General features: G+C 46.1%; 1 protein-coding gene across 1 annotated transcript; it reads left to right on the top strand.

The window, feature by feature from the left end:
• Positions 1-25,223: 25,223 nt before the first annotated feature.
• LOC120997773 (vomeronasal type-2 receptor 26-like) lies at positions 25,224-135,538 on the top strand. The gene is made up of 4 exons (XM_040428040.1): positions 25,224-25,478; positions 56,674-56,865; positions 83,400-83,523; positions 134,619-135,538. The coding sequence occupies exons 1-4, from the start codon at positions 25,224-25,226 to the stop codon at positions 135,536-135,538; spliced, it is 1,491 nt and encodes a 496-aa protein (XP_040283974.1).
• Positions 135,539-144,179: the final 8,641 nt, after the last annotated feature.

Below are 144,179 nucleotides of genomic sequence, written 5' to 3'. Positions count from 1 at the left end.
GATTGAGAAACAGACATTAGTTTCCCACATTTTCATCATCTTTACATCTTCTGAACACCCTTTCCTGCCACCGCCAATACTATACTGCAGAAACAGTCCCCCTGGAAATACTGCTACCACACAGATAGTGCCCCCAATACTGTGCCCGCTGTGCCCCCAATACTATACTGCAGAAGCAGTCCCCCTGGAAATACTACTACCACACAGATAGTGCCCCCAATACTATACTGCAGAAACAGTCCCCCTGGAAATACTGCTACCACACAGATAGTGCCCCCAATACTGTGCCCGCTGTGCCCCCAATACTATACTGCAGAAGCAGTCCCCCTGGAAATACTACTACCACACAGATAGTGCCCCCAATACTATACAGCAGAAACAGTCCCCCTGGAAATACTGCTACCACACAGATAGTGCCCCCAATACTGTGCCCGCTGTGCCCCCAATACTATACTGCAGAAGCAGTCCCCCTGGAAATACTACTACCACACAGATAGTGCCCCCTTCAACAATTATTGGCACACAGTGCTCTAAAAAATAACTGCGCCCAGACACTAATAGTATAAAGATAATGTCCCTCAAAAATAATTGAGCTAAGCTGATACTATGCCAGGTCGCCCCCCAAAGTAACAGTGCTCCCCAAAATCCCACCAATATGAATAATTCTCTGCCAGAGCACACTTAGTAGTAATAATGCCCCTATAGTGCCCATACTAGTAATCATGTTCCTCATAGCCCCCCAGTAGTAGTAAAGCTCTGTATAATACCCCCTAGTAGTAATAATTGTCCTGATAATATGACAGTACATGAAATACCCCCGCTTAGTGCCCGCAGTTGAGTTAATGTCCCCATAATGTATGCCAGTATAAAATACCCCTATATAGTGCCCCAGTAAATGCCCTCATACTGCTCCTCTCCCCCTTCCCCATAGTGTCCCCCATAATATGCCAGTAAAAAAATGCCCCTTCTTAGTGCCCCAAGCAGATGCTCCTATAGTGCTCCTCTCCCCCATAATGTGGCAGAAAAAAAATGCCCCTTCTTAGTGCCACCAGATGCCCCAATAGTGCTCCACTCCCCCATAGTGCCCCCAAATAATGCCCCATAGTGCAGCTCTCACCTATAGTGCCTCCCATAATGTGCCAGTAAAAAATGCCCCCTTAGTGCCACCAGATGCCATAGTGCCCCCCATAATGTGCCAATAAAAAAGGCCCCTTTAGAGCCCCCACTTCCCCATAGTGCCCCCAAATAATGCCCCTATAGTGCCAACAGATGCCCATAGTGCCGCTCTCCCCTATAGTGCCCCCCATAATGTGCCAATAAAAAAAGCCCCTTTAGGGCCCCCAAATGCCCCCATAGTGCTCCTCTCCCCCATGGTGCCCCCCCATAATGTGCCAGTAAGAAATGTCCCCATAGTGCCCCCCAAAAAATGGGCAAGGAATAATTCCCCCCAGAGTGCCAACCAAAAACAATGGGGCTGTAAGAAATGCCAGATGCCCCCATAGTCCCAGCTCCCCCCGCAAAGAAAAAACAAAAACAAAAAAAAATATAGTAATACTTACCTCCATCAGCAGTGATGCGATGCAGGTCTCTTCCGACCTGTGTCCCCCGCCGTGTGCTGCCCGATGATAATGATGTCATCGCACCACCTGAGCCGGCCTCTGATGCCTGCAGCCTATCTGAAGAACAGCGAAGGGAGACGCCTGCCCTGCCGCAGCACAGTCATTTGTATCGCTGCACTGAGGACGGCGATACAGGTGAATATGGAGATGAGCGCTTCCACAATGGAAGCCCCACCACCACCGCCGGCAACTACAACCAGGGTCGCGCCGCCTGTGGTGAACATTATTTGTTAAAGATGGCCCAGCGGCCATTTTTAACATGCTTTAGGGCGACCTAGGGGGCAATTGCCTCCCTGCCCCCTGTCCCAGCCCGCCCCTGGCTGACACCCACCTAACTAACAGACGGATAAAACTTTGTTGCATTGCACCCACAAAAAAAGAAAATCTATGTAGATCGCAGAGTTAACAACAAGTTCTGATATCAGATTCTTTCCTAATCTCTCCCTCACAGCAGCAGCATCCTCTCCCTACACTAAGCACAGCAGAGTGACGTGCAGCGCTATGTGACTCCAGCTTATATAGAGGCTGGGTCACATGCTGCAGTTGGCCAATCACAGCCATGCTATTAGTAGGCATGGCTGTGATGGCTTCTAAGGGCACAGAGCTAAACGCTTGTTGATTGGCTTCTCTGCAGCCTTTCAAAACACCGAACTCAAACCAAAAACTTTTACTGAAATGTTCAGGTTCGGGTCCAGGGTCAAAAAATCCTAAAGTTCGGTACGAACATGAACTTTACAGTTCGGGTTCGATCAAGGATGGGATTATGAGCACAATTTAGATTTTTGCAGATTACACCAAGCTATGTAGTACTGTGCAGTCTAAGGAAGATATACAAAAACCACAAGCTGACTTTGACATCAACTTGGCAAAGGAAGTTCAGTGTAAATAAATATAAAGCTCTGCATCTGGGTAGTGTGGGGATGTGCTCGTGGTAGGCTACAGTAGCGGCGGCAGTATTGAGGCAATCACAGACAGTCTTTGTGATACACCGTGACTTTATTCACACCAAAGGCATAACAGGCAATGTGCAGACCACACAGGTGCATATCCACATGGTGCATAAAACAAAAGTCCTTCCATAGAAAATAAACAGCAGGTTTGAGTCACCTTGTTTCTGGACAGACCACAGCGGTCCTGCAGGCTTGTAAGCTACCTGCCTTTGTCTCCCTCAGGCCAGAGCCCTTTCGGCTAGTAGCACCACAGGTCCCAAGGCTATCCTTCAATGTGTGCTGCGCCCAGACTCTCCTTCACCAGCACTGACTCTGTCTGTGGAAATCTCCAGCACAGCAAGACACACCCCACCCCCATCTTCAGCAGGCTGGGTTCTTTAAAGGCCCAGCTCCACCAAAAACCTGGGCTGGCCGTGGGGAACAGGCACCCACCCAGCTCTTTACCTGTTCCCAATAAGAACCGGCTCGGACACGCTGTGCCAGCAGCATTCGCCGCTGTAACTGCAATGATCCGGTTCTTACTCCACCGAGGCCAGGACCTCTGGTGGCACGTATCGTCCGTCCATTATTATCCTGGGGACTCTCCTACATATCCCCCCCCTTTGTTTACCCCTGAGGGCTTGAACATACTGTTCAAGCCTGAGGGGGTGAACACATGCACAGCAGTGTACCCGGGACAGGGCATCTGCGTTCCCCTGTAAGCGACCGGCCCTGTGCTCAACAGTAAACTTAAAGTTCTGGAGGGACAAGAACCACCTGGTAACCCGAGCGCTCCCCTCCTTAGCCCGACTCATCCACTGGGGAGGGGAGTGGTCGGTCACCAGACGGAACCTTCTCCCTAAAAGGTAATATCTGAGAGACTCGAGTGCCCACTTGATGGCGAGGCACTCTCTCTCCACAATGCTATACCGGGTTTTTGCTGGGGTAAGCATGCGCCTTAGAAAAACCACCGGGTGCTCTTTCCCTGTGAGCTCCTGGGAAAGCACAGCCCCTAGTCCTACTCCCGAGGCATCTGTTTGAACTACAAACTCCCGCTTGAAGTCGGGTATCACCAGAACCGGGGACTCACATAGTGCCGACTTCAAACGGGAGAACGCCTCCTCCTCCTGCTCCCCCCAGCGAACCATCACCGACTTTCTACCCTTCAAATGTCCGGTTAACGGGGCTGCCAAGGTGGCAAAATGGGGAATGAACCTCATGTAGTACCCAATCAGGCCCAAAAATGACTGTACTTGCTTGGACGTACGAGGCCTGGGCCAATTCCGGATTGCTTCAACTTTATTCACTTGGGGCCTAATGACTCCGCGTCCAATCACATACCCCAAATAGTGAGCTTCCTCTAGTCCCACCGAGCATTTTTTTGGGTTGGCGGTCAACCCCGCCTTCTTGAGAGAATCTATCACTGCCTGAAGTTTTGACAAATGACCCTCCCAGTCCGGGCTGAACACGACTATATCATCCAGATACGCGAAGGTATACTGGTGATGGGGCTTGAGGACAACATCCATCAGACGCTGGAACGTAGCCGGAGCGCCATGCAACCCAAAAGGCAACACCCTATACTGAAAAAGCCCCTCTGGGGTGACAAAGGCCGTCTTCTCCTTTGCCGCCTCCGTCAGAGGTACCTGCCAGTAGCCTTTCATGAGATCTAGGATCGAAAAATACCTGTCTTTTCCCAGCCGCTCTAGCAACTCGTCCACCCGAGGCATGGGATAGGCGTCAAATTTTGATACCTCATTTAATTTGCTAAAATCATTACAGAACCGTAATGAACCATCCGGTTTAGGAATAAGGACAATCGGGCTAGCCCACTCGCTCTTTGACTCTTCTATGACCCCTAGACGTAGCATTGATCTTACCTCCTGCGAAATGGTCTGTCGCCGAGCCTCCGGTACTCGGTATGGTCTTAGGCGGACTTTCACCCAGGGCTCGGTGACAATGTCATGCTCGATCAAGGTGGTACGTCCAGGAAGGTCAGAGAATACATCCCTATTCCGACTAACAAATTCTCTCACCTCTTGTGCCTGTTTGGTCGACAGTCCGTCCCCTATCGTCACCCCAGCAGGGTTCTCCGGAACCCCTGGTGACCCCGGGTCACTCCCTGCCATCCAGACAGAGGGCGGGCTGTCTCCAAACAAATTCTCTCTGTCTCTCCAAGGTTTTAGTAGATTCACATGATATACCTGTTCGGGCTTCCGCCGCCCTGGCTGGTATATCCTGTAATCAACTGGGCCTACTTTCTCCTTAACTTCATAGGGTCCTTGCCACCGGGCCAAGAATTTACTCTCGACCGTGGGCACGAGTACAAGAACTCGGTCACCCGGGTGAAATGTCCTTACCCGGGCGGATCGGTTATATACCCGACTCTGGGCCAGTTGTGCCGCTTCCATGTGCTCACGGACGATCGGCAACATGACCCCTATTCGGTCCTGCATTTTTCCTATGTGCTCTATCACACTTTTATGAGGCGTAGGCTGTTGCTCCCATGCCTCCTTAGCGATATCCACTAGCCCACGGGGATGTCGCCCATATATCAACTCAAAGGAGGAGAACCCTGTGGACGCCTGGGGCACTTCCCGTACATACAAAACATAGGGCAACAGTAAGTCCCAATCTCTCCCGTCCTTAGCCACGACTCTTTTTATCATGGACTTCAGGGTTTTATTAAACAGTTCTACTAACCCATCGGTTTGGGGATGGTAGACGGACGTGTGTAGGTGTTTAATATTTAATAGCTTACACAATTCCTTTGTTATTTTGGACATAAAGGGTGTCCCCTGGTCCGTCAGAATCTCCTTTGGTATCCCCACCCGGGCGAACATACTCATGAGCTCTTTAGCTATTACCTTGGCCGACGTATGGCGCAATGGGACCGCCTCCGGATACCGAGTGGCATAGTCTAACACTACCAGGATGTGTTGGTGACCTCGGGCTGATTTAATAATGGGGCCTACCAGATCCATGGTGATCCTTTCGAGGGGAACTTCTATAATGGGCATAGGTACCAGTGGACTGCGATACTGAGGTTGGGGGCTAGTCACCTGACACACTGGACAGGACTGACAGAACCTCCGGACTTGCTCATATATCCCAGGCCAATAGAACCGTTGTAGAATTCGCTCCAGCGTTTTCTTAACTCCCAGATGACCACCCAATACATGCGCATGTGCTAAATCCAAGACCATTCGCCGGTAAGGCTGGGGCACCACCAGTTGTTCCACCACCTCCTGCCTCACCTTGTCTACCCTGTATAACAGGTCCTGGTTATAGGCCAGATGAGGAAATATGGTATCAGAGCCGGGACGCTGCGCCACGCCATTAATCACTGACACACCTTCTCTAGCCCGCAATAATGTCGAATCCTGGAGCTGTGCGGTCCCGAAGGTTTCTCGGGGTACTTCCAGATCCAGGATGGACGAACTTTCTACTGTCTCACCCGCCAATACTTCTAGGGGAAACCGGTCAGGGTTACACTCTACCTCCCCTACGGTGCCCCCTACAGCTGGGGCCCCTGCCTCGGGGTCCTTGGGCCCCGGACATTTTTCTTCCCCACAGGTAGGCAACCCGTTCCTCCACAAAGTCCAGAACAGGGGAAAGTCCCTACCCAATATTGCAGCATAAGGGAGCTGTCTCCCCACTCCAACGACATGTGGTACCTCCTTCCCACACACCGCCAGGGTAACCTTAGTGGTGGGATACTCCCGGCGATCCCCATGTATACAGACAATGGTAAGGGTACGCCTTTTTCTGTTACCAGCGACTCATGGACCAGAGTTACCAGGCTCCCAGAGTCCAGCAGGGCCTGCACGGAGTGTCCATTAACAACGACATCACACACCGGAGGGGTGTCTGCAGCCAGCAGGGGGTCAGCTATATACACCAGTTGGGCATAAAAAGAGGACCGGCGAGCGAACCCGCAGTCCATGGGTTCGGATGCCATAGGGCAATTGGCTGCCACATGTCCCCAGTCCTGACAATGCCAACATCTGATCCCCGCAGCCTCCCTCCTCCCCAGGGAATTCCTCCCACAGACTGGGGATCCACTCCCCCCCCTATGAGATGGGATCCCTTTTTCAGGATCCCGGGTTGGCAACGGGGGCTGACGTGACTTCGGTAGTACCGCTGAGTCATGCACCAAATCCTGAGTGGCCATATACCTCTCCACCAGGCTAACCAGTTGTTCCAGGTTGCCTGGATCGCCTTGTCCCACCCAGCACTGTATGGCTCTCGGGAAGGTACGCACGAACCTGTTGACCACGACCCTTTCAACCATCTGAGAAGGGCTCAACATTTCAGGCTGAAGCCATTTTTTTACTAGGTGAAGTAAGTCATAGGCTTGTGACCGGGCGGGTCGGGACTCGGCAAACACCCACTGATACACCCTGTGCGCTCGCACATAGGTGTTTACCCCCAACCTGGCCAACACCTCACCTTTTAGCCTCTCATAGTCCTTGGCCTCATGGCGGCTGAGGTCAAAATAGGCCTTTTGTGCGTCCCCCACCAGAAAAGGCGCCACCACCTCAGCCCACTGCTCCAATGGCAGCCTCTCTTGCTCCGCGGTTCTTTCGAACACCGTCAGGAATGCCTCTATATCATCTTCCAGACCCATTTTCCTCAGGGCGGATCGGACTTTGTCCCTGGCGGTAGACACAGTCGGGGTTGTTGCGGTTGAAACTCCTTGCAGGGATGTTCTCACCGACTCTTGCATGGCTACCAGCTGCTGCATTAGGAGATTGTTTGTTTGCTGCTGTGCACACATAGCCTCCTCATGTCTTTTTTGCTGTAGCTCATTACTTTCCCTCTGAGCCAGCAAAGCCTGTTGCTGCTGTAAATTACTCTGAATCAGGTGCTTAATGGCCTCCTCCATCTTGTCGGGAACCATAAAACTTGCAGGCCTGATATATGACATGCAGTCCAACACAACTTTTGCCTCAGGGCCTGCCTCACTGCAGGAATGCCCGCTCCAAGCCACCAATTGTGGGGATGTGCTCGTGGTAGGCTACGGTAGCGGCGGCAGTATTGAGGCAATCACAGACAGTCTTTGTGATACACCGTGACTTTATTCACACCAAAGGCATAACAGGCAATGTGCAGACCACACAGGTGCATATCCACATGGTGCATAAAACAAAAGTCCTTCCATAGAAAATAAACAGCAGGTTTGAGTCACCTTGTTTCTGGACAGACCACAGCGGTCCTGCAGGCTTGTAAGCTACCTGCCTTTGTCTCCCTCAGGCCAGAGCCCCTTCTGCTAGTAGCACCACAGGTCCCAAGGCTATCCTTCAATGTGTGCTGCGTCCAGACTCTCCTTCACCAGCACTGACTCTGACTGTGGAAATCTCCAGCACAGCAAGACACACCCACCCCCATCTTCAGCAGGCTGGGTTCTTTAAAGGCCCAGCTCCACTAAAAATCTGGGCTGGCCGTGGGGAACAGGCACCCACCCAGCTCTTTACCTGCTCCCAATAAGAACCGGCCCGTAAACGCTGTGCCATTCGCTGCTGTAACTGCAATGATCCGGTTCTTACTCCACCGAGGCCAGGACCTCTGGTGGCACGTATCGTCCGTCCATTATTATCCCGGGGACTCTCCTACAGTAGTAATAATCTTTTTTGTTTTTGTTTTTTTATTAGTAAATTACAAAAAAAGAAAAAATAGCAATACATTTTAAAATAATACCAAGGACACCGCGCTTAACTCACCTCACACAAAGCCCCTTTTTACTACTAACCTCCACTACGAAACACCGCGATTTTTCCTGTATCATACAAGCCTACCTTAATCTAGGCATTGAGATCGCTGCACTGGAAGTTTCGGTGGTCCGGCGTGCTATACACGCAACTGTAGGCGCTGATGCATGGGGTGCCTTCTGCGCAGGGGATCTGTGTCTCAGGTGAGCTGTTAGTCCTGGAGTCTGCCCCGGCCGGTGGCAGAACTTCCCAAAAAGTTTTCATATCTTTTGCCACTAAATTAGCGAAGGTATTTAGCGCCGTAGAATATTCATTAAGTGGGTCAAATCTAGATTTGGGTTTGAGATTAGTGTGTATGACCTGATCATGCACCTCGACTATTTGTCCACATTTTGGGACATTTTAAAAGAAGACAAAATAATAGGGGGTATGATACCAACAACCCCGGCCTTTGTATATAAAAAAGCAGCCAATATAGGTAACATAGTAGCACCAACAAAAAAATGTGCGGCACTAAGTGAATGTGTAACAATGAATAAAAACTCATTAAAGGGCTTTTTTCCTTGTAAAAAATGTATGGGCTGTAGAAAAACAATGGGGGGTACTACTAAACAAACCTCCATAAAGAATATATGATTAGAGATCACATAACCTGTAATACGCAGGGAGTAATTTATGCCATAAAATGCACTGAATCCTGGCCCATTCATTTCTATGGGGCTGTGCACATGAGCGGTGATTTTTACGCATCACTTGTGCGTTGCGTGAAAATCGCAGCATGTTCTATATTCTGCGTTTTTCACGCAACGCAGGCCCCATAGAAGTGAATGGGGTTGCGTGAAAATCGCAAGCATCCGCAAGCAAGTGCGAATGCGGTGCGATTTTCACGCACGGTTGCTAGGAGACGATCGGGATGGAGACCCGATCATTATTATTTTCCCTTATAACATGGTTATAAGGGAAAATAATAGCATTCTGAATACAGAATGCATAGTAAAATAGAGCTGGAGGGGTTAAAAAAAAATATATACAAGAGGACCTTTGATGACGTCACTACGCTCATCACATGATCCATCACCATGGTGATGGATCATGTGATGGACCATGTGATGAACGCAGTGACATCATCAAAGGTCCTATTGCTCACAGTTAAAGACAGAAGAGATGCCGGCTGCGCGAACAAGTGGATTAAGGTGAGTTAAAAAAATATATATATTTTTTAACCCCTCCAGCCAGGGGCGGACTGAGAACCCTCAGGGCCCCCGGGCAAAATAAATAAAGGGCCCCCTTACAGGCCCCACCCATGTTCTGCTGCAAGCCCCACCCTTGTCCCGCCTCCATGCCCCGCCTCCAGCCACACCCTACACAATCTTTAATAAGATTTTAAAGTTAAAGCGACACAAAAGGCACCCAGACCCCTTCAGCTCATTGCAGTGGTCTGGGTACAGTGTCCCTTTTGCAAATCGAGCTGCAATGTTCTAGAGAAACTGCATTGTTTACGTTCCAGCAATAAGTCGGCCTCTAGTCGCTGGCAGCCACCTGAGGGCTTCCTGGATTAAAACAGACCTTTGGTCCGGTATCTGACGCTGGATGTCCTCACACTCTGCATGATGACCTCCAGGGTCAGATTTTTCCCCATAGGAAAGCATTGATTCAATGCTCTCATATGGGGTGATCTAATCTCAGCGTCCATTAGTGAGCCTCTGTTAGAAACAGTCCCCTCCACCTTGTACTTGTTACACTGATCTGCTACTTGCGGGCTACGTGGGCATGAGTTCAGTCACTTCGGCGCGTGATCCCGCGAGACCCGTGACCTACAGCGGCGGGTCTCGTGGGATCACGCGCTGCAGGACGAGATTGCGCACCGAAGTGACTGAACTCATGCCCGCGCAGCCCACAAGTAGCGGAACAATTACAAGAGGGGTGGGGAATAGCCAAATTAAAAAATATTTTGAACCAAAAGGTGTGCTTTTGGTGGGTTTTGAACTAATGGTGGTCTGTGGATGGCACTGTTGTAGGGGCTCTGTGGATGGCACTGTTATGGGGGCTCTGTGGATGGCACTGTTGTTGGGGCTCTGTGGGTGGCACTGTTATGGGGGCTCTGTGGATGGCACTGTTGTGGGGGCTCTGTGGATGGCACTGTTGTTGGGGCTCTGTGGGTGGCACTGTTATGGGGGCTCTGTGGATGGCACTGTTGTGGGGGCTCTGTGGATGGCACTGTTGTGGGGGCTCTGTGGATGGCACTGTTGTGGGGGCTCTGTGGATGGCACTTTTGTTGGGGCTCTGTGGGTGGCACTGTTATGGGGGCTCTGTGGATGGCACTGTTGTGGGGGGTCTGTGGATGGCACTGTTGTGGGGGCTCTGTGAATGGCACTGTTGTGGGGGCTCTGTGGATGGCACTGTTGTGGGGGCTCTGTGGATGGCACTGTTGTGGGGGCTCTGTGGATGGCACTGTTGTGGGGGCTCTGTGGATGGCACTGTTGTAGGGGCTCTGTGGATGGCACTGTTATGGGGGCTCTGTGGATGGCACTGTTGTGGGGGCTCTGTGGATGGCACTGTTGTGGGGGCTCTGTGGATGTCACTGTTGTGGGGGCTCTGTGGATGGCACTGTTGTGGGGGCTCTGTGGATGGCACTGTTGTGGGGGCTCTGTGGATGGCACTGTTGTGGGGGCTCTGTGGATGACACTGTTGCGGGGGCTCTGTGGATGGCACTGTTGTGGGGGCTCTGTGGATGGCACTGTCACCGGGCCCCGCTCACTGTAATACTAATTTTCATATGTGAACAAGAAGAGAAATCCTCTGCGATCCTCTCCCACTCTGTACTCACAAACTCAATAGCAGGCAGGCCGGGCGGCAGCGCAACTCACTGACGTCACGCGCCTGCTCCTCCCACTTTATGAATGAAGCAGGCGGAGCAGGCGCTTGACGTCAGTGAGTTGCGCTGCCGCCCGGCCTGCCTGCTACTGAGTTTGTGAGTACAGAGAGGGAGAGGATCGCAGAGGATTTCTCTTCTTGTTCACATATGAATATTAGTATTACAGTGAGCGGGGCCCAGTGTAATAAAATACAGTGAGTGCACCGGGCCCCGCTGCCATTAGCACCATAACACATTGTTATTCTGCGGCGGGCCCCCATCCCGGCTGGGCCCTCGGACCATGTCCGAAGTGCCCGACCGGTCAGTCCGCCCCTGCCTCCAGCGCTATTGTACTATGCATTCTGTATTCAGAATGCTATTATTTTCCCTTATAACCATGTTATAAGGGGAAATAATACAATCTACAGAACACCGATCCCAAGCCCGAACTTCTGTGAAGAAGGGTTTGGGTACCAAAAATGCACGATTTTTCTCACGCGAGTGCAAAACGCATTACAATGTTTTGCACTCGCGCAGAAAAATCGTGCATGTTCCCACAACGCACCCACACCTTTTCCCGCAACGCCCGTGTGAAACCAGCCTAATATGGACACCTTAATGCCCAGAGGCTTAAATGCGGAAGTTGAGCTGTTTGGCTTTGAATGAGAAACAATTAGCAGCGCTGGATGGGTTAATACAGGGGTGTGATGTGTATTTAAGAGGAGCTGCAGCAGTATCCCACTGATTTCCTGACGGAGAGCGACGTAATTCACTCGAAACGCGTTGGGTGGCATTGTGGGACTAACGGCAATCCGTAGCTCTGAAGTGGTGACGTCACCCGCTCAGCTGTGAGTACGAGCCGAAGGAACTTTTTGGGGAAGTTCTGCCACTGGCCGGGGCGGACTCCAGGACTAACAGCTCACCTGAGACACAGTTCCCCTGCGCAGAAGGCACCCCATGCATCAGCGCCTACAGTTGCGTGTATTGCTTCGCCGGACCACCGGAACTTCCAGTGCAGCGATCTCAATGCCTAGATTAAGGAAGGCTTGTATTATACAGGAAAAATCGCGGTGTTTCGTAGTGGAGGTTAGTAGTAAAAAGGGGCTTTGTGTGAGGTGAGTTAAGCGCGGTGTCCTTGGTATTATTTTAGTATGTGCATACAGATTTAGAGCACCTTACGGGAGTGCGGTGACACTGCAGCTGTGACCAGTATATAGCGCCAGTGGCTCCTTTCACAAGCAATACATTTAACACTTACATGATACAAACATCAAGCATCAACTAGAAAGGGGTGAGAGTAATTAAAACAAGTACATAAGTAGGGGTGGTAGGGCATCCATTCCCCTCCCACTTAAATACCCTCTACATGGGAATACTTGACCTATTCAGTACATTACAATAAGTATCACATTGCTTATCTTACCTTTAACCCTTTATTCCTTCTTTCCCATTCCTTCTTAGCCATTTTATGCAACGATAGTGCACCAGCACAGGCTATCTGCATGTCTGCAAGTCCAGAAATACAGCTTTTTGCTTACTGGGGTGAAAAAAAACTTCTAATATACTGCACATCTGGGATTACACGTGCAAAAGTGAGTGTCACATTTAGGCCAGAAATATGGATTTTTGGTTAGGGTGAAAAAACCCTCTAATATACTGCACATCTGAAATTAGACGTGCATAAGTGACTGTCACATTTAGGCCAGTAATACGGCTTTTTGGTTACTGGGGTTATAAAGACCCTCTAATATACTGCACATCTGGGATTAGACAAGCATAAGTGACTGTCACATTTAGGCCAGAAATACAGCTTTTTGGTAAAAAAAAACATCTGTTTCATATACTGCACATCTAGGATTAGACATGCATAAGTGTGTGTCACATTCAGGCCACAAATACGGATTTTTGGTTACTGGGGTTAAAAACCCCTCTGATATATACTGCACATCTAGGATTAGAGGTGCATAAATTACTGTGAAATTTAGGCCACAAATACCGCTGTCATATAGAGTTAAAAAAAAAAAATTGAGTGCAATACGTTATGCAGCCAGCCAGTCACAGGGGAAACACGTGAGGTGCACGGTGGACCGATGAGGGGTCAAATGGTATAACCCACAGTTCATCAGTTTACTCACGGTTAGCAGAAAGCCTCCCTGGGCCGGCAGCACAGTGTTGAGGTGGACAGCACGAAATCCCCCGGGGCACGCTTTGTGGTAGGAAGCATCAGCCAAGATGGTGGTTGAGGTGCCCTTGATGTTAGGGGTGCTTAGGGTGCTTGTTGCGGCTGAGTCCCTTGATGGTTTTTGTCGTGACGCCAGTACCGTTAATGGTGATACAACCATAGATAGTAATAATGAGGTAGACAGTGGTAAGATGCAACTCACAACTTTTACTTTAGATGTCTTTCAGTTGCAGCAGTACAAATATGCAGTTTCTAGATGATACAGAGTTAATTCTGCAAATCCACTGTTGTAGGCTTGTCAGGTTTTGTAGCAGTGGGTTAGGTGTACCTGGTTCCTTTAGATGCTTTGGATCCTATTCTTTGTCTTTCCCTACAAGCTAAGTATTTTAGACAGGAAAACTCAACTGTCCCTTAGAAGGTTGGTGTGGCTGCCTGAAGCTATAAAACCTCCACCATGCAAAGGTGTCTGTGGCCCTCAATAATGGCTCTTATCACCGATGAATTCGTAGGAATGCTTGTTTCTTTTCCAGGGAGGCAAACTCTTCTCCTACTGGTCAAGGATGCAAGTCTATAGTCCAGCTACAGAAGAAAAACGCTCTTCTGCGCCTCACATCTGAGTATCACCTACTAGTGAAGTTGGCTCCACTCACTAATCTGTGTTGTGAAGTCTTCACTCTATCTTTCCTCCCACTAACTTGATCTGACTACCTCAGATCTGCTCTCTTCTGAACTACATCCTGGTTTCAACTCTTCTGCCTCCACTCCTCAACTGAATAACTAGGCCTGACCTGAGTATATATAGGACCTGAACTTTATCCCCATCTAGTGGCGGGATGTATAAATTACACCTAATAGGCCTGTTAACAGGGATTTTGCAGATACTCAAATGCAAAGTTATACATGACAACCTAGTGCTTGTAATAGAGTAAAAAGTGCTTTTAAGCAATGCCCACACACACGTAGTGGGACGCTGCACCTACATCAGGGTTTTTATTGGCGGTTAATTATTTTTAACAGACTTAACCACTTTTTACTTTGCTTGGTGAACGCTAACTATGAGGCAAACATCTAATAAGGGACGCGGTCATGGTCGTGCTGGTAATGTTGGTGGAGCCTCTGGTGCAGGGAGAGGATGTGGCCGTTCTGTCACAGCTACACATCCTACTGAACCTACTGCCTCAGGTCCCAGTAGCCGTCAGAATCTACAGCGATATTTGGTCGGGCCTAATGCCGTTCTAAGGATGGTAAGGCCTGAGCAAGTACAGGCGCTAGTCAATTGGGTGGCCGACAGTGGATACAGCACGTTCACATTATCTCCCACCCAGTCTTCTTCAGAAAGTGCACAGGTGGCACCTGAAACCCATGCCCATCAGTCTGTCACATCACCTCCGTGCATATCGGGGAACCTGTCTAAACCTCAAGTCATGCAGCAGTCTCTTATGCTGTTTGAAGTCTCTGCTGGCAGGGTTTCCCAAGGGCATCCACCTAGCCCTTCCCCAGGGGTGGAAGACATAGAATGCACTGACGCACAACCAATTATGTTTCCTGATGAGGACATGGGAATACCACCTCAGCACGTCTCTGATGATGACGAAACACAGGTGCCAACTGCTGCGTCTTTCTGCAGTGTGCAGACGAAAAGGAGGTCAGGGAGGAAGACTGGGTGGAAGAAGATGCATGGAACGATGAGGTCCTAGACCCCATATGGAATGAAGGTCGTGCCACTGACTTTCAGAGTTCGGAGGAAGAGGCAGTGGTGAGACTGAGCCAACAGCGTAGCAAAAGAGGGAGCAGGGTGCAAAAGCAGAGCAGCCATCGCCAAAACAGTTCACCTGCTACTGGCCACCGTCACCAGGGACCGAGCACACCAAAGGCAGCTTCAAGGAGTTCCCTGGCATGGCACTTCTTCACACAATGTGCTGACGACAAGACGCAAGTGGTTTGCACGCTGTGCCATCAGAGCCTGAAGCGAGGCATTAACGTTCTGAACCTTAGCACAACCTGCATGACCAGGCATCTACATGCGAGACACGGGCTGCAGTGGAGTAAGCACCTTCAAAACCAAGAAAGGGCTCAGGCCCCTCCTGCTCCCTCTTCTACTGCTGCCTCGGCCTCTTCCTCCGCCTCTGGAGGAACGTTGTCACCTGCAGCCAAGCAAACAGAGGATGTTCCACCAACAACAGCACGTCACCAAGCATCTCCACCATGTCACACTGAAGCGTGCAGCTCTCCATCTCACAAACCTTTGAGAGAAAGCGCAAATTCCCACCTAGCCACCCTCGATCCCTTGCCCTGAATGCCAGCATTTCTAAACTACTGGCCTTTGAAATGCTGTCATTCATGCTGGTGGAGACGGACAGATTCAAACAGCTCATGTCGCTTGCTGTCCCAGAGTACGTAGTTCCCAACCGCCATTACTTCTCCAGGAGAGCCATGCCCTCCCTGTACAACCAAGTATCGGATAAAATCAAGTGTGCACTGCGCAACGCCATCTGTGGCAAGGTCCACCTAACCACAGATACGTGGACCAGTAAGCACGGCCAGGGACGCTATAGCTCCCTAACTGCACACTGGGTAAATGTAGTGGCGGCTGGGCCCCAGGCGGAGAGCTGTTTGGCGCACATCCTTCCGCCGCCAAGGATCGCAGGGCATCATTCTTTGCCTCCTGTTGCCTCCTCTTCCTACTCGGCTTCCTCCTCCTCTTCTACCACCTGCTCATCATCCGGTCAGCGATAGACCTTCTGTCACCGCTAGTTCTGTGAGAAGGTCTGTTAGACGTTCTTCTCTACCTCTTGCATGAGGTTCTTTGTTTTAATTTCACTTTGTCATCTCCTTTCCTTCTCTCAGCTGTCACCAATTTACACTAATTGTCTCCCTTTATATTCCCTCCCATACTGCCTCACTTTGCGGTTTATACTTCTTCCTGGACGAGTTGTTCCCTGCTGGAGGCTGTGTCACAACCAGACAGCTGAGAAGCTCTGACAGGGGCCGTTCAGAACCTCCTCCTTGAGTTTTCCTTGTTTTGGTTTTCAGTTCCTCATCTCATTGGCCTCTCTCAGCTGTCATGTGTTTGGACTGATTGCATCCCTTTAAATTCCTCCCCATAATGCAATAGTGTGCGGCTTATACAACTTCCTGGAGTGTGTGTGCTTGCTGTTCCTAGTTCCCAGTCTTCTGCAAGATAAGTGCTTTATATGTATTTGTGATTTTCTGTTTGCTGGATCTCAGGAGACCCTGACTCCCTCCGTGTCTTGTGTAGGGAGCCGGTGGTCGTATCCCCTCACTATTGTAGGGTCTTCAGGTATTAGATAGTCGAGGCACGTGGATATGCGACCATCCACCTTTGGGGTGTTCGCATAGGCTGAGCAGTCAGGGAGAGTGCCAGGTCTCATGCAGGGGTCTCCCTTTTGTTCCTTAGTTTTGGATCCAGTGAGTCATAGATTATATTGCATTATCTTGTTTCCTGTACACCATCCGTGACATTATAAGCCGCCATAACCGTCTCAAGCATGGATCCGGTTTCACTTTTGGCTGAACGCTTCCAGGGTCTTGCATTGGAGGTAGCTGATCTCCGTAAGACTTTCTCTCAGTTTCAAGTGACTGGTTCAGCTTGCGTTCATGGAGTTTGTTCGGAGCCTAAGATCTCCGGGGGTAGTGAGAATTTTGTGCGTTTTAGAGAGGCTTGCAAACTCCATTTTCGCCTTCTTCCCCATTCCTCTGGTGATGAGGAACGGAGGGTGGGGATCATTATATCGCTGCTCAGGGGAAACGCTCAGTCCTGGGCCTTTTCGCTGCCGGAGGGGGCACGGCCCCTCCGTTCAGTGGATGAATTCTTTTTAGCCCTGGGTCAGATATATGAGTTTATGATATATGATGATCCGGAGTCTAGACTGCGTCTGTTATGCTAGGGTAAACAATCCTCAGAGATATACTGCTCAGAATTTCGGAGATGGGCAGCTGATACTGGCTGGAATGATGCTGCACTCCGAAGTCAATTTTGCCATGGTCTTTCAGAGGGATTGAAAGATGCATTTTCCTTTCATGAGAGGCCTATTTCCTTGGACTCTGCTATGTCTCAGGCCGTTCGTATTGACAGGCGTCTTAGAGAGAGAGGAGAGATCTCTCCTTCCTGTCATACTCAGTCCCGGGACAGTGCAGCGGTCTCATTCTGTGCGCAGGGGTCTCAGTCGTTGTCAGCCCCTTCTGAGCAGGAGCCCATGCAGCTGGGGTTGATTGCCTCTGACAATAGAAGATTCAATCCGCATGGGAGGGTTTGTTTTTGTTGTGGAGGTATAAATCATTTGGCAAATGTTTGTCCCTCTAGGAGATACAGGCAGTTTTCTGGGAGTAATAAAGAAACAAAAAGGGAAAAATCTTGTAAAAATGTTCCGTCTGTTACTATTGGCAGGGTTGAGGCGGAAATTGAAGGTTTTCCGTTTGCTTGTAGTTCCCGTTTTGTCCTGCCTGCTAGGGTGGCGCTAGAGAGCAAGAGCATTTTTTGTGAGATTTTTGTGGATAGTGGAGCAGCTGTCAATCTCATTGATAATCAATTTGCAATAACTCATGGTTTCCAGGTATGCACTTTGGGAAAGGATATTCCTGTTTTTGCTATTGATTCCGCTCCACTTTCTCAGAAATCATTAAAGGGCATAGTTCACAATATCCGTTTAATTGTGAGTGATGCTCATGTTGAGGATGTGTCATGTTTCGTCCTTAGCGGTTTGCCTACTCCTCTAGTGTTGGGGCTACCCTGGCTCACTAAACATAACCCCACCATTGATTGGCAAGCGAGGCAAATAAATGGTTGGAGTGACTTTTGCAGAGAGAATTGCCTCACGACATCTGTTTTTGAGGTTTCTACTAAGACTGTACCACCTTTCCTCTCTGAATTTTCGGATGTCTTCTCTGAGAGTGGAGTTCAGGATTTGCCCCCGCACAGGGAGTACGATTGCCCTATTAATCTCATCCCAGGCGCCAAGCTGCCTAAATCTCGTTTATACAATCTTTCCCAACCTGAGAGGGTCGCTATGCGTGCTTATATCTCTGAGAGTCTGAGAAAAGGACACATACGACCCTCGAAGTCACCTGTTGCCGCTGGTTTTTTCTTTGTTAAGAAGAAAGATGGTTCTTTAAGACCTTGTCTGGATTTCAGGGAGCTGAACAGTATCACTATTCGTGACCCTTATCCGCTTCCTCTGATCCCGGACCTGTTTAACCAGGTTGTTGGGGCTAAAGTCTTTTCCAAATTAGACCTAAGGGGGGCATACAACTTGGTCAGGGTCAGAGAAGTAGACGAATGGAAGACGGCCTTCAATACCCCTGAGGGCCATTTTGAGAATTTGGTTATGCCTTTTGGTTTGATGAATGCCCCAGCCGTTTTTCAGCATTTCGTGAACAGCATTTTTTATCATTTAATGGGAAAATTTGTATTAGTGTATTTGGATGACATTTTGATTTTTTCTCCTGATTTCAAAACTCATAAAGAACACTTACGTCAGGTCTTGCTCATCCTGCGGGAGAATAAATTATACGCGAAACTGGAAAAATGTGTGTTTGCGGTTCCAGAGGTTCAATTTCTGGGGTTTCTTCTCTCCGCTTCTGGTTTTCGCATGGACCCCGAGAAGGTCCGCGCTGTGCTTGAGTGGGAGCTTCCTGAGAATCAGAAGGCGCTGATGCGTTTTTTGGGCTTTGCCAATTATTACAGGAAGTTTATTTTGAATTATTCCTCTGTTGTTAAACCACTCACTGATATGACCAGAAAGGGGGTATATTTTTCTTCCTGGTCGGTAGAGGCGCGTAAGGCCTTTTCTAATATCAAGGAGAGTTTTGCTTCCGCTCCCATCCTGGTACAACCTGATATTTCTTTACCTTTCATAGTTGATGTTGATTCTTCTGAGGTAGGTGTGGGTGCGGTCTTGTCTCAGGGTTCCTCTCCATCCAAATGGCGACCGTGTGCCTTTTTCTCGAAGAAACTCTCCTCCGCAGAGAGAAATTACGATGTGGGAGATAGGGAATTGTTGGCCATCAAGTTGGCTTTTGAGGAATGGCGCCATTGGCTAGAGGGAGCCAGACACCCTATTACCGTGTTTACTGACCATAAAAATCTGGCCTACTTGGAGTCAGCCAAGCGTCTGAACCCGAGACAGGCCAGATGGTCTTTGTTCTTTTCAAGGTTTAATTTTGTTGTCACGTTCCGCCCTGGGGTTAAGAATGTGAAGGCAGATGCCCTGTCACGTTGTTTTCCGGGAGGTGGGAATTTTGAAGACCCGGGTCCCATTTTGGCTGAAGGTGTGGTGGTCTCTGCTCTTTTTCCTGAATTGGAGGCAGAGGTGCAGGCAGCCCAGTCAGAGGCTCCTGATCTTTGTCCTCCTGGGAGGTTGTTTGTGCCTCTCGCTTTGAGACACAAGATTTTTAAGGAACACCATGATACGGTCCTTGCCAGGCACCCGGGGGCAAGAGCCACACTGGATCTCATCGCTCGGAGATTCTGGTGGCCTGCGCTTCGTAAGTCGGTTGAGGGTTTTGTGGCAGCCTGCGAGACTTGCGCTCGTGCCAAAGTCCCTCATTTACGGCCATCAGGTCCTCTCCTTCCCTTACTTATTCCTTCCCGTCCTTGGACACATCTGTCCATGGACTTCATAACGGACCTGCCTCGTTCCTCGGGGAAGACTGTGATTCTGGTGGTGGTGGACCGTTTTAGCAAAATGGTGCATTTCATCCCTTTTCCTGGTTTGCCCAATGCTAAGACGCTGGCGCAGGCATTTATTGATCACATTGTCAAATTGCATGGTATTCCTTCAGACATAGTCTCTGACAGGGGCACACAGTTTGTTTCCAGATTCTGGAAGGCTTTCTGTTCTCGCTTGGGGGTTCGGTTGTCATTCTCTTCTGCTTTCCACCCGCAGTCGAATGGCCAGACAGAGCGCGTCAATCAGAATCTGGAGACATATCTGCGCTGTTTTGTGGCGGAGAATCAGGAGGATTGGTGTTCTTTTTTGTCCTTTGCTGAGTTTGCTTTAAATAACCGTCGTCAGGAGTCCTCTGATAAGTCACAATTTTTTGGTGCATATGGGTTTCATCCGCAGTTTGGGACTTTCTCGGGAGAGGGGTCTTCTGGTTTACCTGATGAGGACAGATTTTCCTCGTCTTTGTCATCTATTTGGCAAAAGATTCAGGATAATCTAAGAGCATGCGTGAGAGATATAAGCGTGTGGCGGATAAGAGACGTGTGCCTGGTCCGGACCTGATTGTTGGTGATCTGGTGTGGTTGTCTACCAAGAATATCAAATTGAAGGTTCCCTCCTGGAAGTTGGGTCCTAGGTTTATTGGGCCTTACAAGATCCTGTCTGTCATCAATCCTGTTGCCTACCGTCTTGATCTTCCTCAGACTTGGAAGATCCTTAATGTTTTTCATAAGTCCTTATTGAAACCTTATGTTCAACCCATTGTACCCTCGCCTTTGCCTCCTCCTCCGATTATGGTTGATGGGAATCTTGAATTTCAGGTCTCTAGGATTGTGGATTCTCGTCTTGTCCGCGGTTCTCTCCAGTACCTCGTTCATTGGAAGGGTTATGGTCCTGAGGAGAGGATGTGGGTCCCAGTGACGGACATTAATGCCACTCGTCTCATCAGGGCTTTCCATAGGTCCCATCCGGAGAAGGTGGGCTCTGAGTGTCCGGAGTCCACTCGTAGAGGGAGGGGTACTGTCACAACCAGACAGCTGATACGCTCTGACAGAGGCCGTTCAGAACCTCCTCCTTGAGTTTTCCTTGTTTTGGTTTTCAGTTCCTCATCTCGTTGGCCTCTCTCAGCTGTCATGTGTTTGGACTGATTGCATCCCTTTAAATTCCTCCCCATAATGCAATAGTGTGCGGCTTATACAACTTCCTGGAGTGTGTGTGCTTGCTGTTCCTAGTTCCCAGTCTTCTGCAAGATAAGTGCTTTATATGTATTTGTGATTTTCTGTTTGCTGGATCTCAGGAGACCCTGACTCCCTCCGTGTCTTGTGTAGGGAGCCGGTGGTCGTATCCCCTCACTATTGTAGGGTCTTCAGGTATTAGATAGTCGAGGCACGTGGATATGCGACCATCCACCTTTGGGGTGTTCGCATAGGCTGAGCAGTCAGGGAGTGTGCCAGGTCTCATGCAGGGGTCTCCCTTTTGTTCCTTAGTTTTGGATCCAGTGAGTCATAGATTATATTGCATTATCTTGTTTCCTGTACACCATCCGTGACAGGCTGCTACTGCTGATTCCTCAGATAAGTCCTTTTCCTTAATTTGTGTTTCCTTGCTGGCTTGATTCTAGGTGACCCTGACTCCGTCCGTATTAAGTGCAGGGAGCCGGTGGTCGTGTCCCCTCACTATTATAGGGTTTTCAGGTGTCACACAGTATAAGGTACATGGGCATGCAAACGTCTACCATAAAGACCTTTGCATGGGCATAGCAGTCAGGGAGAGCTCTAGGGGTTTTATAGGGCTCACCCATATGCTCCTTAGTTTGTGAACAAGCCAGTCGGATGTTTATTTATAAGTTCCAGCTTTCTGCAACACCATCTGTGACACCTTTACCACCAACTTCAGCACAGCCAGGGGTAAACGCCAGCAGGCCGTTCTGAAGCTGATGTGTTTGGGGGACAGGCCCCACACCGTGCAGGAGTTGTGGCGGGGTATAGAACAACAAACTGACGAGTGGTTGCTGCCAGTGAGCCTCAAGCACGGCCTGGTGGTGTGCGATAATGGGCGAAATCTCGTTGCAGCTCTGGGACTAGCTGGTTTGACGCACATCCCTTGCCTGGCGCATGTGCTGAATTTGGTGGTGCAGAAATTCATTCAGAACTACCCCGACATGTCAGAGCTGCTGCATAAAGTGCGGGCCATCTGTGCGGGCTTCCGGCGTTCACATCCTGACGCTGCTCGCCTGTCTGCTCTACAGCGTAACTTCGGCCTTCCCGCTCACCGCTCACCACCAGGTGGAACTCCACCTTGCACATGCTGGAGAGACAGTGCGAGCAGCAGCAGGCCATAGTGGAGTTTCAGCTGCAGCACGCACGGGTCAGTCGCACTGCGGAACAGCACCACTTCACCACCAATGACTGGGCCTCCATGCGAGACCTGTGTGCCCTGTTGCGCTGTTTCGAGTACTCCACTAACATGGCCAGTGGCGATGACGCCGTTATCAGCGTTACAATACCACTTCTATGTCTACTTGAGAAAACACTTAGGGCGATAATGGAAGAGGATGTGGCCCAGGACAAGGAGGAGGAAGAGGGGTCATCTCTAGCACTTTCAGGCCAGTCTTTTAGAAGTGGCTCAGAAAGAGGATTTTGGCAATAGCAGAGGCTAGGTACAAATTTGGCCAGCCAGGGCCCACTACTGGAGGACGAGGAGGATGGGGATGAAGCATGTTCACAGTTGGGTGGCATCCAACGCAGCTCGGGCCCATCACTGGTGCGTGGCTGGGGGGATACGGAGGACGCAGACGATACGCCTCCCACAGAGGACAGCTTGTCCTTACCTCTGGGCAGCCTGGCACACATTAGCGACTACATGCTGCAGTGCCTGCGCAACGACAGCAGAGTTGCCCACATTTTAACGTGTGCTAACTACTGGGTGGCCACCCTGCTGGATCCCCGTTACAAAGACAATGTGCCGTCCTTAATTCCCTCACTGGAGCGTGATTGGAAGATGCGCGACTACAGGCGCACGCTGGTAGATGCGCTCCTGAGAGCATTACCGACTGATGCCGGGGGACAAGTGGAAGCACAAGGCAAAGGCAGGGGAGGAGGAAGAGGTCGCCAACGCAGCTGTGTCAGCGCCAGCACCTCAGAAGGCAGGGTTAGCATGGCCGACATGTTGAGAAGCTTTGTCATCTCGCCGCAACATCCGGCTTCAACTGCTGATATGGAGCGAGTTAGCAGGAGGCAGCATTTGAACAACATGGTGGAACAGTACCTGTGCACACGCCTACATGTACTGACTGATGTTTCTGCCCCATTCAATTTCTGGGTCTCCAAATTGTCCACATGGCCAGAGCTTGCCCTGTATGCCTTGGAGGTGCTGGCCTGCCCTGCAACCAGTGTACTCTCTGAACGTATAATTAGCACGGCAGGAGGCGTCATTACAGACAGACGCAGCCGCCTGTCCACAGCCAACGTGGACAAGCTCACGTTCATTAAAATGAACCAGGCTTGGATCCCACAAGACTTGTCTGTACCTTGTGCAGAATAGACAGTTCTAACAGCCTCAATCCTTGTACTCAAGTGCACTTATTCCTTTTTTTTTTTATGTCCCAATATTTTGAGCGATACCCCTATGTAAAAATGCTAAATAACACACAACTGTGTTGGCTACCTATTCCTCCTTCGCCGCCGCTTCCACCTAGACCGCCACGCGAGCCTACACGGCCACATCCACCCATTCACCGCCTCCTGAACCTCTTCCTCCTACATCATTCCTAATTTTTATTTTTTTATGGTCTTTTATGTTTTTTTTATTCATTTCACTATCCACATTTGTTTGAAGAGCCATTTGCCATGCTCTTAAGTACATTTTGCTGCCTCTTACAGCCCTTTAGCTGTTTCCAGGGCTATTTTAGAGCCATTTTAGTGGCCAAAAGTGGTGCCCATTGACTTCAATGGGGTTGGGGTTCGGGTAAAGTTCGGGTCCCGAAACCAAACTTTTTTTTCAAGTTCGGCCGAACCTGCCGAACCCGAACATCCAGGTGTCCGCTCAACTCTATCTGTAACCTCTATTACTCTTAATATATCCTGTTCTTTCTATTATACAGTTGGAGTTCATAAAATTTTCCCATTCTTTTATTGTTGGTAACTCGGGGCGCATCCATCTTCTTGCTATCAGTAGACGAGCTATAAAACATGATTTATATGGGTAGTAATAATCTAAGTGCATCATATGTCCTGGGTAAGTAACACTGGGAGAATCACTTTTCGAGAAGGATTTGGGTGTACTTGTAGATCGTAGATTAAATAACAGCATACAATGTCAGTCAGCTGCTTGTAAGGCTAGCAGGATATTTTCATGTATTAAGTGAGGCATGGACTCGCGGGACAGGGATGTAATATTACCACTTGTACCACTTTACAAAGCGTTGGTGCGGCCTCATCTGGAATATGCAGTTCAGTTCTGGGCACCAGTCCATAGAAAAGATGCCCTGGAGCTGCAAAAAGTACAGAGGAGAGCGACTAAATTGTTGAGGGGCCTGGAGGGTCTTAGGAAAGATTAAAAGAATTAAATATATTTAGTCTTGAGAAGAGACATCTAAAGGGGTAACATTATTAACCTATTCAAATATATAAATGGGCCATACAAAAAATATGGTGAAAAGCTGTTCCATGTAAAATGCCCTAAAAAGACAAGTGGGCACTGCCTGCGACTGGAGAAGAAAAAGTTCAGTCTTTAGAGAGGTCAAGGCTCCTTTACTGTAAGAGCTGTGAATCTATGGAATAGTCTACCTCAAGACGTGGTCACAACATAACAGTTTTATGAAGGACTTAGATAAATGTTTAAAAGTAAATAACATTAATTGTTATAAGAATATGCAGAAATCTGGGTCTCACTCGCCTTAAACTAAAATTTGCTTCCCCACTTATCCCTTAGTTGAACTTGATAGATTTATGTCTTTTTCCAACCATGTTAACTATGTAACTATGTAATAGTTGCATTTCTTCTGCAACAAGGTACCTCTAAATTTAATAATGTCTATCTGCTCCTGAAAGAGATGTTTCTAAATGTATCCTCGCTGTTTGCATAGATCTATGTCTACAACTTTGTATGTGGAAATATGGAGCATGGAAAAGAAAAAAAATAATATCCATGTCTTTGGTATTCAGACACATGGTCAATATACTGTAATCATGTTTATACATCTTGTAGACCATCTCTTCATTTGGTGAGACATCTCCTGGTCTTCATGTTCGCCATAGAAGAAATAAACAGAAGATCTGACCTCTTACCTAATATCACTCTGGGATACAAGATCTATGACTCCGGTGTGTTAGAACATAAAGCTGTACAGAGTGCACTGAGTATACTGTCAGGACGAGAAGAAGCCGTCCCCAACTACAGCTGTGATGAGAAGAACAACGTGGTGGCTTTTATCGGACATTTGATGTCTTCCCCCAGTCTGTCCATAGCGGAGATAACTGGGATCTATGGCTATCCTCAGGTAAAAAAAGGACTAACACTTTCAATATTCTATTCTTATACAGTGGACTGAAGGTGCAGGGAAGGTTGTGAAACAAGGGAGTCAGTGGCATCCTTTCAATACACAGGGAGAACATACAAACTCCATGCAGATGTTGCCCCTGGTTGGATTTGCTGTCTATTAACATTGTTACTGTATACTGCTGAAAAACATCGTAAAATCCTTAAAAGGCCTCTTGCACACGACCATATGGCTTTTTCAGTGTTTTGTGGGCCGTTTTTAACGGATCCTTTTTTCCGTATTATTTTTCCGTAGTATTTCCGGTTCCGTTCCGTATTTCCATTCCGTTTGGTTTCCGTTTTATGCGGAACGCAACGGCAACAGAAGCAGGGCATATACAGTATACAGTAATTACATAGAAAAATTGGGCTGGGCATAACATTTTCAATAGATGGTTCCGCAAAAACGGAATGAATACGGAGGACATACGGATGCATTCCGTATGCATTCAGTTTTTTTTTGCTGACCCATTGAATTGAATGGTGCCACGGAACGTGATTTGTGGGCAATAATAGGACATGTTCTATCTCTCAAAGGAATGGAAAAACGGAAATACGGAAACGGAATGCATGCGGAGTACATTCTTGTTTTTTTTTTGCGGAACCATTGAAATGAATGGTTCCATATACGGACCATATACGGAATGCAAAAAAACGGCCCTTAAACAGAAAAAACAAGAGGCCTAATAGAGATAAAGCATGAAAATTGAGCAGCTAAACTTGCCAGCAAACATATGGCGTAAGTTAATCAAATACAACCACTGTGGGTTAGCTTTGTTCACATGGCTTTTTTTTTAGGTCAGTTTTAAAGATTTTTCACCTGGAAGAAAGCATAGCAGCCCAATGTTTCCTTAAAATGTACAAATACACACACTTCATTTTTGGGGTCACTGGGGTTTTTTTTTTTTTAATCAAATGATGTGTGAAGGACACCTTCAAAGGTTTCACAGAGTATCCAAACTATGGAGAACTCATGTAGAAACCCCAATTTACTGTAATGTAGAAACCCAATATACTCCATATGTCCCTCCATATGTCCAGTAATAAAAAACCTGAACAATGAACCTCACAATAAGTAAGTAGTTTGTCCTGCTGTTACGGGCCCAAACAAAAGCCACACCAAACGAAGGTAGAGAATGCTGGCTGGTCACGTGATGTGTCGGCAGGAAGTGCTGGCTGGTCACGTGATGTATCACGTGGTCATGGTGATCCTGATATCCTCAATATCAAACAAACCGCTTCTGGTCAACCATCAATCGAGGGGCGCCCAAACTAAAGAAAACCAAAAAGTTCCCACTCCACATTGAGTCCTCAATACCGGACGGACTTGAGTCCGTCCGGTATTGAGTAATCAATGTGGAGTGGGAACTTTTTGGTTTTCTTTAGTTTGGGCGCCCCTCGATTGATGGTCGACCAGAAGCGGTTTGTTTCTACCCACTCTGGTCCTCCCTAGTCAGAGGGCCTCCATCCAGCTCCATTTCCTCTTGAGCTCGTCCAGTTTGTTCATAGGTTTACATGTCTTATATGATTGTCATACGATTTTACTTTCTTTTCTGGGTTGCATTCTGATGTTTATTAAATGTTTTTATTAATGATTTTCGATCCATATGCCTGTATGTGAGTGCTCGGACTATACTATACATTATTATTATTGGGTACATTATGGAGAGCCTTGCTACTAATGGGGGCAATCTTGGGAAACATTATAGCTATTAGGGGTACTGTAGGGAGCAATATTACTATTGAGTGCCTGAGGGTCCGAGAGAACTATTACTATGGGTGAGAATATCTGTACGGCACTATTATTTTAGAATTATGGTGTTTGTGGGTATGGAGGAGCACAGTGGGTACAGTATTGGGGGTAGCGGATGTGGCACAGGAGGAGGAGGAGGAAGAGGAATCATTTCGTAGGGTTTCCGGCCAGTCATTCCCAAGTGGCTCCGAGGGTGGGTTCCTGCACCCACAAACCCAAGGTACACAATTGTCCAGCCAGGGCACAGTTCTGTAGGATGACGAGGTGGAGGATGAGGAGGAGGAGATTCAGGAGGAGGAGGAACCATGTTCACAGCAGGGTGGCACCCAGACCAGCTCATGGCCATCACTGGTGCGTGGATGGGGGGAAACAGAGGACATAGACGATACACCTCCCACAAAGGACACCTTTTCGTTGCCTCTGGGCAGCATGGCACACATGAGCGATTACATGCTGCAGTGTCTCCGCAACGACCGCCGAGTTGCCCACATTCTAACTTGTGCTAATTACTGGGTGGCCACGCTGCTGGATCCCCGTTACAAGGACAACATACCGTCCTTAATTCCCTTACTGGAGCGTGATCGTAAGATGCGCGAGTACAAGCGCACGCTGTGGACGCGCTGCTAGTGGCATTCCCACCTGACAGCGGGGGCACAGTGGAAGCACAAAGCGAAGGCAGAGGATGAGGAAGAGGTCGCCAACGCAGCTGGAGCAACGCCAGCACCTCAGAAGGCAGGGTTAGCATGGCCGAAATGTGGAAAAGCTTTGTCAGCACGCCACAACAACCAGCACCACCAGCTGATATGGAACGTCTTAGCAGGAGGCAGCATTTCTCCAACATGGTGGAGCAGTATGTGTGCACACGCCTACATGTACTGAATGACAGGTCTGCCCCCTTCAACTTCTGGGTCTCCAAATTGGGCACATGGTCTGAGCTTGCCCTTTACACCTTGGAGGTGCTGGCCTGCCCTGCAGCCAGTGTATTATCTGAACGTGTGTTTAGCATGGCAGGGGCGTCATCACAGACAAGCGCAGCCGCCTGTCCACAGCCAATGTGGACAAGCTAACGTTCATTAAAATGAACCAGGCATGGATCCCTCAAGACTTGTCCGTACCTTGTGCAGAATAGGCATGTATACCGGCACTAAGCAGCCATTATACTGCAGCGCAATTGCTCATGTTTGTATTTTAAAAATGTTATTAAAACCAAAAACCTGTGTTTGCTACCTCGTCCTCCTCCACCGCCGCTTCCACCTACACCGCTACGTTCACCGCCTCCTCAAACTCCTACTCCATATGGAACGCCACCTCATAATTCTAATTTTTTATTTTTATTTGTACGTATTTTATTTTATATCATTTCACTACTTTGTCATTTACATTTTCGGGTGAAATTCACCCATTTTTGTGTAACGGTCACGTCCACACACACACAGGGGGAAGAGTAGTGACCACTGCGCTCCACCCTCACCCCTGGCCCTGCCTACTTGCCTCACAAGTCCTGATGACAGGGGACAACTAGACGGCAGTCCCTAACTTAGGATATGTGCAGGGAAGACAGACAAGACAAAATACGGAACATGAACGGACCGGGTCAGAACCAAGAGAGCTACGCAGTACAACGGATAAAGCAAAGAATGGTCAGGAGAAGCCGGGGTCAAATACCAGGAGAGTAGCGAAGTACAAGAGGAGTCCTAAGAGAGTAGTCAGGTGGGAGCCGAGGTCACAATACCAGGATGTATGCGCAGTACAGGAGGAGCAGGCAGAGGATCGTCAGGGAACAGGATCAGGTAAATATTCAGTAGTCCAACAAATAGCCAGGAACCTAGAAATTAACAGGCAACCTGTAGCCAGCAGGCTGCCTGTATTTATAGTGGGGAGTGAGGGTCATGTGACGTGGCCAGCGTCACATGACCGACAGACCAACCAGTCGAGCACCGAGTGATCAGCTCGGCGCTCAAGGCAGACTAGGAGCAGGGAGCCACCCAGCCGCCCTGGGAATGAGGTCAAACACAGAACCTCATTCCAAAAGCTAAGCAACAGTTCTGCGGGCAATGGGGGACCGAGTGCACCTTCGGAACCCCCGTGACAGTACCCCCCCTTTTACGAGGGGCCACCGGACCCAAGACTTCAGGCGATGGCTTTTCAGGGTGTTCTAAATGAAATTTACGAACCAGTCTAGGAGCATGAACCTCCCTGGCAGGTACCCAAGATCTCTCTTCAGGTCCATACCCCTTCCAGTGAATCAGATACTGCAAGGAGTTACGCACCTTCCTGACATCCACTATTTTAGACACCACATACTCGACAGCATCATTAACAAAAACCGGCGGAGGCGAGGCTTTCGATGGTACTACCGGTTCAAAATATTTTTTAAGTAGAGATTTATGGAACACATTATGAATGTGGAATGACTCGGGCAGCTCCAACCTAAATGATACCGGGTTAATCACCTCCGTGATCTTATATGGACCAATAAAACGAGGAGCAAATTTTCTAGAAGCTACCTTGAGAGATAGATTCTTGGAGGACAACCATACTTTATCCCCAACCTGAAAGTTCACCCCCCTTGAACGTCTCCTATCGGCATTGAGTTTTTGAGAACTTTGAGCCTTTTCTAGGTTCGATTGAACCCGGGCCCAAACTGTGCACAGTTCGGAGGAGAGTTTATCAGCTTCAGGGTTAGAGGAGGAGACGGACGACCCAGAATGAAAACGGGGATGAAAACCATGGTTACAAAAGAAAGGGGAGACCCCAGCAGAAGAATTGACACGGTTATTCAGAGCAAATTCAGCCAACGGAAGGATTGCTGGTCATCAGCAACATACAACCTCAGGAATTGTTCCACAGACTGATTAAGGCGTTCAGTCTGCCCATTACTCTCAGGATGGTAGGCGGAAGAAAAAGACAACGAAATTTTACATCTTTGACAGAAGGCCCTCCAGAATTTGGACACAAACTGCACACCCCTGTCCGAAACAATATTTTCCGAGATGCCATGTAAACGAACAATCTCTCTCACAAAAATAGACTCCAGGGTCTTAGCATTCGGAAGTTTAGACAGGGGAATGAAATGAACCATCTTGCTAAACCTATCGACCACTACCCAAACCACAGTCTTACCCTCCGCCAGCGGTAGGTCAGTTATAAAGTCCATCGAGATATGGGACCAGGGTCTACTGGGAATGGGTAGGGGTCGTAGGTTACCAGCAGGGCGAGTCCTAGATGTCTTAGACCTGGAACAAACCTCACAGGCTGACACGTAGGACTTGACATCCCTGGTCAGAGTGGGCCACCAATAAGATCTAGAAACCAGATCCTTAGTGCCCTCAATACCCGGATGTCCACAAAAGGCAGAATCGTGACACTCACCCAACAGCTGGAGACGAAATTGTACGGGAACAAACAACTTATCTGTTGGGGTGGATGCCGGTGCCAGATGTTGTTCAGCCTTAATGCGAGCTGAGATATCCTGGGTTAGAGCCGCTAAGAAGATGTTTGCTGGTAGGATGGATTCAGGCGGCGTCTCAGTGGGTTGAAAAGCATGGAAGCTCCGAGATAATGCGTCTGCCTTCACATTTTTACTTCCCGGCCTGAACGTAATGGAGAAATCAAAACGGGTAAAAAACAGAGCCCATCAAGCTTGTCGGGGATTCAACCTCTTAGCCGACTCGAGAAACATTAGGTTTTTATGGTCAGTGACAACAGTTACTCGATGCCTTGCCCCCTCCAAAAAATGTCTCCACTCCTCAAATGCCCATTTAATGGCCAACAGCTCCCTATTCCCTATGTCGTAGTTTCTCTCCGTGGGAGAGAATTTCCTAGAGAAGAAGGCACACGGTCTCAGGTTAGTGAGGCTAGCAGGACCTTGTGAAAGGACTGCTCCTGCGCCGTCCTCGGACGCATCCACCTCCACAATAAAGGGTCTCTCCTGATCAGGCTGGATCAGAATGGGAGCGCTACTAAATGCCTTTTTTAATGTTTCAAATGAAGAAATGGCCTTGGTAGACCAATTCTCCAAATCCGCCCCTTTCTTAGTAAGGTCGGTCAATGGCTTAGCAATTACAGAAAAATTCATGATAAATTTACGGTAGTAATTAGCGAAACCCAAAAACCGTTGTAAAGCCTTTAAGGATGAAGGCCTTACCCATTCCTTAATTGCTAAAACCTTACCAGGATCCATCTTAAAGGCGTAAGGAGTCAAAACATGCCCTAGAAACAGTATCTCCTGTAGACCAAAGACACATTTCTCTTGCTTAGCGGATAGCTGGTTCTCCCTCAACACCTCTAATACTTGTTTGACATGGGACACATGAGATTCGAAATCAGGAGAGAATATCAAAATGTCGTCAAGATAGACAATAATAAATTTACCTAAGAACTCCCTAAGAATATCGTTCATTAAGTTTTGGAACACAGCTGGGGCATTGCTGAGTCCAAAAGGCATCACCTGATATTCAAAGTGTCCTATCGGAGTATTGAACGCTGTCTTCCATTCGTCTCCCTCCTTGATTCGGATTAGATTGTATGCCCCTTTCAGGTCAATCTTGGAAAACCAGGTTGCCCCCAAAACCTGGTTAAATAAATCCGGAATCAATGGGAGAGAGTATCTATTTTGGACAGTGATTTTATTCAATCTCCGGTAATCAATACAAGGCCTAAGACCACCATCCTTCTTTTTAACAAAGAAAAACCCTGCTCCCATAGGAGAGACTGAAGGTCTAATATGCCCTTTAGCAAGGCTCTCCTTAATATAATCTTCCATAGCCTTGCGTTCGGGCCCTGAAAGATTATAAATTCGACCTTTAGGAAATTCGGCACCCTCAATTAGCTCTATGGCGCAATCATAAGGTCTATGGGGGGGTAGAACCTCTGGAGTAAGGGACGAGAACACATCAGAATATTCCTTAATAACAGAGGGTAATGTATTAGACCATACTGAAACCCCAGCCTGGACCACGGACAAGCATGAGTCACACTTAGGTCCCCATTTCACCAACTCTCCTTTGGACCAATCAATTGTGGGGTTATGTAAACGGAGACAACCCTAGTACCACCTCAACCGGTAGGTTCTCCAGGACTAGAAGAGAACATCTCTCAGAGTGGCACACACCCACGGACAGAGAAATTTCAGAGGTACATGACCTCACCGTACCACCAATCAGGGGAGTAGCATCAATAGCCAGGAACCTAGAAATTAGCCAGCAGGCTGCCTGTATTTATAGTGGGGAGTGAGGGTCATGTGACGTGGCCAGCGTCACATGACCGACAGACCAACCAGTCGAGCACCGAGTGATCAGCTTGGCGCTCAAGGCAGACTAGGAGCAGGGAGCCACCCAGCCGCCCTGGGAATGAGGTCAAACACAGAACCTCATTCCAAAAGCTAAGCAACAGTTCTGCGGGCAATGGGGGACCGAGTGCACCTTCGGAACCCCGTGACATTTTGGGTGTATAGTACCACTGCTATACCTAGTAGGCCGGTTAAAAAAAAAAAAAATTCATTTACATTTTAGGGTAAAATTCACCAATTTGGGTGTATATAGTACCATTGTTATACCTAGTAGACCAGTAAAAAAATAAAAAAAATTAAAAAAAATTAAAAAAAATTGTCAGTTACATTTTCTGGTTAAATTAACAAATTTTTGGGTGTATAGTACCACTGCTATACCTAGTAGACAGGTTAAACAAAAAAAATAATTGTCAGTTATATATTTTGGTGAAGTTCAACAATTTTTGGGTGTGATGTACACTTCTATACCTAGTAGACCGAAAAAATTTAAAATAAATTGTCAGTTACATTTTCTGGTGAAATTTTTGGGTGTGATCTTCCACTGCTATACCTAGTAGACAGGTTAAAAAAATAAATAAATAGTCAGTTACATTTTCCGGTGAAATTCACCAATTTTTGGGTGTGATGTACCACTGCTATACCTAGTAGACAGGTTTAAAAAATAAAAAATTTGTCAGTTACATTTTTGGGTGAAAGTCACCAATTTTTGGCTGTAATATACCCCTCCTCTACCTAGTTGACAGCTTAATACATTTCAATAATTTTTCTGTTACATTCTTGGGTTGACATTATACAATTTTAGACGTGAATAAACCCCTGCTCTGCATAGGTGACAGGGAATAAAATGTAAGAAATTATTCAGTAACTAATGCGCGCCACCTCCTGTCATTCAATGCTTAAACTTTGAAAAGTTGTCACACTTTTACACTTTAATAATTTCTCCCATATTTCAACTCTATAATTTTAAATTTGAAAAAATGAATCCTCCCTTGGATGTGGTCTCCCTTTCTCACGCTCCCTCTCTGGCGTGGAATCCTGATTCGCTGCTAACCGTGATCAACATGGTAGGCGCAGAAAAGAACATCGAAAGTTGATAGAGCAGAGATCCAATTGGATCGAGAACATCACAGGGATGTGCGACATGGTGGGGCAGTAAGTGTGCATACGCCTACACGAACTGACTGACAGGGGTCAGCCCCTGCAACTTCTGGGTCTCCAAATTGGGCACATGGCCTGAGCTTGCCCTTTACCCCTTGGAGGTGCTGGCCTGCCCTGAAGCCGGTGTATTGTCTGAACGTGTGTTTAGCATGACTGGAGGGGGTAATAACAGGTTATATTTCCCAATGTTTTGGGGTGTACCCTAATTTAAAAAATTACAAATACATTTAAAACCAAAAAGCAGTGTAGGCTACTTCCTCCTCCACCACCGCCACTTCCACCTACACCACCACATCCACCGCCTCCTCAACCTCCTACTCCATATGGACCTGGTCCTTCTAGAGCAAGATTATTATTTTTGATTTTTACGTATTTTATGTTATTTTAAGTCATTTCCCTATCCACATTTGTTTGCAGAGCACTTGCCATGCTCTTAACCACATTTTGACGACATTTGCAGCCCTCTAACCCTGTCCATTACATTTTTACAGCCATTTTAGTGCTCGAAAGTTCGGGTCCCCATTGACTTGAATGGGGTTCGGGTTCAGGGTCAAGTTCGGGTCCCAAACTCGAACTTTTTTCCGAAGTTCGGCCAAACCCGTCGAACCCGAACATCCAGGTGTCCGCTCAACTCTAGTCTCTACATAACAGTATGTGGCACCAGTAAGTGAGTGAAGACCAAACAAATAACCGTGTAGCATAAATATAATATAAAATTCATCACCGTGGAAGAACCACAAGCTAGGAGCAATATAAATTAACCTAAGCCCCGGATTGGGCCAGCATCGAGCATTCTGGCTCTGGTGGCTGACATCCATGAATTTCTCTCTAGTACTCCTTTTTCTAATTCTTTCGTGGCCATCAGGGTACCAGGTACCAGGTAGGTATCCTGCCTGATCCATTCTTCGTAGAAACATTGGTTCTGAAAGAAGGGTTTATAGTCTATGGTAGTAAGCATGTGCTGTAGAGCTGAACAAACTTCTTAAAAAATCTTTGTGTCCAATTTGTCAATAAATTGATTTATTGATTCAGACCTGTTTTGAATTGTCAGAGTGACACTGATACACATAGCTATGGACAAACGTATGGCTGATGGTGTTAACAAACAGGATGCTTAAAAACACACTGCACTGTCACATTTGTTATGCTCTTTACAAAAGGTTACAAAAATTGTCCCTTATTGGGGCAGATGGCATTTAAACACACACAGTAGTATTGATCAAGTATGCTCGGCCGAACATCAGTTCGGCTCGAGCGTCTCGATGCTCAGCACATGGCGGTACTCGGCCGAGTACCACATGTGCTCGAGCGCAATGCTCGAGTCTCCTCCCCGCACATTTCTTGGCTGATACGCACCAATAAACGTGCAGGTAAGTACTGCCCTCACTGTAATGCCGTAGCCATGTTGGGTTTTGGCATTACAGTGATTGGCTGGACAGAACGCATCATTGTGTGCTATATAGCACCCGATGACGTGTGTTCGGCTCAGTCTTAGTCAGGGAGAACTGAGCATCGGAAGAGACAGAGAGTGCAGGGAGTGTTATTGAAATAGTTTTATTCAAAAAAACGTTTCAGAGATCCTTTTAAGGAAAATTGTGTGTGGCAGCAATATATATTTTTAGTGCAACCTGTGTTAAATAGCGTGCAAAAGTTAGGCCGCTGCGGACAGTGACATTAGCTTCGCCACTTCTCCTGTGTAAAGTGTGCGGATCTAAAAAATATCAATGACATCCAGTGTACCTTTCCATAGACGGTGTCCGCTGCGGACAGTTAAATTATCCGCGCCCCATCTCCTTTGTAAACTATGCGTATCTAAAAAATGTCAGTGACATCCACTGTACTTTTCCCGTAGACGGTGTCCGCTGCGGACAGTGACATTACTAGGGCCACATCTAAAGTGTAACGTGTGCGTTTAAAAAATGTATCTGTGACATACAGTGTATTTTTTTAATAGACGGTGTCCGCTTCTGACCGTGACATTACCAGTGCCAGATCTCTAGTATAACATGTGTAACAGCCCAGAGTTATGTTACGAAACTTTTTTACCCCGCTACAACCTGTTAAGTGTATTTGTACGGTCATCTAATGTGATTTTATCTAATATCCTCACAAATGTGCATTGGAATCCTTGTTAAATATACCTTGCTGTAATTTTTATGTTCACCAGCAGGTGGCAGCAATGTGCTATCAGGGACTTAGTTCAGTTTAGTATTTCTAGACTGGAATAGTTTATACCAGTTTAGCTCCCCCCCTCTTTGAGCAGAGTGGGCTCGCCCATGTCCTGCCTCATGTGTGGGGAAGGAAGTTAGGGTTAGTGTGCCAGCTCCCAGTTCTAGGGATCCAAGCCAAGATATTGTCTTAGCTGAGACAAAAGATCACCATTCCCAGTCTGAGCCCTTCAGCCTCAGCTGGTGGAAAGCAAGCAGCCACCTCCAGAACTCCAGGAAGAAGCATACCCTGTGAGCACAACTGTGAGTACCGTCCAGAGACCAGGAGAAGCCAAATTCCTCCTCAGCTAGTCAGTCCCCAATACAGCAGAAGACAGATAGTGCAGAAGATATAAATTCCTGTCACATTACAGAGCCACAAGCAGACGACTTATCCTGCAAAGAGCTCCAGGCACATGATAGAAGCAGAAGATAGATTCCTGCCACACATTGCCAATACCTGCTGGGACTTCAGACTAATGCTGTATCTCACATGGATTAAAGCTGCATCAAGTAGAGACGAGTTTGAAATTTATTCCAAGTCTGGATCTCAATTATTGCTGCAAATCCCTCAATTACTCCTACTAGCAACACAGTCATTTTATTGCAAGTGAGCCAGGATCCAGGAGTCCAGCCGTACCCAGGTAGGAGACACCATTGACACTGTTACTATTACCACACAGAGATACCACTCTAGCTATCCTAACCTGGTACGTGAGTTGCAACACCTTAAAGGGCCCTGAGACTGTACCCTGCGTACACTGCAATTGGCGTCACAAACAAAACTGTTAACTATCATTTACACCTGACCCAGTCAATGCATATTATAGCGTCAGAGTGCATTATTCCAATCCGGCTTACTGCATATTTTGGCGTCACGAACAGGATCGAGCTATGTGCCAACAGGATTGAGCTATGTGCCATAACAGAACCGGATCAAATTGCATGTTTCACAGTACTGCAAGATTTACAGATTGTGCAGAAACCCTGAAAATGTACTTTATTGCCTTATTGCTGTGCCAGAAAGCGCTAAAACGTGTGCTCCCGCACTCAAAGGGTTAATTCGCCATATTCGCAAAATGGTGCTGCTTCTTCATGCCCAGAAGCGGGAAAACTCAGGAACGCCCTCTCAAGAGCGTGAAGATGCTGAATACACCCCCTAGAAGCAGGAAATCTAAAGCCTGCCCACCAAGAACTTTGCAATGTGAGCCAAGGGAGTGCAGACTCCTCCCTCTGGGCTCCACCCTCAATTCCTGCATTTCCTGCACTGATTGTGACAGAAGAGCCAAGGAAGATGGCGTCAAGAGTGCAGCAACCCAAGTGGGACCAGCTCGTCTTCGGGGATGATGACCCTTTCATAGAGGAAACCCCTGGCGAGATACATGTGTCTTCAATGATACGCAGCACTGCCACTACAGCGGCAGCCACCCGGTCTGTAAGTCTGGAGGCAGGAGATACTTCCCAACAACAAGCCAAGATGGTCATCGCACTCCAGCCGCGGAAGCAGATGTCGTCCCTCTCAAGACACAGGAGAAGATGACTGCGCCAACCCTCTTATCGGCTGCCCCAGCGACTGATGTTTCGGACCAGAAGCAAGCTGCAATACCTGCCGAGCGGACTACAGCTTCGAAGACGGCCCTGATGACGTCACCTATCGCGGAGGCCCCTGCGCACCACCAGGAGTCAACGGAACCGGCCGCAACATCAGGTAGGAGCAGTCACACTCCCTGAGGCCCAGGCCCGGTCTGAAGCTGCCCTGCATCATGCCCAGTGGACTCCGATACCCCTGATAGGCCCAAGCCTGCTCCGCTAAGCACATCTACTGGTGCGGCGGAGGCGGCCGGAGCTCCCACTCCGCCGCCCAGAAGAGAAATCCCCAGGCCAAGCCACCTTAACCCGGAGGTCCCGCCAGAGATCACCAGCCTCACTACCAAGGCAGTACCAGGAACTGCCACAAGAGGTCAGTGGAGCTCCATCACAGCAGCTGCAGCCACCTACATCATGCCTCTAACTGCTGCCATGATAGGGTCAGAGAAGGACTGCCCTGTGGACAATGTCATTTCCCCTAGAGACTTTCAACCACTGAAACAGCAGCAAAGAAGACTCCCAGTCCCTCCTGTAGGCAGCAGAAGACCATCTGCCAGGCGGATTTTACCACTGTTGCCCCTGACTACTGGAGTAGCAGAGCCAGAAAAGAGCCAGTTTGTGACTATTATCACTGCCAATACAGAAATATCTGGGCCTACTGCTACTGTACAGCCTGAACCCATCAAACAAGAGCACTGCCCTGAGGTGTGTTAAGATAAGGAGGAGTCCACTGATACTGCTCCGTGCACTCCGGAACCAGCACAGAATCCAGAGCCTCTTGCTATGAAAGACCAAGGGTCTATCCTTTATTGCCGTCCTGGGAACCTGTCACCTACCAGGAAAAGGCCAAGGCTTGCAGAGGATTCTCCAGAGAAAGGTGATCCTACAATTCCAAGTTCTGCCACAGAAAGCCACCAGGATATCACAGATGCAGGTGAAGTTTCTGCTGGAGTTATAGCTGCTGAGAGCACCCAGTTTAAAGAAGAACTTTTGCCTCCTCAAACATGGGATCCAGGAGGAAGATTTCCAGACTTCTCTGTGAGGAAGACTACTCACCAGTGGCGTAAATACCGGGGAAGCAGGGGAAGCAGCTGCTTCGGGGCCCGGGCTGCCAAGGGGGCCCGGCGCCCCGGCAGCGTGTGTGACAGTTTATTTTCAAGTTAGTTAAATATCGATTCTTGTCTTAATGTTCAGGGCCCCTTCACAGCAGCAGCGGCTGACCAGGCCCCCTCGCTAATGTGATCTAATCTTACTGTCTCCTAATGTGTCTGGGATTCAAACCCACAACCTACAATGTATCAGTGTATCAGAGGCAAAGCATTTACCCTCACAGCCATAAAGGCTGCATTGCAACTGATTGAAAAAATATGAGACTTCTACTGTTATAGCTGGCTAAGTGTACATCTATACACATGACAGCTGCCCCAACACACCCAGCACTGCTATATCTCTATATGACAGCTGTCCCAGCACACTCTGCTATATCTCTATATATGAGCAGCTGTCATGTGTATAGATGTACACTTAGCTAGCTATAACAGTAGAAGTCTCATATTTTTTCAGTCAGCAGCAAGGCAGCTCTTATGCTTTGCCTCTGATACAGAAGGTCGTGGGTTCGAATCCCAGCAGAAACTTTTCTGAAATACAAGCACTGACTCCATATATGGACATACAGGGCGGGACACAGGAAGAGGCTGCATCGCATCGCTGACATGGAGGTAAGTAGTAGTGTTTATTATTTTTTTTTAATACCCGACTGTTACCGCCATGGGGGGAGCGGGGGGCACTTGATACTGGCACCTGGGGGGGGTTGGCACCTGATACTGGCACATGGGGGGGAAAGGGGTTCGCACCTGATACTGGCACCTGGGGGGGAGGGGGGTTGGCACCTGATACTGGCACATGGGGGGGAGAGAGGCACCTGATACTGGCACATGGGGGGATTTGGCACTATGATACTGGCACATGGGGGGGTGGGAAGGAGAGAGGCACTTGATACTGGCACATTGGGGGGGGAGATGGCACTATGATACTGGGACATGTGGGGGGGAGGAGAGAGGCACTTGATACTGGCACATGATGGGGGAGCATCTATGGGGACACTTACTGGAACATTATTTGGGGGCATTATGGGGGACACTAGGCCGGCAGCCTATCAGAGGCCTGACACTGAGGGGCATCTACTGGGGCACTATATATGGGGCATTTTATACTGGTACATTATGGGGGACACTAGCAGGAAGGGGGGAGAGGATCACTATGGGGGAATTTACTGGGGGCACTATATAGGGGTATTTTATACTGGGACATTATGGGGGCACTATGGGGGCACTATGGGGACATTAGCTCAACTGGGGGCATTACAAGGGGGTATTTTTGCACTGTCACATTATAAGGAGAATTATTACTACTGGGGGGGGGGGGGCATTATAGTGGGCTTTATTACTCCCCTATGGTATGACCCCCTAGTAGCAGCACCAGCCTCCCCCTGCTCTGCTATCCCTCTGCCCCTTCTCCAAATCCTTATTATGATATTTTTTTCATTAGGATAAAGCACATCATCAGCTCCGCCGAGCCCCCGGCCAAGTGTTGAAGTGGTGTCCGAGATCCCCAAGGGTCAAGTAACTGTAAGTTTTCATATGAAATATGTTTATGTTATACACATATAGCATCCACTGTGCCACACAATATACAGTATACCGCTACACTGTGCCAAAGGAGTGGGGTTTACACAGGAGGAGGGAGGTGCGAAGCGCGCTGGAGGGGCCCTTACAAATATTTGCTGTGGGACTTCTAGTCACTTCTAGTTACGGCCCTGCTACTCACTGTGCAAATTACCCACTACCTTGTTTGGATTACAATTAACTTTCATCATTCCTGTGGATTACAATTGACTTTTAAAGTTTCCAGAGGATTCTACATTAAGCACTTCAAGAAGCAAATTAATAAAATTTGCACTAGTTTCTACAAAAATGTTTACTGCAACGTAAAAAGCTTGCACCCGAAGAAAAGACTCAAACGCATACCTGAGCTCTTTGTGATTTCCATTGCTATATTCTTGCACTAATTTTACCAGTTTACATGTTATGTAACGTTTAAGTATTATATTCCCATTGTGTGTATTCTCTCCTAGGTGCCGCAATGTGACCTTTATACACTATTTGTGACAATTGCACTTAACATTGCACTTAACAACAAATGTAGCAACTTACTCAGTATGCCTTATTTTTCAGCTCTTTTTCTCTCCTCTCATTATACGGACTGCCTTTATGCAGACGCTTAATACTAATGGCCTACATCTGGTGTCATATATGCCGGGTACCCAGGTAGGACCAAGTGGTAAGTCCTGGCAGGTCCAGTAACTATACGGGTAACCCCGTTGCTTCGGGGATGGTTAGTAGTCATAGACCCCTCCTTCCCATCTGTTATATGTTCAGGATTGCTCCCATCCTGAGGTGTTTTACTTCCAGGAGTTTCATGGGATTATCATACCCTCCTCCTGTGACATTGCCAGAAGTGCATGGAGACGCTAAATACCTCCCCTTCTGAGCCTTTGCCTAAGGTATAACACCTCAAACCTTAGAGCCACAATTTAGCTACCCCATAGTCACCATAGTGATCGTGCTATAAGCCATATTTTTAAGACTTTGGTGCAGGGAAGGGAATACAGGATAAAGCCACCCTTTCATTTGTGGGCATTCCATTACACCATGGTGGGATTACAGAGTAAGGACACCCCCATGCTTTCTTTGGTGTTTACAGAACTCAGAACACTTCAAAGTCAGTCAGTAATGTTTGCTTAGTGCAGTATTTGGTTCACTGGTTATACCGAGAGAGGGAAACTGTGAATTGGACACCCTACTCATGCGGGCAGGAACCTTGGGATCGCCGTTATATGTTTGTCTATGTATATCTTTATATGTAATACATGCAGCACTTTGTATTTTATTTGGGTACCCCAGAGCTGGTTCCTCTCCCTCCTAAGCATAAGCCGAGGGCGGCATAACTCGAAGTAAGGGGGAATTTAACATCCCAGAGTTATGTGTCAGGTCAAAGTGCGTGCTGTATGCAGCCAGTCAGGCAAGCGACTGAGCAGAGACCAGAGCAGCGGAGCGGCCGAGCTAGGAGGCGGAGCGGGGAGGGAGCACGTAAGTCAGTGCTAAGTGCTCACTACTCCCTCTGTCCTCCAGCGCGGCCGGCAGCCCGGCAGGAGCGGCAGCAGCAGCGATGTGGTCAGTGGCCTGCCTGCTGCCCAGAGGCTGGGGAGCTGACCTGCGCCCTGAGGCTGGAGCCTCCCCAGCCTCTGTGTCGGCCCGGCCCTGCACGTAACTAGTTAGCATGGAGGAGTCTCGTTCGTTTTCAGAATTAACCAGACAAATTGCTCCACTAACTAAGAATGGCTATGCACCACCACCCACAGATTCGAGAAAGAGCTATCAATCTGTCAATCCTTTCCGTGTCCGGCCCGGGTGAGGTTTCATGTGTTGAGTCAAATTAAGCCGCAGGCTCCACTCCTGGTGGTGCCCGTCCGTCAATTCCTTTAAGTTTCAGCTTTGCAACCATCCTCCCCCCGGAACCCAAAGACTTTGGTTTCCCAGAAGCTGCTCGATGGGTCATGGGAATAACGCTGCCGGATGGCTGGTCGGCATCATTTATGGTCGGAAATACGATGGTATCTGATCATCTTTGAACCTCCGACTTTCGTTCTTGATTAATGAAAACATTCTTGGCAAATGCTTTGGCTTTGATTCGTCTTGTGCCGGTCCAAGAATTTCACCTCTAGCGGCGCAATACGGATGCCCCGGCTGTCCCTCTTAATCATATCCCCAGTTCTGAAAACCAACAAAATTTTTGGCAGCACTTGCACTTTATATACAAGTAAATATACAGGAAAAAACTGTTTTCTAACAATTTTTCCTCTAAAATCTATTTTATCTTTAATTTTGTGCGTATTATTTTCAGTCTGTAAGTGGCGTACTACTCAGACAACATCATTCCCAGCAGCGACCTGGGAGTCCAAGATTCATGCAGACATCCTCCCCATGCTGTTCCCGAACTATTTCGGTGGTGTTTCCATCAATTTCTGACCGTTTCCTATGAACCAGGCATGCTCCCCTCTTCAGAGCAGGGGGTGCCTGGTTTAATGCTCTGGTTCTCCCATTGACTTACATTGTGCTCGGGTGCTCGGTAGAGCACCCAAGCATCCCGATGTGTTTGGCCCGAGCACCCAAGCACTTTGGTGTTCGATCAACACTAACACATAGTGTTATCATTAAAAAACTGTGGCTTGTTTTGAACAAGTGTCTCTGATGCCGTAACATGGTAAATGCCTGATTGTATTTATACTAAACACTGGAATGTTATGAACAATCCTTAAAAAAAATCTACTTTTTTTTTGAGAGCAGCAAAGTACAGCAAGGCTGTGGAAAGAGCAGTATCAGCACAGCATGAAAATGAGAAGACAGTGGGTGTGTGAGTGGCTGTTTAGAGGTAGTGTTTCTAGTAGTGGTAGCTGTGTTAAGGTAATTGTAGTAGCAATAGAAAGAAAAGCAGTCAGTGACAGCAGTAGTCACACAGTACAAAAAATGATGGACGGCAGGTAGACAACAGCAGTGGAATGATGGAGCCGACAATAGCCACCTCAGCAATCTATTTAGCAGCCTCACATTCAGTATGTGAAAATCTTCATGGATCCATGCCTTGTTCATTTTGACAAATGTGATATTTTGTACACTGTCAGAGGACAACTTTGTCCATTTGAGTGTGACAACATCACCTACCATACTGACAGCCTTTACTGTGATGACACTGAAATCTGGACAATGTAGTATAGTGAGGGCAACCTTGGCCAGTTCCGTCCACAGTTCCAATCTGCCTCCTAGAAGTCCATGGAGTTTGGGAACAGAGAATGTGCTGGGGAAATGCCACAGTCATTTAGAAAACATTTAGAAGACAATTTTTTTTTAAAAGGACACCTAGTTCGGATGAGCAAATTAAGTCAACAACAGGGAGATTATCTTGAAAATCTTCCATAGAACATGGGGTTTTGTTGCGTCTTCTTAGGAAAATAGAAGACATCCACTAGGTTGGGCAGTGAAGACAGAAATTAAGCAACTGAAAGTCTTCTCTGAGCTGCAAGGAGGAGGGGCAGGAGGAATGCACTGTCCCCTGGCTCCAAGGCATGATGTCAGACTCAGAGATGACATCCACATCATCCCGCTGTGAATGAGAGGAGGAGTGAGCTATCTAGTCCACAAAGTCATCCTCTTTGTCGTCAATAATAATGTGCCACTTATCAGAAGCAATGAGGGAGAACTATCGCCTGCTGCTACTACTACCACTGGCCAGACAGCTGGTGCTGCAACTGTTGTTTGTACTACAGGGTTAGTCAGAAGTCGCAGGACACCCTTTTATTTCAGAAATGAAAGGAAAAAGGCTATCTACAGAACATGGCCGCCATCTTGAAACCCGCAATATTGGTTCTAGGGAAACATTTTCTAATGGTAAGGGGGTCATGTAGTGTATCAAAGAAGACAATATTTTTCTCAGAAATCTATTGCCGTAATCAGATTTGCAATATATCTTGTGGCTCAAAAGTTATCAATTGAGATGAGCGAATCAAAGCTGACGAAGTGGAATTTGATCCGAATTTCAGGAAAACTTTGATTTGAGACGAATGCGAATTTCCTCACGCTTCGTGGTAACGAATCACATTTTTACTAAAATGGCGGCTGCGCGTGTGAGGACATGGAGAAAGGAAGTCTGGGAAGGCAGGATCACCCAGACCGACACGCATGTAGCCAATCAGCAGCCAGCCATCTTAGATTCAGACATTTTCCAGAGTTCTGAGTTCAGGGATAGACGTGACAGGGCGTTAGGGATAGCAATTGGAAAAACCTCATTGTCAAAAGAAATACTCAAAAAATTATTTATAAGTGCAGAGGAAAGGGGAGAATCACTTCACAGCATCTTAGTACAGGGAGAGATGTCAGAAAGCGCTAGAGACAGTGTTAGAAAAGTGATTTACAAGTGCAGGGAAAGATTATTTGGGGATCCAAATAGCCATTATACAGCTCTGTCATTCCAGCAATTTGTTCTTGTTATTGGGGTGCAAGTGCTATGTTGAAAAGCCTTTAATGGCCTACTTTAGTACAAAAAGAAAAATATACACGCATTTCTCTGTTGCAGTTATTTGTGGCGAAAGCATTTAGTGGCCTATTTCAGTACAAAAAGAAAAATATGTAGGCATTTAACTTCTACAGTTATATGTGGTGATAGTTTTTATTGACCTATTTCAGTGCAAAAAGAGAAATATACACACAGTTCACTTTTGCTGTTATTTGTTTTGAAAGCGTTTAGTGTCGTACTTCGGTGCTACAAGAGAAATATATATGCAGTTCACCTTTGCTCTTATTTGACCTGAAAGTGTTTAGTGGCGTATTTCGGTAAAAAAACAAAATATATTCAGCGTTCACTGTTGCAGTGATATGTGTTAAAATCTTTAGTGAAGTTTTTTGTTAGAAAAACTAAATTTATTCAGCGTTTAGTGCTGCAGTTATATTTGGTGTGAAATCTTTACTGACGTATTTCGGTACAAAATCAATTTATTTAGCGTTCAGCACTGCAGTAATATTTGTGGTAAAGTCTTTACTGACGTATTTCTACAGAAAACGAAAAATTTATTTGGCGTGAATGATATCATTCTGTAACAGCCCAGAGTTGTGTTACTACACGCCTCTACCCCACTGCTATCTTCTAAGAGCCTTTGTATTGTCATCTGATGTCATTTATATTATGTCTTCACAAATGTGCATCTAAAACCATGTTAAACATAATTGTTCCTGTAATTTTCCAGGTTCACCAGCAGGTGGCAGGCACTCCATTGGCAAGGTACTAGTTACAGTTTAGTATATCTAGTCTGCAATGGATTATTCCAACTTAGCTCCCCCTCTGTGAGAAGTGAGCTGTTCCCACATCCTGCCGCATGGGTGGAGAAGGAAGTTAGAGTTAATTTAGCCCACCCCGTGCTACGGGTAGGGTGTGTGTGTGTGAGGAGAACCCCTGCATAGGGAAGACAGCAAGGATCTTGTCTTGACTGAGACTTGATCATATTCCCAGTGTGAGCACCTTCAGCCTCAGCTGGATGAAGAAGCAGAAACTGCAGACAACCTTCAGAGTTCCAGGAAGAAAGCATCCCCTGAGAATCTATCTGTAAGTTAAGTCCAGAGACCTAGGATAAACCATTCCTCCTCAGCTAGTCTGTCCCCAAAAAACAGAAGTTACAGAAAAGTGCAGAAGATTAATTCCTGTCACAATTACAGAGCTATCAAGCAGACGACTTAGCCAAGCTCCAGATTTAAAGCAGAAGCATTAATTTCCTGCAAATCATTGCTAAAACCTGCTAGGACCAGAGACCAAAGCTGTATACTGCTTGGATGCAAGTTAATTCAAGTAAAGAAACGTTTGAACTTCATCTAAAGATCTGGACATAATTTCTGCTGCAAAATTCCTCTATTACTCCTACTATAACTACACTCAAATTTATTGCAAGTTAGCTGGGAGCCAGGAGTCCAGCCGTACCCAGGTAGTAGACACCGTTGACACAATTATCACTACCCTACAGAGACATTATAGGCCACTACATCACTCTGGCATTCCTAATCTGGGCCGTGCGTTATAACAACTTAGAAGGGCCCTGGGGTAGTATCCTGCGCAAGCTGCAATTGGCATCGCAACAAATACGGAACATTAACAACACGTATCCTGGCCATTGCAATTCCAATGCTTCTTGTCCTGAAACAGATGCTGGTAAATCTGGCTGGGCAGGGGACTGGAGACGTGGTGCCTACATCTCACAGCCACATGAGCCCTGTGGGGGCTGAACTGGAAGAGGAGGAGGAGGACATTGTAGCACAGGCAATGTGTAGCGAAATGGGGTGTTTTTCTACTCAGTGGACTGGAGAGGAGGAGCAGCCAGAGGAGCTACATGGCGATGAGGAAGATGAGACAGAGGACCCAGACACACCGTGGCAGTATGCAGTGGAGATGGAGGCAGGGAGTCCCTCCGAGTCACTTGCACAAATGGCCCGCTGCATGCTCACTTGCTTGCGTAGTGACAGCAGAATTTTTTCCATTTGTCAGAGGGATGACTTCTGGCTCTCCACCTTGTTGGACCCTTGCAACCAATCCAAAATGGGGGCTTTTATTTAAACCCACTGAGAGGGAGGACAAACTAACCTACTACAGAGACATCCTATGTAGTCAGTTGGCCGCTGCCTATCTGCGCCATCGTCCATCTTCTTGCAGGTCTGACCGGGGGGGCCTCTGTGCTCACGTTCCTTTGCCATGGCTGCAGGGTGGGGGGGGGGGGAGACGCAGTTCTAGTTCCATCAGCAATAACTTGAGTCTAGAGTCCCTGATGAGCAGCTTTCTTCAGCGGCATAGTGTAGAAACTAAATGAACTTTGCACAATATTCTAATTTTTTGGAGTTTCACATGTATGACAACTGCCCCATCAAACTCAGCTCTGCTATATCTCTATATGTGACAGCTGCCTCAGCACACTCACCTCTGCTATATCTCTATATATGACAGCTGCCCCAGCACACTCACTCTGCCTCTAATGCAGAAGTTCATGGGTTTGAATCCCAGCAGAAACTTTTCTGAAATGCAGGCTAAATTATAGAGGTGGGACGATCTTGTTGGATTTGTGCAATTCGTGGACTCGAATCCCGACGTAATTTAGTAAAATTTGAATCTGACGAATCCCGTGACGCGATATGGCGATTTGGCCGACCCAAAAATGCTGCGATTTGTTTACCTAATGATACACGGCAGCGGCCATGCCGCACAGCACGGTGGGCGGGTGTATCAACAGAGGGAGGAGGGGGCCGGCATCTGGATTAGGAACGACAGCATGGACCGGTGCAGTCCCTGTATTCTAATTCACCGACCCCGCTCACTGTTGTATAATCTTATCTAACCTGTAGGCATTGTTAAGATATAATTATCATTTGTAATCCAGCTGTATTACTTACAACTAAGTTCCGGAGGAGGGAGGGAGGCAGGCAGGCCGGGAGGATGGACGGGCGATGCATCACTCACTATGTCATGCACCTGCGCCGCCCACTTTATGAATGAAGTAGTGACGTAGTGAGTGACGCTTCGCCCACCTGTCCTCCCGGCCTGCCTGTCTCCTCCCTCCTCTCTGCTATGGAACATAGTTGTATGTAATACAGCTGGATTACAAATGATTATTATATTTTAACAATGCCTACAGGTTAGATAAGATTATGCAACAGTGAGCGGGGCCGGTGCATTAGAATACAGGCACTGCACCGGACTCCGCTGTCATTCCTAATCCAGATGCCAGCCCCCAGCCCCTGTATTGGGGTTCATTCACACTGCAGGGACACTGTTATGGGGGGGAACTGTGGATCGCACATAGCATAAGATGCTATATATGTGTCATCCACCGATCCCCCCCCCCCCATCACAGTACCATCCAGAGATCCCCATTACAGTGCCATTCAGAGATCCCCCATTACAGTGCCATTCAGAGATCCCCCATAAAAGTGCCATCCACAGATCCCCCATAACAGTGCCATCCACAGTTCCCATTAACAGTGCCATCCACAGATCCCCCATAACAGTGCCATCCACAGATCCCCCCCATAACAGTGACATCCACAGATCCCCCCATAACAGTGCCATCCACAGATACCCCATAACAGTGGAAACCACAAATCCCCCCCCCCCAATAACAGTGCCATCCACAGATCCCCCAATAACAGTGCCATCCACAGATCCCCCCCATAAGTGTTTGGATCACTTTGTTTCTTACACTGTTCACACAATTCTTATGTACAGGATTCGTAGAATTCGAGATTCGAAAGATTCAATATATTCGAGAACCTTTTCGGATTCGGATTCAGAAAAAAACTAAATAATTGGATTTGTCCCACCTCTACTAAATTAGATTTAAATACACTGGGTGTCCCCACGCACTGACTCCATATATGGACATAGCTATATATGGAGTCAGAGCAGGGACTCCTAAGCCGTGGACTCACACTGAGGGATTCCCTGAGTGTGAGTCTGCTGCAGTGTGAGTCTTCTGCATAGAAATAGAGGATAATTTAGATTTAAATACACTGACTCGAGCATCGTGCTTGAGCACATGGGGTGTTAGGCCGAACTCTGCGATGTGCCGAGCATAGCGATGCTCGAGCAGAACTGGTGTTCGGCCGAGCATGCTCGCTCAACACTACTGTCCACCCAAAAGGTAGAGAGACTGACCTTTGTCCAGATGAATCAGGCCTGCATCACCCAGGATTTCCACCCACCAATGCCTGATGCATCAGATTAGATCATCCATGCCGCCTCACCCAAACCTTGACAAAAGAGACCGGTTTCCTCTGGCTACCTTCCTCAGCTACTACTATGATGTTGCCACCCGCCTGATGCCACAAATCTGATGCTAAGTGCTCCTTCTTTCAGTCTTCTTCGTCAGAGGGTACTGGTATTGCCACCCATCACCCCACTCTGTCACCTGTTCACTTTCAGGTCTCCTGATGCTGATGCTGCCATATCCACACTAAGTCACCTTGCCAATCTGTGGTATCCTGATGCTGATGCTACTGCCATATCCACATTATGTCACCTTGCCACTCTGTGGTATCCTGATGCTGCTGCTGCCATCTCCACACTATGTCAACTTGCCACTGTGTAGTATCCTCCTGATGCTGCTGCTGTTGTCACCTCCAGACTCTGTCATTGTGCCACTCTGTGGCCTCCAAATACTGCTGCCAACTCCAGACTCGGTCATTGTGCCACTTGGTGTCCTTCTCCTGATGCTTCTGCTGTCATCAACTCCAGACTCAGTCATTGTGCACCCCGGGGGCCTTCTTCTAATGCTGCCAACTCCAGACTCTGTCATTGTGCCACTCGGTGGCCTTCTCCTGACGCTGCTGCCGCCAACTCCAGACTCTGTTATTGTGCCACTCGGTGGCCTCCTCATACTGTTGCCAACTCCAGACTCTGACATTGTGCCACTCTGTGGCCTCCTAATACTGCTGCCCACTCCAGACTCGGTCATTGTGCCACTCGGTGGCCTTCTCCTGATGCTGCTGCTGTTGCCAACTCCCGACTCAGTCATTGTGCACCCCGGTGGCCTTCTTCTAATGCTGCCAACTCCAGACTCTGTCATTGTGACACTCGGTGGCCTTCTCATGCTGTTGCCAACTCCAGACTCGGTCATTGTGCCACTCTGTGTCCTTCTCCTGATGCTGCCACCTCCACACTCTGTCATTGTGCCACTCGGTGGCCTTCTCCTAATGCTGCCAACTCCAGACTCTGTCATTGTGCGACTCGTGGCCTTCTCATACTGTTGCCAACTCCAGACTCGGTCATTGTGCCACTCTGTGTCCTTCTCCTGATGCTGCCACCTCCACAGTCCACACTCTGTCATTGTGCCACTCGGTGGCCTTCTCCTAATGCTGCCAACTCCAGACTCTGTCATTGTGCCACTCTGTGGCCTCCTCATACTGTTGCCAACTCCAGACTCGGTCATTGGGCCACTCTGTGTCCTTCTCCTGATGCTGCCACCTCCAAACTCTGTCATTGTGCCACTCGGTGGCCTTCTCCTAATGCTGCCAACTCTAGACTCTGTCATTGTGCCACTCGGTGGCCTCCTCATACTTCTGCCAACTCCAGACTCAGTCATTGTGCCACTCGGTGGCCTCCTCATACTGCTGCCAACTCCAGACTCGGTCATTGTGCCACTTGGTGTCCTTCTCCTGATGCTTCTGCTGTCATCAACTCCAGACTCAGTCATTGTGCACCCCGGGGGCCTTCTTCTAATGCTGCCAACTCCAGACTCTGTCATTGTGCCACTCGGTGGCCTTCTCCTGACGCTGCTGCCGCCAACTCCAGACTCTGTTATTGTGCCACTCGGTGGCCTTCTTCTGATGCTGCCACCTCCACACTTTGTCAATGTGCCACTCAGTGGCCTTCTCCTGATGCTGCCAACTCCAGAATCTGTCATTGTGCCACTCGGCCTTCTCCTGATGATGCTGCTGCCATCTCCACACTATGTCTCCTTGCAACTTTGTGGTATCCCGATGCTGCTGCCACATCCACACTATGTCACCTTGCAACTCTGTGCTAGAGATGGCCTTGCGGTTCGCCCGGCGGTCGTTTCGCGGCGAACTTTGTGTGTTCGCGATTTGCCGAACATGCGAACATATGGAGATATTCGCTCCCGCCATATTATTTTACATTGTGAAGAACTTTGACCCATGACACATCCATCAGGTGGTACAGGACAGCCAATTGAGACATTTCAGCACATGGACATAACCCCTACCTTATAAAGAAACCTGATCTGGCCGCCATTTTACATTCAGTGTTTTGCCAGTGTAGAGAGAGGTTGCTGTGTGGAGCAGGGACACTAAACGCTAGCTAATAGGGCCACAAAAGTCCTTTTAAGGACTGGTATAGGTGTGCTATCAATAGGTGTAATACACAGAGGGGTGCAATATACTTATAATATACTTTTATAATGAGTCAAAAACACATAGATCTATATAATGATCACCTGGAAGTCAGGGGCCTAGGGGCTAGGGGCTTACTAGGACCATTTTTATATAGGGTAAGGTTCCGGACGGTGTCGCTCTTATCAGGGCGGGTGGTCTGTGGTTAGGCTGTCAGGGCAAGCACCCCCCTGTAGGGCAATATCAGGGACAGTTCTTTGCCCACCCTGTCCTTCAATACCACATCATCATTTAGCCCAGGGATAGATAGTGTTTGCTTTCCCTCCGGGATTCACCGATGTGCACTGGAACCCCCCGGATTGTGGTAGGACATATGGTTTCTGATTTGGTGCCGCCGAGCACTTGTTATTGCCGACCACATCTATGCTTTTTGCTTAAATTTAATAATTAAATTTATTTTCATTTTTAGGGATATCGTTTCCATTCACACGTCCACAAAATGGGTCTGCATCCGTTCCGCAATTTTGCGGAACGGGTGCAGACCCATTCCTTATCAATGGAGCCGGAATGTGCTGTCTGCATCTGCATTTGCGGATCCGCACTTCCGCATCCGTGCTTCTGTTTCCGCAAAAAAATAGAACATGTCCTACTCTTGTCCGCAATTGCAGACAAGATTAGGCATTTTCTATTATAGTGCCGGCGATGTGCGGAATGCACATTGCCGGTGTCCGTGTTTTTTGGATCCGCAAAACACTTACATGGACCCTCATGTAAGTGAATGGACCCTCATCTTCATATATATTCTAATGGATTGCCTTCCTTGTACAATGTTATAATATACTTTCTATGTTAGACGGTATATTATAGTGCATTTGTATTGTGCGGCAGTTGTGTGCGGTTCTGCTGCAATACTGCAGGTATATAGAGGGACAAGCGCTATTGGAACAAATAATTTCTACTGGTGTGATATACCAGTCGCCCCCCCAAAAAACTGATTGAAGCGGGGTGTTATATACCAATATACTTTCTTTATAGTGCATTTGGGTACTGTATAGTGCATTTGCGCATGCGCGTACGTGAAAATTATATTGCCGATATTTCGCATTGAAAAAAATTATGAACGGAGATCGCAAATTCGAATAATACATCTAGTATGTCACTGTCCATGTTGTGGGACTATTTGTGCACTTCTAGTAATTATTTCTTGGCTGCGAATATGAGCTGAAGGTTTTTCAGGGTCACCTGCCATTAAAATGAATGCGACTTGCGGTTCGCGAACATTTGATCGCGTTCGCGATCCGTCCCAGCAGATGTTCGTCCATCACTACTCTGTGGTATCCTGATGCTGCTGTCATCTCCATACTATGTCACCTTGCCACTCTGTGGCCTTCTGATGCTGCTGCCACCTCCAGACTCTATCATTGTGCCGCTCTGTTGTCTCCTCATGCTGCTGATACCGCCTCACAGTATTATTTCAGTACCCCAGCAGGCTCCCTATGGTGTTACTGCAAGGCACAGTGTTCTACACCATTATAAAGACTCTCTGTAGCCAGGAAATAGCTTTTTTTTTACGTGATTCGCCGCAAACATATTCGGATCGAACCAAATTTTTTCAAAAAAATTCGGTGAACCGGCAAATCAAATTTTTTTTAAATTTGCTCATCTCTATTTATCACACAGAAATTTGCAACAACAACCAGGAACCTTTCCTGTGATGCACAGCTATTTGTCCTTTTCAAGGTGTTGTCCCTGGTGCTGAAAACAGAGCTGAAGGCTCAAAAGTTTTGAACTTTCTGTGTTGATAACTTTTGAACCACAAGAGATATTGCAAATCTGAAACTGGTAAAAAAAAAAGACTTTTATTGCAGCATAACCTATCATGTAATAATGCACTGTGTCTTCATGCAATACAGGTAAAACTCGAAAAATTTGAATATCGTGCAAAAGTTCATTTATTTCAGTAATGCAACTTAAAAGGAGTTGCATTAAAGGGGTTCTACAGTTTGTTTTAACTGATGATCTATCCTCTGGATAGATCATCAGCATCTGACCGCCGGGGGTTCGACAGCCGGGACCCCTGCCGATCAACTGTTTGAGAAGGCAGCGGAGCTCCAGCAGCGCCGCAGCCTTCTCGCTGTTTACCGCAGGCCCAGTGACGTCACGACTAGTATCAACTGGCCTGGGCGCGGCTCAGATCTGTTCACGTAAATGGAGTTTAGCCCCACCCAGGCCAGTTGATACTATTCGTGACGTCACTGGGCCAGCGGTAAACAGTGAGAAGGCCGCGGCGCTGCTGGAGCGCCACTGCCTTCTCAAACAGCTGATCAGCGGGGGTCCCGGGTGTCGAACCCCCGGCGGTCAGATGCTGATGATCTATCCAGAGGATAGATCATCAGATAAAACAAACTGCAGAATCGCTTTAATGCAAATCAAAATTTGAATATTGTGAAAAGATTTAATATTCTAGGCGTCACACTCTAGAGATTGTTACTTTGGGGTTTCATAAACTGTAAGCCATAATAATCCAAATTACAACAAATATAGGCTTGAGATATATCTGTCACGGCTGAGGATGGGGGAAATCCTCAACTGTGCGGTGATGGAAGATGTCCAGTCGCTACTCGCCAGGAACACAGAATCAGGGAGCAGGTCACCTCCTGTTGCGTCCCTAACGCTGACCCTGTCTCCTACCTGCATGGGCCGACCTTGATGGTAGGAGGACCCATGCGCAGGAACCTCGGATCCCTGACTTACCCTCCGACCGGTCCCTGGGCTAAGGAGTAGGGTAAGACAACCCTCTCCTCCTAGGCACAAAGGAGCAGGAGTCTCACTGGGCAAGCAGCATGAAGAAGGGGGGGTACATAAACAGGACTATGGATAAGACAGGTGAACCAAACAGTTCCACACAAACCTGTCTCAGCCTTGCTGACTGGAACCCGTGCTAAGGAAAGGCTGTCCACACAGACAAAGGTAAACAGCACACACATGAAGACACACAGGGACCAGGACATCCATAGCTGCACAAAAACCAAAGACACAAGACATCAACAACACATCACGGTATTAGAACTTATGACCGGAAGGGTGGCCCTTACAAGAAGATGGAAATCGCAGGAGGCTGCAACAGCAAAGCATGACTGAAGCAACCTACTGAGCCATGCCAAAGTGAGAGGCTTTATAGGCCTAAGAGGCCACACCCAATGGTCAGACACACCCAGTGACATCACACACACTGGGAAGGGAGTTAACCCTTCCAGCACCACAGGAAAGGGAAAACACCAACTTAAAGGAACAGTGTCCAACACAACAGACACACTGTGGTTGTTGCCGCAGGCAACGACATGGGTGGCAGCCGTGTCCTGGGAGTCAGCCGCAAGGCCGGGACACTGCCACCACATGTACACAACGACAAACGTTGCCACGGGCAACCACAGTGCAGGAAAGGAGTCCGTGCACACCACACACTACACAGAGTGCACACAGACAAACGACAGTGCATACATACACGCACACAAACTCCAAAGGGACCGCACACATACCTGTTGTCCGCGGCAACTGCACTTGAGGCAAACAACATCAAGCCTCAAGCTGCGGTTGAAACAACAACCCAAACCGCGGGCAACTGTATGCGGCTCCCAAGGAGTCACGGCCAATACCGTGGCCGTGACAATATCACTTTGCATGTAATGAGTCTCATATGTTAGTTTCACCTTTTAAGTTGCATTAATGAAATAAATAAACTTTGCACAATATTCTAATCTTTCGAGTTTCACCTGTATAATATGTTAACTAAAGCAGTAATATAAATTATTATTACTCACTAATAATGCCTGGTATCTAGATATAATATAATACATTTGCAGCGCTGCTGTACAGAGTAATGTTTTGATGCTAGTGCAGGTTGCATGGCAGTTATTATTGGTGATATTTTTGACATCTGCATTTAATATAGTGACCTGTTCAGCGACACGGCCAATGCAATACTGTGTTTATTCCACATACCTGGGGGCCTATGGGGCAATTTTGTTATTAAATAACTGAACATATTGATGTTGTTGTATGATCTATTGGTGATTGTTGGAGATGTTTTATCTCATCATCTTGGTAATGATACGCTCCGTAGTGCCATTTATTTTCATCGTATATATTGTAGACGTGGATCACTATATTGGGGATAACGCCTCTTGCAAGGTTCTCTGTATCAATATCCATCTTGCCTTTTTTTCTTTAGAATAAATAATTTTTTAACATTTATTATTAAATAAAGATTGCTATACATTTTTGTATAATTGGAGTTCCATAGCTTTTTTTTGTATATGGTAGCTAAATGAATACAGGTTTTGAGAATAAAAAGTGGAAAATGCTCAGCGTTTTGAGCAGAATGTTTGCTCCTGATGTCGGAGGTGCTGGCAATAAGCCTATAAAACACTTATCAACTGTAGAAACTAGAATTGTTTTTACAGGCTGGCTGTCCATTTACAGAAAAAAAATTTGGTTCTTGTGGGATTTTTTTGCTTGCAGAATTTGCAGTGCAGCATGAACTTATTACTGGCAGCAGCTATATGAAACAGACCTCTCTGAATGACCCGTCCCTTCCTATGCTTTCCCTGATAAAACCCTGAATCTACCTATTTATGTCCCTTTACTGTCCCTATACACTACCTACCACACCTACTGTAATTTAATTTTGACATATACAGAAAAAGACACATGCTCGGAGATGGCTGCTCACAGACTAGCGTCTCTGGCATTCTGAGCAAAAGGACATGCCAGAATCCTGCCCTCTGACTGGCTGACAGGCTGTCCATCAACCTCTCAGCCAATCAGGGCTAGCACCCTCCTCCCCCACCCTCCCAGGGTCATGTGATCTTTCATCTTCATCTTCCCTTCTGTTTTCCCCACCAATATTGTTGAGCGCAGATATTCGAAAAGCAAATTTTTTTCACGAATATCGGCACTTTGAGAATTCGCGAATATTTAGAATATAGTGCTATTTATTCGTAATGACAAAAATATATATATTTTTTTAACACAGTACACATCAGGTGATCATCTCTCCCTTCTTCTAGCTTGTGGGCCAATGAGAAGGCGTTGCCACAGCTTAGCAACATCCCTAGGAACCAATAGAAAAGTTGCCTACCCCACGCTGGTATTTCGCGTGCATTATGCGAATAATACATTGCCAATTTTCGCAATCAAGAATATAATCTCGAATTCACGAATATATGATGAATATTCTACACAATATTCACAAAATATTGCAAATTCGAATATTGCCCCTGCAGCTCATCAATACCCACCAATTTTTTTTCACAGTAAAATGGTCTCGGTAGCGTTTTGGCGCTATGTGTTTGAAGTAAATCGACAAATCTTCAGATTAGTTTGAGAGCAGGATGTTTGTGAAATTGGTAATGAATCTGATAAGTTCAGAATCGGTTAAATCATCCTTAATCTGCTTTCTAAGTTGTAATTGGGTCTCCTGTAACCTAACTTTACCTCCAGTCTTGCTACTAGAGGTAAACCAAACCCAGGCAGACATTAATGTGTATAGATAACTTTAGGGTCTGACCCGAGGATTGCTTCCATTGGATACACATGTCATTCTTAGTTTGATAACACACAATTCTCACATTTCTTTGATGTTTTCTTGTCCTGTTTTCTCCCTACAGATCAGCTATGGAGCGATGGATCCCATCTTCAGTAACAAGCTCCTGTTTCCTTATTTCTATCGCACAGTCCCTGATGGGTCCACTCAGTATGAAGCCATTGTCCTCCTACTGGAGAACTTTGGCTGGAGCTGGGTGGGGATCTTGACAGTAGATGATGAGAGCAGCCAACGAGCCAGCATGGACCTCTACAATGTAATAACACGGAGCGGGGTCTGCATAGCTTATAGAGAATCTGTCAGTAATTATGCCTATTTCCAAACATCTTTGGCCTACAGGAAGGTGTTATATCAAATACAGAAGATTCACTGCAATGTGATTATATTTGTTGGTAGCTCATATGGCTTACAGGCATTGGACTTAATATTGTCAGATGACTTAAATCCTAGAAGAGTTGTAATCATGCTCTCAGTTATTTTCCCTGAAAGATTAATCTTATTTACTACATTTCATGGATCTTTGCAGCTCACTCTTCACAAAGGAAGAATTCCAGGTTTACAAGAATATTTACTCACAGCCGGTCCTCTAAAATATCCAGAGGTTGAGCTGATGTTTGAAGTATGGTATGATCATCTTTCTTGCAGCTCTGGACAGTATTTATCTAATAGACCATGTAATGAAAGAGATGTTCTAGGTAATGTGGATCGCTCCCGGTATGATGTAGACAATTTCCGTTACACATTCAGTGTGTACTCTGCAGTGTATATTGTGGCTTATGCCTTACATCATCTGATCTACTCACATAAAAGACAAGAACATCTCCAAATACTTACCACCCAAAATGAAAAATGGAAGGTAAGAATTCTCAGACTTTTCCAACATTTTCTGTCATATTCCAAACTCCAGTAACACTAATAATGCACATAATTCGGTGTGACTGTCTGCTGTAACCCTCACTATCACTAAAGCAAGGAGACCTCATTTAATAACATTTACTTAGTCAATGAGAGGAGCAGAAAATGAGGAGATTGCATGGTTGCCCAACATGGTGACCCCACATATGTGCCCCATTTTGCCACCCATTAGTTTCTGGCCCTTATGTTGATAACAGTTTTGTGATCCACTTGTTAATGGGGGCACCACCCTACCCTGACAGCATTACTGGGGGTGATGCCAACCATCACAGCAGTCCCATGCAGAGCTCAGTGTTGTACTGCTAAGAGCTGAAGAGCAGTTTGCCAAACCACTGAGGGGAGGGGCAGGAGAGGTGTTATAATGCAGAGTATGGAACCAGAAAGAGAGAGTATGGAATAACTGCATATAGTACCAGAGTAGACTCTTGAGGAAGCAGTAAGAAAGTAGGACCTTGAGGCAAGAAGTGGCTGGAGGGAAATCTTTAAAACATATGGCACCTGACTGGACCTGTGTAGCAATAGCCAAATGCATCCACTGAGAGCTGGTGAGAGATGTTGGTAGCCATCGCTGTGTCAGTGGATGTGACAGAGGAAATTACAGCAGGAAGTAAGAGACTAACCACCATGAAGCCGATCCAACCAAGTCTATCAGATTGAGTGGATTAGTAGAGAAGAGACACAGTACCATACCTGGAGAGAGCTATACTGCTCATTAGGAGACATTATCAATGTTTAACATTTATTGTGAAATCTAAGGTTTGGAAAGATTTAGAGACTCCTAGGAATATGATTACTGTAACAAAATGCACAAATCAATATGTCAGACTCAGACTCATGTCTACTGCCTTTAGCTGAACCAATATATAAGAAGAGTTCATTTTATAACTTCTGGTGGAGATTCCATTCACCTTGATGAGAAAGGAAACTTTCCGACAAGATTTGATCTGGTAAATTATCAGGTATTTGCTAACCGAACCGTGGGGAAACAAACAGTGGGACATCTCCATGAAGACAAAGGTCATCATCAGTTTCTTATAAATGAGAGCTCAATTATTTGGAAATCACAACTTCTCCAGGTGAATTTAGTGTCTGATTCTTTATTACACATTAACAACTGTCATCTGTTTATCCAAGACTAAAACGTTTAACAGACCTCTTCAGTGTGGCTGGACCATAGTGGGGTTCATACTTACCTAGACCCCACCTCTAGATCCCAGCTGCAGCTCTCCATGGCTGCCTCGGCAGGTACCAGGTCTCTCGGAATGAAGATCCTGTTGATGGGCATCACAGTGATGTACCAGTGATTGGCTGCAGTGGTCACATGACACCTGTCAATAGGGTATTGATTCCCAGAGACCCGGGACCTGCTGAGGTGGCCATGGAGTGATGCTGCGGGATCCAGCAGCGGGGATCAGGTAAGTATGAACCCCACCGCTGGTCCAGCCAAACTGAAAAATATGTGTTAAAAAAGTTTCGTCTTGATAACCCTTTTAAAAATACATACTTATTATGAAGGGGGGGGGGCAACACCACTTGCTACTAGCTTACCCTATCAGTGTGGTGAGCTGGGGAATAGGACACATCATCACTGGGGAGGAGATTTAACCTAGATGGCGTGGCAATGCATCCATGTTTGTCAGACCCAACTTCAATTAGTTTTGCTGCTACATACAGAAACCAGCAGCACACCTGGTCGGAAGTCCCCTGAAATACATGGGGACTTTGATTATTCTAATCCTGGGAACCTGACTAATCCCTTGACAGCAGGACTGGTACCACCTGGGTCAGGGCTGGACATAGGGCTCCCAGAATAGTGAGGAAATGTCCAGAGGGGTGGTCCCTGTTGGGCAAGGTGCTCTGCTTAACTAGACAAAATAGTTCAGGCTAGGCCAAGCAGGGTGAGAGAGGGATAGCCTCATCCTGCTGTTACCTAGAGAAAAGAGACCCGCACTGTGACCCCTTCCTATTCACTATTGTACTCCCACACACTGTCTTGTATCTACAGAAGTGGTAAGACTGCTCCATTTTTATTTATTTATTGAGCACCACTGGGTTAATAATCACTATTTGGATGCAGCATTATGTAAGCAACTGGTACGGCCTACCGTGTGGTCAAAATATAGGGGGAGATTTATCAAACTGCTGTAAAGTTGAACTGGCTTAGTTGCCCATAGCAACCAGATTCTACCTTTTATTTTCTAAAGGAGCTGTGCAAAATGAAAGGTGAAATCTGATTGGTTGATATGTGCAGCTAAGCCAGTTCTACTTTACAGCAGTTTATTAAATCTAACCCATAGTTTTTACTAAGATGTACTAAAAGTTACGTTTTATTATAATCACTAGGGGTGAGTGAATCACGCTTCAGATCCGAAGTCAATTCGTTCTCCAACTTCATTTTAATGCTGTATGGGCTTATCTGAGTCAAACTTTGTTGGACGAGACTTCGGTGAAGAACTTCGGCCTTCAATTCTACAACTTTAAAAACATTTTAAAACAGCAATCCGAAGCCGGCTTCGGTCCCGAGGTACTAGTCTGTACTGAAGCCGGCTTCGGTCCCAAGGTACTAGTCTGTACTGGAGCCAGCGTCGGTACCGAGGTACTAGTCTGTACTGGAGCCGGCTTCGGTACCGAAGTACTAGTCTGTACTGGAGTCGGCTTTCTGTACCGAGGTATTAGTCTGTACTGGAGCCGGCTTCAATACCAAGGTACTAGTCTGTACTGAAGCCGGCTTCGGTACCGAGGTACTAGTCTGTACTGGAGCCGGCTTCGGTACCAAGGTACTGTCACGGATGGTGTAACAGAAAACTAGAAGACACAAATGAAGATCTGACCGACTTGATCCAAAACTAAGGAACCAACGGGTAAACCCTGTAACAACGCTAGCGCTCTCCCTAACTGCTCAGCCTATGCAAAAATCTCAATGGTAGAAATTTGCATACCCTTGTTCCTCGACTGGATGACACCTGAACACCCTATAATAGTGAGGGGACACGACCACCGGCTACCTACACCTTATACGGAGGGAGTCAGGGTCACCTCGGATCAAGCAAACAGGAAAACAAAGATAAATGAACAGACTTATCTGTAGAAGCATCAGTTGTAGCATCCAGCATGCACACACTCCAGGAAGTTGTATAAACCGCAAAGTGATGCAGTATGGGAGGGGATTTAAAGGGATGCAATCAGTGCAACTAGATAACAGCTGAGAGAGGGAAACGAGATGACAAAACGAAAGCAAAGCAAAAGAACCTCAAGCAGGAGGTTCTAAAGAACGTCTGTCAGAGCTTCACAGATGTCTGGCGGTGACAGGTACTAGTCTGTACTGAAGCCGGCTTCGGTACCGAGGTACTAGTCTGTACTGAAGCTGGCTTCGGTACCAAGGTACTAGTCTGTACTGGAGCCGGCTTCGGATTGCTGTTTAAAAAAGCCAAAGTTCTTTACCGAGGTCTCTTCAACTTAACAAAGTTTGCCTCCAAGAAGCCCATCCATTTTATGGTGTACAGAAACAGATCTCCGTACAGCATTAAAACTAAATTAGGGAACAAATTGACTTTGGTTCATGGATTTGAAGCATGATTCGCTCAACTCTAATAATCACCCAACTGTGGGATTGCAGGTCTTCTAGATATATTATGTATAGTTTTGGGTGTCATTTGCATATTCAACCAGGATCTTAATTGACCATGTATTGTCTAAATATTGTTGTCTGAATTTAGCAAACATTGGGGCACATGCAGAGGATGGTGGAAAATAGGAAAACAAGTATCAAGTCCATGTTAAATTGTTCACCACTCCAGCTGTTCCATTCCGGTCTTCCCTGTGGCGATTTAGCAGCTCTGATGTCATGTCTACAACGCCTGACTGCTGCAACCAATCACTGGCATTCAATAGTGTACCCATAAGCTAGTGATTGGCTACAGAGGTCATGTGTAATTGAGGTGAGGTCATCACTTCAGCCCTACACATAAAGATCAGCCAGGAGGAACAGAATGGTGGTTCATACAAAGGCCGGTCTTGATTTGACACATGTGTTTATTCAATGAGTGACTATGTAAATGAAGGCTGGCTACACATGGCCATGATACAACATGTGCTAATAAAACTACTGCTGATCTAAGTTAAAGCGGTTGGCCATTTTCTAAAATAACTTCAATAAAGCTGTAATGTAGTGGACACTGTCCTAAACCCCAAGCATGTCTTATCTCAGCTTTCGGTTTCAACGTCCCTCTCTTTCCATGGATGGACCTGTAAACTGCTGCCACTGGTGGCCACTGTGTTCCTGGAGATCAAAATGGTGATGGTCACAAGATTTACCCGTGTGGCTCCTGCCATTAATGTATTCTCTTCTGCTCTTGTGTTAAACGTTATTTAACTCATGCACAGATAGATGCAGTGGAATCTGCTGGACCTGTTTATATACTGAATGCTTTCAGTGCAAGCACAGAAGAGGAAATGCTTCCAGGGCAGCAGTCATGTAGGTAGATCATGTGACTGGTGCCAATTGACCACAAACATTAAGATTTGTAGTTCCCACAGTGGAGTTCAGGGCTGTACACCTTCAATTGGATGGCCAATCCATTATATAAGTGTGATGTCTGCCAGAGGCAATATACCCTCCCCACAAGCAACAAAGTCCATAGCCATAAACAAGCGTTACCTTTGCTATCATACACAGTACCTTGTGATCCTAAACAGTCTACAGATGGCTGTCCTCTATCCCTCAGGGGTTCTCCTAACACACCTGCTTTACTCTGGCAGCCATAGGAATGTTTTTTTCCCTTTCCTTGGTGTCAGATTCTGTCAGGCTCACAAACTGTAGCTTCACCCTCAGCTTGAGCCAGACTGATCTGAAAAACGGTCTCCATGCCAGATAGTAACTTTTTGCTGCTTATGGAAAACCATTTGGGATTACACAATGCATAGCACATTAACCCTTAATAACAACACCTGTGTCTTGAGGTGTTACTTTACTTTCTTCACCACCCCTTTACTGGTTTAATATTGTGACCATTTTTGAACTTTTTAAAAAGTTACAAATGATACATCTGTCTTAAATCCGCCAAACCAGACCGACAGGACCCGCTTCCCCCCTCCCGTTTTCCAAACTGGTGTGAGTGGAGTTACAATACAAATTAAATGTCTCAAAACTTTGATGCAATATGACAGACCCCTATTTTGTCACTATTTGAAGCCTGAAGCCTGGAGTACACGGCTTAGGAATTCCCCCATAGTGCCAGTCAGAGCTCCGTGCGTCCTTGCAGCCTCCTCATTCCGCTTTGGTGTATAAGGGACCACTCTTTGATGAATTATTCCTTCTTGTCTTTAGTCTATTTGGTGTTCTGTGACTTCACCTCTGCTATCATTTTGTAGTAGGAGAAGTTTCCTCTGAAACCTGTCACTTGTCTGTGATACATGGTCTTAGATTATCCAGAACGGCCCTTTTATAGGGAAACGACTGTGTATCTTGAAACATCAGTAAATGTCAGAGCTTTGTCAGGTTCCACTATTACATCAATATTCACATGGCTCCAACAGAGTCACTACTGTGTATATTAGAATAAATCCACCACACAAAACACTAAATGATAAATACACAGTACACAATTAATCTAAATATATATTTTATTAATTCATCCTAAATCATGTTACACAGTCAGTAGCAGTAGCATACATATACAAAAGAATAGATCCACAATGGACGTGTAACACTCCAAGAAGAGATCCCATCAATGAACCAGGCGCAGACCAATACTACACCCCATACATAATCTAATTCCCAACAGATTAAATAGATCAGGCATGCTCAACCTGCGGCCCTCCAGCTGTTGCAAAACTACAACTCCCATCATTCCCTGACAGCCTACAGCTATCATCCTACAGAAGGGCATTGTGGGAGTTGTAGTTTTACAACAGATGGAGGGCCGCAGGTTGAGCGTCCCTGAAATAGATGAATAAATCTTCAAAAGTGCCTAGTGCAAAACATATAGTACAAAATCCATGAGGCAATAACACTAACTGTCAAACCTCCTGAAAGGGGTTCTCCGGGAATTAAGAAAATGAAAATACGTAACTATTAGTTTATTATAAATATATTCCTAAATACCATTCATTAGTTATAATAAGAGATGAGCGAATTTTTCTAAAATTTGATTTGTCGTTTTGGCAATTTTTTGGGGAAAAGTTCGGTTCTATCTGAATATATTCGTGACAAATCGCGTTTAAAAAAAACAGCTATTTCCTGGCTGCAGAGAGCCTTTATAGTGGTGTTGAACACTTTGCCTTGCAGTAACACACATAGGGAGTCTGCTGTGGTAGTGAAATAATACTGTCAGTCAGTATGACATGCAGATGACAGGCGTCGCTCTTAGAATCACTGCACACTTCACTTATTAGGGCAGTCACGAGGCCAGTACTGACCAAATAACTCAAGTATGAACTCAGCCTTACAGTTCGATGTTAGCGCCAAGAAGAAACGCACTCCTTTTATACCATCGGCAGCTGATTCCACATAGATGTCTACAGAACCTTTTCTATTAAACGCTTATACAAGTAGAGCCCCCCGACAGAGTGGAGAGGGTGTCAGACGTAAGTTTGTGTTGACATCACTGATTATTTTGCCCTTCCTCTGATCCGTCAGAACAATAACCGAATGAACCAAATTCCATTATCCTTTCATTGTAGACCTTTTTTTTATGAAACAGGCTTTTTTCGGGAAAATTGATGGATGACTGTAGCCCTCCTTTTGCAGTATGGACCGAATTACGTCGTCATGGGTCCAGCAGCAAACATAATGAACACGCTAATGACAACTCACCAGCAGACCGTGCCTTTACCATCTATTCACAATTAAATCAAGCAGCTTCAGTCAGCCCCCGATCAGCCCACGGTACATGTACGGCGCTGGTCCTTAAAGAGGACCTTTCATCAGTTTTAGCATAGGCTAATTATGGTATTACTTTGTAGGGCGGCCCCCACTGATGCATGGGTGTATTTTTTTTTCAATTCCCCGCCCCCCCCCCCCCCCCCCGTTCGTCCACTGTGGCCCCCCGATGATTTGGCTTGCTGTATTATAATGAGCATTAAACTCGCAACGGGGAGGAGATGCAGTCTTCTGCTGTTGGTGTCTCCTTCTCCATGGCTGTGAGCGATCTTCTCTGATTGGATCGCGCTCACAAAACTAATGAAGGGTCCTCTTTAAGGGGTTAAATCAAGCAGCTTCAGTAAGATTAAAATAATCTTGTGTTTTTATCTGCTCCGTCTGCATTCGATCAGCACACAAGACATGACAGGAGAGCCGCTGCTTTGGAGTCCAAGTCCAGTTTGTAAAGATCAGGAGTTCCATCAGAATTATGCGTAACATTCTTGCTCCCTGTGCAAAGCCATAACAAAAAGACTCCGCAGGCATACACATCAGAGGAAGCAGAAGCTGGTTGCGTCAATTTTAATTTTAAACAGCGGGAAACAAATAGAGGTGGCTGAATTCCGCTCCTCTGTATCTCTTGTGAAGTCAATGTCTCCAACTATGCCCCTCTCGCGATTTACAGAAAATACATTATTTTCATGTAGAGATACAAGAATTATGTTGGAGTCATATAGTGTATGCAAGCCATGTGCGACCCCTCTCATCAGTCTCACGCTGTTCTGCACCTGGTTTGCCTGGGCGAACGGAGTAACACTAATGGCTACACTACACTAAAGGCTTTTCAACGTATAACATCGGTTCATACAGAACAAAGTCTACAATCACTGATCAATTTTCCCCAAACATTTTTTTCCAACTTGTACACTACACTAAAGGCTTTTCAACATACACTGCTAACAAAAAAATAAAGGGAACACTTAAACAACACAATGTAACTCCAAGTCAATCACACTTCTGTGAAATCAAACTGTCCACTTAGGAAGCAACACTGAGTGACAATCAATTTCACATGCTGTTGTGCAAATGGGATAGACAACAGGTAGAAATTATAGGCAATTAGCAAGACACCCCCAATAAAGGAGTGGTTCTGCAGGTCGTGACCACAGACCACTTCTCAGTTCCTATGCTTCCTGGCTGATGTTTTGGTCACTTTTGAATGCTGGCGGTGCTTTCACTCTAGTGGTAGCATGAGACGGAGTCTACAACCCACACAAGTGGCTCAGGTAGTGCAGCTTATCCAGGATGGCACATCAATGCGAGCTGTGGCAAGAAGGTTTGCTGTGTCTGTCAGCGTAGCATGGAGGCGCTACCAGGAGACAGGCCAGTACATCAGGAGACGTGGAGGAGGCCGTAGGAGGGCAACAACCCAGCAGCAGGACCGCTACCTCCCCCTTTGTGCAAGGAGGAACAGGTGGAGCACTGCCAGAGACCTGCAAATGTGCATGTATCTGCTCAAACGGTCAGAAACAGACTCCATGAGGGTGATATGAGGGCCCGACATCCACAGATGGGGGTTGTGCTTACAGCCCTACACCGTGCAGGACGTTTGGCATTTGCCAGAGAACACCAAGATTGGCAAATTCACCACTGGCGCCCTGTGCTCTTCACAGATGAAAGCAGGTTCACACTGAGCACATGTGACAGACGTGACAGAGTCTGGAGACGCCGTGGAGAACGTTCTGCTGCCTGCAACATCCTCCAGCATGACCGGTTTGGCATTGGGTCAGTAATGGTGTGGGATGGCATTTCTTTGGAGGGCCGCACAGCCCTCCATGTGCTCACCAGAGGTAGCCTGACTGCCATTAGGTACCGAGATGAGATCCTCAGACCCATTGTGAGACCATATGCTGGTGCGGTTGGCCCTGGGTTCCTCCTAATGCAAGACAATGCTAGACCTCATGTGGCTGGAGTGTGTCAGCAGTTCCTGCAAGACGAAGGCATTGATACTATGGACTGGCCCGCCCGTTCCCCAGACCTGAATCCAATTGAGCACATCTGGGACATCATGTCTAGCTCTATCCACCAACGTCACGTTGCACCACAGACTGTCCAGGAGTTGGCAGATGCTGTAGTCCAGGTCTGGGAGGAGATCCCTCAGGAGTTCATACAGAACAAAGTCTACTATCAATTTTCAAAAAAATTACAAAAGGACTCCGTAGGCATACACATCAGAGGAAGCAGAAGCTGGTTGCCCCAATTTTAATTCAGGAGCAGTAAACAGCGGTAAGCAACTAGAGGTGGCTGAACTCTGCTGTTCTGTATTTCTTGTGAAGTCAATGTCTCCAACTATGCCCCTCTCGTGATTTACAGCAAATACATTATTTTCATGTAGAGACCAAGAATTATGTTGGAAGCATGTAGTGTATGCAATCCATGTGCGACCCCTCTCATCACTCTCACACAGTTCTGCACCTGGTTTGCCGGGGCGAACGGAATCACATTAAAGGCAACAGTACACTAAAGGCTTTTCTACACATAACATAGGTTTATACAGAACAAAGTCTACAATCACCCATCAATTTTCCCCAAAAAAGCCAGATTCACATAAAAAATTTCACCACTACGTAATTCGGTCCATACCGCAAAAAGAGCTTTAGAACATATAACTGCACCATTGAACAGCAATTAGGCCCTATTTTTTTTCCTCTTGTACACTACACAAAAGGCTTTTCAACATATAAGTGCACCGCAGAACGGCGAATATATTTTTCTTTTGCCACTAATACACGGCAAAAAGGGCTTTACAACATGTAAATGCACTGCACAAGGGCAAATAAGATGTACTGTAGAAATATTTCCTTGTAATAAACTCTGTTAATGGCTGTATCAAACAGCACTTGCATTCCAGTAACAAGAACAGTTTGCTGGAATTACAGAGTTGTATAATGGCAATTTTGATCCCCAGTCAGTGTAACAAGGTGTAATAGGATTGTTCCTATTACAAAGGCTGTAACCTCCTCTACTGAACCCTGTTCTACATAAATGCTGTGGAATGATTCCCTTATCCCGGTAATCCTTATCTATTCACCCAGCTGAATGATTATTTTGAAAGTGTGTAGAAGCTACACAGGGCCCCTATGCTGCAGATTTATCATGGAGACACCGGATTTTATAATACTACAGTATTATATAAATCACACAAAACAAATCAGCTGCATCATCATCATCCAGTACTGTCTGCACGTCACTGATGTCCTCCTCAACCGTTTCTGTGTCAGGAGCCTGACCACTCGCAACACCTAGTCCCACGCCACTCTCCCCATTACTAATTGCCCGCCGAGTGGAGGAAGCAGCGGATGTCTCCTCCAGATCTTGGCTGGGCAGTAGCTGCTGACTGGCCTCTAGTAGCTCGTCCTCGTGGAAAAGTGGGGCTGCACCCACAGCATATAATACTTCTGTGGCTAAGGGGACAGAAAAGGACAAAGGCAGGTTGAGGACAGGTGAGGGCATAGAGCCTGCTCCTGGGCCATGCCAACTAAGGGTTCTGTCTGACGAACCCACCGACTCTTGGCTGGGGGTGTCTGATGTCACTTGCGACAAAGTCAAAGATCGAGTCAATCATTCAAGAACCGCTGGGTTGCTGGTCAAGACAAGACCGCTAGCTGACACTGGGAGCTCAGGCCTCTCGAAGTAATCCTGCTGCCACGGCCCCTTACTCTTCTGCGACCTTTGCCTGCGCCAGAAACATTTAGGCCTCTACCACTTCTTCCCTGTGCAGGGCCTGGCACTTCGCTGTCTGACATACTGTTACATCAAAAAAATAAAAAGGAAATTTAAACACCCCAAAAAAATCTTAAATTTTCTCACTTCAGCACACAACGGCTAATAAGCAATGCCAAAAAGGGCTTTAGGACATATAACTGCAGTGCTTAGCGGCAAATATATTTTTTCTTTTTACAGTAATACACACCACAAAAGGCTTTCAATCAAATAACTGCACCGCTGACAACAAATATATTTTTTCTTTTTACGGTTATACACACCACAAAAGGCTTTCAATCATATAACTGCACCGCTGACAACAAATATATTTTTGATTTGCCACTAATACACGGTAAAAATGGCTTTAAAACAGATAACTTCACCGCTGACTGACGAATATATTTTTTGTTTGCCAGTATTACACGGCAAAATTGACTTTTGAACAGATAACTTTACCGCTGAGCAGCAAATATATTTTGTCTTTTTCCGCTAATACACGTCACAAAAGGCTTTACAGCAGATAACTGCACCGCTAAGTGGCAAATATATTTTTGATTTGCCACTAATACCCGTCAAAATTGGCTTTAAAACAGATAACTGCACCGCTGAGCGGCAAATATATATTTTCTTTTTTTGGTAATACACACCACAAAAGGCTTTAAAACATATACGGTAACTGCACCTCTGACCGGCAAATATATTTTTGGTTTGCCACTAATACACGGCAAAAACAGATAACTGCACCGCTAAGCGGCAAATATAGGTCTGACCGGGAGGCCCTCTATGCTCATATTCCTCTGCCATGGCTGCTTTGGCGGGGGGGGGGGGGGGGGGGGGGGGTAGGAGCAGTTCAAGCTTCAGCAGCAGCAACTTGAGTTTAGAGTCGCTGATGAGCAGCTTTCTTCACCTTCCTAGTGAAGAAACTACTTATCAGCAGCAGTAGCTAGACCTGCAGCAGAACCTGAACTAGCAGGTGGTGGCATACATGGACAGCACCCTGTCACCCCACATTAAAAATCTGCTGGACTACTGGGCAACCAAACTGGATTTGTAGCCGCAACTAGCAGAGTTTGCCCTGGAAAAGCTGTCCTGCCCTGCCAGTAGTGTGGCATCAAGCCACACCAACACTTTGACAAAAAAAGACCGGTTTCTTCTGGCTACCTGCCTCAGCTACTATTTTGATGCTGCCACCTGCCTGATGCCACACATCTGATGCCAAGTGCTCCTTCTTTCACCTACCATATTAAGCTGGTACTCGGATTGCCACGCAGCTTCCCACTCTGTCACTGGGTCACTCTGTGGTCTTCCGATGCTGCTGCCACCTCCACACTATGTCACCTTGCCACTCTATGGTCTCCTGATGCCGCTGCCACCTCCCCACTCTGTCATCGGGTCACTCTGTCGTCTCTTGATGCTGCTGCCACCTCCACACTATGTCACCTTGCCACTCTGTTGTCTTCTGATGCTGCTATCACCTCCACACTATGTCACCTTGTCACTCTGTGGTCTCCTGATTAGTGTTGAGTGCAAATTTTTGTATTGCAAATTTTAATTGCGAATATCGGCACTTCGAGAATATGCGAATATTTAGAATATAGCCCTATATATTCGTAAATTTTAATATTCGTTTATTTTTTTTTTACACGGTACACATGATCCCTCCATGCTTCTAGCTTGTGGGTCAATGAGAAGGCTGCAATGTCTTTTTCAGAGCTTAGCAACATCCCTAGCAACCAATAGAAAAATTGCCTACCCCTTACTATATAAGAACGTCCACAGCAGCCATTTTGTGCTGTTTCGTGCAGTTGTGAGAGAGAGAGGAGCGTGATATTTGTGCTTTGCTGAATTCCTGTGTCATATTACATCTGATACCTCATATATATAATCCAGATAGTTAGTGGTAGATAGTGTAGGTTAGTGAGTGAATAGTGTAGCTGATAGGTTCCAGTGCAGGTGTAGTGTAGGTTAGATAGAGATAGTGTAGGCTTTTGCTGTCTGTTTCGTGTGTGAAAAAAAAATAAGTTTTTTTTCTGTGTTTTAGGTAAAAAGGGTTTCGTGTGGGAAGTGATTAGTGTCAGCGTCTTTTGTCTGTAAAAAAAAAAATTCAAGGTTGGATACCAAGCTAGCCATGTCCCGTTGATGTCATTGAAGGTTTCTTCCTCCACCCAGCCACGTACAACACCAAGGGTCCTCGAAAGGTGAATTGAATTTTCGAACGGGGAGATGGTTAAAAAAACGCTGGCTCCCTCCCCTTTGTTTGAATCCATGGTCACTGCGTCTGTGCCGTGCAATTTACTGTCACACCGGATATGAGTGGCATTTTCTGTAGTACTATTCTCATCAGTTTAATCCCTGTTACGTCCCATATCAGGGTGGGATTGCCTTTTGTGGAAAAAAATTTAGGCCGGGTACCTTCGACTGCCTTCACAGTGACAGACCAAACTCTGATACACCAAAAGTTGGGGCACTGCGCGTGCACGGAGCAATGTGCTGTGACACCCTATATGAGTGGTGTCTTAACTAGTACTATTCCTATCAGTTTAATCCCTGTTATGTCCCCTATCCGGGGACGTGTGTCGAATTGATTAACCATTGTCGAATTAACGAACCATTACGACATCTTGGAATAATTTAGTTCTGAGCTTTTTACTTGCTTTGTATTGGAATTGATGGGGATTTTTTTAATTGTCTGCATTATTTCTAATAAACTATTAAGAGAATTTATTATGATTTTTTTTATTTTATGTATTAAAAACCCACCCATACAACTTAAAAAAAAAATATAAAAAAATGTATGTTTTTTCTATGAAAAATTATCCAGCCGATCGCTTTTGGTCTGATCATAATGAAGCAACGACCTTATCATCTCGGGTGTGGCAACATTGCCAACACACTCATAGAGGTGATAATCGCTTCATTGTGATATGCAAGCCCCTTCACCACAACAAGGTAACGATCACGAAGGGGAATTGACACTTGTATGTGCCTTTTTTTTTGTTTTGTTTTTGCAGCCACAGTGCAGCACCAGAGGCCAGAAAAATTTGGCATGTACACATGCCTATAAAATAATGTTATTGTTGCAGCCGCTGTTGTAGCAGCGGCCGGAAAAATTGATGTTTTCAAGGCAGAAAGGTGACTAAAACATTGCGGCTTGAACCCTAGTTGGTGGCGGAGAATTCACAAAAGTAATCCGGTATGCAGACATTAAATACAGCAGCGTGGGGACCATTTTGAGGCCAAGGCATGTCATCAGGCATGTTAGTCAAACGTATCCCCCACTGTCAGTCCCTTCGGGATCCATGCCTCATTCATCTTAATGAAGGTGAGGTAATCAACACTTTTTTGACTGAGGCGACTTCTTTTGTCAGTGACAATGCCTCCTGCTGCACTGAAGGTCCTTTCTGACAGGACACTTGAAGCGGGGCAGACCAGAAGTTCTATCGCAAACTGGGATAGCTAAGGCCACAGGTCAAGCCTGCACACCCAGTTGTCAAGGGGTTCATCGCTCCTCAGAATGTCGATATCTGCAGTTAAGGCGAGGTAGTCTGCTACCTGTCGGTCGATTCGTTCTCTAAGGCTGGATCCCGAAGGGCTGTGGCGATGTGTAGGACTGAAAAAGCTCTGCATGTCCTCCATCAACAACACATCTGTAAAGCGTCCTGTCCTTGCTGCCGTGGTCGTGGTAGGAGGAGGATTACTTTCACCTCTTCCCCTGTTGGATTCCCGTTGTGCTGTGACATCCCCCTTATAAGCTGTGTAAAGCATATTTTTTTGTTTTGTTTTGAACTGCTGCATCCTTTCTGACTTTCGGTAAGTTGGTAACATTTCCGCCACTTTCTGCTTATACCGGGGGTCTAGTAGCGTGGCCACCCAGTACAGGTCATTCTCCTTCATCCTTTTTATACGAGGGTCCCTCAACAGACATGACAGCATGAAAGACCCCATTTGCACAAGGTTGGATGCCGAGCTACTCATTTCCCGTTCCTCGTCCTCACTGATGTCATTGACGGTCTACCCCAGCCACGTAAAACACCACGGGTCCCAGATAGGTGACAACAACGAGCACCCTGGGATGCCTGCTGTGGTTGGTCTTCCTCCTCCTCAAAGCCACATTCCTCCTCTGACTCCTCTTCCTCACACTCCTCTTCCAGCGTTGCCGCAGGTCCAGCAAGCGATGATGACAAGGCTGTTTCTGGTGGTGATGGTGACCACAAGTCTTCCTCTTCACGCTCATCTACAGCCTGATCCAGCACTCTTCGCAGGGCATGCTCTAGGAAGAAAACAAATGGGATGAGGTCGCTGATGGTGCCTTCGGTGCGACTGACTAGGTTTGTCACCTCCTCAAAAGGACGCATGAGCCTACAGGCATTGCGCATGAGCGTCCAGTAACGTGGCAAAAAAATTCCCAGCTCCGCAGAGGCTGTCCTAGCACCCCGGTCATACAAATACTCGTTGACGGCTTTTTCTTGTTGGAGCAGGCGATCGAACATTAGGAGTGTTGAATTCCAACGTGTCGGGCTGTCGCAAATCAAGCGCCCCACTGGCATGTTGTTTCGGCGCTGAATGTCTGAAAAGTGCGCCATGGCCGTGTAGGAACGCCTGAAATGGCCACACACCTTCCTGGCCTGCTTGAGGACATCCTGTAAGCCTGGGTACTTAGACACAAAGCTTTGTACGATGAGATTCAACACATGTGCCGTGCACGGCACATGTGTCAACTTGCCCAAATTCAATGCCGCCAACAAATTGCTTCCATTGTCACACACCACTTTGCCGATCTCCAGTTGGTGCGGGGTAAGCCACTGATCCACCTGTACGTTCAGGGCGGACAGGAGTGCTGGTCCGGTGTGGCTCTCTGCTTTCAGGCAAGTCAACCCCAAGACAGCGTGACACTGTCGTATCCGGGATGTGGAATAGCCCCTGGGGAGCTAGGGGGATTCAGTTGATGTGCAGCCAGAGCCATGATGAGTGCAAGAAGTGAGGGTGAAGCCCATGGGGAGGAGTCTTCACTCCCTTGGCTCATATTACAAAGTTCTTGGTGGGCAGTCTTTAGTTTTCCCGCTTCCAGGGGGGCATAGTCATCATTTTCGCGCTCCTGAGAGGGCGTGCTTGAGTTTTCCCGCTTCCAAAGGGCATGAAGAAGCGGCGCCATTACTAAAATATGGCGGATTAACCCTTGAAGTGCTGGTGCACACGGTTTAGGGGCTGACAGGCATCCAGCAGAGCAGAGTTTGTATTCTTTTTTGAAGGCACCATGTTTTCATGAGTTACATAGAACTGCCGGTAAACTTACCCCACAAAACAAATGCAGCTGTGCTTCATCTTTGTGGACTTGACATAGAAATTCATATCCTTTAGGTTCATGAAAAACGTACAGTAATCCGGTCCTATATAATGCAGATGTCTGGAGGGGGAGAAGAATGCAGGGCTTCCAGGGAGAGATGGGGTAGATAGATAGATTAGAGTATGATGGACAACATGTATATATCTATCTACCCCATCTCTCCCTGGAAGCCCTGCATTCTTCTCCCCCTCCAGACATCTGCATTGTATAGGACCGGATTACTGTACGTTTTTCATGAATGCAGTGTTTTTTTGTCCAGCCATATCTCCGCATATATGCCAGGTAGTGGCTGGATCTCCGCTGGATACCATTATAGTAAATGGGGCCAGCAGGCATTGCACTAACATCTGGGTATGCCGAATCCAAAGAACTCCATTAGGCTGTTCTCTGTGGAATCTGCTGTGCTCCTCCTCCTACACAGACCAGCAGAGCAATGTGTGACACTACATCCTGCTACTGCTGTGGAGCGCCAGCGGCTGAACTGCGATCATGAGGAACTAGGTGAGTATATTTTTTCAACTTCCTATGAAAGGGGCACATATCTGACCATTACTACTGTTAGGGGACACATATCTGACCATTACTACTGTAAGGGGGCACATATCTGACCATTACTAATGTGAGGGGGCACATATCTGACCATTACTACTGTTAAAGGGCACATATCTGACCATTACTACTGTGGGGGGCACATATCTGACCATTACTACTGTGAGGGGCACATATCTGACCATTACTACTGTGAGGGGCACATATCTGACCATTACTACTGTGAGGGGACACATATCTGACCATTACTACTGTGAGGGGGGCACATATCTGACCATTACTACTGTAAGGGGGCACATATCTGACCATTACTAATGTGAGGGGGCACATATCTGACCATTACTACTGTTAAAGGGCACATATCTGACCATTACTACTGTGGGGGGCACATATCTGACCATTACTACTGTGAGGGGCACATATCTGACCATTACTACTGTGAGGGGCACATATCTGACCATTACTACTGTGAGGGGGCACATATCTGACCATTACTACTGTGAGGGGGCACATATCTGACCATTACTACTGTGAGGGGCACATATCTGACCATTACTACTGTGAGGGGGCACATATCTGACCATTACTACTGTGAGGGGCACATATCTGTACATAACTACTGTGAGGGGGCACATATCTGAAAATGACTACTGTGAGGGGGCACATATCTGACCATTACTACTGTGAGGGGGCACATATCTGATCATGACTACTGTGAGGGGGCACATATCTGACTATTACTACTGTAAGGGGGCACATATCTGACCATTACTACTGTGAGGGGGCACATATCTGACCATTACTACTGTGAGGGGGTACATATCTGACCATTACTACTGTGAGGGGCACATATCTGACCATTACTACTGTGAGGGGGCACATATCTGACCATTACTACTGTGAGGGGGCACATATCTGACCATTACTACTGTGAGGGGCACATATCTGACCATTACTGCTGTGAGGGGGCACATATCTGACCATTACTACTGTGAGGGGGCATATATCTGACCATTACTACTGTGAGGGGCACATATCTGACCATTACTACTGTGAGGGGCACATATCTGTACATAACTACTATGTACTGGCACAAAGGGGGAATAATTACTATGTGGAGGCATTAAGGGGACTGGGTGTGTATAGATATGCTTTGGGCAGAGGCGTGACCTAGTATGAAAAGAATATATACAGTACAGACCAAAAGTTTGGACACACCTTCTCATTCAAAGAGTTTTCTTTATTTTCATGACTATGAAGGCATCAAAACTATGAATTAACACATGTGGAATAATATACTGTACATAACAAACAAGTGTGAAACAACTGAAAATATGTCATATTCTAGGTTCTTCGAAGTAGCCACCTTTTGCTTTGATTACTGCTTTGCACACTCTTGGCATTCTCTTGATGAGCTTCAAGAGGTAGTCCCCTGAAATGGTCTTCCAACAGTCTTGAAGGAGTTCCCAGAGATGCTTAGCACTTGTTGGCCCTTTTGCCTTCACTCTGCGGTCCAGCTCACCCCAAACCATCTCGATTGGGTTCAGGTCCGGTGACTGTGGAGGCCAGGTCATCTGGCGCAGCACCCCATCACTCTCCTTCATGGTCAAATAGCCCTTACTTTCAAAGTTTTCCCAATTTTTCGGCTGACTGACTGACCTTCATTTCTTAAAGTAATGATGGCCACTCATTTTTCTTTACTTAGCTGCTTTTTTCTTGCCATAATACAAATTCTAACAGTCTATTCAGTAGGACTATCAGCTGTGTATCCACCTGACTTCTCCTCAATGCAACTGATGGTCCAAACCCCATTTATAAGGCAAGAAATCCCACTTATTAAACCTGACAGGGCACACCTGTGAAGTGAAAACCATTTCAGGGGACTACCTCTTGAAGCTCATCAAGAGAATGCCAAGCGTGTGCAAAGCAGTAATGAAAGCAAAAGGTGGCTACTTTGAAGAACCTAGAATATGACATATTTTCAGTTGTTTCACACTTGTTTGTTATGTATACAATTCCACATGTGTTAATTCATAGTTTTGATGCCTTCAGTGTGAATCTACAATTTTCATAGTCATGAAAATAAAGAAAACTCTTTGAATGAAAAGGTGTCCAAACTTTTGGTCTGTACTGTATATACAGTCATGGCCAAAAGTTTTGAGAATTACATAAATATTGGAAATTGGCAAAGTTGCTGTTTAAGTTTTTATAATAGCAATTTGCATATACTCCAGAATGTTATAAAGAGTGATCAGATGAATTGCATAGTCCTTATTTGCCATGAAAGTTAACTTAATCCCAAAAAAAACTTTCCACTGCATTTCATTGCTGTCATTAAAGGACCTGCTGAGATCATTTCAGTAATCGTCTTGTTAACTCAGGTGAGAATGTTGACGAGCACAAGGCTGGAGATCATTATGTCAGGCTGATTGGGTTAAAATGGCAGACTTGACATGTTAAAAGGAGGGTGAAGCTTGAAATCATTGTTCTTCCATTGTTAACCATGATCACCTGCAAAGAAACACGTGCAGCCATCATTGCGTTGCATAAAAATGGCTTCACAGGCAAGGATATTGTGGCTACTTAGATTGCACCTCAATCAACAATTTATAGGATCATCAAGAACTTCAAGGAAAGAGGTTCAATTCTTGTTAAGAAGGCTTCAGGGCGTCCAAGAAAGTCCAGCAAGCGCCAGGATTGTCTCCTAAATAGGATTCAGCTGCGGGATCGGAGTGCCACCAGTGCAGAGCTTGCTCAGGAATGGCAGCAGGCAGGTGTGAGCGCATCTGCACGCACAGTGAGGCGAAGACTTTTGGAAGATGGCCTGGTGTCAAGAAGGGCAGCAAAGAAGCCACTTCTCTCCAAAAAAAACATCAGGGACAGATTGATCTTCTGCAGAAAGTATGGTGACTGGACTGCTGAGGACTGGGGCAAAGTCATATTCTCCGGTGAAGCCTCTTTCCGATTGTTTGGGGCATCTGGAAAATGGCTTGTCCGGAGAAGAAAAGGTGAGCGCTACCATCAGTCCTGTGTTATGCCAACAGTAAAGCATCCTGAGACCATTCATGTGTGGGGTTGCTTCTCATCCAAGGGAGTGGGCTCACTCACAATCTTGCCCAAAAACACAGCCATGAATAAAGAATGGCACCAAAACACCCTCCAACAGCAACTTCTTCCAACAATCCAACAACAGTTTGGTGAAGAACAATGCATTTTTCAGCACGATGGAGCACCGTGCCATAAGGCAAAAGTGATAACTAAGTGGCTTGGGGACCAAAACGTTGACATTTTGGGTCCATGGCCTGGAAACTTCCCAGATCTTAATCCCATTGAGAACTTGTGGTCAATCCTCAAGAGGCGGGTGGACAAACAAAAACCCACTAATTCTGACAAACTCCAAGAAGTGATTATGAAAGAATGGGTTGCTATCAGTCAGGAATTGGCCCAGAAGTTGATTGAGAGCATGCCCAGTCGGATTGCAGAGGTCCTGAAAAAGAAGGGCCAACACTGCAAATACTGACTCTTTGCATAAATGTCATGTAATTGTCGATAAAAGCCTTTGAAATGTATGAAGTGCGTGTAATTATATTTCACTACATCACAGAAACAACTGAAACAAAGATCTAAAAGCAGTTTAGCAGCAAACTTTGTGAAAAATAATATTTGTGTCATTCTCAAAACTTTTGGCCACGACTGTACATACTGTAAAAATATTCACAAGATGTTTTTTATTTGCACACATACAGTACGTTTAGATTTGTATGTGTGATGGGAAGGGGACAGGTACATCCTTTGCACAGGGGCCCTTTGCTGCCTGTGTCCGCCCCTGGCCTAGAATGTTGAACCTTTTCACAAAATTCTAATTTTAGGCTGCATTAATGCAATTCCTTCTAATGTGCATTAGTTAAATAAATGGACCTTTCCATGATATTCAAATTTTTCGAGTTTCACCTGTACGTCCCTATACTCTTTCAACAGAAATAACTGCAAAAGTGAACTGAAAATATATATTTCTTCTTGGACTGAAATTGGCCACTATACGCTTTTACCAGCAGTGCGTATGGATTTTTTTTTTTTTTATGAAATAAGCCCCTATACTCTTTCACCAGAAATGAATGCAACCGTGCAGTGCGTTTAAACGTTTCGTGTATTTCTGAAATACCGCCCTATACTCTTTTACAATTAATGACTGCAAATAATTATAGCGTAAATAACAACAAAAGGCTTTCCAACATAGCACTTGCACCCCAATAACTATTTGCTGGAAGGACAGAGAGGTATTAGGAGACTATCTGGATCCCCATGTAATGTTTCCCTGGTTTTCGCAATGAGGAAATTCCGACGACTCTCCCTACTAGCATCTGCACCTGTCTGTCCCTGACTGTGAAATGATTCCTCTCACTATCCTTTCCCTGCACTAGTAAATCGCGTCTTTCCTTTTTTTTTTTAAACAGTTTTTCTGTCACTCTCCCGAGCGCCTGCAAACACTTCTGTCCCTGAACAATGTACGATGGTGAATGGCAGCATCTAAGATGGCCGCCGTATTTATAGGGCTGTGACATCACACCCCTGCCTCAATCAGTTTTTTTAGGGGGCAACTGGTAAATCACACCAGTAGAAATTATTGGTTCCAATAGTGTTTGTTAGGGCTCTTTCACACTTGCGTTGTCCGGATCCGGCGTGTACTCCACTTGCCGGAGGTGCCCGCCGGATCCGGAAAAACGCAAGTGTACTGAAAGCATTTGAAGACGGATCCGTCTTCAAAATGCGTTCAGTGTTACTATGGCAGCCAGGACGCTATTAAAGTCCTGGTTGCCATAGTAGGAGCGGGGAGCGGGGGAGCGGTATACTTACAGTCCGTGCGGCTCCCGGGGCGCTCCAGAATGACGTCAGAGCGCCCATGCGCATGGATGATGTGCCATGTGATCACGTCACCCATGTGCGTGGGGCGCCCTGACGTCACTCTGAAGCGCCCCGGGAGCCGCACGGAGGGTAAGTATACTGCTCCCCCGCTCCCCGCTACACTTTACCATGGCTGCCAGGACTTTAGCGTCCCGGCAGCCATGGTAACCATTCAGAAAAAGCTAAATGTCGGGTCCGGCAATGCGCCGAAACGACGTTTAGCTTAAGGCCGGATCCGGATCAATCCCTTTCAATGGGCATTAATTCCGGATCCGGCCTTGCGGCAAGTCTTCAAGATTTTTGGCCGGAGCAAAAAGCGCAGCATGCTGCGGTATTTTCTCCGGCCAAAAAACGTTCCGTTCCGGAACTGAAGACATCCTGATGCATCCTGAACGGATTACTCTCCATTCAGAATGCATTAGGATAAAACTGATCAGGATTCTTCCGGCATAGAGCCCCGACGACGGAACTCTATGCCGGAAGACAATAATGCAGGTGTGAAAGAGCCCTTACTCTGTGTAGATGCGGTAACGCAGCAAAACCACAGACAAATGCTGCACTATATAGAAAGTATATTATTGGTATATCACACCCCTGCTTCAATCAGTTTTTTGGGGGGCAACTGGTAAATCACACCAATAGAAATGATTTGTTCCAATAGCGTTTAACCCTCTGTGTAGCTGCGGTATCGCAGCAAAACCGCACACAACTGCTGCACAATACAAATGCATTATAATATACTTTCTATGTTAGAAAGTATATTATAAGTATATTACACTGTGGCAGGCGCAGCAGTATGAAGTGCCTTTTGCGCTGTGGCATTAGAAGAATTTTGATATCTCTGACTTTTAGTCTAAGCAGACTGTCTATTACTCTGTAATTCCTATAGCGCTGTTCTATGTAAACAGTAGGTTTAAAGAGCACACCAAACGCTTGAAATAACTTCTTTATTAACTTCAACATTTCTCCATATATAACACTGCCGCCTACCTTGTGGTTTCTTTAAGGCCTTCAGATCACTGCACCTAAGATTTATTTGGGCAGGATCCTTCCCCAGATTAGGTAAGCGCTTCCTGGTTTGCCATAAGCTTAAAGGGGGAATGGGGGTCCCTGATCTCCCCAACTACTACAAAGCTGCAATTTTCTCGTACATTTTAGATTGGTTCCATAGCAGCTCTTCTAAGAGGTGGGTTCAGCTCGAACGGACAGAAACAGGATTTCCAACACAAAATTTGCTCTGGTTGGTCAGAACCCATAGGCCTTCGAAGCTCCCCTTCCTAACGGTGGGCGTTCTAAAAGTCTGGGATAAGCACGCCGGGGCTCTAGGGCTTACCACTTTTCCGGGACCGCTGATCCCCATATTGAACAATCCAGGGTTCCCTATGGGGGAGGGTACTCAGAGGGTGCTAGGGTTTCTGAAAAGAAGATAACCCACAGGTTAGACAGTTAATAGCCGGTGGGCCATTAGACCTTTGGATTCATTTGTTGACCCAGCCTCTGGGGGGGGGGGGGGGGGGGGGTTACAATATCACAGCATAAATATGTTCCTGCAAACACTAGGCCCCTTGGAAAACCTTTCTAGGGATCTTACCGCCTTCGAATCTCTTTGCCTCCAGAATACACCACCCACACATTTAGTATCTCTGGTCTACGGGCTACTCCAGGAGGGGAGAGGACCCCTCTCCTCCCTGCCATATGTGGGGGCATGGGAGAGGGAGCTGGGTAAATCCTTTTCCACCGACCAATGGGAGAGGGCATTCACACTGCCACACAAATCGTCCGTCAGTTGTAGCTTACAAGAAAATAATTTTAAGATTCTTTCTAGATGGTATAGAACCCCCGTTCTGTTGCATTCCTTCTACCCCACATGTCCAGATATCTGCTGGCGTTGTGAGAGGGAGAAAGGTACTTTGGCCCAGGTTTGGTGGGAGTGTGATCGCATATCCCCATTTTGGGGGAAAATTAATGAGCTGTATGGTCTAGTCAGCGGTAACTCCGCAAGGTGGACGCTGGAGGGCGCGTTATTGTTAATGTTTCCCGGCTCCCTCTCCTCCCTGAAGGTGGGTCTCCTGAGATTCTTCATACAGGCCTCTCGTCTGGTTATCCCTAGACATTGGAAATCTACGGAGACACCTCGTTTCGAGGAATGGCTTAACACATTTGAAAAGATACACAGAATGGAGGAGCTCATTGCTGAGGATGGGGGTCATGAGGCTAAATACCTTAAGATCTGGTCTCCTTGGTTGCTCTTCAAAGGTTCCCAGTCTTATCATACGTGGCTGGGCAACGTTTCTATCAATGTATAATACTACTTGTTCTTATGGGTTTAGGCATTTTCCCCTCTCTTCCCCTTTGTCTCTGCTTTGTATGTGTATATGTTCCCTTGTGTTCTTGTTCTCTTTAAGAGTGGGCGTATGTTTATATGCGAATTGTGTCACTTTACTGATGGACCGCCTATATTTGTTATGCACACAACCACTTTCTGTATCCTTGTACTACTAATTCCTAAAATGGTATATTGCTATGTCTTGTGGTTGTACGCCTTTGCATTTACTACTTTTTTGTCCTTAATAAAGAGATTTAACAACACTGCGGGATGAGATGACGGTTTGATTGGCACTATTTTGGGATGCGTCTTACTTTTTAATCGCTTGCTATTACACTTTTTGTGATGTAAGGTGACAAAAAATTGTTTATTTAGCACAGTTTTTATGGTGTTCATCTGAGGGGTTTGGTCATGTGATATTTTTATAGAGCTGGTCGATACGGACGCGGCGATACCTAATATGTATACTTTTTTTTATTTATGTAAGTTTTACACAATAATATCATTTTTGAAACAAAAAAAATCATGTTTTAGTGTTTCCATAGTCTAAGAGCCATAGTTTTTTTCAGTTTTTGGGCTGGTCGATACGGATGCAACGATACCTAATATGTCTACATGTTTTTTCCCTATTTTTTTTGCAATTTTTTTTTACTTTCTTTTTGGAAAAGGACGCTTTTTTTTTTTTTTACTTGAAACTTAATTTTATTAACTTTTTTTTTCACTTTATTTTTTGTCCCACTATGGGACTTCAACATTACAGGGTCTGATCCTTGTTTCAATACAGCACAATACAGATCAGCACAATACATCTGTATTGTGCTGTATTGAACTGTTAGTGTCTTACACTGTAAGACACTAACAGTTGCCTAGGAGACCCAGCCTGGGGCCTGGGCCTCTTAGGCTTCCGTATATGACAGACCCCAAGCCTTGGAATGGCTTGGGGCTGCCATGGCAACGATCGAGTCCCCGCCACAGCAGAGCGGGGACCCGATGCATGAGGTGAGGGAGCGCAAACCTCCCATATGCCGCGGCATATGAGGGGTTAATCCACCGGCATCGGCGTTATCGCCGTTGCTGGTGGATGCAGCAGGGATCCGGCGGTCAGTAACTACCGGATCTCTGCTGCTGACTGGGGGGACTGCACGCGGGGGGAGGAACGACTGCAGGACGAGAGCGCTCGTCCTCGAGCGCTAAGTGCCGGCGTTTGAGGACAAGCATTATCGTCCTGGGTCGTTAAGGGGTTAAAACATACATTTATAAAAACATTAGCAGCCGATTTGTGTAGGTGGGCTTGAAAATGAGGGAGTGGTGGCAGGTTCGAAATCATGTCCTGATTTTTCAGCTCACACTCTAGCTTTTGTCACTCTGCTGGCTGCTCACACACCTGGGTTCCTATGGCAACTCACTCTACAGCAAGGGCAGAAAAGAGCGGTTAAAAACAAACTGCTCCAACTTGCTCACTTTACTGGTGGTTGCCATCTATAAATCCTACAGCGAAGAGCTTTATATAAGACCCAGACCTAAATTTTGATGCATAGTATGTCTCTGAAATAAATAAAAATGAAGGAACAGTTTAGAAATTGCCCTTCAAATTTGAGGTGGCTATAGTGGAGTTTCAATGAATGTCAATGGGCTGCGTGAGTTGCAAACAAATGGTCATATGGTGAAAACTATCAGGACTATGGTTTAGCCGTGGACATTTTTAGTGGCAGCAGGGATAGATGAATGTTTTGATATAAGATTTGTGTAGGTGGAGTGGTGGCAGTTTAGAAATCATGTCCTGATTTTTCAGCTCCCACTCTAGTTTTGAAAATTCTGCCATTCATTCCTCTGGGATCAATTTCGCCACAAAAACGCCGATATTTCGTGAACCATTCGGCAAAAAGTTCCACAAAGTAATAACACACCAATCGGGAACAATCTGCACGTTTCGGTATATTACTGTCTATGTAGTGTAAAACCTGTGGGGGGAGTTAGGGTGGTAAATTTGGCTATAATAATAAGAATATATATGTGAGATAACAGTAAGTTGTCTTGCCATGCAGAACACTTAAAAAAGGGAGAGCACCTTTATGTCTCAAAAGGCAAGCATTAAATACGTATATGTACATGTGTATATGACTTTTCCAGACACCGAGCTCCATCTGTAGTGAGAGTTGCCTCCATGGATACTGGAAAGTCCTACTGGAAAGAAAACAGAAATGCTGCTACTACTGTGCCCCCTGTGCAGAAGGCAAAATCTCCAACCAGACTGGTGAGTAGGGACAATTTCATATGAAAGTACAAATCTACAAGATGGGCATTAGCACCGCTCAGACAACATTCATTTTGAGCTCATGTGTTCAGATGTAGCCAACATTATCCTGGCTCCAGGCATGCCAGGAGGGTCACTGTAACATGATCACTGTAATATCATTTTGTTGCCTTAGCGCGTTAAGCCAGTCAAGATAACATTGGCTACATCTGTATGTCGGGTAGATCAGTCATATTTAGTAAGGTGCCATATTGCTAGTTTCCATTTCTCCAGGTGTTTAATATGAATATCATATAAAGGAATCCATATTTTTTATCATTCTCCAAAGAAGGTTTTTTGTAAAAGGGATAACAGTAGTGAAGATTCAATATAAATTTCACAAAAATTCTTCTGCCAAACAAATCCGTAGTTTTGACAATTTACTTTTTAGTTATTGCCAAACAGTGATTGCCATTTTACTGTTAAAATGCAAGAGAAATAGAGCGGGGAAGATGGGGAAGACAGATCACATGACTCTGGGAGAAACCCTGGCTGGCGGTCTTTGCAGACAGCCTATCAGCCAATCATGTGGCTGGATAGATATTGTCCCATCAGGTTCTGTGATATGTCTGAAGCACAGATGCCATTGTGAACTTAGCCAGTGATGTGAGAGTACATGTGTCACATGAGTCTGTCTGGCCCAGCAGACAATTACAAACTCAAGCCAGCCATCTTAGGGTATTGCAGAGATAGTATAGGGATATACAGTGAGGAACAGAAGTATTTGAACACCCTGCGATTTTGCAAGTTCTCCCACTTAGAAATCATAAAGGGGTCTGAAATTCACATTGTAGTTGCATTCCCACTCTGAGAGACAGAATTTAAAAAAAATCAGGATATCACATTGTATGATTTTTTTAAAGAATTTATTTGTCTTGCACTGCTGCACATAAGTATTTAAACACGTGAGAAACAGCAAGAATTCTGGCTCTCAAAGACCTGTTACTGTGCCTTTAAAAAGTCCACATCTACTCCACTCATTAATCTAACTTAGTTGCACCTGTCTGAGCTCTATAAAGACACCTGTCCACCACACAGTCAGTCAGACGCCAACTACTACCATGGGCAAGACCAAAGAGCTATCAAAAGACATCAGAGACAAATTGTGGACCTCCACAAGGCTGGAAAGGGCTACGGGGCAATTGCCAAGCAGCTTGGTGAAAATAGATCAACTGTTGGAGCAATTGTTAGTAAATGGAAGAGGCTAAATATGACTCTCAGTCTCCCTCGGACTGGAGCTCCATGCAAGATCTCACCTCGTGGGGTATCACTGATGATAAGAAAGGTGAGGAATCAGCCCATTAGTACAGTACAAGGGAGGAGCTGGTCAGTGACATGAAGAGAGCTGGGACAACAGTTTCAAAGGTCACTGTCGGTAGAACACTAAGCCGTCATGGTTTCAAATCATGCATTGCATGGAAGGTTCCCCTGCTCAAGTCATCACATGTCCAGGCCCGTCTGAAGTTTGCCAATAACCATCTGGATGATCCAGAGGAGGCATGGGAGAAAGTCATGTGGTCAGATGAGACCAAAGTAGAACTTTTTGGTCTAAACTTCACTCGTCGTGTTTGGAGGAAAAAGAAGGATGAGTTGCATCTCAAGAACACCATCCCTATTGTGAAGCATGGGGGGTAACATCATGCTTTGGGGGTGCTTTTCTGCGAAGGGGACAGGACGACTGCACTGTATTAAGGAGAGGATGAATGGGGCCATTTATTGTGAGATTTTGAGCAACAACCTCCTTCCCTCAGTCAGAGCATTGAAGATGGGTCGTGGCTGGGTCTTCCAACATGACAACGACCCGAAGCACACAGCCAGGATAAACAAGGAGTGGCTCCGTAAGAAGCATATCAAGGTTATGGAGTGGCCTAGCCAGTCTCCAGGCCTAAATCCAATAGAACATCTTTGGAGGGAGCAGAACTCAGTTTTGCTCAGCGACAGCCCCGAAACCTGACAGATCTAGAGGAGATCTGTGTGGAGGAGTGGGCAAAAATCCTTGTTGCAGTGTGTGCAAACCTGATCAAGAATTGCAGGAAACGTTTGACCTCTGTAATTGCAAACAAAGGCTTCTGTACCAAATATTAACACCGATTTTCTCAGGTGTTCAAATACTTATGTGCAGCAGACAAATAAATTCTTTAAAAATCATACAATGTGATTTGCTGAATTTTTTGTTTGTATTCTGTCTCTCAGAGTGGGAATGCACCTACAATGTGAATTTCAGACCCCTCCATGATTTCTAAGTGGGAGAACTTGCAAAATTGCAGGGTGTTGAAATACTTCTGTTCCTCATTGTACTTAGTTTGGTAGATTGAACTAATAGGTAGAAATGTCAGGGTTTTATCAGTAGAGAAGGAGAACATAGGGGCATTGTTCTGTGTGATTACCTTACAGTGAGGGCATCTAGAGCTGTTCATGTAATGCACTGCAATCACAAAAATCTTGCAGAGCTTCCAAAAAGATATGTTTATTCTGTGCATGAGTAGCTAGCCTTTTTATCTTTATTCATGAAACCTCAACATTCAGTAGATGGTGTTTTATAGACATATGCACAGTACCTCCAGCAGCACACGTTTTGCTGGATATTCTGTGCAGTTGCACTTTTTTCTTTTTACAAACCAGTTGCAATTTTGCTCCTGTTCAGCACATTTCAGTGCATCAATATCAGTGTGATTATAGAAAGGCCTTCTCCCCACCCACCCAAGGCTTCTTCCCCTGCATCACTGTGATGTCGGGGGAGGGAGCCTTGGGAAGTTAGGGGAATAGCAGATAGTGATGGACGAACATCGGGCAGGACATTTCGCGAATGTGAACACGCGTTCGCGATCAAATGTTTGCTAACCGCACATTTGTGGCGGGCTCCAGTGACTTTAATGGCAGGCGAACTTTAAAAACCTTCAGGTCATATTTGCAGCCACCAAATACTTACTAGAATTGCACAAATATTCCCACAACATGGACAGTGACATACCAGAGGGGGGTCATTGGCAAAAAATCCCACAAAAAAATATGTATTTTAATCAGGGGTGATTTTTATGTGTCTTAAAGGGAAACTCTCAAAAATGTGCCCTGCTGGAGTCTAGAAAAAAATTATTTTAGGCCACGGGACTATAGGCCCCAATAATTAGGCATTCACCGGACAGAAAAGAACTTGTGATTATGTGGCTCGAGGTTCATTAGGCGGCCACTGGATAAAAATTTTACTGTTGTGAAATCAGTGAGAACAGGGTACAAGTGTCTATGCAAAAATATAAATGATTTATTATACAATGATTTAAAATACAATAAAAAATGTATCTATGTAAATTTCAATGATACACAATGAAATGCAGTACCCAGAATTCGCCACTAGATGGCGTCAATCAAAACACTATTCAACCAACACAAGAATATTATACAATACTACTTTCAATTTATGAGAGATATACCAATCAATTGATTATGCACAGAAAGTCAATCAAGGAAATAACAGATATGAGCCTTTGCTCTGCTAAAACTATGACCAATCTCGGATTGTATTGGTAGTATTGCAATAAAGCTTATAAATTGATTGGCTGGATATCAAACTAGGGAATATAAAGATTCCCAACAGAGAAGTTCTCTTGTGGCATCAATATTAGATCTTTTATTCAGTTATATGCATCAAAACTGAACAGCGCCAATATTGATGTAGCACCTTAACACTATATCCACACAAAATGAGGATTTTGGCTAGATATCAAGCGAATCAATTTATCAATACTACACAACATAAAATCATACATTACCAGAGAAGGTAGGTGATAGGCAGAGTCTAAGGAAAGTCAGCTCTCAAGAGTTTTCTGATAATCCAAATCCTTCTCCCGCCTCCCTTTCTTTGTTCCTCTTCTTCTTTCTTTATCCTTGCTACACATACCTGACATCTGGAAGCCTTATCTCAGAGCTGAGGGACAAACTTTGATACATGAAACAACTATCATATAGATTTGGAGGAACATCTTGACACTTCTCACATTGTGGAATTTATGTTCAGATAAGATACACAATGAAGCCTCTACTACCACAGGTGGCGTGGATCTTCTAAGTGTCTAAATGACGATTGACTATTGGTTACAAAACACAACTTCCTCTGAACGAAGTCTAATTCCCAGAAGTCCATACCAAATAGTGACTATAAACAATTCATCATAGCTAGAATAAGTAGATATAACTGTTTACACTTCTGAAAAGGCACAGCAGCAGGTATATCACACGCCTCAATCAGTATTTTGTAGAAGCTGGTATATAGAACCCCTTAATCAGTATTTTGTAGAAGCAGGTATATCACACGCCTCAATCAGTATTTTGTAGAAGCAGGTATATCACAAGCCTCAATCAGTATTTTGTAGAAGCAGGTATATAGAACCCCTGAATCAATATTTGGTGATTGCAGGTATATCGCACCCCTCACTCAGTATTTTGTGGAAGCCGGTGTATGGCAGGCCTCAATCAATATTTGGTGTAAGCTGGAATATCGCACTCCTCAATCAGTATTTTGTGCAAACAGGTATATAGAACCTCTGAATCAATATTTGGTGGAAGCAAGTATATCGCACCCCTAAATCTGTATTTTGTGGAAGCAGTTATATAGAACCCCTTAATCATTATTTTGTATAAGCAGGTATATTGCACCCCTCAATCAGTATTTTGTGGAAGCAGTTATGTCGAAGCCGTTACAATTATTTGTTCCAATAGCGTTTGTCCCTCTGTGTGGCTGCAGTATCGCAGCAGAACCGCACACAACTGCTGCACAATACAAATGCACTATAATATACTTTTTATGTTAGAAAGTATATTATAAGTATATTGCACCCCTCAGTATATAACACCTATTGATAGCAAAAACTATACCAGTCCTTAAAAGGACTTTTGTGGCCCTATCAGCTAGCATTTGGTGTCCCTAACAGCCTGTCCCTGCTACACAAAGCAGCCTCTCCCTACACTGGCAAGACAGAATGTAAAATGGCGGCCAGATCAGGTTCTTTTTATAGGGTGGGGGTGTGTCCATGTGCTGAAACGTCTCAATTGGCTGTCCTGTCCCACCTGATGGATGTGTCATGGGTCAAAGTTCGGCGCAATGCAAAAGAATATGATGCATGCGAACATCACCATATGTTCGCATGTTTGGCGAATCGCGAACGAGCAAAATTTGCCGTAAAATGACCGCCGGGTGAACTGCAAGGCCATCTCTAATAGCAGACAGCGGGGAAATGTGGCGGAATTAGGCACTTCCAAAAGGAAAGACTGCCCAATGGGAATTTGGAGGCTGTTTTTTATAGGAATAAAAGTGCTTTTTCTGGATATGGAAAAAACAACCAGATGACATAAAGGTATGGTTATAATGTTTTTACAATGTGATTATGGCCATTGCTGGTAGCTACAGTATATTAGTTAAATTTACATGACAGACGCAGTTATCAGGTGGGGACAAACATGGACAGTGAGCCCTTAGGCTAGAACCCAGCCCGCTGTCCCTACCTACTTGCAGTAGAAGCCCTATATAGCTAGACCGCAACGGGTCGACAGTCCCTACGCTATTTAAGTGCAAAGATGCACTAACAAACAAGACAGACAAAATACCAGAGTCGTACATAGATGGGTCAGAACCAGACAAGCTATGGAGTACCAAACCAGATACAGAGAGTGGTCAGAGGACAAGCTGAGTTGAAAACCAGATGGACAACACAGTACCAAACGAGAGACAGAGAGTGGTCAGAAGACAAGCCAGAGTCAGAGGAACGAGCAACCCAATAAGCACAGAAACAAGGAACCAGGAGCACAGATTGTCAGAGACCATCACTGCACTGGTGTATGGCCAGGAACAGGTTAAAATAGAGCACCAAGTCCCTGGATTAGAACCTGATGGGTCCATTACTCAGAGCTCCATTAGTCAGAAACACTAGCACACAGTAATAGAGCAGCTGAGCATTCAGCCCATTGCTAATATCCCCCAGCACACGCCAAATGTGTCACCAAGGGCCATAGCTCCAGCACCGCTGAAACCCGGACAGATACGTTTCTTATAGACTCCCTTTAAATTTATCTCCTTTTCAAAATGACTGCGCCCTTTCTGTGGACTTCTGGGAGGCAGATTGGGACAGTGTCTGGAGATGGCCCAGTGTGCTATCATTGTACCATATCTTGTCCAGCCTCCAGTATACTGTTATAACGGGTATTCAGTGAGGCAAGTGGCGCCACCACCCAAATGTAATTCTGCTATAAATGTGGCATTAATAGCTGTATATAAAAATAGTCTAGTTTTTAAAATTTCACGCAGTTCCATGCCGTCACTCAAATGTAATTCTGCTATATGACAATAATACTTCTGGTCGGCTTTCTGTATAAAACTGTCCTCTTCTCAAGCAGGTTGCACAGTTGTGTGATTTGTCTAAATTGTTATGGTCCTTTATGGCAGCAGTATTTCTTCTCAGCTCTCTGTAATATTAGTCGTTTTGATAATGTTGCACAGTTCTGCACCTTCACAGAAATGTCATTCTTCTCTATGGCATTGGTACTTTTGGCCATTTGTCTGTAAAAACTGTTTCATTTTCAAAATGTCGCACAGTTCCGCGTCTTTACTCATATTTAATGATGCTATATGATATTCACACTTGGTTGAACTTGATGGACTTATGTCTTTTTCCAATCGTATTAGCTATGTAACTTCTAGCCATCTGTACATTTTTATGTACATTAAAATTGCTTAAAACTGTCTCGTTGCCTACATGACTGTGTGTGCCCTTCCTCCAGAACATACTCTGTTAACATGCAGTGGGTGTGGATCCATTTTACCAATGAACTGGTTTGGTTAGGAGTAACACTAAGGGCATGATCCTGTTAGTCCTGTGGTATTCACTCTTTAACCCCTGGATCCGGACTTTGCTGAGGAGTAGCCACCAAACCACTACCCATTCAGATAGTTCTAGTGCATTTGGTGGCTGACCAACAGGGTCGGACACACCAGTGAAAATCACTGAAGGATCAGGTAATATGTGTAGTCAGGAGATGGGCCAAGATTAGAGCAGGCAGCATACAAGGATATCCGTGAGACAAGGCTAAGATCAGGACAGGTGGCAGTACGGTAATCCAAGAAACAGGTTTAGGTCAGGGAAGGCAACTAGAAGTCAGAGTCGGTAGTCAGGCTTGGGTAAGGTAAATGGGTAGTCAGACAGAAAATACACTTTTGCTTTTTACTAGAGACTAGAAAACCTAAAACTCAAGCTCCCGTTCAGAGAGGAGGGCAACTTAAATACCTAGGGACACCCCCCATTGAGTGGGAAAGGATTTTGACATGCGCATGCTGTCCTTTCAAGAGGCTGAGAGTAAGCATGCGAGCAGGCCTGGAAGCCTTTAAAGTAGGCTTGGCTCGCAGAAGACCATGGTGGGTGGAACCAGAGCTGTGGAAGGAAGAGGAGTGGGGCCACTGTGAGTAGTGCAATGCCTGTACCTAGAGATGGCGTTGCGGTTCGCCCAGCGGTTGTTTCGTGGCGCACTTTGCTCGTTTCGAGGTTCGCCGAACGGGCGAACATATGGCGATGTCCGACGGCGCCATATTATTTTACATTGTGAAGAACTTTGACCCATGACACATCGATAAGGTGGTACAGGACAGCCAATTGAGATGTTTCAGCACATGGACATACCCATTACATTATAAATGAACCTGATATGGCCACCATTTTACATTCATACTTTTGCCAGTGTAGGGAGAGGTTGCTGTGTGGAGCAGGGACAGACTGTTAGGGACACAAATCACTAGCTAATAGGGCCACAAAAGTTATTTTAAGGAATGGTATAGGTGTGCTATCGATAGGTGTGACATACTGAGGGGTGTAATCTACTTATAATATACTTTCTAACATAGAAATGCTGGATGAATTCCCGGGGTGGCTTCTCCATCTGAGACAAGTCAACAGGAGTCTGAAGAGGAGTCAGAGGAGAATGGTGCCAGGGCAGAGGAGGAACAAGAAGAGCATGCTTTAAATGTTTATGGGATCCCTGGTGTTGTCCGTGGCGAGGGGGAGGAGACTGAGGAACACATTATCTTGGACGTTGAGCAGGAGCCAGGCCACTCCACCGCTTCCAGTTTAGTGCAAATGGGGACCTTCATGCCCCAGTGTTTGAAGAGAGACCGCTGTATAAAAAGCATAAAGGGCAAGGACCAGTACTGGGTGGCAACGTACTTAGACCCCTGGTACAAACAAAAAATGGCAGGCCTGTTACCAGCATCACAGAGGGCTGTCAGAATGCAGCACTTCCAGGCCTTGCTTCGAGAAATGCTGCATTCTGCTTTTGCGGGCGCTGGCAGAGGAATTTCTACTCACAGAGAAACAGTTGCGGGTACCAATCCAACAGTGCATGCAAGAAGAGGACGATTTAAAGATGTGTTGCTCTGAGAAGCGAGGAACCCCTGGACTAATGGGTGTGCAGGCTTGACCTGTGGCCAGAGCTGGCACAATTTGCCATGGAACTCTTGGCTTGTCCCATTCAGCGCAGCAGGGGGGATTGTGACTGATAAGCACACTCGCCTAGCTCATGACAGTGTGGACTACCTCACATTTCTAAAAATGAATGAGGCATGGATCTCGGAGGAATTCAACACCTGTGACGACCACGTTTAATAAAATTTTCTCATGCCAACCCACAAATATCCGTCACCACCCGGAACAAATATTGGTCCCTGTCTTAGGAAAGTACCTTTCCTGTCCGTTGAATGTTTTGGGCCTCAGAGGAATTCTGTGTAATATACCTCCGGCCACAGAATCACTTTATCTTTTCTGTCCAGTGAATGCCTAATGTTTGGGGCCTGTAGTCCAGTGGCCTACAGTAAACTTTGATCCATTGACCGCATAATGTATCTCGAGCCACATAATCAGAATTTCTTTTATGTCAGGTGAATGCCTAATTTTTAAGGCCCGTACTCCCGTGGCCTAAAATAAAAAAAATTCTGGCTCCAACAGGGCACATTTCAGAGAATTTCCCTTTAAGATACATAAAAATGTCCCCTGATTAAGATACATATTTTTTGTTGGAATTTTTGTCATAGAACCCCCTCTAGTATGTCACTGTCAATGTTGTGGGACTATTTGTACACTTCTACTAAGTATTTGGTGGCTGCAAATATGAGCTGAAGGTTTTTCAGGTTCGCCGGCCATTAACCTGTTGCAGACACATGACGTACCTGTACGGCATGATGTCCTGGTACTTAAGGACACATGACGTACCGTTACGTCATGTGTAGTTCTGATCATCGGCGGGCGGTGATCGGAACAAGGTGCCTGCTCAAGTCATTGAGCAGGCACCCGGGGACAATGCGAGGGGGGGGTCCTGTGATAAAAAAAAAAACGGTGTAAAAAAAGCCATTTTTTGTCACCTTACTTCACAAAAAGTGTAAGGCCTCTCTCACACGGGCGTCACGTTTTGGCTCAGGATGCATCCCGGTTGCATTGCGGCAAACCCGCGCGAGTAGATATGCAATTTCATAAAAATTATTAAAATGGAAAATCTGCCAAAAAAGTGAAATTTTGAAAATGTATCTCTATTTTCCATTAATTCTTGTGGAACACCTAAAGAGTTAACAAAGTTTGTAAAATTTGTTTTGAATACCTTGAGGGGTGTAGTTTCTAGAATGGGGTCATTTTTGAGTGGTTTCTATTATGTAAGCCTCACAAAGTTTTGGCAAATTTGGTATTTTTTTACAAATAAAAATGTTTTTTTTTTTTTTAACTTCATTTTACCAGTGTCATGAAGTACAATACGTGACAAAAAAATGGCCTGGATAAGTCAAAGCGTTTTAAAGTTATCACCACATAAAGTGACACTGGTCAGATTTGCAAAAAATGGCCTGGTCCTTAAGGTGAAAATGAGTCCGGTCCCTAAGGGGTTAAAGTGATTGGGGCCCGCCACGAACTTGCGGTTCGCAAACATTTTATCGCGTTCGCGCGATCACGTTCGCGAACCATTCCGGCGGATGTTCGTCTATCACTACCTGTGCCTACAGGAAGAAGTGAGACAGCGGTGGCAAAGGATATCAGTACAACACTATTTCCTGACCACATGGACTTCTGGGGAGGAAAATTGAACCAGTGACTAGAAGTTGCCCACTTTGCTATTGCTGAATTGTCTTGTCAATACTTCACTGTGATTTCAGAGAGAGGTTTCAGCTCAGCAGGTGCCGTTATTACACCCAAATAGGCAACATTGTCCTGCAACATTGTCGAAAACATTACCTTTATCAAAATGAATCAGACACATGGATGCATGAGGATTTCCACACATTTAACCATGATGACAATGAATAGATCTGCTATTGTTGACAGTAGATGTTTATCACCAACCTAATGAAGCAACTGCTGATAAATGTATATGTATCCTAAGATAAATGTGAGTAAATGGGCCAGTTGTTCTAACACCATAACATGTCAGTATAAAAACTGGCCATGAAATACAAAGAAATTGTAATAAAGGAAATGTTATGGCAGTTGGTGTGAAAACACTGTACCAACCAACCGGTTTGACTTTGGGCTAGATCTAAGGGTGTTATCCAGCCAGTCCGCAGGTATTCACCCTTTATCCCCAAACAGGGATTTAGACTTCACTGCAGGGAACCACCAGGCCGCTACCTTCTGGAATAATCCCAATGTGGTTGGGAAGCTGACTTTTGGGAGTCAGAGACACTGGTGCAGGGCACCAAGAGATCAATCAAACTCATAGTCAGTGACAGGCCAAGGTCAGGACAGGCAGAATCCATGCAAATTTGAGAACCATAACCAAGGTCACGGCAAGCGGCACTGGATCAATATGAAAAATCATACACAGGTCAGGTTAGGCAAGAGAGAAACAATCAAGAAACAGGCAGAGGTAGGCACCACTACCAGGGAAGGTGCCTTAAATATCTACTGGTTGTTAGTCATTGGCAGTGATGGACGAACATCTGATGGGACGGTTCGCGATCGCTCAAACTCGCTCAAATGTTCGCGAACCTCAGGTTCGCGGCGGCTCCCATTCATTTTAATGGCATGCAAACATGAGAAACCTCCAGGTCATATTTGAAGCCACAAAATACTTAGTAAATGCGCACACATAGTCCCACAACATGGACACTGACATACCAGAAGTATTAAGCGATTTTACGATTTTCAAGCATTATTTTTTCATCGGCGAAATTTCGGCAAAATATTAATCGCAAGAGCACATGCGTTCTGAAGGCGTGGCGTACAGCAACTGGTTTGCACCGACTAGCAATTAGATGGATGCGATGGTTGGAGCGAAGTTCAACGAGGAAGAGGAAGAACTCCTGGTGACTGTAAGTAATCTTACATTAAAGTAGTGGATTTGATTACATTTCACCTGCAGGTCTGAACAATCGCTTTATATGCATAAAGAGTGTTATAAAATAATCGCCAGTGCGACCTTCTGCGATTCAAATTTTTCATAAGTGCACCAAACATTAAATTTTATAAGGTCTCACTAGATATTATTGAATTATTCCTGTGACATCACACCCACTATGTTAGGTTACCCTGCAGAGTGGCCGAGCGCACGGCGTCATTGGTTGCTAATGCTAACTCGCTATGACGCCGTGCGCTTCTTGCCGCCACCACTGTACAGTAATACACTTGTATCACAGTACAGCGGTGGTGGCCTGGAAGCGCACGTCTCCATAACAACCAATGACTCCGTGCGCTTGTCCACTCTGCAGGACGTCAGGACGGGTTTGTATGGTCCGTAGTTTAGAAAAAACACGCCTGTGTGCATGCGGCCTTACTGTTACGGTTAGAAGATGGGATTGTATTACGACTGTATGTGTGTGGGGTCTGAGCTATCAGATATTGGCCAGCTGAGCAGAGATGTACCTGTCTAGTGAAGTGACGGTACGGTATGGGGTGTACTGCTGGTTCGTCTCCCCGGGATGCACCCTGGGTAACTGTAAATGAACCAGCAAATACTGGCGGTGCAGGCGGCCTAAATCTAATATTTCCACCTCAAAGCATTAAATACTTTTTGCAGTTTACTTGAGTAAATTATTTTCAATACTATTATTGTTAAAAATTGGGATTATATGCTTGCATTTTTCTCTTGCAGCGGATGTTGGGTCGGGGCTACGACCGCACCCGGTCCACGTCGAGAAACAAATGATAGTGCGGGAGTTGACCTATGAAATGTGGCGCCAAATGGGTCGCAAACACCACCGTCTGGCCATTATAAAGAAATGGTCAGACATGAAGCGAAGACAGCCACGTTTCATAAAAAGAATCCGGGGCGATAAATGCCCAGGTAGATGCGTAAATAGGTTTTGTATGTTTTGCCAACACTCTGTAATGTCTACAGTGCTAAGCAAAAGTATTCACCCCCCTTGATTTCGTTCTTTTTTTATTGACTCACATCCTGGAATTAACATGGATTGTTTGAGGATTTCCATCATGTAATTTGTAGAACATGCCCACAACTTAGACCTTCTTTTAAATTGGTTAATTGTAAAGCAAACAACAAATAGGACAAAATAACAGAAAAGGTCAATGTGCAGAACTATTCACCCCCTTAGAGTCAATACTTTGTAGAGCCACCTTTTGCGGCATTCACAGCTCCAAGTCGCTTTGGATAAGTCTCTATGAGCAGTTGCCACATCTTACCACAGGCGTTTTTGCCCATTCCTCCTTGCAATACTGATTCTGCTCCTTCCAATTTGATGGTTTGCGCTTGTGAACAGCAATCTTTAAGTCTGACCACAGATTTTCTATTGGATTGAGATCTGGGCTGTGACTCGGCCATTCCAACACATTTACATGTTTCCTCTTAAACCAGTCAAGTGTTGCTTTAGCCGTGTGTTTGGGCGCATTGTCCTGCTGGAAGGTGAACCTCCGTCCTAGCCTCAAATCACGCACACAGTGGTACAGGTTTTGCTCAAGAATATCCCTTTCAATCTTTCCCTCAGCTCTGACCAGTTTCCCAGTCCCGGCTGCTGAAAAACATCCCCACAGCATGATGCTGCCACCACCATGTTTCACTGTGATGATGGTGTTCTTTGGGTGATGTGATGTGTTGGCTTTGTGCCAGACAAGTGACGGACTGAACCATCACTGTGTCTACAGTAGAAGCCTGAGGGCTAGCCTCCTTCCTACTGGCTATGGACCCAGGACTATGGAGACCCCCACTCTGACCTATTTGGTTTAGAGAGAACTATAAACCATGAATTTTTGGTTGAGTTTATAGCCCACATCTTTCGTATTTCTAATTAACTGCCTCCGGACTACCTAACGCAGGATCGCGTTACGGAGGCGGCAGCCCTGCGCACAGTCACGCATATATGCGTCATCTCATGAGACACGAGATTTCCTGTGAACGCGCGCACACAGGCGCGCGCGTTCACAGGATCGGAAGGTAAGCGAGTGGATCTCCAGCCTGCCAGCGGCGATCGTTCGCTGGCAGGCTGGAGATGCGATTTTTTTAACCCCTAACAGGTATATTAGACGCTGTTTTGATAACAGGGTCTAATATACCTGCTACCTGGTCCTCTGGTGGTCCCTTTTGACCGGCCATTTTTTACAGATTTTGATTTCAAACTACTTCGCACGCATATGGGCCCCTAAAATGCCAGGGCAGTATAACTACCCCACAAGTGACCCCATTTTGGAAAGAAGACACCCCAAGGTATTCGCTGATGGGCATAGTGAGTTCATGGAAGTTTTTATTTTTTGTCACAAGTTAGTGGAATATGAGACTTTGTAAGAAAAAAAAAAGAAAAAATCATCATTTTCCGCTAACTTGTGACAAAAAATAAAAAGTTCTATGAACTCACTATGCCCATCAGCGAATACCTTAGGGTGTCTACTTTCCTAAATGGGGTCATTTGTGGGGTGTTTGTACTGTCTGGCCATTGTAGAACCTCAGGAAACATGACAGGTGCTCAGAAAGTCAGAGCTGCTTCAAAAAGCGGAAATTCACATTTTTGTACCATAGTTTGTAAACGCTATAACTTTTACCCAAACCATTTTTTTTTTTTACCCAAACATTTTTTTTTTTATCAAAGACATGTAGAACAATAAATTTAGAGAAAAAATTATATATGGATGTCGTTTTTTTTTCAAAATTTTACAACTGAAAGTGAAAAATTTCATTTTTTTGCAAAAAAAATCGTTAAATTTCGATTAATAACAAAAAAGTAAAAATGTCAGCAGCAATGAAATACCACCAAATGAAAGCTCTATTAGTGAGAAGAAAAGGAGGTAAAATTCATTTGGGTGGTAAGTTGCATGACCGAGCAATAAACGGTTAAAGTAGTGTAGTGCAGAAGTGTAAAAAGTGGCCTGGTCTTTAAGGGTGTTTAAGCTAGGGGGGCTGAGGTGGTTAAAGTAGCATGGTGTGAATCCATAAACACAATCAGGGTTAACTCTGCTCTGAGACTCCCAATGAATGTGTTGGTTTATTTTTCCCTTTGTTCTATTGTGTTAGTGATGGGATTAAGAAGTAGCCGACTCTGGTGTATAGAAGTAGATCATCCTATGATACACTGAGGAGATAATCCCATCCCATGGGTCTCCTCACCCTATTGTTCCATCAAGACACTGTGGAGGGGAAGTCTTTTTTCATACTGTTAATTTTTGATTGAGTTATGCGTCATAAAGATGGCAGCCACTGCAATTATATATAGATCCCTCCATATTGGAATTTCTTTATATCAAATGTTCTTAAGACAGAAGTTCCTATTCCCTCTATTCAGGAGAAGGCGATCAGCGGAGGCCGTGGAGGTGGTGGAGGTAGAGGCAGAAGAGAAGGAGGCCAGACCCTCCCAGCCTATTGAGCCACCCCCACCAGATGTGGGAGATGTCATCTCAGGACTCGGAGGAAGAGGAAGTAATCACCAGCCCCTGCCAGGAGGGTAAATATGCGCACATAGCATTATGATTATGTATCCACAACATGTACATAAAGATTAAAAGGGCCAACAATGAGGCGACAACATACACTATAGTAACACTGGACAATAACTCATTAATCTACATTAACACCATTAACTTAACAAATAAATAATATTAAATTCAATAGAACTATCACTAACTAACAAATAAAATAAAATTATACTCTACTGAAATATCACTAACTAATAAACTATATGTAAGATCCTCACCTGCTTTGCACTCCAGGGGAACCAAGAGGGGTCCAAGTGGAGTTGCGTGACAGGTTATGCGTGTCTCTGATGCACCAGCGCTGACCCCTTTGCGAGCCAGTGCGGGGATGCGTTCGCGTGGACATCGGAGGGGAGGACCGTCGGAGTCCCGGGGACAGAGTGGCCAGGCGAGTGACAAGACGCCGCGGCCAGGGTTGTCTCCGGTGTCTCCTGCGACTTCCGTTTCCGCATCTGGGTCCACGCGCTCGCATACTCGCGCTGAGTCAATCATGCGTCCGCGCGTACGCACGAGGGCAGGTTCGCAAATGGATACACGGTCGCGAGTACGCGCTTCTTATGCGCTTCGTCGACCAGTGGCGCATAATATACTGACTCACAAGAGCAAAGTGGATTAGGGAGCCAGCCATGGGTTAATCAACTTGTGATTGCCTTAGGCCATGTACTCAGGTGCAGGGCAATTTGTTCACCTATGGTAGTGGACACTTGGCACCCTGGGATTGGTCAGCAGGCATTTAAAAGGAGGTCTCTCAGGGTGATCAGTGCCCACTGTTATTTTCCCTCAACCAGGTATAGGTCACAACTGCTAGTGACTGAAGACTGCCAGGAACTTTGTCCTTTGCAGCGGACCCAAGATCTGGAGTGACTCGACTGCCAAGTGCACAGCATCATTCAGCACTGCTTGGGACTATTCCTGGAATCTCCTTGCCTGGTTTTTGTTTAATATTCCTTGTTACCAGCAAGTGTCCTGGACGTTTATGTTTCTGGTGAATAAACACCTTTTTGCTTTCATCACTGGTCTGTTTGTTGGTGCCTTGCATTACAGAACAGTGGGCCCAACTAACAGTTGCCATGGACAAGATCCAGCAGCAGCTGAGTGAATTAACGGGAGCCGTTAACCTGCTGTTCCAACGACGCCCAAATATACCAGCAGCCGCTGCAGCGCAAATCCAAGAGCAACTGACAACTGTGATGGAGGAGGTTCAGCAGCTGATCCAGGGAGCCTCAGCACTACCCGTCACTATCGCAAGGCATCAAACTGAACCTAAGATCCCTCTGCCTGACCCCTTCACAGGAGAGCGACAGGAGTTCTTAAACTTCAGGGACTCCTGTTTCCTTTATTTCCAGTTGCGTACGATGGCTTCTGGCACTCTCAGGCAGAGAATTGGGATTGTAATGTCACTGCTACGTGGAGACCCCCAACGTTGGGCATTTAATTTGCCTCAAGACCATACAGCTTTTTCGTCAGTGGACGCCTTCTTCGAGGCTATGGCTGTGATTTACGATGACCCGGATCGTACTCGCACCGCAGAGACCAATCTTGAGCATATTCAACAAGGCCGCCGCCCAGCTGAAGAATATGCTGCAGAATTCAGGCGATGGGCAGCTTTCACCACCTGGGGCGACGCAGCCCTACGCCATCGCTTCCGTTTGGGACTTTCGGATGCGGTCCGGGATCTTCTTTTGGCCTTGCCTACCCCCTTCTCGTTGGAAATGGCTATCTCTCAGGCAATCGATGCCGACAGGCGAATCCGTGAGAGGCGAGTGGAACGGTCGTCTCGGTTTTCATCCTCTCGACCACATCCAGGGCCTCTTAAATTGGCCGAAGAGCCAATGGAGGTTGGATCCTCCCATTTCACACAGGCAGAACGAGCTCGTCGCCAACAGAAAGGCCTGTGCCTATTTTGCGGAAAGTCTGGACACCTCGTTAAAACCTGTCCCCTCCTGCCGGCGGGAAACGAATGAACCTAGGGGGCATAGAGGAGAACCCCCTAGGTGCTATTATCCCTCCTCCAAGCCGGGTGATGGTATCCATATCCTTACTGTGGCAAGACAAGGTCCATGAGTTTTCAGCACTAATCGATTCTTGGGCCGCTGGGAATTTTGTGGACTCAACCTTGGTTCGTCGACTTGGCATCCCGTTGATCCAGCCGAAAACCACCATGTCAGTGACCGCGATTGATGGTTCCCCTCTTCAAGATGGTCGTGCAGTGTGGATGACTCCGGGAATACAGGTAACGGTGGGGGCTGATCATCGGGAGACCTTAAGCCTTTTTGTCCTTGACATGCCATCCACTCCCGTGATTTTGGGTCTCCCTTGGTTAAGGCTCCATAATCCAGTAGTGGACTGGCGCTCGGGTCTTATTTGTCAGTGGAGTACGGAATGCCTTACTAAGTGCATTCGTCCCGACCTGTCACTAGCCTCCATGGAAGTATTAAGTACTTTACCACAGCAGTATCATAATTTCCGAGATGTGTTCAGTCCTCAGGGGGCTGATGTGTTACCTCCCCACAGGTCATATGATTGTCCTATAGACCTGTTGCCAGGTACCATGCCACCACGAGGGCATCTTTATAATCTCACTGGGCCTGAGGTTCAGGCTCAGCGGGAGTATATTAAAGAGAACCTTGAGAAGAATTTCATTCGTCCATCCACTTCCCCTGCTGGAGCTGGATTCTTCTTTGTGGAGAAGAAGGATGGAGGCTTGAGACCTTGCATCGATTATCGTGCCCTTAATCGGATTACGGTGAAGAATCGGTATCCACTGCCTCTGATTGATGATCTGTTTTCTCAGGTGGCAGGGGCCAGAGTCTTCACCAAACTCGATTTAAGGGGTACTTATAATTTAGTTCGCATTAAAGAGGGTGACGAATGGAAGACAGCATTTAATACCAGAGACGGGCATTACGAGTATCTCGTGATGCCTTTCGGTCTCTGTAATGCTCCCGCGGTCTTCCAGGAGTTCATCAACGATGTTCTCAGAGATTTCTTGGATAGATGTGTTGTTGTCTATCTAGATGACATACTAATCTACTCTTCGGATCTGGTCTCTCATCGGAGACACGTGTGTCAGGTTTTCCAGAAGCTGAGGGAGAACTGCCTCTATGCCAAACTTGAGAATTGTCTGTTTGAGGTGAAGGAGTTGCCTTTCCTGGGGTACATTATCTCAGAAAAGGGATTGGCTATGGACCCATCCAAACTTTCTGCTGTCTTGGATTGGCCTCAGCCTAAGGATCTTAAGGGGTTGCAGCGTTTCTTAGGCTTTGCCAACTTCTACCGCAAGTTTATTAAGAATTTTTCTGTGATAGTAGTACCTCTCACCAACCTCACTAAGAAGGGAGCTAATCCTTCTAAGTGGACAAGAGAGGCAGTCAGAGCCTTTGAGACGCTGAAACAGGCCTTTTGCACGGCACCAATTCTTACTCATCCAGACACCTCCAGACCTTTTGTTCTCGAGGTCGATGCCTCAGAGGTCGATGTAGGGGCAGTTCTCTCACAGTATTCTGGGGACCCTGAGAGGTTACATCCCTGTGCCTTCTTCTCTCGGAAGCTCTCTCCAGCCGAGTGTAATTATGATATCGGCAATAGAGAGCTTCTGGGAGTAAGATTGGCTTTTCAAGAGTGGAGACATTGGCTAGAGGGTGCAGAACATCCCATCACGGTTTACACTGACCACAAAAATTTGGAGTATCTAGAGAGTGCCAAAAGACTCAACTCCCGACAAGCCCGGTGGGCATTGTTTTTCACCCGCTTCAATTTCCGCCTCACTTATAAACCAGGTTCCAAAAACGTGAAGGCAGATGCCCTGTCCCGCTGCTTCCCCGAGGCTGCTTCCGCCCTGGACTCTGAGCCAGAAACCATTCTCCCAGCTAAATGTTTTCTTGCTGCCCTGGGGGCCGCAGAAGTAATGGAGGACTTGTCCTCTCTTCTTGAGCCTTCACAGGCAGAGAGTCCACCTGACAAACCCAAGGGTCGATGGTTTGTACCCATTAACCTTCGATTGAAGGTCATCCAACAGCTTCATGACTCAAAGTCTGCCGGGCATTTGGGTGTTCAGAAAACACTTGCCCTTGTTAAGCGTCACGTGTGGTGGCCCAACATGTCCGTGGATGTTAAGGCCTATATCCAGGCATGTACTGTTTGTGCCAGATGTAAACCGTCCCGGTCTGCCCCTTCTGGGACTTTACTCCCACTGCCAATTCCCCAGGCTCCATGGACTCACATTTCCATGGATTTCATCACAGATTTGCCAAGGTCCTCTGGAAGTACAGTAATCTGGGTAGTGGTGGACCGTTTTAGTAAGATGGCCCCTTTTATCCCACTCCCTGGATTGCCCTCGGCCAGAGAATTGGCAGATCTGTTCTTGAATCATGTCTTTCGATTACACGGAGCGCCGGATGACATTGTTTCAGACAGAGGAGTGCAATTCATCTCTCGCTTCTGGCGTTCTTTCTGCTCCCGATTGGGTATTAATTTGTCTTTTTCTTCTGGTTTTCACCCAGAGACCAACGGTCAGATGGAAAGGACTAACCAGACCCTGGAGCAATATCTCCGGTGCTTCGTGTCAGACTGCCAGGAGGAATGGGCAGCGTATCTACCCTTTGCGGAGGTGGCTTATAACAACTCTGAGCATGCTTCCACTAAGATGTCTCCGTTCAGGTGCGTGGGGGGCAGGGATCCAAGACTCTCTTCTTTGGCCGGACCCTCCACTGACTCACCGGTGGTGGATCAATGGTTCGAGGATAGACATCCCATTTGGTCGTCGGCCCAGCGGAATCTCCGCAGTGCGGTGGCGCAACAGAAGAAGTTTGCTGATCGTCATCGCACCGTAGAGCAAAAGTTTAAGGTGGGAGATCAGGTGTGGGTCTCCACCCGGAACATTCCGCTGCGTCAGCCATCTTCCAAGTTGGGTCCTCGATTCATTGGCCCATACCCAGTGACATAAAAGATCAACCGAGTTACGTACAAGGTTGCTCTTCCACCGTCGATCCGAGGAGTGAACACCTTTCATGTTTCACTTCTCAAATCGGCAGCCGACTCCGCTCCCTTCATTCAGACCCCATCCCCGCTGGAGGTCCAAGGGGTACCGGAGTTCGAGGTGAACAGAATTTTGGACTCTCGTTTTGTCCAAAGGTCTCTTCAATACTTGGTGGACTGGAAGGGTTTTGGTCCAGAGGAGAGATGTTGGATACCTGCTCGCCAGGTGCATGCGGATGAGTTGGTGGCAGCCTTTCACCGGGATAATCCGGGGAAAGCTTGCTTGGAGTCTTCAGAGCCGCCTCCTCGAGGGGGGGGTAATGTAAGATCCTCACCTGCTTTGCACTCCAGGGGAACCAAGAGGGGTCCAAGTGGAGTTGCGGGACAGGTTATGCGTGTCTCTGATGCACCAGCGCTGACCCCTTTGCGAGCCAGTGCGGGGATGCGTTCGCGTGGACATCGGAGGGGAGGACCGTCGGAGTCCCGGGGACAGAGTGGCCAGGCGAGTGACAAGACGCCGCGGCCAGGGTTGTCTCCGGTGTCTCCTGCGACTTCCGTTTCCGCATCTGGGTCCACGCGCTCGCATACTCGCGCTGAGTCAATCATGCGTCCGCGCGTACGCACGAGGGCAGGTTCGCAAAGGGATACACGGTCGCGAGTACGCGCTTCTTATGCGCTTCGTCGACCAGTGGCGCATAATATACTGACTCACAAGAGCAAAGTGGATTAGGGAGCCAGCCATGGGTTAATCAACTTGTGATTGCCTTAGGCCATGTACTCAGGTGCAGGGCAATTTGTTCACCTATGGTAGTGGACACTTGGCACCCTGGGATTGGTCAGCAGGCATTTAAAAGGAGGTCTCTCAGGGTGATCAGTGCCCACTGTTATTTTCCCTCAACCAGGTATAGGTCACAACTGCTAGTGACTGAAGACTGCCAGGAACTTTGTCCTTTGCAGCGGACCCAAGATCTGGAGTGACTCGACTGCCAAGTGCACAGCATCATTCAGCACTGCTTGGGACTATTCCTGGAATCTCCTTGCCTGGTTTTTGTTATTATTCCTTGTTACCAGCAAGTGTCCTGGACGTTTATGTTTCTGGTGAATAAACACCTTTTTGCTTTCATCACTGGTCTGTTTGTTGGTGCCTTGCATTACACTATATAAAGATCATAAATATCACTAACTAACGTATTGAGATTTTAATCGTTAATGTGTATAAAGACTTTAAATTAAAAAAAAGGGTAAACAATATACAAACAGACATATTTTGTACCGCTGTGTACATATCGACCGTCTCTTTAAAAATATCCGATGATCTAACCCCTCCGGTGAAAATAGAAATAACAAAAAAATAAGGAAAAATATTCAGTCTGGCCGCATATGTAACAACCAGCTGTGTAAATGTATCATACCAAATAACCCCTCAGGTGGACACCTTTTTAAACAAAAATTTCAAAGTTCAAATTTTTGGACAACTTTTATCACAAAAATGTGTAATAGCAAGCGATCATAAAGTCAGATGCACCGCAAAATAAAGGTTTAAAGGATAACTGTTACATTTTGACCCCAATTTCAATTTTGATATATGTAGTTACTAATAACATGATATTCCAGAATCAGTTACTATTAGACTGACTTTAATAAGATTCAGCCCTTAGCAACCAGTCTGCATAAAACTGTAATTTGACTATTCAGTTAAGATGGCCGCCACTGCCCTCACCCTGAGGCTAATCCCAGCTGCCCTCACTAGCCAGTAACAATAGTCCCCCAAAAGTGTCAGTAACAAGAGCCCTCCCCCTAAAGGGTTAATCTCCTGCAGCACAAAGGGGTCCTCTTACCACATGTTGCTTTCATTTATACACTGAGCAGACGGCAGATCTCCCTTCCCTGGTCTGAGCTGCTCCAACCCTGCATTCTCCAACTCTGCTGAGTGAGGGAGCGTCTGCCAAGCGCAGGGACAGGGAGAAGTGCACACAGCCCAGGCACTGTTATCAGCTGCTGGGGGGGACCTGGCTTTAATCATTTACTTACAGTCCCTGGCTGTCAGTAATGTGACCTTGCACGCTGCGTGCTCCGTCTATCAACAGATAGACGGACCATGCCTAGCAACCCTATTTTAAGCACAGGTAAAAGTAGGCAGTACAGGGAACAAAAATGTGGAATTAAGGGGTAATTGAATACACAGTAGTTGGCGGCCTAGTTGGCAGTAGTTGGCGGCCTATCAGTTCCGACAAGCCAGCGGTCAACCGTTGGGCAAGAGGGTTATCCGGCGTCATAATTTTTTACGCTCGAACATTTGGGCCACGGAAGCCTGCCTTTTTACTGACAAACGTGAGGACGGCATGATGGAAGGTGGAGTGGAGGACAATTGTGAGGAGAGAGGAGAAGAAGAAGAGGCTGGACGGTGAGAGCCTGGAGTGTGGCTTTGTGGGTTCTGACGGCGTTGCTCCCACTGGGTTCGGTGATGGGAGGCCAGGTGCCTTCTTAAGGCAGTCGTCCCTAGGTGGGTGTTGGGCTTACCGCGACTTATGCGTTGACTGCGAAGGCTGCAGATGGCAACACTATTGTCAGCAGCTGACACATTAATAAAAGCCCACACTGCGGAGCCATGTGCCGGCGTCCTGGGAGCGCAAGATGTGACCGTACATGGTTGATGGTTTGCTCCTGATACATTAGCAGTCTGGTTTGTCCCTCCTGTGCAATGTAAGTTCTGCCTGCTTCTCCTCCCTATCTGCTGGTCCATCTCTCCCTTTGAACTCCTCTTCCTTTCTTGTGGGCACCCACGTTACGTCCATAGACACGTCATCATCGACGTCACCTTCCCCACCACTAACGTTAGAGATCTCGGAGTAAGCAGCAACAGCGGGGACCAACCTCTTGGGCTGATCTGGGTACTGTCATCAGATTGCTGAGTGGCGGCCGTTGCTACCTCCTCTTCCTGATCCGATGCCAAGAATAGCTGCGCATCGGAAATGTCTTGTTATCCACCTCCGGACCGCCTAACGCAGGATCGCGTTCCGGAGGTGGCAGCGCTGCGCAGAGTCACGCATATACGCGTCATCTCGCGAGACGCGAGATTTCGCTCAAAGCCGGCCCGCGCATGCGCATCGCGGGCCGGCAAAAGTTAAAGAAGAAGTTCGTCACCAGCCTGCCAGCAACGATCATTGGCTGGCAGGCTGGCGATTTTTTAAAAATCCAATCACAAGCCGTATAACAGATCATATTAGTAAATATGATCTGTTATATGGCTTCTCTGCTTCTCTGCTGGTCCTTTTCGTCGGTTGGATCCAGCAGAGAAGCAGACTGAACTGTGAGTAGCACCAAACACTTCACTGTAGCCCCTGATCACCCCCCTGCACCCTAATTAACCCTTTGATCACCCCTTTGATCGCCCCTGTCAATCACTAGTGAAAGACAAAAAGTGATCAGTGTAAACTGTCACTTTTTTTTTTCACTAGTATTGGCTGTTAGGTTTTTTTTTTTTTTTTTTTTATTAATCATTTTTATTTTCATAAAAAACATACATGTAGAAAGAACATATAACATGTAACAATGCAGGTACACATATCTCATTCGCAAAAAATGGTTTTAAGAGAATTCAGTGAAGTAGAGATGATATCATCTGTATACTACTACAATAGTACTGGTGGGTCAGATATTGAAGAAACAGCACAATACGTATAAGTCGGTCGATATAGTGATCAAGAGAAGGGGGGGGGTGAAAGGGGAGGTATGAAGAATAGACAGGGGGACGGAGGGAGGTAAGGGGAGGCAATTCTATGGTAAGAGATATCACACACTCATTTGAAGAACCTTATGAGAAATGTCTGAACTCCTTCCAAGGGTTCCAGATTTTTAGAAAAACAGATCTTGTTCTCAGTTCCCAATGGGAGATTTCCTCCAATCTATATATTTGGTCTATCTTAGCAAACCAACTCTCGTGGCTGGGAGTATCTTGTGTAAGCCATAGTTTTGGGAGAAGTAGTCTAGCTGCGCTTAACATAAGTAAGAAGAGAGAGGCTTTATATTTAGGGATTTTCTGGACTCCCAGAGAGAGAAGGGTTATTTCCGGGGTACAGGAAATATTTGTCTGGCATATTTTGTTGATGGTCCTCAGAATCTCTTCCCACCATCCCTTGACTACACCACAAGACCACCACATGTGGAAATAAGAACCCCTCTCTGATTGACATCTCCAACAGAGATCTGAAGAGTCCCTACTGTATAGGCAGGTTTTGTCTGGGGTTTTATACCAGCGTGATAAAATCTTATAGCTATTTTCTTGGGCTCGGGTACATCTAGAGATTTTATGTGGGGAGATCAGCATGGAGGAAATTTCAGCTTCTGATAGGGAGCGTTGTAGATCTCTCTCCCATAGGCCTACTATAGCTGGTTTGGGATCAGAAACTGGGCTTTTCAGATTCCTATATATTGTGGAGATAGTCTTGGGAGGGTATAGCTTAGTATTTAAAAGTTTTTCAAACCAGGAGAGTTCAGTAAGGGACGGAGTGCTTTTGAGTAAAGAGAGAGTTTCTGCTTTCAAGAAGCTCAGTGTGATGGTGTTGCTGGGCTTAACTTTTAGGAGGTCACATAACTTTTGGTCAGGTAGCAAGGTCCCCTCTGTGTCCACCAGTGTCTCTATAGGGGAATCAGAGGCGCGCAGGGAGGGGGGAAAGCTATCTCTAAGTTCTTTCGGAGCAAGGGAGATTATGTCTTTAATAAGTAGCAGGGGGGAGGGGAGGGACATGGAACTTTTATTAGTTATAAACCAGTTCCAGGTTTTCAAAGTATTCCTAATCACAGTATTAGGAATAGAGCGCAGACCAGGGAGAGGTTTTCCTGATAATAATAGGGCCCTTAAAGGAGTGGTTAGGTATGAGTTTTCCAGTGTAACCCATGTTTTGGAGGGGGGGGGGATCTAATCCAATCTATAATCCTGCAGAGGAGAATAGATCTCATGTATATTTCAGGGTCAGGCAACCCTATTCCTCCAGCTTTTTTTGGTTTGGAAAGGGTAGATAAGGAGATACGGGGAGCCTTGCCTTGCCAAATAAACTTACGTATTAGTTTGTTCAGGAGATTAAAGAATGACCTAGGCAATTCTATAGGGAGAGTCTGCATTAGATATGTAAGCCGTGGCATAATGAGGGACATTAGAAGGTTTTTTCTCCCAAACCAAGATAGAAAGGGGAAGTCAAGTGAGTCTAATTGGACAGAAATGGATGATAATAAGGGTTTAAAATTTAAGGTGTAGAGGTCGGTTAAAAAAGGGGTAAGTTTAACACCCAAGTATGTTAATTGCTGGGTATTCCAGTTAAAGGGGGTGGAAGCTTTGAGGGAAGAGAGAGTCGCGCGGGGCAGGCCCATGTGAATCACCTGGGATTTAGTGGGGTTAACTTTAAAGTTGGATATGGACCCAAATCTGCTCAAAAGCGATGGCTGTTAGGTTTTAGGGATAGTTTAGGCCCCTTGGTTAGGTAGTTAGCGTCAGTTAGCGCCCACCCCACCGAACCGCAGTCACTTTTATTCGCTGATTAGCGTATCGCTAATCAGCATTTGTACTTTTATAGTATCTGTAAGTGATCAAAACTGATCACGGTCAGATCTATAATAGTATTAGTGTCACCTTAGCTCGCCCTCCACTCAAAACGCAGTGTTTGCCCGATCAGGCCTGATCGGTCGCCCACACGTGCGTTCACCCACGCCCGCCCCACCGCAGTGACAAAAAAAATTTTTTTTTTGATCACTGCACATTCACTTTACACGCACTGCGGCGATAAAAAAAAAAATCAGTTTTGATATTTTTTATCAACCGCAGCAGCCTCCGGTACTTCGCTAGCCTCCCCTTTGTAAGACAAGTTTGCTTTTTTTCTTGGGTAGTCTCAGGGAATACCCCTAAATTTAGTAGTCCAAAATGTCAAACAGGGGGTATTCTTCTGAAGAGGCCTACAGGATTCTGACCCAGTCGGATGAGGAGTGGGAACCCTCATCTGACGAATCTACTTAAAATTTTTCTGGGCCTTCTCCTCAACATGGGCCTGACAAAAAAGCATGAATTGCGGTCATAATGGTCAACGCACCCGATTCATCACATGCCCATGTTCTCTGCTGCTATGTCCAGGACCCGATTTGAGACCATCCTGCGTTTTCTGCATTTTAGCGACAACACCACCTCCCGTCCCAGAGGCCACCCTGCTTTTGACCGGCTCCACAAAATTCGGCCCCTCATAGACCATTTCAACCAGAAATTTGCAGATTTGTATACCCCTGAGCAAAACATCTGCGTAGACGAGTCCCTAATACATTTTACCGGGCGCCTTGGCTTCAAACAATACATCCCAAGCAAGCGTGCCCGGTATGGGGTCAAATTGTATAAGCTCTGTGAAAGGGCCACAGGCTATACCCACAAATTTCGGATATATGAGGGAAAAGATCAGACCCTGGAGCCGGTCGGTTGCCCTGACTACCTGGGGAGCAGTGGGAAGACAGTCTGGGACTTGGTGTCACCCTTATTCGGCAAGGGGTACCATCTTTATGTGGACAATTTCTACACAAGTGTGGCCCTCTTTAGGCATTTGTTTCTAGAACGGATTTGCGCCTGTGGAACCGCGCGAACTAGTCGCGTGGGCTTCCCCTAACGGCTTGTAACCACCCGTCTTGCAAGGGGGGAGAGGGCTGCCTTGTGTAACGAAGAACTGCTCGCGGTGAAATGGAGAGACAAGCGTGACGTTTACATGCTCTCCTCCATTCACGCAGACACGACAATCCAAATTGAGCGAGCAACCCGTGTCATTGAAAAGCCCCTCTGTGTCCACGACTATAATGCGCTCATGGGAGGGGTGGACTTCAATGACCAGATGTTGTCTCCGTATTTAGTTTCCCGCAGAACCAGACGCTGGTATAAGAAGGTGTCTGTATATTTAATTCAATTGGCGCTGTACAATAGTTTTGTTCTCTACAGTAAGGCTGGGAGAACACGATCTTTCCTCAAATTCCAGGAAGAGATCATCGAGAACCTCCTTTACCCAGGAGGTTCCGTGGCCCCATCCACCAGTGTAGTTAGCCGTCTACACGAGCGACATTTCCCCAGTGTCGTTCCTGGTACCTCAACCCAACCGTCACCCCGAAAAAGATGTCGTGTCTGTAGCAGGAGTGGAATAAGGCGTGACACCCGCTATTTCTGTCCTGACTGTCCGGACCACCCTGCCCTATGCTTAGGAGAGTGTTTCCGGAAGTACCACACACAGGTACACCTAGCATAGGGATCACATCTCACAGGACAGGCACACAGGGCTATTAGGGCCCTTTTACTCTCAGCTGCTGCAAACCTCTCCTTTCACCTGGGATAAAGTGCATAACGTACTTTGCCACATCTTTGGGCGATTTGCGCTTTGCACATTGTCCCATGGGGAAGGAGAGGTTTGTTCTATAAAGGTAAAAAAAACTAAACAAAAAAAAAAAATACCGGTAAGTAAAAAAAGTTTAAAAAGTTTAAAAAAAGTTAATATGTTCTGTTCTAAAGTTAATAAAGTTATTGCTTTGCGGCCTGGTTTTTTATTTTTTGTTTTGTTTTTTTTACCTTCCAGGTGGACCAACCGATCGACTAGCTGCAGCACTGATGTGCATTCTGACAGAAGCATTGCGCTGCTGTCAGATTACACGCAAGTCGGTGTATGCGGCGCTGCAAGACGAGATTTCTCCTCTGCAGTAAAAGATACGTTTGCCAAGGCATATGAGCTGAGGAGGTGGCGGTGTTCATATACTTTGGCAAACACTTTGTATATATATAAAAAAAAATCCCGGCAATGATTTATTCATCCACATCGATTGATGTGAATGGAGAAATCGGGTTTGCCAGGGCATACGAGCTAAGTGGGTATGGATGTTGGGCGGAGCTCCTATGTCCTGGCAGACGCCTTTCCCCTCCTTTTTTTTTTTTGGCAGAGATTTTTTCATCCACATTGATCGATGTGAATGAAGAAATCTGTGCCGTTCATTTTTTTCTTTCAGCCCAGAGGCTGAACGGAAAAAAAAAAATCTCATTACCCGTATGCTCAATATAAGGAGAATAGCAGAAACTCCTAATGCTGGGCATACATGTAATGATTGCGGAGACCCTCAAATGCCAGGGCAGTACAAACACCCCACAAATAACACCATTTTAGAAAGAAGACACCCCAAGGTATTCGCTGAGGGGCATATTGAGTCCATGAAAGATTGAAATTTTTTTCCCAAGTTAGCGGAAAGGGAGACTTTGTGGGAACAAAATCAAAAAAATCAATTTCCGCTAACTTGTGGCAATTTTTTTTTTTTTCTATGAACTCGCCATGCCCCTCATTGAATACCTTGGGGTGTCTTCTTTCCAAAATGGGGTCACATGTGGGGTATTTATACTGCCCTGGCATTTTAGGGGCCCCAAAGCGTGAGAAGTAGTCTGGTATCCAAATGTCTAAAAATGCCCTCCTAAAAGGAATTTGGGCACCTTTGCCCACCTAGGCTGCAAAAAAGTGTCACACATCTGGTATCTCTGTATTCAGGAGAAGTTGAGGAATGTGTTTTAGGGTGTCATTTTACATATACCCATGCTGGGTGAGATAAATATCTTGGTCAAATGCCAACTTTGTATAAAAAAATGGGAAAAGTTGTCTTTTGCCAAGATATTTCTCTCACCCAGCATGGGTATATGTAAAATGACACCCCAAAACACATTCCCCACCTTCTCCTGAGTACGGAGATACCAGATGTGTGACACTTTTTTGCAGCCTAGGTGGGCAAAGGGGCCCACATTCCAAAGAGCACCTTTCGGATTTCACAGGTCATTTACCTACTTACCACACATTAGGGCCCCTGGAAAATGCCAGGGCAGTATAACTACCCCACAAGTGACCCCATTTTGGAAAGAAGACAACCCAAGGTATTCCGTGAGGGGCATGGCAAGTTCCTAGAATTTTTTATTTTTTGTCACAAGTTAGTGGAAAATGATGATTTATTTATTTATTTATTTTTTTTCATACAAAGTCTCATGTTCCACTAACTTGTGACAAAAAATAAAAACTTCCATGAACTCACTATGCCCAGCAGCGAATACCTTGGGGTCTCTTCTTTCCAAAATGGGGTCACTTGTGGGGTAGTTATACTGCCCTGGCATTCTAGGGGCCCAAATGTGTGGTAAGGAGTTTGAAATCAAATTCTGTAAAAAAATGGCCTGTGAAATCCGAAAGGTGCTCTTTGGAATATGGGCCCCTTTGCCCACCTAGGCTGCAAAAAAGTGTCACACATCTGGTATCTCCGTACTCAGGAGAAGGTGGGGAATGTGTTTTGTGGTGTCATTTTACATATACCCATGCTGGGTGAGAGAAATATCTTGGCAAAAGACAACTTTTCCCATTTTTTTGTACAAAGTTGGCATTTGACCAAGATATTTATCTCACCCAGCATGGGTATATGTAAAAAGACACCCCAAAACACATTCCTCAACTTCTCCTGAATACAGAGATACCAGATGTGTGACACTTTTTTGCAGCCTAGGTGGGCAAAGGGGCCCATATTCCAAAGAGCACCTTTCGGATTTCACAGGTCATTTTTTACAGAATTTGATTTCAAACTCCTTACCACACATTTGGGCCCCTAGAATGCCAGGGCAGTATAACTACCCCACATGTGACCCCATTTTGGAAAGAAGAGACCCCAAGGTATTTCGTGATGGGCATAGTGAGTTCATGGAAGTTTTTATTTTTTGTCACAAGTTAGTGGAATATGAGACTTTGTAAGAAAAAAAAAAGAAAGAAAAAAATAATCATTTTCCGCTAACTTGTGACAAAAAATAAAAAGTTCTATGAACTCACTATGCCCATCAGCGAATACCTTAGGGTGTGTACTTTCTGAAATGGGGTCATTTGTGGGGTGTTTGTACTGTCTGGGCATTGTAGAACCTCAGGAAACATGACAGGTGCTCTGAAAGTCATAGCTGCTTCAAAAAGCGGAAATTCACATTTTTGTACCATAGTTTGTAAACGCTATAACTTTTACCCAAACCATTTTTTTTTTACCCAAACATTTTTTTTTTATCAAAGACATGTAGAACAATAAATTTAGAGCAAAATTTATATATGGATGTCGTTTTTTCTGCAAAATTTGACAACTGAAAGTGAAAAATGTCATTTTTTTGCAAAAAAATCGTTAAATTTCGATTAATAACAAAAAGAGTAAAAATGTCAGCAGCAATGAAATAACACCAAATGAAAGCTCTATTAGTGAGAAGAAAAGGAGGTAAAATTCATTTGGGTGGTAAGTTGCATGACCGAGCAATAAACGGTGAAAGTAGTGTAGGTCAGAAGTGTAAAAAGTGGCCTGGTCATTAAGGGGGTTTAAGCTAAGGGGGGCTGAGGTGGTTATAGATCGGAAAATAATTCCTGTGACTCAAGTGGAGGGTATATGGTGGTGGTGGTGGAGTCTTTGGGGGTGCACACAGAAGAGAGTGAAGAGGGTGCAGATAGACAGGATGATGAGGGTGCAGAAGACGAAGGCTGAGTGAGCCACTCAACCAAGTCTGGTGCGGCCTTTGACGTAATCGCACCCCCCTTCTAAAACTTACCACTTTGGCTCCGGCCTGGTGCTCCTGCCCTACCCCTACCACCCCTGCGGAAGGGCCTGCCTCTTCCTCTGCCTGTCATTTTTAAAATGACCCGGTGACAAAAGTCTATAGAGAAGTGCAGTGTATGTGTAAAAAGGTATATAACACCCTGCTTCAATATGTTGTTTTGGGGCCACTGGTCTATCACACCAGTTCTAATACTTTTTTCTAATTGCGTTTGTCACTCTTTGTAGTCGTAGTGTCGCTGCAGAACCGATCACCAGTCACAATGCTGCACAATACAAATCCACTATAATATGCTTTCTATATTAGAAAGAATATTATAAGTGTATCACACCCCTATATACTGCACACCTATGCCAGTCCTTAAAAGGACTTTTGTGGCCCTATTAGCCCTAACAGCCTGTCCCTGCTCCACACAGCAACCTCTCCCTACACTGGCAAAAGACTGGATGTAAAATGGCGGCCAGATCAGGTCTATTTATAAGGCAGGGGGTATGTCCGTGTGCTGAAATGTCTCAATTGGCTGTCCTGTACCTCCTGATGGATGTGTCATGGGTCAAAGTTCTCACAATGTAAAAAAATATGGTGCCATGTTCGGCGAACCGCGAATGTGTAAAGTTTGCCGCAAACCGACCGCCGGGCGAACCGCAAGGCCATCTCTAGTCATTGGTTGGTGAAGATTAGGATGTAAAGCAGCAGCAGTGAGCTTGAGCCGCCCGTGTAACAGGGAAATTATCATATAATTAGGTTTGGTAAAAATAATGTATAGCTATTGAAGGTCCGCAGTGCAGTGTCCAGATGTCCTCTCCAAATATCCCAACAACCAATTACATACTATCAGAACACTTGTATATTTCATTATAGTCATAAAATAAGTATCACAATTAAAATTTCCTTTTGAGATAAAATAAAAATACATGTAATGAAAGGATATTTCATCCAGCTCAGCACCATGGGAAAGTTCATCCAATCCTATTAAAAAACAAAACCTCATGAAGCTTTATAAGGGTAAAGGTTCAAAGAATCTGGAGCCCCAATGAAAAGAGGCAAAATGAGAAAACCTGGCTACATCCTCAAAGGGCACAAAATGTGGGTCATTAAAGGGGTTCCGTAGCTTTTTATTACTGGTGATATATACTTTGCAGAGATCATCGGCATCTGATCGGTGGGGGTCCGACACCAGGAATTCTAAAGATCAGCTGTTTGAGAAGGCAGCAGTGCTGGATGTAGCGCCGCGGTCTTCTTGCTGTTTCCCGAAGGCCAGTGATGTCATGACTAGATATGAGCAAATAAAAAAAATATTTGATTCACTGTATTTTTTTCTTTATTCGGTTCGGCCCGTATATATTCGCGACGAATTGCGTTTAAAAAAACGGCTATTTCCTGGCTGCAGAGATCCTTTATAGTGGTGTAGAACACTGTGCCTTGCAGTAACACACATAGGGGGTCTGCTGTGGTAGTGAAATAGCAATGTGAGTCCGTATGACATGCAGATGTCAGGCGTCGCTCTTAGAATCACTGCACACTTCACTTATTTGGGCAGTCACGGGGCCAAAACTGACCAAATAACTAAGGTATCAACTCAGCCTTACAGGTCGATGTTAGTGTCAAGAAGAAGCGCACTCCTTTTACATCGTCGTCAGCTGATTCCACGTAGATGTCTACAGAACCTGTTCTATTAAACACTTATTAAGTAGAGCCCCAGACAGAGTGGACAGGGTGTCAGCAATAAGGTTGTGTTGACTGATTATTTTTCCCTTCCTCTGCTCAATCAGAAAAATAACCCCCAAAAAACAGATCCTGTCTGTGGAGCATCCGCTTTCACTCAGTCAGCATTTGGTCAGTAATCCATCAGTATTGCTAATGCCCCCCAAAAAATAGGAGTGGATACAAAACAGAAATGACACGTGAATGAAATATTTGCATGTCTTCTGTGTTTTGTACCCACTCCTGCTTTTGGCTACCAAATCATAAACCAATGCTGATGGGACCATACAGGCCTTACAGCCGCTACACAGACAGGATCCGTTGTGCATCTCATTTTTCCTTCTTTCTGACAGATCAGAAGAAGGGTCAAATAAATGATGATGTCAGCCAGGCCTAAAGGCAAAATAGTGACCCAGTCATGAAGTGGGGAGGGTCGGAACAGCATGAGAAGCCCACAGAGTGGCCCTATGACATAGTCGTGAGGTGGAAGCAGCATGAGAAGGCCACAGAGTGGCACATTGACAGACTGTGGATGTGGCAGCAGCATGAGGAGACCACAGAGTGGCACAATGAAAGAGTCTGGAGGTGGAGGCAGCATGAGGAGACAACAGAGCAGCACAATGACAGATTGTGGATGTGGCAGCAGCATGAGGAGACCACAGAGCGGCACAATAACAGAGTCTGGAGGTGGCGGCAGCATCAGGAGGCCGCAGTATGGCACAATGATAGAGTCTTGAGGTGGCGGAAGCATGGGGAGACCACAGAGCGGCACAATGATAGAGTCTGGAGGTGGCAGCAGCATGATGAGACCACAGAGCGGCACAATGACAGAGTCTTTAGGTGGCGTCTGTGACGGACCCCCAGTACTCAGGATGAGTATGTCCGCCTCTGTATTCTTCCTTGCTCAGGAGATATTGCAAACCGCTGATCTTTAGCTCCCGGTTTTCCCCAGTCACTGGTCGAGACTCAGTGTAGTTAAAACAAAGTCTCCTTTATTGAGCAACTGCGCAAACTTATATACAGAAAGTGATCAGATAAAACTGTAATCCCATCACATTCCCCTTCCCCTCCCCAGACATTCTGTCTGCACCACACCACAGGGGTCCTAAAAGAGCTCCAGACAGCTATAGGGACCTGGACAGAATGTCATTGTCCTGATCTCCTCCAAAGTACAATAGGCGATAACGGGGGGGGGGGGGGGGGGGGGGTAGTCATGGGTGCTGACAGTCTTTTGTTAAACAAGTTACACAGTATAACATAATTACACATAATTTGGGTTGAGCGAACCCGAACCCCAGACCCGAACCCAAACATTTCCGTAAAAGTTTGGGTTCGGTGTTCGGCGCTTTCTTGGTGCTTTTTGAAAGGCTGCACAGCACCCAATCAACAAGCGTCATACTACTTGCCCCAAGAGGCCATCACAGCCTTGCCTACTATTGGCATGGCTGTGATTGGCCAGAGCAGCATGTGACCCAGCCTCTATTTAAGCTTGAGTCACGTAGCGCTGCACGTCACTCTGCTGTTACAAGTGTAGGGAGAGGATGCTGCTGGACTTGTGATTTCAGGGAAAGAATAGGAGAGAATCTAACTCAGCGATCTACCTAGAAATAGTTGTGTGGGTGCAGGACACAATCGTTGTACCCTGCCCTGAGGCCATTGACCAAAAAAAAAACTTTTATAATTCTGTTAGTTAGGTGGGTGGCGGCGGCGGTGGCTATTTTATGCATGCTCAGTGCACCAGCACTGCATCTGAGCTTTTGGGACATCACCATTTTTTGGGGCAAACTACAACATCTGGATTAGTCAGTGTGCATTTTAAGGTAAAAAAATACACCCATCATTTTCTGGGGTTTTAAAAACACACCATTTTTTTCAAAAAACGGTATTTTCCAGATCTGCAAGTGTTAAATTCAAGTTTAATATATACAGCTTTCATATTCTTATTGTAAAAGTAAGAAGGGATCCGTGCTGACTAGTGGATTGACTTTTAACCACTTCAACCCCCCTAGCTGAAACACCCTTAATGACCAGACCACTTTTTACACTTCTGACCTACACTACTTTCACCGTTTATTGCTTGGTCATGCAACTTACCACCCAAATGAATTTTACCTCCTTTTCTTCTCACTAATAGAGCTTTCATTTGGTGGTATTTCATTGCTGCTGCCATTTTTACTTTTTTTGTTATTAATCAAAATTTAACGATTTTTTTGCAAAAAAATGACATTTTTCACTTTCAGTTGTAAAATTTTGCAAAAAAAAACGACATCCATACATAAATTTTTCGCTAAATTTATTGTTCTACATGCCTTTGATAAAAAAAAATGTTTGGGTAAAAAAAAAATGGTTTGGGTAAAAGTTATAGCGTTTACAAACTATGGTACAAAAATGTGAATTTCCGCTTTTTGAAACAGCTCTGACTTTCTGAGCACCTGTCATGTTTCCTGAGGTTCTACAATGGCCAGACAGTACAAACACCCCACAAATGACCCCATTTCGGAAAGTAAACACCCTAAGGTATTCACTGATGGGCATAGTGAGTTCATAGAACTTTTTATTTGTCACAAGTTAGCGGAATATGATAATTTATTTTTTATTTTATTTTTTTCTTACAAAGTCTCATATTCCACTAACTTGTGACAAAAAATAAAAAATTCTAGGAACTCGCTATGCCCCTCACGGAATACCCTGAGGTATCTTCTTTCCAAAATGGGGTCACTTGTGGGGTAGTTATACTGCCCTGGCATTTTAGGGCCCCGAATGCGTGAGAAGTAGTTTGCAATCAAAATCTGTAAAAAATGACCGGTGAAATCCGAAAGGTGCTCTTTGGAATGTGGGCCCCTTTGCCCACCTAGGCTGCAAAAAAGTGTCAGACATGTGGTATCTCCGTACTCAGGAGAAGTTGGGGAATGTGTTTTGGGGTGTCATTTTACATATACCCATGCTGGGTGAGATAAATATCTTGGTCAAATGCCAACTTTGTATAAAAAAAATGGGAAAAGTTGTCTTTTGCCAAGATATTTCTCTCACCCAGCATGGGTATATGTAAAATGACACCCCAAAACACATTCCCCAACTTCTCCTGAGTACGGAGATACCAGATGTGTGACACTTTTTTGCAGCCTAGGTAGGCAAAGGGGCACACATTCCAAAGAGCACCTTTCGGATTTCACCGGTCATTTTTTTACAGATTTTGATTGCAAACTACTTCTCACGCATATGGGCCCCTAAAATGCCAGGGCAGTATAACTACCCCACAAGTGACCCCATTTTGGAAAGAAGACACCCCAGGGTATTCCGTGAGGGGCATGGCGAGTTCCTAGAATTTTTTATTTTTTGTCACAAGTTAGTGGAATATGAGACTTTGTAAAAAAAATAAAAAATCATCATTTTCCGCTAACTTGTGACAAAAAATAAAAAATTCTAGGAACTTGCCATGCCCCTCACGGAATACCTTGGGGTGTCTTATTTCCAAAATGGGGTCACTTGTGGGGTAGTTATACTGCCCTGGCATTCTAGGGGCCCTAATGTGTGGTAAGTAGTTTGAAATCAAAATGTGTAAAAAATGACCTGTAAAATCCTAAAGGTGCTCTTTGGAATGTGTGCCCCTTTGCCCACCTAGGCGGCAAAAAAGTGTCACACATGTGGTATTGCCGTACTCAGGAGAAGTTGGGGAATGTGTTTTGGGGTGTCATTTTACATATACCCATGCTGGGTGAGAGAAATATCTTGGCAAAAGACAACTTTTCCCATTTTTTTTATACAAAGTTGGCATTTTACCAAGATATTTATCTCACCCAGCATGGGTATATGTAAAATGACACCCCAAAACACATTCCCCAACTTCTCCTGAGTACGGCGATACCAGATGTGTGACACTTTTTTGCAGACTAGATGCGCAAAGCGGCCCAAATTCCTTTTAGGAGGGCATTTTTAGACATTTGGATCCCAGACTTCTTCTCACGCTTTCGGGCCCCTAAAATGCCAGGGCGGTATAAATACCCCACATGTGACCCCATTTTGGAAAGAAGACACCCCAAGGTATTCAATGAGGGGCATGGCGAGTTCATAGATTTTTTTTTTTTTGGCACAAGTTAGCGGAAATTGATTTTTTTTGTATTTTCTCACAAAGTCTCCCTTTCCGCTAACTTGGGACAAACATATCAATCTTTCATGGACTCAATATGCCCCTGACGGAATACCTTGGGGTGTCCTCTTTCCGAAATGGGGTCACATGTGGGGTATTTATACTGCCCTGTCATTTTAGGGGCCCTAAAGCGTGAGAAGAAGTCTGGAATATAAATGTCAAAAAAAATTTACGCATTTGGATTCCGTGAGGGGTATGGTGAGTTCATGTGAGATTTTATTTTTTGACACAAGTTAGTGGAATATGAGACTTTGTAAGAAAAAAAATAATAATAATTTCCGCTAACTTGGGCCAAAAAAATATCTGAATGGAGCCTTACAGGGGTGATCAATGACAGGGTGTTGATCACCCATATAGACTCCCTGATCACCCCCCTGTCATTGATCACCCCCCTGTAAGGCTCCATTCAGACGTCCGTATGATTTTTACGGATCCACGGATACATGGATCGGATCCGCAAAACACATATGGACGTCTGAATGGAGCCTTACAGGGGGTGATCAATGACAGGGTGGTGATCAATGACAAGGGGTGATCAGGGAGTGTATATGAGGTGATCACCCCCCTGTCATTGATCACCCCCCTGTAAGGCTCCATTCAGACGTCCGTATGTGTTTTGCGGATCCGATCCATGTATCCGTGGATCCGTAAAAATCATACGGACATCTGAATGGAGCCTTACAGGGGGGTGATCTATGACAGGGGGGTGATCAGGGAGTCTATATGGGTGATCATCCCCCTGTAAGGCTCCATTGAGACGTCCGTATGTGTTTTGCGGATCCGATCCATGTATCCGTGGATCCGTAAAAATCATACGGACGTCTGAATGGAGCCTTACAGGGGGGTGATCAATGACGGGGGTGATCAATGACAGGGGGGTGATCAGGGAGTCTATATGGGGTGATCAGGGGTGATCAGTGGTTCATAAGGGGTTAATAAGTGACAGGGGGGGTGTAGTGTAGTGTAGTGGTGTTTGGTGCTACTTTACTGAGCTACCTGTGTCCTCTGGTGGTCGATCCAAACAAAAGGGACCACCAGAGGACCAGGTAGCAGGTATATTAGACGCTGTTATCATACAGCGTCTAATATACCTGTTAGGGGTTAAAAAAATCGCATCTCCAGCCTGCCAGCGAACGATCGCCGCTGGCAGGCTGGAGATCCACTCGCTTACCTTCCGATCCTGTGAACGCGCGCGCCTGTGTGCGCGCGTTCACAGGAAATCTCGGCTATCGCGAGAGGACGCGTATATGCGTCCACCCAGAAGAGCAGGGCCGCCACCAGGACGCAATCCTGCGTACGGCGGTCCTGAGCAGGTTAAAGTGGGGCGGTATGAAATGTTAAATCAGATTTATAAAGGTGCCGGATACTGATTGAATGTGAATACTATCTGGTATGGTCACATGAAGCAGTATCAAAAGGATTGGATGTATCAATATTCTATGGCAAGTAGAATCCTATACAATCATATCCGAGTACATATGAGAATATCCAACAGCCAGTTACTGGTGTGCGCGCTGGAGGGCGCGTCTGAGGCTGGACTCGTTCGCTGCTTGTAACGATTCTCCTATTGATGTCTCTTGCAGTCCTGTCTTCTGCTCACCTCGTGGCACTCGCGTAGCTCTGGCCGGTAGCAGTGTTTACTTGTTGTCCTGAAAACCTTTTGTGTGACGTCACACCTTAAGCCATGCCTCTAGGGTGCACAATACTTCTGACGCGTTTCGGAATAAACATATTCCTTCCTCAGGGATGAGTGTAGATCCTGTTCAGGCGACTTATATGCGTGCTGGTTCCCATGGTAACAGCTTTTGTTTGCAGGACAATACTATTAATTCTCTTTCCCCTTATCCGTGGATTAATATTCCTTGCTATGACAGTTAGTTATTGATGATAGTTGCCCTTTATAACTCTAACTACATTTTGATTATTCACATTATCCTATACGTGTTTTACAGGTATACTACTTATACATTTTTATTACACATATTTTTATGCATATTTTTACATCGCACAATTTTCTGTCAAACATTTTTGTGATGTTTTGCTCATTTTCCCTGTGAGCTTGTGGGAAATATGAGTTATAAAAAAGCAAATAATTCAATTTCATGATTGAGGCCAGTGGGAGCAAGGGTGTTTTGATTATAAATCCATTCACTCTCCTTACGAGACATCCGTTTAATCTAGTCGCCTCCTCTAGGGTCCTGCCTCACTTGTTCTATGCCTCCAAAGGAGGAACCTGAAAATCTGCCATTATGTTTCTTAGAAAAATGGCGTGATAATGGGTGGCCTTAAAATTTCCTATTAATATTTTTTATATGCTGCCATATTCAGATTTTTAGTGCACGTTTTGTTCTGCCTACATAAATCTTCCCGCAGGGACATTTTATGTGATAGATAACCCCCTTAGAGTAACATGTAAGGTGATTTTTAATTTTATATGTATTATTTCCATTGGTGATTTCCTTGATAATTTATTTTTGTCTTGAGGCTAAGCAGGCCTTGCATGTTCTACATGGAAAAAAAAAACCTTTCTATTATCGTTCAGAGATGGTTTCTTTCTGTTTCCACCATCAATAATTTTAATAGATGGGGCTATTATATTTCCCAGATTTTTCGACTTCCTGAAAATGAATTTTGGTACTATAGGTAATTTTTCCCCAATAACCTTGTCATGTTTTCAAATATCCCAATGTTTTTTTATAATTTGTCTAAATTGAAGTTCTTTTCCATGATATTGGGTTATTATGGGTACATTAAAATCAGGAGCCTCACTTATTTCATTTTTTTCTTTCTTATTAATTTTATCTTTATTATTTTGTACAAGTGATTTCCGTTCTATTTGTAGGACCTCGAGTTAGATTTTTTTAAAGTTCAGTCACATTATAGCCTTTTTCCTAAAAAAATGTATGTAGATTATTTGCCTCATATTCAAACTGCTCTGTCAAGGTGCAATTCCTTCTCAAACGAATATATTGACTTTGTGGAATATTGGTAAGCCAAATTGGAAGGTGGCAGCTATTCAAAGAAATAAAACTATTACTATATGTAGGCTTACAGTACGTTTGAGTCAGTATTTTATTATTCTGAATTTTAATGGTTAAATCTAAAAAATTTACTTCCTGAGTACTGTAGGTGGGTGTGAATTGTAAATAAAACTAATTTTTATTGATTTCCTTTAAAAAATTCTGTAGGGAAGGTTCACCCCCTTTCCATATAAAAATAATATCAGCAATAAATCTCCACCAGAGGATCAGATTCACGTGGAGCACGCCACTGGGGAAGATGGTGGACTCCTCCCACCTCCCCATATATAGATTGGCAAAACTCGCCGCGAATCTGGTCCCCCTGGCGGTCCCCCACGTCTGCAGGTAAACTATATCCTCAAATTTAAAATAATTGTGATTTAAGATAAATAAGATGCACTTCGTCAGGAGGTACGAAGCCTACGTGGCGAAACACGTGTTGAGGTATCTGGATTAGGGTGGGACTAGTGATTTACAGTTATTGTTATATGCCATCTTTATGAGTAGTATTGCACTGTCCAATTACACCCAACAGCATCCATTGCTTGGACGCTGTGAATAAGAGCTAGGTAGTTGTTCAACACTAGGGGACAGCAATTGCACCCGCAACTACTCCAATATTCACAGCTTCTGTTAATTGTCTGTTACCTGCTGTATATGGTCACATTATCCCCCATTGTGATTCTCCACATTGCAGAGCCCTTTTGTGGCCCGGTCTCCATGTTCTGTCCCTTTTGAGTCTCACCTGTAATGTTCATGTGATTTCTAATTAATAAAATTCGATTTTTTTACCTTGTTAAATCCTTGCTCTTTTTTTGTACAAGTTGCAGTAAGTTGGGGAGTGAGGTTCGGTTTTTGGGTTATTGTAGGCTCTAAGAGCAGGGGTCTATGACAGAAAACAATTGTTTATTGTCACACGAAAAAGTAAAATAAAATGGTGGAGCAGTCTGAATGATGGGTCTGCCCCCTTCAACTTCTGGGTCTCCAAATTGGGCACATGGCCTGAGCTTGCCCTTCACGCCTTGGAGGTGCTGGCCTGCCTTCAGCCAGTGTATTGTTTGAACGTGTGTTTAGCACGACTGGAGGGTTATATTTTCCAATGTTTTGAGGTGTACCCTAATTTAAAAAAATAAAAATAAATTTAAAACCAAAAAGCAGTGTAGGCTACCTCCTCCTCCATCGCCACTTCCACCTACACCGCCACATTCACCACCTCCTCAACCTGCAGCACGCCAGACCTGCAGGGTATTGCGAAGTGAGGTCACGGTTATGGGCAATCGAGGGTTACTCACTGTTCATAGGAGACCCTGGGCAGGCATGCGACAGTTAAAGGGTTTCTACCACTTCGTTTTCACCTAATTAGCTGTCAGACACTAGTGATCCGCTGGGTGGCGGCAGTTTGTGAAGGTAGACCGAGCCTCTAGGTGCTAATGACGCCCCCATAGCACCTAGAGGCTCATTAGCATATCTATATAAGTTTGTTTTTTAATGAAACGGCAGGGCAATAAGCAGTTATATTACTATGGTTTGATAGAGCAGACACTAGCAGATCGCTAGTGTCTGAAAGCTAATTAGGTGAAAACGAAGTGGTAGAAATCCTTTAAGGAGAGGCTGACACAAAGTTCCTACATGTCACAGGGGAACGATACATGTAAAAGCACATAGAAAATACATTAAAATACATTGTTAAATATAATATCACTGTTCCGTAGGAGTAATACGTGACCCAATTGACCCTTGTGTAGTGCCCACCCCTACCTAGTGGGACACTACAAACCTCCTTCTCCATATGGACCTGGTCCTCCTAGATCAAGATTATTATTTTTTATTTTTACATATTTTATGTTATTTAAAGAGGACCTTTCACTTGTAAAAACGATGTGAACTAAGTATGCTGCCATGGAGAGCGGTGCCCGGGGATCTCACTGCACTTACTATTATCCCCGAGCGCCGCTCCGTTCTCCCGTTATGCCCTCCGGTACCTTTGCTCCTCAAATTATAGTAGGCGGGTCTTCCCTTGTCCTGTGGGCGTCTCCTTCTCCTAGGCTGTAGCGCTGGCCAATCGCAGCACACAGCTCACAGCCATGGATGGGATCTAGTCTGATGCATCAGGCATTGGTGGGTGGAAATCCTGGCTGATCCACACCTGATTCATTTTGACAAAGGTCAGTCTCTCCACATTTAGGGTGGACAGGCGAGTTCTCCTTGGAGTTACTATGGCCCCCGCCGCACTAAACACCCACTCTGATGCCACGCTACTGGCCAGGCAGGACAGCTTTTCCATGTCAAACTCTGCTACTTGCGGCCACAAATCCAGTTTGGCTGCCTAGTAGTCCAGCGGATCTTCAATGTGGGTTGGCAGGCTACTGTCCAAGTATGCCACCACCTGCTGGTTCAGATCCTTCACAGGTCTACCTGCTGCTGGTGAGTAGTTTATTCACTATGCAGGTGAAGAAAGCTACTCATCAGTGACTGTAGACTAAGGCTTCTGCTGCTGATAGAGCTAGTACTACTCCTGCCACCCCACCCCAGCAGCCATGGCAGTGGAACGTGAGTGCAGAGGGCCCCCCTGGTCAGACCTGCAAGAGGATAGACGATGGCACAGATAGGCAGCGACCAACTGACTACATTGGATGTCTCTCTAGTAGTTAAGTTTGTCCTCCCTCTCAGTGGGTGTAAAAAAAAAAAAAGGCCCCCATTTTGGACCAGTAGCGAGGGTCCAACAAGGCGGAGAGCCAGAAGCCATCCCTCTGCCGACAAGCAAGTGAGCATGCATCGGGCCATTTGTGCAAGTGACTCGGAGGGACTCCCTGCCTTCATCTTCACTGCATACTGCCACGGTGTGTCTGGGTCCTCTGTCTCATCTTCCTCTGGCTGCTCCTGCTCCTCCTCTCCTGCAGCTGAGTAAAAAAAACACCCATTTCCTACATATTGCATGTGCTCCAATGTCCTCCTCCCCCTCCTCCTCCTCTTCCAGTTCAGCCCCCACAGGGCTCATGTGGCCGTGAGATCTAGGCGCCACATCTCCTTTCCCCTGACCAGCCATTGTTACCAGCATCTGTTCCAGGACATGAAGCAGTAGAATGACGTTGTTCATCCCGTAATCCTGGCGACTGAAAAATAACATAGCGTCCTCAAAGGACCTGAGCAAACGGCAGGTGTCAAGCATGAGCTGCCACTGGCTTACATTGAAGTTACAGGGGAGTACTCCTATCCGCTTGGATCATCAAGAAATCGTTGATGGCCTTTCTCTGTTCATATAGCCGTTCCAACATATGTAGGCTGGAATTCCAATGGGTGGAAACGGCGCATATCAGCCTATGTTGGGGGATGCCATTCTGCCGCTGCAGCTCAAGAAGGGTGTGCTTTGCAGTGTACGAGTGGCTGAAGTGTATGCAAAGTTTCCTGGCCATTGTTAGGATGTCTTGTAGATGGGTGGAAAACTTCAGGAACTGCTTGACAACCAGATTGAATATGTGTGCAGTGCAGGGTGCATGGCTCAGCCCTCCTTGACGCAGCACCGCAACCATGTTCTTTCTGTTGTTGGTCACCATGGTTTCAATTTTGAGTTGTCGCAGAGAAAGCCAGGATTAGATTTTTTGATGGAAGACACAGGGCAGTTCCTCCCCTGTGTGACTCCGCTAGCAGGGCCGGACTGGCCTGCCGGGATACCGGGAAATTTCCCGGTGGGCCGGCAAGCCTGAGTGCCGCAAGGCCGCGGCCCTGGTGACAAGTGGGGGCGGCCGCGGCCGGCGGCAGGGCAGAGCAGGAGATGAGCGCCTCCATTGCGGAAGCGCTCATCTCCATAGTCATCTGTTTTGCCGTCCTCAGGACGGCAATACAGATGCTTGTGCTGCGGCAGAGGAGGGAGAGGTGTGTTCCCTCCTGTTCCTCTGATAGGCTGCCGGCTTAGTGCTGGCAGCCTATCAGAGGCCGGTGCAGGCGGCGCGATGACGTCATCGCGTCGCCTGAGCCGTATAGCGAGTACACAGACGGAAGAGGCGGCCTGCATCGCATCGCATTGCTGGAGGTAAGTATAAGTGTATTCTTTTTTTTTTTTTTATATATAGGTACAATACTGGGCAGGCACATGATAATGGGGGGACTACTGGGCTGGGCTGGCACATGATAAGGGGGGCTACTGGGCTGGCACATAAGGGGGGACTACTGGGCTGGGCTGGAACATGATAAGGGGGGCTACTGGGCTGGCACATGATAAGGGGGGACTATTGGGCTGGGCTGGCACATGATAATGGGGGCTACTGGGCTGGCACATGATAAGGGGGGCTACTGGCACATGATATGGGGGGGCTACTGGCACATGATATGGGGGGGCTACTGGCACATGATATGGGGGGGCTACTGGCACATGATATGGGGGGGCTACTGGCACATGATATGGGGGGGCTACTGGCACATGATATGGGGGCACTCTGGCTACTGGCACATGATATGGGGGCACTCTGGCTACTGGCACATGATATGGGGGGGGCTCTGGCTACTGGCACATGATATGGGGGGGCTCTGGCTACTGGCACATGATATGGGGGGCTCTGGCTACTGGCACATGATAAGGGGGGCTACTGGCACATGATAAGGGGGGCTACTGGCACATGATAAGGGGGCTACTGGAACATGATAAGGGGGGCTACTGGCACATAGGGGGGCTACTGGCACATGATAAGGGGGGCTACTGGCCCATAAGGGGGGCTACAGGCCCATAAGGGGGGCTACTGGCACATATGGGGGGGCTACTGGCACATGATATGGGGGCACTCTGGCTACTGGCACATGATATGGGGGGCTCTGGCTACTGGCACATGAAATGGGGGGGCTCTGGCTATTGGCACATGATATGGGGGGCTCTGGCTACTGGCACATGATGGTGGGGGGGCTCTTATTTCTGGCACATGATTGGGGGCACTCTGGCTACTGGCACATGATATGGGGGGCTCTGGCTACTGACACATGATATGGGGGGGCTCTGGCTACTGGCACATGATGGTGGGGGGGGCTCTTATTACTGGCACATGATTGGGGCATCTATGGGGGCACATCTTACTGCAGATTATTGGGGGGCACTATAGGGGCATCTACTGAGGCTAAAAAAGAAGATATTTTATATGGGGGCTCTGTATAGGGGCATTTTATACTGGGACACATTATGGTGGGTACTATGGGGAAGGGGGGGAGCACTATGGGGGTCATCTACGGGGGCACTGAGAAGGGGTATTTTATATTGGCACATAATGGGAACATTAGCTCAACTGGGGGCATTACAAAGGGGTATGTTTTGCATATTATAAGGAGAATTATTACTACTGGGGGGGCATTATGGTGGGCTTTATTACTCCCCCATGGTATGACCCCTAGTAGCAGCACCAGCCTCTCCCTGCTCTGCTATCCCTCTGCCCTTTCTCCAAATCCTTATTATGAAATCTTTCTCATTAGGTTAAAGCACAACATCAGCTCCGCCGAGCCCCCGGGCAAAGTGTTGAAGTGGTGTCCGAGATCCCCAAGGGCCAAGCCAAGTAACTGTAAGTTTTTATGGGGGTTCTACAAAAGAGCTATCGTGGGGCAAAGTTCATATTCGTGTTTACACACGTGTTTTAAAATGAATGCTTTCTCCTATTATAAACAAGTAAATAATGACGCAATGCGGTGGGGCTGGTGTGCAACTTTTTCCAGGGCTGGTTTTTATCCCCAGTCCGGCCCTGTCCGCTAGTCCAGGCAAATGAGGTGCAAAACAGCGTGACACCACCGTGCCCTGCACATGTGGTATGCTGGAGGGGCACTGTGACTTGTCCCTGCAGTGGAGGCTGAAGACATGGTTAAGGATGAGGAGGTAGAGGTGGACATTTTCGCGTGACCTGGCCAAGTTGCTGGTGTGGCTGTGAAGGAACAGCATTCACCCAGTGGACCGTAGAGGACAAGTATTGTCCCTTACCGTAGTTACAGCTCCACACATCGGCGCTGTTGTGCACTTTGGCAGACACTGACAGGCTCAAGGACTGGCCCACCTTCTGTTCTCCATATTTGTGCAGGGTTGGTACTGCCTTTTTCACAAAGAAATGATTGCTTGGGACTCTCCACCTCGGCTCGGCACAAGCCATCAGTTCTCTGAAAGGTGCAGAGTCCCCTACTTGGAGAGGGAGGGACTGCAGCACCAACAACTTGGCCAAGAGCACATTCAGTTTGTGCACCATTGAATGAGTGCACGCATATTGCTGTCTCTTGGCAATCGTTATGGTGATCGATTGCTGCCGGAATAACTGATAGCGAGGAGGGTGGGCAGGAGCACCTGGACCAACAGAAGATGGGAATGACAGACAGCTCCCTTCAGCTGAGGTGGTGGAGCATTGACTGCCTGAAACCAGGTGTGTGCCACTGGGTGATGCAGCGGTTGCTGCGGCAGGCTGAACCACCACATCGGAGCCACGGTTCTCCCAGGCCATTTTATGGTGATGCTGCATGTTTTGACGCAGGGCCGTGGTGCCAACATTGGCACCCTGACCACGCTTCAACTTCTACCCACATATTCTACATATGGTCATGTTAACCTCCTCCGGCGGCTTGACAAAAAACTACCACACTGCATAATTGGTGATTTCACCCCCAACAATCCGCACTGACTGACTGCTACCACCTCTGTGAACCCCTGCACCACTACTTCCCGGGCATGTAGGCTTCTGCGAAGCAGGTGGTCTAACCCAGGCACGTTTGGCTCCCGACCTCCCACAGCTGCCACCCTGCTGACTCCCAACCATGCTACCACCTTGCTGGCTCAGCCGCCTCCTCACGGGCAAGTTGACACCCGCTTCTCCTGATGATGATGAAGCCCCTTCTGCACCCGGCACCCAAGTGCGACCGGCTTCATCATCATCGAGTAGTGTCTACACGTCACTGATGTCCTCCTCAACGGTCTATGGGTCAGGAGCCTGACCGCTCGCAACAGCACCTCCCACACCACTCTCCTCATCACTACTTGCCCGCCTAGCGGAGGAAGCGGCGGATGTCTCCTCCAGATCTTGGCTGGGCAGAAGCTGCTTACTGTCCTCTAGTTGCTCATCCTCACTGTATAGTGGAGCTGAGCCCAAAGCATACAATACTTCTGTGGGTGAGGGAACAGCAAAGGACTGAGGCAGTTTGAGGACAGGTGAGGGCACAGGGCCTGCTCCCAGGCCATGCCAACTAAGGGTTGTGTCTGACGAACCCACCAAATGTTGGCTGGGGGTGTCTGATGTCACTTGGGATGAAGTGGATGACAGAGTTAACCAATCAAGAACCGCTGGGTTGCTGGTCAAGACATGAGCGCTAGATGACACCGGGAGCTCAGGCTTCTTGCTGCGACTCCTGCTTCCACGCCCCCTGACTCTGCTGCGACCTCTGCCTCCGCCAGAAACATTTAGGCCTCTGCTACTCCTCTGTGCATGGCCTGGCACTTCTCTGTCTGACATACTTTTTGCTGAACTAAATAAATTATAATCAAATTAAAGCACCCCTAAAAGCAACGTATATATTTCTCTTTTTGTACAGAACTAGGCCAGTAAATGCTTTTAGTGCAAATAACAGCAAAAGTGAACTGCATATATATTTCTCTTTTTGTACTGAAATAGGCCAATAAACACTCTCACTACATATAACTGCAGAAGTGAAATGCGTATCTATTTTTCTCTTTCTGTACTGAAATAGGACACTAAACGCTTTCGCCACAAATAACTGCAACAGCGAAGTGCGCATATATTTTTAATTTTGTACTAAAATAGGCCACTAAAGGCTTTTCAACATAGCACTTGCACCCCAATAACAACAAATTGCTGGAATGACAGAGCTGTATAATGTCTATTTGGATCCCCAAATATTCTTTTCCTGCACTTGTAAATCGTCCCTAGATGGCAGGACAAATCCGGTACAGCTACACAGACCATACGCCGTCCTGGTCGCCGGGCAGGCCATACATCCTCTGGCTCTGGCAGCGACTCCACTACTGGCCAACAGATACCTTTTTGAGGAAGACGACGACGCCAAAAAAAGACAACACCAGGAGAGCAGGCCGACGCCATCATAGGGGGAGCAGATGCACCACGACTGACCCGGTCCCAGGTACGGCCAGTACACCAGACACCTTAGTTCTCAATTTATCTTCTAAGAACTTAAATCCTTTACAGATGCAGGTGTTGCAGAAGGGACTGTCCTTCAGCCCCACTGCAACCTTGGACACTTTCGGCTTGGACATGGACCTGCAACGCTTCTTTCGCTCTTTGCGACTGAAAGCTCACTTCTCCACACAAGGAGATACCGTATCATATGATCCGGATCCCCCTGGTGGATTTGAGGACACTTTAACACTAAAATCTTATGGCTTACGGGTAAAAAGTCAGTACATGCCACCTAAAACTGCACACCCTATAGAAACGTACATTGAGCTAGTCCAGAAAGGCATTAGTACCTTGCTCACACAGTTTAAGGGAGGACAATATCATTTACATCAAAATCTTACAGCATTAGAGAGACAGACTATCAATCACCTACTTGATGATAGATCACTTATTTTCAAACCCGCGGACAAAGGGGGCGCCCTTGTAGTACTAGACGAGGAGTATTACACACATGAAATTTTGCAACAATTGTCGGGCACTAAAACATACGCGATCTTACCACGCGCTCCAGTATATGACATTAAAAGAGAACTGCAAACCTTGATACAGAATAGTTTAGAACAAAATATTATAGACCAGAAAATGGCAGAATTTTTAATAAAACAGCATCCCATTACACCGGTGTTTTACACATTGCCTAAAGTGCACAAATCGATGGAACGTCCCCCAGGTAGACCTATCGTGGCAGCATCAGATTCCATACTCTCTCCCCCAGCCATGCTACCAGACAAGGTATTGACCCCTCTTACACAAAGAACCCCCTCGTACCTCAAGGACACACAGCATTTCCTAGAAGAGCTTAGCCAGGTACATGTAGGTGAAGAATGCCTACTGGTCACATATGATGTATCCAGTTTATACACATCTATAACCCATGCAAAGGGGATAGCGGCAGTTAAATCCTTACTAGACAACAGTCATTACAAATCCGAGCAGAAAAATTTCTTCACCTCATTGCTTACCTTTGTACTAGAAAAAAACGACTTCTTATTTCAGGATACATACTACCAACAATGCTGCGGGACCGCGATGGGATCTAACTCCGCACCGCCGTATGCAAATACGTATATGTCACAGCTGGAGAATGATTATATATATCCAAATCCCATTTTTCATCAAAATTGTAAATTTTGGTTGTAAATTTTGCTTTTATTAACAAGCATAATAAAAGCGATAAAAGCTTACAGAAGTATAGGGTGAGGTAACAGTCACCATTACAGGTATATATATGTGATATTATTTCCTAGTTCTAAGCACAGAAAGAAAATATCCCTAGTGAAAAATCATTTCTAATGATTATCATCCATTAATCTAATCAAGATTCATAACAGGATGAGCGTTTATTGACTATGAGAACATTGCGAATAGAGTAATATAAGTCAATCAAAGGAGGACTCATAGAATGGTGACGGGTAAGGGAGGAAAGGGAGGAGGGAAGGGGAGGGGGAGGAAAACAAAACAAGTGGTCAAACCGTGGGGAACAAAAAAAAATAAATTGTCACATGTTCTTGTCACATTAAATTTTTTGCCTCTTTTCCCTTTTCTTCCGGGCACCAAGTTGCATAAGATGCCCCCTAATAACAGCCTTATGAAACTCCCAGAGACTGGCCCAAGAAATACCGTCTTTATTGTTTTCCTCAAAGAAAAGCTTAATTTGAGAAGCAATAAAGTTACAGTCCGGTTCTGGTGCTATTAAGGTATCATTAAGTCGCCAGTTAAAGGGCCTATTAGCTTTATCTGCTGTAGATAGGGTGATAATAAGTGGGGCATGATCTGAGTGTAAAAAATAATCATACTTTGCGCCACGGATTGAGTTGAGTGTATTTTGCTATACGTGAGTATTGGTTGTGTACTGTTGAAAAAAATGAATAATCTCTCTCCCCAGGGTTATAAAATCTCCATGCATCCACCAGCTTGGAAAAGATTCATAGATGACATATTTTGCATATGGCGGGGCGGCGTTGAAACCTTACAGGAATTCACTGACTACATCAATAATATTTGGCGTGAACTAAAATTCACACTCCACTGGGATCCCCACAGAATATCCTTCTTGGACACTTGGGTTATAAAGGGGACTGACTGTTTTGTTTGTATGTTCTTCCACTCATACTGCTGCTCACTTCTTGTTTGAAAAAGGCACATGTGAGTGCCGAAACGCCGCGCGTCACCCTAATATGAGTGACCAATAAATCTATCACCAGCAAAGATTTTTGGGAGTGCCGGTTTTCTTTCATTCTTCTGATTTTGGGATTACGTCCACACAAACCGAGCACCCCTTCACCAGTACGCTGTGCTGCCTGATTTCATTACACACTGTCCCTAGCACCGTCTGACGTCTCTTCCTGCACTAAGATGCTGTGACGTGATTCCCCCTATCCTTTCCATCGTTTTTTCATTTATTTTTTTTCACAATGAGGCTTTTCCAATTGCTGTCCCAAGCGTCTTCTCACATCTGTCCCTGCACTCAGAACACTTGAAAATATCTGAATCTAAGATGGCCACCCTATTTATAGAGCTGTGACATCACAGGGCCGGCTGGCTGCTGATTGGCTGCATGCATGCATTTCAATCTGGGTGCTCCCGCCTTCCCAGACTTCCTTTCTCAATGTCCTCACACGTGCAACCTACAGTACAGACCAAAAGTTTGGACACACCTTCTCATTCAAAGAGTTTTCTTTATTTTCATGACTATGAAGGCATCAAAACTATGAATTAACACATGTGGAATTATATACATAACAAACAAGTGTGAAACAACTGAACATATGTCATATTCTAGGTTCTTCAAAGTAGCCACCTTTTGCTTTGATTACTGCTTTGCACACTCTTGGCATTCTCTTGATGAACTTCAAGAGGTAGTCCCCTGAAATGGTCTTCCAACAGTCTTGAAGGAGTTCCCAGAGATGCTTAGCACTTGTTGGCCCTTTTGCCTTCACTCTGCGGTCCAGCTCACCCCAAACCATCTCGATTGGGTTCAGGTCCGGTGACTGTGGAGGCCAGGTCATCTGGCGCAGCACCCCATCACTCTCCTTCTTGGTCAAATAGCCCTTACTTTCAAAGTTTTCCCAATTTTGCGGCTGACTGACTGACCTTCATTTCATAAAGTAATGATGGCCACTCGTTTTTCTTTACTTAGCTGCTTTTTTCTTGCCATAATACAAATTCTAATAGTCTATTCAGTAGGACTATCAGCTGTGTATCCACCTGACTTCTCCTCAACGCCACTGATGGTCCCAACCCCATTTATAAGGCAAGAAATCCCACTTATTAAACCTGACAGGGCACACCTGTGAAGTGAAAACCATTTCAGGGGACTACCTCTTGAAGCTCATCAAGAGAATGCCAAGAGTGTGCAAAGCAGTAATCAAATTTGCATTCGTTGCGAATCAAATTTTTCCTGAAATTCGGATCGAATTCCACTTCGTCAGCTTCGATTCGCTCATCTCTAGTCATGACAACTGCTATAAATTGACATTTCTGCCAAATTTACAATAGTAAAATATTATAATTTCTTGATTGCAGATATAGAAACATGCTTAGTGTGTCCTAACGATCACTGGTCAAATGGAAGAAGAGATTCCTGCGTTCCAAGACCGATGGAATTCCTGTCTTATGGAGACACACTGGGGTCATCTCTAATTATTATAAATCTTACATTTTGCCTTGTGACTATAGTTGTGTTGGGGATATTTATAAAAAATAAAGATTCTCCAATTGTGAAAGCCAATAACCAGAATCTCAGTTTCATACTTCTCCTCTCACTCATCTTCTCATTTTTATGTCCTCTTTTATTTATTGGACGTCCCTCAGATATATCATGTCTCCTCCGACAAGTGGCTTTTGGAATCATTTTTAGCCTTGCAGTTTCTTCAGTCTTAGCTAAAACAGTGACTGTAGTCTTAGCTTTTCAAGCCATTAAACCAGGCAGGACACTGAGGCAGTGGATGAAGAGACACCTCTCCACATCCTTAATTGTTATAGGTTCATCTGGAGAAGTTTTGATCTGTGTCCTCTGGTTATTTTATTCTCCACCATTCCCAGATTATAACACTGGAATAGAGGTTGGAAAGATAATCTTACAATGTATTGAGGGATCTGCCATTGCATTTTGCTTGTCCATCAGCTACATTGGATTTCTGGCAATGATGAGCTTTATTGTAGCTTTCTTGGCCAGAAGACTTCCAGACACCTTCAATGAGGCTCAGTACATCACCTTCAGCATGCTGGTGTTCTGCAGTGTGTGGATCTCCTTCATCCCGGCCTACCTCAGCACCAAGGGGAAGTACATGGTGGCTGTGGAAGTATTTGCCATCTCCTCTTCCAGTGCTGGACTTCTGGGCTGTATCTTCATTCCCAAATGTTACATTATCCTACTGAGACCAGAACTTAACACAAAGTCCAATATAAGGGTCATAGGAAGACATTGTACAAGGGAATTTTGATTTGTGTTTCAATGTACAGTTGTAGCCGAGTTAAATTTGACTCTGATAACACATGGCACAGTCTTATCTTGGTTTTCTCGTGACAAAAGCCATTGAAATACATTGAAAAGTTAGTTACCTTTCTCTTCCTATTATTTACTTAATGCGTTAACCATCAAGTTTTGCTCGGCTGCATCTCTATTTATTACTCTTTTAAATTTGTATTATTTAGCTACACAGTTGTGTTCAAAATAATAGCAGTGTGTTCCAAATCAAAACATGAAGAAAAATATATCAAATTTGTGTTGTTCCTCTAAAAAAATTGAAGGAAAGTGAATATTAGACTGTTCAAAAAAATAGCAGTGTTTAGATTCTTCTTTACTAACATCCACTATATAAACTGAATTTTTTTTGAAGATTTTGCTTTCCTTTCAATCACTTCCCTAATGTTTAGTTGTATAACCGTTGTTTCTGAGAACTGTACATCTGTGCTGCTCGGAGTCGACCAACTTCTGGCCCCTGTGAACAGGTATTCCAGCCCAGGATGATTGGACTACATTCCACAGTTCTTTTCTATTTCTTGGTTTTGCCTCAGAAACTGCATTTTTTATGTCACCCCACAAGTTTTCTAATGGGTTAAGAGTCGGGGATCTGGCTTACCACTCCATAATGTCAATCTTGTTGGTCTGGAACCAAGATGTTTCACGTTTACTGGAGTGTTTGAGGTCGTCTTGTTGGAACACCCATTTCAACTGCATTTCCTCTTCAGCATAAGGCAGCATGACCCCTTCAAGTATTCTGATGTATTCAGACTGATCCATGATCCCTGGTCTGCGATAAATAGGCCTAACACTGTAGTATGAGAAACATCTCCACATCATGATGCTTGTCCACCATGCTTCACGGTCTTCACAGTGTACTGTGGCTTGAATTCAGTGTTTGGGGGTCGTCTGACAAACTGTCTCCGGCCACTAGACCCAAAAAGAACAATCTTACTTTCATCAGTCCACAAAATGTCTCTTTAGGCCGGTCAATGTGCTCTTTGGCAAATTGCAACCTCTTCAGCACATGTCTTTTATTCAACAGTTGTACTTTGCGGGGGCTTCTTGCAGATAGCTCGCCTTCACATAGGCGTCTTCTAATTGTAACAGGACTCACAGGTAACTTAAGACCTTCTTTGATCTTCCTGGAGCTGATCGTTGGCTGAGTCCTTGCCATTTTGGCTATTTTTCAATCCATTTGAATGGTAGTTTTTCGCTTTCTTCCACCTGTTTCAGGATTTGGTTGCCATTTTAAAGCATTTCTGATCATTTTAGCTGAGCAGCCGATCGTTTTCTGCACTAATTTATATGTTTTCCCCTCTTCAATCAACTTTTTAATCAAAGTACGCTGTTCTTCTGAACAATGTCTGGAACGACCCAATTTCCTCAGAATTTCAGAGAGAAATGCACTGTAACCACCATGTACAACATTTGCTGCCTTCCTTCCTTAACTTCTTCCCGACCGCCTAACGCACGGATGCGTCCTGGCGGCAGTCGATTCATTCCTCCTGGATGTATCCGTGCGTCATCTCGCGAGACGCAAGATTTCAGTCAGAGCCGGCCCGCGCATGCGCATTGCGGGCCGGCAAAGGTTAACGGACAATTTTGTCACCAGCCTGCCAGCCAATGATCATCGCTGGCAGGCTGGCGATTTTCAAAAAATCAAATCAGAAGCCATCTAACACCTTATATTTATAAATATAAGGTGTTAGATGGCTTCTGTGCTCCTCTGCTGGTCCTTTTCGTCGGTTGGTCCCAGCAGAGGAGCACACATCACAGTGAGTAGCCACCAAACACTACATTTAGCCCCAGATCACCCCCATCACCCCAATTAACCCCTTGATCACCCCTTGATCGCCCCTGTCAATCACCTAGTGAAAGGGAAAAAAGTGATCAGTGTAAACTGTCACTTTTTTTTCCCATTAGTATTGACTAGAGTTGAGCGAACACCTGGATGTTCGGGTTCGAGAAGTTCGGCCGAACTTCCCGGAAATGTTCGGGTTCGGGATCCGAACCCGACCCGAACTTCGTTCCGAACCCGAACCCCATTGAAGTCAATGGGGACCCAAACTTTTCGGCACAAAAAAGGCTGTAAAACAGCCCAGGAAACAGCTAGAGGGCTGCAAAAGGCAGCAACATGTAGGTAAATCCCCTGCAAACAAATGTGGATAGGGAAATGAATTAAAATAAAAAAAAAAAAAAAAAAAATTAACCAATATCAATTGGAGAGAGGTCCATAGCAGAGAATCTGGCTTCACGTCAGCAGAGAATCAGTCTTCATGTCATAGCAGAGAATCAGGCTTCATGTCACCCACCACTGGAACAGGCCACTGTCAGATATTTAGACCCCGGCACCCAGACAGAGGAGAGAGGTCCCATTGCAAAGAATCAGGCTTCATGTCATAGCAGAGAATCAGGCTTCACGTCACCCACCACTGGAACAGGCCATTGTCAGATATTTTGGCCCTGGCACCCAGACAGAGGAGAGAGGTCCCATAGCAGAGAATCAGGCTTCATGTCAGCAGAGAATCAGGCTTCATGTCATAGCAGAGAATCAGGCTTCACGTCAGCCAAAACTGGAACAGTCCATTGTCAGATATTTAGGCCCCGGCACCCAGACAGAGAAGAGAGGTCCCATAGCAGAGATTCAGGCTTCATGTCATAGCAGAGAATCATGCTTCATGTCACCCAACACTGGAACAGGCCACTGTCAGATATTTTTAGGCCCCGGCACCCAGACAGAGGAGAGGTTCATTCAACTTTGGGTTGCCCCGCAATATAATGGTAAAATGAAAATAAAAATAGGATTGAATGAGGAAGTGCCCTGGAGTACAATAATACATGGTTAAGGGGAGGTAGTTAATGTCTAATCTGCACAAGGGATGGACAGGTCCTGTGGGATCCATGCCTGGTTCATTTTTATGAACGTCAGCTTGTCCACATTGGCTGTAGACAGGCGGCTGCGTTTGTCTGTAATGACGCCCCCTGCCGTGCTGAATACACGTTCAGACAAAACGCTGGCCGCCGGGCAGGCCAGCACCTCCAAGGCATAAAAGGCTAGCTCTGGCCACGTGGACAATTTGGAGACCCAGAAGTTGAATGGGGCTGAACCATCAGTCAGTACGTGGAGGGGTGTGCACATGTACTGTTCCACCATGTTAGTGAAATGTTGCCTCCTGCTAACACGTTCCGTATCAGGTGGTGGTGTACTTAGCTGTGGCGTGTTGACAAAACTTTTCCACATCTCTGCCATGCTAACCCTGCCCTCAGAGGAGCTGGGCGTGACACAGCTGCGTTGGCAACCTCTTGCTCCTCCTCTGCCTTCGCCTTGGGCTTCCACTTGTTCCCCTGTGACATTTGGGAATGCTCTCAGTAGCGCGTCTACCAACGTGCGCTTGTACTCGCGCATCTTCCTATCACGCTCCAGTGCAGGAAATAAGGTGGGCACATTTTCTTTGTACCGGGGATCCAGCAGGGTGGCAACCCAGTAGTCCGCACACGTTAAAATGTGGGCAACTCTGCTGTCGTTGCGCAGGCACTGCAGCATGTAGTCGCTCATGTGTGCCAGGCTGCCCAGAGGTAATGACAAGCTGTCCTCTGTGGGAGGCGTATCGTCATCGTCCTGTGTTTCCCCCCAGCCACGCACCAGTGATGGGCCCGAGCTGCGTTGGGTGCCACCCCGCTGTGAACATGCTTCATCCTCATCCTCCTTCACCTCCTCCTCATCCTCATCCTCCTCGTCCTCCAGTAGTGGGCCCTGGCTGGCCACATTTGTACCTGGCCTCTGCTGTTGCAAAAAACCTCCCTCTAAGTCACTTCGAAGAGACTGGCCTGAAAGTGCTCAAAATGACCCCTCTTCCTCCTCCTCCTGGGCCACCTCCTCTTCCATCATCGCCCCAAGTGTTTTCTCAAGGAGACATAGAAGTGGTATTGTAACGCTGATAACGGCGTCATCGCCACTGGCCATGTTGGTGGAGTACTCGAAACAGCGCAACAGGGCACACAGGTCTCGCATGGAGGCCCAGTCATTGGTGGTGAAGTGGTGCTGTTCCGCAGTGTGACTGACCCGTGCGTGCTGCAGGTGAAACTCCACTATGGCCTGCTGCTGCTTGCACAGTCTGTCCAGCATGTGCAAGGTGGCGTTCCACCTGGTGGGCACGTCGCATATGAGGCGGTGAGCGGGAAGGCCGAAGTTACGCTGTAGCGCAGACAGGCGAGCAGCGGCAGGGTGTGAACGCCGGACGCGCGAACAGAGGGCCCGCACTTTATGCAGCAGCTCTGACATGTCGGGGTAGTTGTGAATGAACTTCTGCACCACCAAATTCAGCACATGCGCCAGGCAAGGGATGTGTGTCAAACCGGCTAGTCCCAGAGCTGCAACGAGATTTCGCCCATTATCGCACACCACCAGGCCAATCTTGAGGCTCACCGGCAGCAACCACTCGTCGGTCTGTTGTTCTATACCCCGCCACAACTCCTGTGCGGTGTGGGGCCTGTCCCCCAAACATATGAGTTTCAGAACGGCCTGCTGACGTTTACCCCGGGCTGTGCTGAAGTTGGTGGTGAAGGTGTGTGGCTGACTGGATGAGCAGGTGGAAGAAGAGGAGGAGGAAGCCGAGTAGGAGGAGGAGGCAACAGGAGGCAAAGAATGTTGCCCTGCGATCCTTGGCGGCGGAAGGACGTGCGCCAAACAGCTCTCCGCCTGGGGCCCAGCCGCCACTACATTTACCCAGTGTGCAGTTAGGGAGATATAGCGTCCCTGGCCGTGCTTACTGGTCCACGTATCTGTGGTTAGGTGGACTTTGCCACAGATGGCGTTGCGCAGTGCACACTTGATTTTATCGGATACTTGGTTGTGCAGGGAAGGCACGGCTCTCTTGGAGAAGTAGTGGCGGCTGGGAACAACATACTGTGGGACAGCAATCGACATGAGCCATTTGAAGCTGTCTGTGTCCAACAGCCTGAATGACAGCATTTCATGGGCCAGTAGTTTAGAAATGCTGGCATTCAGGGCCAGGGATCGAGGGTGGCTAGGTGGGAATTTACGCTTTCTCTCAAATGTTTGTGAGATGGAGAGCTGAACGCTGCCGTGTGACATGGTTAAGATGCTTGGTGACGCAGGTGGTGGTGTTGGTGGTACATCCCATGTTTGCTGGGCAGCAGGTGCCAACGTTCCTCCAGAGGTGGAGGAAGAGGCCGAGGCGGCAGCAGCAGAAGAGGTAGCAGGGGGAGCCTGAGTGAATTCCTTGTTTTTAAGGTGTTTACTCCACTGCAGTTCATGCTTTGCATGCAGGTGCCTGGCCATGCAGGTTGTGCTAAGGTTCAGAACGTTAATGCCTGGCTTCAGGCTCTGATGGCACAGCGTGCAAACCACTCAGGTCTTGTCGTCAGCACATTGTTTGAAGAACTGCCACGCCAGGGAACTCCTTGAAGCTGCCTTTGGGGTGCTCGGTCCCAGATGGCGGTGGCCAGTAGCAGACGGACTCTCTTGGCGGCGGGTGTTCTGCTTTTGCCCACTGCTCCCTCTTTTGCTACGCTGTTGGCTCGGTCTCACCACTGCCTCTTCCTCCAAATTCTGAAAGTCAGTGGCACGACCTTCATTCCATGTGGGGTCTAGGACCTCATCGTCCCCTGCATCGTCTTCCACCCAGTCTTGATCCCTGACCTCCTGTTCAGTCTGCACACTGCAGAAAGACGCAGCAGTTGGCACCTGTGTTTCGTTATCATCAGAGACGTGCTGAGGTGGTATTCCCATGTCCTCATCATTAGGAAACATAAGTGGTTGTGCGTTAGTGCATTCTATCTCTTCCACCCCTGGGGAAGGGCTAGGTGGATGCCCTTGGGAAACCCTGCCAGCAGAGTCTTCAAACAGCATAAGAGACTGCTGCATAACTTGAGGATCAGACAGTTTCCCTGATATGCATGGGGGTGATGTGACAGACTGATGGGCTTGGTTTTCAGCCGCCATCTGTGCACTTTCTGCAGAAGACTGGGTGGGAGATAATGTGAACGTGCTGGATCCACTGTCGGCCACCTAATTGACTAATGCCTGTACCTGCTCAGGCCTTACCATCCTTAGAACGGCATTGGGCCCCACCAAATATCCCTGTACATTCTGGCGGCTACTGGGACCTGAGGTAGTTGGTTCACTAGGACGTGTGGCTGTGGCAGAACGGCCACGTCCTCTCCCAGCACCAGAGGGTCCACTAACACCACCACGACCATGTCCGCGTCCGCGTCCCTTACTAGAAGTTTTCCTCATTGTTACCGTTCACCACAATAAGAAAATATATATTTGGCCCAATGTATTGAATTCAAATTCAGGCCTTTTTTTTACAGGCACCTAACCCTACCTGGCTATCTATTTAGGTACCGTATTACACTAATACAGGCACAGCAGTAACGACAGATTTAGCTGAATATAAATTGTAGGCCTAGTATTTAGGCCCTGGATGACAGGTATACGTTTACGGACAGAATTAGACTTGGAAATGCACGGTAGCGTGTGAAGTTATTGAGGATTTTATTTACAAATGCCTATATAGGCAATAGAACCTATCTTAGCCCAAGTACCAACTAATACTTCACTTTTATTGTAATACTTATTAAAATGTGTCACTTGATATACTTGTGAATCACAGATTGTGAAACCACAGACAAGAAAAAGAACAAAATTAGCTATTAAGGTATTAAAAACACAGTCTACAAACCACTGTTAGAGATGATGGGTATAGTCATTTAGAGGCGATGTGCACAATCGCTCACTCCAAATACTATAAAGGCAACTTATTGCCCTGCCACGTCTGTAGATAATGTTGACTACTGCTTGTCAACTATATGTGATTGTTAATTTAGTGCCCTATACTGGAAGTGGGGGACTTGTACCCTTGACCCACTACATAGACCGAATTGCTATTTAGCAGCTGACATTTGTTGCAGACGTTGGCAACACACTAATTGACTCCTGTGTGTGTGAACTCCTGCTATATACGTCCTCCTGGCAATGCCAACCAGGTGACAGTAGTCCAACAGGCCACTGTTTATCTCTGCCAAGGCAGATGATTCTAAAGGCTGTAAAAACAACCTCTTGCCGTGCCACGTCTGTAAATGTTAGTGTCTGCACGATCTAATAATCAGCTGAATCTAAATGCAAAAATGTTTATTCCTGTGTTTGTGGTAGGGAACTTATTCCATCAACCCACTACAAGACTTGAGATCCTGTTTAGCAGACGACAATCATCACAGACGTTGGCTGCAATGTTGTGACTCCTAAGTGTACAGCCTGCTGATAGTGCCAGTCAGGTCAGAGTAATCCAACCGGACTACTATTTATCACTAACAGTGGGAACATGACTGCTTGTTAAAACCTAAGTCTGCCCCCCGACATGTTTCGCCAGTATCTCTGGCTTCTTCAGGGGTAACGGGCAGCGTTGTTTTTAATACCTTAGTAGCTAATTTTGTTCTTTTTCTTGTCTGTGGTTCCACAATCTGTGATTCACAAGTATATCAAGTGACACATTTTAATAAGTATTACAATAAAAGTGAAGTATTAGTTGGTACTTGGGCTAAGATAGGTTCTATTGCCTATATAGGCATTTGTAAATAAAGTGGTAAATTAACCTTGCCCAGGCCAGGTCCTGTATTTATGGATAAGTTATTGAGGATGACCCTATCCGCACCTTCAATCTAATATACCCTTTTATGGATAGATTTAAAGTTGGCCTGATAGAGCAGAAACCACTGAAGGGAATTGCTAAGTTGGGAATTGTATTCAACCCAGAACAAAAACTGTGCTTCGGCAGACAGCAGACAGTATTACAATTGGCTGGCCACAGCTGAAACACCAGATTTAGGGTACTGCTATTTTGGCAATTGTATTTCACCCCTCAATAAAATAGCAAGCACAGCCAAGCCCCTGATGTAGGATATATATAAAAAAAAAAAAAAACACACTATTGATGGCTAAATGGACTTGGTGATAGCTTGTGCTGGCGCACCACAAGACACAAAATGGCCGCCGATCACACCAGAAAAAAGTGACAGAAAAACGCTCTGGGCAGCCTTAAAACAGTGAGCAATTGAATAGCAGAAGATGAATGATCCACAGCTGTACATCGATCACTGAATGAAGTCTTTTGGAGGAGTTAATCACTGCCTAATCTCGCCCTAACAGCAGCAGCTGCAACCTCTCCCTACGCTTGTATCAGCAGAGTGACGTGCAGCGCTACGTGACCCAAGCTTATATAGAGGCTGGGTCACATGCTGCACTGGCCAATCACAGCCATGCCAATAGTAGGCATGGCTGTGATGGCCTCTTGGGGCAAGTAGTATGACGCTTGTTGATTGGCTGCTTTGCAGCCTTTCAAAAAGCGCCAAGAAAGCGAAGAACACCGAACCCGGACTTTTACGAAAATGTTCGGGTTCGGGTCCGTGTCACGGACACCCCAAAATTCGGTACGAACCCGAACTATACAGTTCGGGTTCGCTCATCCCTAGTCTCTGTTTCTGATTGACAAACCAACACTTGTTTCCCTATTTTTTATCAAGTATGTGACCCATAATCACTCATAGCGCAACCAATAACAGATATATGGATCTATTAAATTTTAAATCACAACTCC

Source organism: Bufo bufo, chromosome 4 (assembly GCF_905171765.1).
Source record: "Bufo bufo chromosome 4, aBufBuf1.1, whole genome shotgun sequence".
NCBI lineage: Eukaryota > Metazoa > Chordata > Amphibia > Anura > Bufonidae > Bufo > Bufo bufo.
This window is presented reverse-complemented; position numbering and strand designations above follow the sequence as displayed.

Coding starts and splice junctions, on each gene's coding strand:
- LOC120997773 (XM_040428040.1), top strand. CDS start 25,224: ATGTTCGCCATAGAAGAAATAAACAGAAGATCTGACCTCTTACCTAAT. Junction 25,479..56,673: donor GGATCTATGGCTATCCTCAG/GTAAAAAAAGGA, acceptor TTCTCCCTACAG/ATCAGCTATGGAGCGATGGA. Junction 56,866..83,399: donor CCAGCATGGACCTCTACAAT/GTAATAACACGG, acceptor TGACTTTTCCAG/ACACCGAGCTCCATCTGTAG.